The sequence below is a fragment of the Saimiri boliviensis genome, chromosome 9 (genome assembly GCF_048565385.1).
Source record: "Saimiri boliviensis isolate mSaiBol1 chromosome 9, mSaiBol1.pri, whole genome shotgun sequence".
Lineage (NCBI taxonomy): Eukaryota > Metazoa > Chordata > Mammalia > Primates > Cebidae > Saimiri > Saimiri boliviensis.
Genome location: NC_133457.1, coordinates 13332370 through 13476548, shown reverse-complemented (window position 1 = coordinate 13476548; position 144179 = coordinate 13332370). Strand labels below are relative to the sequence as shown.

The following is a 144179-nucleotide window of genomic DNA, read 5'->3' as shown; positions in this document are numbered from 1 at the left end:
TGCTAATATAGGATACTTACGTTGTGTTACAAATTGGTTTTTTAGACTCAAATGTTTCTAAAATCTAATTAATGATAAACAGTAAAGAATGGATTTGCTTGTTGTTATACCCAAGTATATTATTTCTTCAATATCGGTATCACCATGAAAATGACGCAGTTCAGTTATTTTATCTATGCATATGTATAAATATTTGTGAGTTTTGGCAATACAGTTTCTATGTCAATTGGTAGAATATCATAGCTTGTTTAACCCAATTATGAATCATGTGCATGGCAATCAATTCCAAGTACATTTTTGCTCTGTTTTAATTTAGTAAGAGCATTATTTTTTCCACAATGCTGTACATCACCAGAATTTGTACTCATATTATGGATGCAAAAACAAATCATTCAACCCTCAGTGCTGAACTCTGTAACCGAATTTACAATAGCGTTCACAATAATTTCAGATGTTTCACTCTCAACAAAAGAAAATCCTAAACGTTTTACTTTGACTCAGTGAATTGGATGAGAACCTTCCACTGTCATTAGAGTTAACCAGATTTCAGATGACACTGATATAAAATTGAGGCCACTTAGTTGTTTGGCAAGTTCTTCTTATGCTAATTATCCGCTATCATTATCTGTTATCACTTTATAAGTGGATGTACAGGGAAACAGGATTTAAAAAGAACAAAATTAAAATAAAGGATCATTTAACCTAAATGAGAAGTTATGCTTCGAAAGAGGTTGTATAAATGCACCTTCTGAAGCTGCACCTCTCAACTGTTGTCGTATTCAATCAAATCTTCTTAAATTTACCATTAACTTTTGAATGAGACCCTGATGATTTTTCAGCAGATTTGTATTTCCTTGTTTTCAAGTGGTCAGTGATGTCACAATGGGTCCCATGGCAGATAGCAAATGTCTACATTTTGTGCAAGTTTCACTGTAATCATTTACTTTCTTGAGAAATGGCAATTCTTTACTTAAGTCTGTACTAAACTCGTGTTTTCATTGTCTTGAGGTCATTGCTATTGAAAGAGTTTATTGTAAAATAAAAAAGCATTGCCAAACAACAAAAGAAACAGTCATGGATTTACACCATCCAATAAATGGAAAACAGTTGCAGCATTCAGACTACACAGTAAGTTCTATGGCAGGACTGCTCGTCTTCTGCCTTCTGTACATATTGTATATATACCTAACCCATAATATCCCATGTTTTCCACTAACTTAGTGACTTGCTGACTTTGTGCATTTATAGAGAGTGGCACAAGCTGTTAGACTGGGAGGGCCAGCAGCATAGACTATTTCTTTTCCCACCACCTGGGAGTTATCTGTCTCTAGCTGCTCATGACTGAGTACAAACACACCTTGTTTCGTGGTGCTTTACCTTATTGAGCTGCATATTATTATGTTATTTACAAATTGAAGGTTTGTGGCAACCCTGCATTGGTCTCTTGGTACCATTTTTCCAACAGCATGGGCTCACATTGTGTCTCTGTCACATTTTAGTAATTCTAACTTTTTCCTTATTACTGGTATTTCAAACTTTTTCCTTATTATTATATCTGTCATGGTGATCTGTGACCAGTGATCTTTGGTGTTACTATTATAATTGTTTTTGAAGTGCCACAAACTATGCCCATGTAAGACATTGAACTTAATTAATACACGTTATGTGTGTTCTGACAGCTCTGCCAACCAGCCTTTCCCCATCTCTCTCCCTCTCCTTGGGCCACTCTATTTTCTGATCTACAACAATATTGAATTTGGGCCAATATTGAAATTATAAGGCCAATAACCTTACAATGGCTTCTATGTGTTCAAGTGAAAGGAACAGTCGTGCATCTCACTTTAAATCAAAAGATAGAATTATTAAGCTTAGTGAGGAAGGCATATGGAGAGCCAAGACAGGCCAGAAGCTAGGCCGCTTGAGTCAAAAACTTAGCCACATTGTGAAGGTATAGGAAAAGTTCTTGAAGGAAATTGCTTCCAGTGAACACATGAATGATAGGAAAGTGAAACAGCATTGCTGTATGAAACATATCTTGCTGATATGGAGAAAGTTCAAGTAGTGTGGACAGAAGATCAAACCAGCCATAACATACCCTTAAGCTGCATCTTAGTCAAGAGCAAGGCCCCAGTGCTCTTCAATTCTATGAAGGCTGAAAGAGGTGATGAAGCTACATGAGAAAAGTTTGAAGCTAGCAGAGATTGGTTCATGAGGTTTAAGGAAAGAAGTGGTCTCTCCATAACATAAACGTAAGGGTGAAACAGCAAGTGCTGTTGTCGAAGCTGCAGTCAGTTATCCAGAAGATCTAACTATGATCATTGATGAAGATGGCTACACTCAACAACAGATTTTCAATGTAAGTGAAACAACCTTCCACTGGAAGAAGATATGTTCTAAGGCTTTCATAGCTAGAGAGGAAGAGAAGTCTAAGTCCGGCTTCAAAGCTTCAAAGGACAGGCTGACTCTCTTTTTAGGGGCTGCTGCAACTAGTGACTTTAAGTCGAAGCCAATTCTCATTTATCATCTGAAAATATAGTATATATTCTGCAACATACAGATCAAGTAGTAATTTTTTGACTTTCAAGTCTTAATATATTAAAAAATTTCTTCTACTTATATTTTTCCTTAAGATATGCTTAAGTGAAAAAGACACATTTCATAAACTGCCATATAGAGTGATTCCCCTGATGAATCTGGGCAAAGTAAATTGAAAACCTTCGGGAAAAGGTTCATTATTCTAGATGCCATCAAGAAAATTTGTGATCCATGGGAGGAAGTCAAAATATCAACATTAACAGGAGTTTAGAAGAAGTTGATTCCAACCTTTGTGGATGACTTTCAGGGGTTCAAGATTTCAGGCAAGAAGTAACTGCAGAGGTGGTGGAAATAGCCAGAAAACTAGAACTAGAAGCGAAGATGAGGCTAAGCTGCTGCAAACTCAAGATCGAACTTGAACAGATGAGGAGTTGCTTCTTAAGGATAGGAAGACCCTCCACCAGCAAAAGGATTACGACTTGATGAAGGCTCAAATGATTGTTAGCACCTTTTTTTTAAGCGATAAAGTACTGTATTTTTTGAGACAGGGTCTCATTCTGTCATCCAGGCTGGAGTGCAGTGGCATGATCATGGCTCACTGCTGCCTTGACCTCCTGGTCCCAGAAATCCTCCCATCTTGGCCTGTAGCTGAGACTATAGGAATACATCACCATTCCTGGCAAATAAATTTTTGAAGTTTTTGTAGAGACAGGGTCTCACTATGTTGTCCAGGCTGGTCTTGAACTCTTGGGCTCAAGTGATCCCCCCAATTTAGTCTCTCAAGTAGTTGGTGCATGCCACCATGCCTGACATATAACATAACTTTTATATATACTAGGAAACCAAAAAAACTCATGTGGCTTATCACAATATTCACTTCATTGCAGTGGTCTGGAACTGAACCTGCAATATCTCCAAGGAACACCTGCCAACTTCGTTTTATCAGTGACAGTCCTGTATGGTTCTTCTGAAAAGAAAATCGTAGCTACATTGCTTCTGGAAAGAGTAGAGAAAAGAGAAAGGAGTTATTGTCAGTGTCTGTCAGATTTTACCATATGTTAAAGTGAAAAGTCAATGTCAACGTTACACTTACGTCTCACACACTATTCCATAACACCATGAAAGGAGAGAAGCTGGAAGTATAAAGTAGCTGTCTACTCGACCCATTCTGGCTTGTTTTAATCCAACTACTAACAAGCACATTCCATTAAAAAGTGAAGTACTTGAGACAAATGTTACATACCAAAAGCATGCTGGAAATAACAGGTGTAAACTGGGACTCTTCTAGGAAAACTGAGATATCTGATCAGCCTAGCCCCAACCCATTCTGACTGGTTGAAGTTAGCTACAATTTAGCTGTCAGCCTCCTAAGCTGACATTTAAAAAACTCTTATGTCTTTATTCTTTTTTTTTTTTTTTTTTTTTTTGAGACGGAGTTTCGCTCTTGTTACCCAGGCTGGAGTGCAATGGCGCAATCTCGGCTCACTGTAACCTCTGCCTCCTGGGTTCAAGCAATTCTCCTGCCTCAGCCTCCTGAATAGCTGGGATTACAGGCACGCGCTGCCATGCCCAGCTAATGTTTTGTACTTTTAGTAGAGACGGGGTTTCACCATGTTCACCAGGATGGTCTCGATCTCTGGACCTCGTGATCCACCCGCCTCGGCCTCCCAAAGTGCTGGGATTACAGGCTTGAGCCACCGCGCCCGGCTATGTCTTTATTCTTAAAAAAAAAAAAAAAAAAAAAAAAAGATTCACTGACTTTGAATTTGTTTAACTTCTTGAGTAGGACCTCTAGGAAAGCATCATTATAAACGTGATGATTGACTTTGCATTCTGAAAAACACCCCAGGTTCCTACTCAGCCTACAAGGCCTTATTTAACAGGATCCCAACCATCGCTTCAGCCTTGTCCCACTCCTACATCACCACACTCTGCCATGTTGTCTTCTTTCAGTTCTTCAGATATGCCAGGTCTGATCTATCTTCAAAGGCCTGGGGGACTGCACCCTCTACTTGGAATGCCCCTTCTCGCACACTCCCAAGCTTGGATATTTTTCTTCTCGGAGATGGCTCTCAGGTCAAACTTCATCTCCTTTAAGAGTTCCTCCCTGGCTGCCTACCTAGTGGACATCTTGCTTCATTTTTCTCAATCTCAGCCCATGTTTATTTTCTTCATAGCACTTATTGATAGTCATTGCAATTATATTATTAATTTATTGGCTTATTTATTTTACTGATAGCCCCCACATGAGAATGTAGGATTCATGACAGAAGGGTTTTATCTGCTTTTTTTACCCTTATATCCCAAGAGTTGGGAAGGGTATCTGGCACCAGGCACCAAATAAATATTTATTGAATGAATGAATAGCATATATTAACATTGTGTTTAAGGTACAAGACATATATCAAAAGATTTTCAAACAGTTGGGTCAAATTTAGTATATATGAAAATGTTGATTGTAACAACAAATTTTCTAAAAAAAAAAGTGTTATTTTCATAAGGATTTTAATCACACATTTAGCCAGTTAGCTCCCAAGGGCACTACTCTGCTGGCCATGGAAGCACTTCGCAGAGGCGTCAAGTCTGCAAACCACAGGGCAGGATCCGAGCTGCTCAAATCCCACTTTCTGAGACGGTGCAGTAGACAGCAGCATCCCTCCAAGCCCCTTGAGTGCAGACATGATGGGAAACTGTGAATTTAAGCCTATAAAGTTCCTTTCAGCTTTGTACCTTTAGGAGCCTGACCTTGTATGGAATTGTGGTTTTTGAACAGATGGTGGAAATGACTTTGTTAGATGCAAGAGTCTGTTGTTTTCAGAAGCTATCAAACCACCGATAACTTTATTTACATTATTTGATAAACAGGCTCCATCTTCTCTCTCTGTTTCTGCTCTGCAAATGTTCTGGTTCCTGGACAAGTTTGCTCAAACCTTATGATACTTTCTGTAAAATAAAATGAGCACATCCTTGTATCTTGACATTTAAAAGATAATTCCACTGTTTCCAATGAGTGTCATAATCATGAGTGAATTATTAATGAAATATTTTTAATGTACATTTTTTTTCAGTTACTCAGTATTAACAAAAGTCTCCTTCTTCTTCTTCTTCTTCTTGTCTTTTTGTTTTTTTCCCTTTTTGTGGAGAATGGGCTCTCGCTATATTGCCCAAGCAGGTCTCAAACTCCTGGGCTCATGCTATCCTCCCGCCTCTGCCTCTCTAAGAGCTAGGATTAGAGGCATGAGCCACAGTGCCTGGCCAATCAAAGGCTTCTTTATAAATAAAACACTCAATAAATGATTTTGGCTAAGGAGAGTGCCTCAGTTGTGAGAAAGGAGAGTTCCTCAGTTGTCAGAGTTGTGAGAAACTGTACTGACTTTCCATGAAGGAGGTGAGACTATCAGGGAAAAAGCTAATACCTCAAGTCACACACCAAAACTCATAACTATAGTCTCACAACTATAGTCTTTATGTTTTCAGCTCTCAACAATAACTGCATGCCTAAACATCTAACATTAAGGAATTAGTTGAATAGATTATAGTATATTATGCTCTGGAGTACAATACAGCATTAAACCTCGTGTAGAAGACAAATGATGTGAAAACCTGTGCTAGATTAATTGAACAAAGCAGGAGATGTAAGCATATGTACAACATAATATAATTTTTATGTTTTAAAAAGCATATTTGTGTTGAGAAAAAAGGACTGGAAGCTTATGTAATACCAAGCATGGTGAGTCTGGAATACATTTGACTATTGTTATCAGACTGCAAGGTAATACCAATATACCAAAATATTAACTCAAAATATTAATGATGAATTTCCCTGAGTGGTGGAAATGGGAGTGGTCCTTTCTCCCTTTCTTTGTGTATTCCTCCCTTCTTCCCTTTCTTCCTTCTTTCCTGTCTCTTTTCTTTCTTTTTAAACCTCTGTTCTTTAAACCTAATATGGGCATCAATTTATTCCTTTTGTGATTAAAACGCTTTTTTTTTTCATGGAGATGAAATTAACATAACAAAATTAGCCATTTAAAGTGAACAATTTACTGGCATTTTGTACATTCATAGTATTTTGCAATCACCACCTGTAAGTCTAAAACATTTTCATTACCCCCAAATGAAACCCCATATCCGTTAAGCAGTTATTCCCCATTCTCCCCTCACCCCAGTCCCGAGCAACCACAAATCTGCTTTCCATTTCTGTGGATTACCTCTTCTGGATATTTTCTGTAAATGGAATCATATGATACGTGAATTTTGTGTCTGATGCCTTCCGCTTAGCATATTTTTGAGGTTCATCCACATTGTACTATGTATCAGTACTCCGTTTCTTTTTATAGCTGAATAACATTCCCTCATATACATCATGACTTGTTTATCCATATACCCATTGATGGACATTTGGCTTCCTTCCTTCCTTCCTTCCTTCCCCTCTTTCTTTCTTTTTTGAAATAGAAATGGGCTCTTACTGTGTTGCTAAGGTTGGTCTCAAACTCCTAGCCTTAAGCAGTTCTGCTTCAGCCTCCTGAGTGGCTGGGATTACAGGATGCCAGCCACTGGGCCCAGCTTCGCATTTAAAACTTTTAAAAGTTATTCTGTAACACTGAGTTTATCGGTTAGCGAACCTCAAGATTGATGAAGAAAAGGGAGGAGGTTAGGGAAAAATCAATGTCAGCAATCTTTGTCAATTTTTTTCATTTAAAAATAAAAATAAGCACAGAACATTTTGTAGTACGGGAGGTGATATGAGCGAATTTACGTGTACCTCCTACTCAGGTTCTCCTGCCTTCCAGTTTTCTTCCCCAGAGGTGACCTCTCTAACACCTTTTTGTGTTTCCTCACAATCAAAGTACACTGGAATCAATACTCACGGAAAAGTTCCTGAGACGCTGGGAAATTAAAAAATTTCCTAAGTGCTAAGTGGTTCAAATAGTTCAGGATGATAAATTAATCTAGGGATAATTATTTATTATTATTAAAATAATTTAAATAATCTAAATATGCATTGTGTTTCCGTTTAGGCCTTTGTTACCCAATATTATTTCACTACGTCTCAAAATACTATATTTATATATATACTGGCAATTCCATATATGCATACATGTATTTTTGTGTGTATATACATATATATATACGCATATATATAATCATTTCTCAGCCTTTTGACTAAAATCAAGTGTAATATATGTTATCAGTTTTATCATACATCTATAATCCTAGAGGAACTTTTGTACCTCTGATAGATCAAAGAATTATAGATATGAATATATGCTACCCAATATGGAAACTGCCGGTTTTGTAAGTAGCCCGAGAGAATAATATTAGCTCAGATGTAGGAAGTAGCATTTTGTGCACTAGACTAGAAATAGATCTTCCACGGGTTTTTAAATTTTAACTTCTATGAAAAAGTCAAAGGAAAAAGACAAAATTATTACTATATTGAAAAAAAAGGGGGAGCAGTCATCAGGTAAGCCATTCAGTGTCCAGAGGACTTGCACTCATCAGTGGGGTCCCAGCATGAGCCCACTTAGGAACAAAATGTTTTTCGACAGTTTGTTTCCATCTTCAAAATATCCAGTAGTTATTTTCGTGTTACCCAGGAGAAGTCAGACTCTGATGGAAGTGGCTTGTGCTAACGAAATTCACAAGAGCCTTATTGACAAGTCAGATCGCCAATTAACTAATTTGGAATGGAAAAAAAAGACTGCTATTAAAGAGTCTGGAATACCCATATTGTCAGGTCAGAATTTTCTCTCACTTGTGGAAAAGTTTGCCTGGGAAGTCAAATTACTATTGAAATTTTCTTGTTAAAAACTGAGTGAGCATAAAGGAAGCTGGATCAGAACAATGGGAGGAATGGTATTATAGAGAATTAACTGAAGTTGAAATGATTTACATAACACGTCCCTGTCTTTTTCAGAGGTTCAGACTGTATATATTTTCAGTGGAGTTTTACAATTTTATTTTTAAATTCATTCTGGTAATAATGTTCCAGTCCCTATAGAAAAACTCACCTACATGTTCTCACTCACAAGTGGGAGTTGAACGATTAGAACAGATGGACACAGAGAGACAAACAACACACACCAGAGGCTGTGGGGTCACGGGGAATGAGGGGAGGGAACTCAGGGGACAGATCAATAGATGTAACAAAACCACCGTGGCATGCACATTCTCATGAAACAAACCTGCACATTCTTCACATGTATCCCATTTTTGGGATAAGGAAAACTCACTCTAAATTGTATTCTAAAGGCATTTGTAACTCATGCATTGCTAGAGCCAGCTGCTTTGGTCTGAATTTTGGTGTGGCTTAACTCTAATTTCTTTTATAGCAAAGTCCTACCAGTACAATTAAGAAAGGTTTCCTTGACAATATTTTTCTATCAGCTTTCACTTTTTTCTTATCTACTTCCCCTGCCAGTGACCTTTGCCTTGATGTCATTTTGATCATCATGCCACAGACTTTGGAAAGTGCTGAGATCTTGCACTCTAATGCAATTGCAATGTGTTAGTTCCATTTTGCCAACACGTAGCACTTTAACACTTCACTAGCAAACAAACTGGTGATGAAAAGGCAGGGTTTCTGCCTTGTGAATCCTTCACCAATTTTCCTGATTAGAAGAATTTAAAGAGGGATACTAAACAAACTGAATGAACATCCCACATTTTCTACGGACAGAACTGAGAGTTTAATGTCATAGTTGAATCTATTAGCACTATTATATTTATCAAGAATTAGGTAGCATGTTCTTTCAATCTTCCTATGTTTAGCATCTATTGCAATGTCTGGTAGAGAGTAAGGGTCTGGAGACAAATCTCCTTGGATTTCTCATATTTCTACATGTCTTATGAGTAAAGGCATTGACTGACTTTGTTCTGGACTATTTTTCAAGGATGTTTGTATAGCAAACCACCTTGGAAGAGTGAGAAAGTGTCTCGAGGCATGCTTCCTGTTCAGTGTGAAAGACCTGGTTTCCCCAAGCTCAGAGTTCCTCGCAAATGCTGACACTGGCTACTGCTATTGCTGTAAGTAACAAAGTCACTTATTTCTGACCCAAGAATCTCATGATTTCTACCAGCTCCTTTGAAACTGGCAAGCTAACCTGTCAGCTTCAAAATAGGATAAAAATCTCAGCTCCTTCAAGTTTTTAAGAGTAAGTGCTCAAAAAAAGAGAGGAGGTTGTTGAATGAATTAATTTAAAAAAATATATAGATGGCTTAACATTTTTCTGAATAGTCCACAGTTATTTAAAGAGAGAGCCCAAGAACTTCTATTGGCAAGGAACTATTTCACAATATATTTTCATTAAAGTACCAGTGTGTGCTAGTCAGCCTATGTTTATTTTAGATATCATTGTTGACTTTAAAATGTTGGCAGCAGTATGTTTGGACTCGGCTAAACAATGAGTTGCATGATGGGAACTGATTATTTATTTAAGCATTACCTAGTCAGGTAGGAACTGCAGACTTTGAATAGTTTCTACTTGCTTCTGGATCAGTGTCTCTAAGGAATGAGGCTATAGTTTTGGTATTGAGAGCTGAAATTTTATTCTCGCTCTCTAAAAATAACACCTGATTCTTTTTAGAGTGGCATTTTCATTTGGAAAACACACAAAAAAAATTGACTTTGGTGGGTTTTTTTTCCATGTGCTTGGGAGGCGAATTTGTTTTTCTCTCCACTTTAGAATGCCTGACAAACCTGAACCAGGAAACCCTTTACCAACAGGAAGTGACCCAGTCCTTCTGCATGGCAGGTGGCCACGCTGCCACCTGCTCCCTCCTGTTAGTCATGACTCCAAGAGTCTGGACAGAGGGCTGATGACAGGCAACTGGAGATCTGGAGAGAAAAACCTCTCTTCAAAGGTAAACAAGTGATTTCAGGTCAATTACCTTTCATAATTATCTTATAAACAGTATGGCATAGCAGGAGGAAAAAGTACTAGGATTGGAGACATAGGTTTACTTCTAGTCTTTCTGCTTTTTCTGGATTCTGGGAAAGTCATCTGAGCTCTCTGAGTCTTAGTTTTTCCAGCCATAAAATAATAACAATGAAGTAGTAAAAACACCTTCTCTACCTATATCATCACATTGTTTTCAGCATCAAACAAAACAGCTCAATTCTGGTCAGCAAATGTAACAGTCATATAGTCCTTTCTCAACATTTTGGTTACAAATTTAGAAGGGCTTTGAAGACTGTGGAAGTTTATATTAATGGAAGTATTATTAGTAAGGAGTACACCAAGCACGTTCCTCTTAAGTTCTTGCATCACTTTTTTGCACTGAACAAATATCTCTCTAAGGATTAAACAAATATGCCCTTGAGTGCTATGCATACATGATTGAATTTTAACTTTTTACTTTTCCTTTTATTTTCAGTTGACATGTAAAAATAGTACATATTATGGGACACAGGGGTATTTCGATACCCATGTGTAGAATGGAATCAAATGAGGTTAATTAGCACATTCATCACCTCAAAACATGTATCGTTTCTTAGTGTTGTGAACATTCAAAATCCTCTCTTTTAGTGTTTCAAAAATATACAATAAATTATTGTTAGCCGCTGTAGAGCACCAGAACACCTTCCATCTAGCTGTAATTTTGTATCTGTTAACCAGCCTCTCCCCAACCTCTCCAGCCTCCTACCATTCCCAGCCTGTAATACTCAAAATTCTACTCTCTACTTCTATTAGCACAGACTTTTTTAGCCTCCACATATAAGTGAGAACATGCAGTACTTATCGTACTGTGCCTGGGTTATTTGCTTAATATAATGTTTTCCCGGCTCATCCATATTGCTGTGAATGACAGAATTTCATTCTTTCTTACAGTCCAGTAGGATTCCATTGTATATATCACATTTTGTTTCTGTTCTTCTGTTGATGGATATTTTGGTTGATTCCATACATTGGTTATTGGGAACAGTGCCACAATAAACATGGGAATGCAGATATCCCTTTGATATACTGACTTCTTTCCTTTGGATAACTACCTAATAGTAGAATTGCTGGATCATATGGTAGCACTATTTTTAGCTTTTTGAGACACGGCTGCACTGTTTTCCACAATGAGTTTACTAATTCACATTCCCACCAACAGTGTATAAGGATTTCCCCTTTTCTGCATTCTTTCCAGTGTTTTTTGTTTTTGTTTTTGTTTTTGTTTTTTGTTTGTTTGTTTTTTTGAGACGGAGTCTGGCTTTGCTGCCCAGGCTGGAGTGCAGTGGCCCGATCTTGGCTCACTACAACCTCCGCCTCCCAGGTTCAAGCAATTCTCCTTCCCAGCCTCCTGAGTAGCTGGGATTACAGGTGACTACCATGGTGCCCAGCTAATTTTTGTATTTTTAGTAGAGACAAGGTCCAGGTTGGTCTCGAACTCCTGACTTTGTGATCTGCCCACCTTGGCCCCCAAAGTGCTGGGTTTGCAGGCATGAGCCACTGCGCCTGGTCTGCTTTTGTTATTTTTTGTCATTTCCACAATAGCCGTCCTAAGTGGGATGAGGTGATATTTTACTGTGGTTTTGATTTGCAGTTCCCTGATAATTTTGTTGATAATTTTGTTAAATATATATATATTTGTGGTCATTTGTCTGTTTTTTGAGATATTAATATCTCTATTTGGATCCTTTGCCCACATAATTCCAATTGGTTGGCATCTGCAAAGCTATTTCTAACATCCTCTCGTTACTGTGGGTGGATGGATGGATGAACACTTTGATAGCTAAAGCAAACATGGACTTTTGTTGTTCTTGTAGGGGCTGGTGGGGCAGAGTGCTTCTATATAGCCATGAAGTAGCAGGGAAAGGAGCTCTGAGATCCTCCAGTGTGTAGGGAATATTATCTGCTCTTCTCACCCTCAGTACCAATCTCCAACCTGAGCACTTCTTCCTTAATGTCCTTTCATTAGCTTTGCCTTTCTCTTATCCCACAGTCTTGTACCACAGTGAGAAAAAGACTGCACAGCTCTTCGTAGCTTACGAATCATTTTCATACTTATCATCATATTTAAACATCACTATGACACTGCTAAGTAGGCATAATTCTACCTGTTTTATGGCGAATAAGCTGAGGATTGAAGTTAAGGGACATACCAAGGTCATGCAGGAGATGAGGCTAGGACTCGAGGGTCCTCTGTCAAGCTCACTGTTGTTTCATTTTTCTGGGCTGCCTCTGGGTTAAAACTTTTTAAAAAGTAAATTCTGAAATAGTTACAAGGGATTAGGGAAGGAGTGCAGAATGAGTTTTCAGTGAAGCATCTTAGAGGGATAACACCATAGTAAACCTCCTCATCCTTCCCATATCTTGTAATCAAGGATTAAGAAGCTCTTTACCTTCTCCTGAAGAAATTGATCTCGTTAGGTTCATCTCCATATTAACAGCAGAAATTAAGTCAAAATGATCTTGGGTCCCTTAAAACAAGGGTTCTCTGGGTCCAGGGATAGAATTCAGGCAGTCCATGGACCTGGATGAAGAAAAAAATTCCTGTTTTTGATTTCCTGAGCCTCTAGCATTTCTCTCAATTATTAATTTAGACTCCAAACCGTGGCAATTATTAGCTGTTCCTATAAGTATGTCACCAAGAGAAGTAAAACATATTTTCCTATCACATTATAATTTTAGATATAGTAATGTACCGCATAAAAGTTCCAGTTAACTGCAGACTGCATAGGCAACAATGATCCTATAAGGTTAAATATATTTGCTGTATCTTTTCTGTGTTTGGATACACAAATACCTTCTGTTGTGTGACAATTTCTTGCAGTATTTACTACAATAACTTGCTGCAGCCTAGGAACAATAGTCTATACTATACAACCAGGTGTGTGGTAAGCTATATCATCATAGGTTTGTGTAAATACACTTCGTGATATTTGCACAGTGACAAAATCACCTAATGACATATTTATCAGAATGGACCCTCATCCTTCATCATCAAGCAATGCACGACTCTATCTTGAAACTATCCTTTGCACTCCTCACAACCTTAAAATATGGTAGCTACTAGACTTGTAGTTGGATCTTATCATTTAATAGGTTAAGAAACACCCATATGTTATTTTATCATGAAGTTTTAAGAGTTGTTTTGATAATTGTATTTCCATATAATTCTTTTTCTATTTCAATTGTCATCTTACGTATTCTATTTTATGCCTTTAAAACATCACTCTGAGAGGGGTACAGGTATCACTCTGCTACCACATGAGTCTAAGGTGCAAATAAAAATTTTTAAAACTTGCTCTAAAAAGACATGCACTGAAAATCTTAAATTATTTCCTGGGAACAAAATATTCAAAACCACCTTTTTTTTTTTTTTTTTTTTTTTTTTTTTTTTAGGAAGCGAGATGTTGAGGCAACAATTCCTTAATTTCATCATCTCTTTCATTTATTTATTTGCTCAACAAACAGCGCATGTGCAATAAACATTCATAGAAATCATATCCCTTTTTATTCTTGGCAAAATTAGCTGTGTGCTAAAAATAAATTGAGTTTGCCTCATGGGACATTTCCTGAAAGGAATGACAATTTAAGACGAGAATAAAGTGGAAGGGGAAGGAATATCTATGCGGAGGAATTAGCCAACAGTAAGATCTTACCTTGAAGACCTTCTGCATTGAATCTAAAAACAGCATTTGTCTTTATGTGAAAAACCATGCCCCGAACTAACTATCTGTGTCCTGTCAGGCCAGGTAATCAAATTATGCATGAAATAATTTCATAATTTTATTTTCAATTGACAAGCACTACATTATACATTCAATCTGTTCACATAAGGTAATATATTTCTTGCAGTAACATCTGTTAATATATGCTTATTCTCAGAAAATGATTATATTACAATTCTTAATCTAGGTACAGAAATGAAAGGGTCCAGGCATTTGACTAATACATATTGATTAATCCTATATAGCAGGGGGAGCTCAGGACTTGTCTGATAAAACTCTCTGAACAGTCTACTCTTGTCTTCTATTTTGCTTCTAGAAATCATTTTGCTTGCTTTGCTGCTGCTTCTTACATGGATCCACACTGGTCACACACTTGAGGGGTGGAGAAATGAGTTAAGATGACTGTTAAGGGCAGTTTGTAGAACATGCTCAGAAACTGCACAGGAATGGGGAGAAACAGTGTTTGTTTGCTTCCCCTGGAGCTAATATTTTTACAGTGCTAAACTCTGAGGTTCAGGAAGCAGACCTTATTTTTCATGTCCTCAAGCATTTCCCTGACTAATCTATCTCCCTAGAATGCTCTTCTTGTCCCTATTTAGTCTCTGCAACTTAAGATCTGCTAATGCTAAGCCTCAGTTTCTCATAAAATCTTTACCTGACTCTTTCTCTTGTTCCAGTTTGGGTTATCTGCCCCTCTGTGCTGCTAAAATCCCCTGTTCTCCTTCCACGGGCAAGCATTATTTCACGTCCTCCCACCATACCCTTCCACCCTCTACTCCACGTCAGGCTCTAGACCGCCACCATTTTGAGACTGAAATGATGCCTTTGAGTTACCAGCAAATATTAGATTCTTAAGATTTTCTGCAGAGTTAATTGAATGAAAAGTGAATGAGGCCAACAAGTAAAAGAAGAAAATGAGACAGGCAACATGAAGACTGAGGCGTATGTAAAGAAGGGTAGGGAGGTTAGCTGGCCCCAGCTGATCTTACCTCCAAGACGTTGACAGAAGTGCGTGTGTGCACGTGTGTTTGGAGCAGTAGCAGCCCAGGGAAAGTGAACTTTCAACTTGACTGCATAGAAATTCTTTCAATAAAGCAGGTATGAATGTCACTGTGCCACTTTCTGGTGTGTAAATATGACAGAAAAAATAGTTCTGTATTTTCACTCACATGATGGTAGAAAATTCAATCTCAGTAATATTTGGGGGCTTTGGTGTTCATCCAAGGGTCTCCAAGTATTTGGAGTGCCAGAAGCTTGCAGGATTCTTGTCAGAGTCATTAGTGGCTCACCAGTGTTTGAAAGCATTGGATGGGCCGTATGTTCCAGCCAGACCAGAGATGTGCCTCATGGTGGTCCAGTCCTTGACCACACACAGGCCACAGAGACCTTCAGGATCTCAATGCCTCCTGTGAGCTTGGCATTAAGTGTTGAGCCTCTAAAGCGCATCCCGAAATAATTCCTGGCCAGCACTTACACATGAGGGAGCCAACGCCCTTCCAGAAACCTGCCTGATTCCTGTGTACAACCCCGACTCCTAGCCTGAGGAAAATCAAATGCTTCCTTTAATAAGGTAGCTTCTGTATCTTCAACTCCGAACACTTAACCTCCACGCCCCTCCTTTGTGAACAAAATCTGGGAAAAATTTTGTACTAGGTGTCATGAATGAGAAAAGAAGCTGGAAATACCAGTTATTCCTTCCTTAATAACTCACCTTGTTACACAGCTCTTCAGAAGCCACAGGAAATTTTATCCCTTTCCTCTCTCAGTCTCACCGCCTCCACATCCACTGGCTGCCCTGTTTGGTTCTGCAGCATGGAGATGCTGGAAGCTCAGTCTTGGCAGTTGTTCCAGTTTTCTTCATCCTGTTCATGACTCCAAAGAAAACACATTTCTCATTCAAAAACAAACTGGCAGTTTCTGTTGAGGCCTCAGATATTTTCCCAGGGTCCACCATAAAAATAATAAGGTTACATTTTAATTTTAAATTATCTGTTCGTGCAGATTCTTATGGCAAGATCTTGCTATAGTTTTGTTGATCATAAAAAGAATCTTCGGTCTGCTTTTAAACAAAATATTATCCAAAAAATATAGCAGACTTCCTTCTGCTTACCCAAAACTCAGGAAGAGTCAGCATTTGTTATAAGGCTCTAAACAAATATTTAAAAACTCTGCTTAAATTTGTTTTGCAGCTTGCATAATTTTGGCAATCATTACGCATGCTAGTATCAGCACTCAGGGCTTGGCATTAATGTTTTCTTCAAAATATTTTACTTTCATAGTATAAATTTACCCTGTATTCCCAAAGATGTATTGACAAGGGTGATCCAGTGTGTCATGAGCTTTAGAAGCTCAACACTTAACACCAAGCTCACAAGAGACGTTGAGATCCTGAAGGTCTGTGGGCCTGTGTGTGGTCAATACTCTTATACTGGACAAGGGTGCTGAAACTTGGCTTCTTTTTTTTTTTTTTTTTTTTTTTTAACTTGGCTTCATTTTGGAAATAGTAGGAAATTTATCAGCGGAGTTTGGGGAAGAAGAAATATTTTAGTGATCTAATCCCATAGTATTTATGCCCTCTTACAAATAGTAGTGATTAGGCCCCACTTGTGACCAACAAACTAAAAATTTGCCATCATTCTATGAATAGGATTTCATTTTTAAATAATTGTACTATGAAAACATAAAAAAAAATTTGAAACAAAAAAACTTGTGAATCTTCACTTACTTCATCACCCATTAACAGTTGTACCAATGCCTAGTTGCCTTATACCAATTTGTGATGCAGCAAAAATAGAGACACAGGGCTGGAGTGTGCCTGTTTTGCGTTAGAATAGGCTCATGAGAAAATGCTAAAGGTATTGGGAAAGGCAAGAGCCAAAGAAGGTTTAGAGAGAAAGCTCTCACTGGGGGTTCAGAGTAGGAGATGGAGGGCATAGAAGCTGCAGGGCTTGTTGCAGAGAAGGCTGAGGCTCCACAGAGGAGGGGAGACTGGACTTAACCAGGTTTTGCCTTTTGGGGCTGGGTATGAATCTCCTGTCCAGACTCCAGTAAGGAGGTTTTTTTTTTGGTTTTTTTTTTTTTTTTTTTTTTTTTTTTTGAGACAGAGTTTCACTCTTGTTACCCAGGCTGGAGTGCAATGGCGCCATCTCGGCTCACCGCAACCTCCGCCTCCTGGGTTCAGGTGATTCTCCTGCCTCAGCCTCCTGAGTAGCTGGGATTACAGGCACACGCCACCATGCCCAGATAATTTTTTGTATTTTTAGTAGAGGCGGGCTTTCACCATGTTGACCAGGATGGTCTCGATCTCTTGACCTCGTGATCCACCCGTCTCGGCCTCCCAAAGTGCTGGGATTACAGGCGTGAGCCACCGTGACCAGCCTCAGTAAGGAGTTCTTAAATGCTCACTTTTTTAAATTTAATTTTTGAATTGATTATACATTTGCAAGGTTCAAAAGTTTTGAAATAGATTATGAATGCATAAAGTTCAGTCCTGTAGAGTTTATCAGGAAAAAGTCTCCGTAACACTCCAGCCCCAAACCACCCAGTTCTCATCTCCAGAAGGCACCAATATTATCAATTGCCTGTGTGTCCTCCAGATCTATTTTATGCACAAACAAGCAGACAGACATTTGTATATATTCACTCTTTTATTTTTTTTTAAAACAAGTAGTAGCCCGCTACATAAATTATTTTGCACCCCGCTTTACTCTTTGTACAATATCTAGGACATTGTTTCATTTTATTAGACAGATTCTTCATTCTTTTTTTTCTTCAGCTGCAGAGTATTCCACTATAGCAAGGTACAAATGGTTTTTGGTCAGCTTCCACTTTTGGTTGCTTTTGATCATTAGCGATTATATACACGATGCTGTACATTTTTTATTTATTTTGTGTCATGAACCCCTTTGGAGTCTGATGAAGCCTATGAATTTCTTCCTGCCATAATGTTTTTAAGCACATTGAAAATCCTCAGGATTAAAAGAAAACCAATTATGCTGAAATATAGTTATCAAAATATTCTTTATATAAATATTTATTTGGAAATATATGTACTTATTTATTAATAAATAATAAGATCTAGCAGTGGATCAAATTCCTGTCATTTTAAAGTATAGATGAGCATAAATGCTGTTTCAAAATATCTGTAACAATTGTAATGTGATATAAAATATCTGTGATTTTATTGGTAACAAAGGCATAGGCTGATGCCATCATGGTTTCCTGTATGTTTTCATAATTAAAGGAATGACAAATTTCAGTTAGAGTTAAGAAACCCTGCCTTATCCATATATCATTCCTCAAACACTCAAGTATATGTGTAGGGTATATTTTTAGAAGAGTTTTAAATTAGCGCTGCAAACACATTTATAATTGAATGTATATTGTCAAACTGCTAGAAATGCAGTAGTTCCACCAGCACTGAATAAGGGTACATTAACAAGCATTTTAATCCTTGCCAATCTGAGAGATGAAACATAATATTTTGGTGGTTTTACTTTGCACTTTCTTGTTAAAAGCAAATCTGGCATCTTTTCGTATATTTAGAAACCATATTCTTTTCTGTGTGTTCATACTCCTTGTTCGTTGTCCTATTGGTTTGTTAGCAGGTTTGCTGTGTTGCAAATGCCAGGGGACAGCAGTCACAGAGACCTGAATGTACACAGCGCCCCCTGGAGTTGACAACGGGGAGGCCCTGGTTGTTGGTCCCAAAGAAGATTTAAATTGCTGTCCATTATGTTTTTCCCAGACTTCCGTTTCTTTGAATAGGGCTAATAGAGTAAAAGATAATCTGGAATCCTAAATGCATTAGTCTTATTTAGGTAACAATACTATCTAAGAAAAACTCTGAAGAATTCATAACAAGTTGCTAACTATAGTTATCTCTGGCAGAGGAAGTAGCATGGGAAGAGTGTGGGAAAAATTTTTACTTTGACTTTTTTTCAACTGTGTACTTATATATAATTTGTGTGTAATAAACAAAATAATAGATACGCATGATAAAAGTTCAGATAATACAGAAAGGCATAAAAAGGATGGTAAACGAATCCATTTTGCCTACTTACTTTCAAGATAGGAGTTTTAAAAAGTTACAGGGCAGTCCTCCTTAAGCTTATGTGATGGTTTTGAAATACCATTCAAGAAGAACCAGGACTTCTTAGAGAAATGACTGATTGCAGGCCTTGGGCAGGAAATGTACAGTATGAGCCTGGCACCTCTTGTTAATACCACAAGCAAGAAAATTACCGATATAACTAGGGCCATGGCAAAAGGACTCATGAGCTAACTTGAAGAGGCTTCTACTGACCAAAGACAGAGCAACTTAAGCATCAATAAAGGTAATAACTACAATGGCCATGATGAAATATATTATGAATGCATAAAGTTCATACTAATATTAAACCAAATGAAAATTAATTGGTCATACTGGGTAGATGATGGGGAACTAAGGAGTTATTTCAAAAATTGATAAATCCAGGCAAAGAATCTATTATTTGCTAACTTTTTAATACAAACTGAGTATCCAGGTCATCAAATAATAGACAAGGAGAAGTTTCTTTTTTCTTTCTTTTTTTTTTTTTTTTTTTTTTCAAATTATACTTTAAGTTCTGGGATACATGTGCAGAACGTTCAGGTTTGTTACATAGGTATACACGTGCCATGATGGTTTGCTGCACCCGTCAACCCGTCATTTACATTAGGGATTTTTCCTAATGCTCTCCCTTCCCTACCTCCACACCTCCCAACGGGCCCCAGTGTGTGATGTTCCCCTCCCTGTGTCCATGTGTTCTCACTGTTCAATTCCCACTTATGAGTGAGAACATACAGTGTTTTGTTTTCTATTCTTGTGTTAGTTTGCTGAGAACAGTGGTTGCCAGCTGCATCCATGTTCCTGCAAAGGACATGAACTCATCCTTTTTTATGGCTGCATAGTATTCTGTGGTGTATATGTGTCATATTTTCTTTCTTTTTTTTAAAATTTATTTATTTTACTTTAGGTACATACTATATCTGGCATTTTTCCTCATGTTATCTCTCCCCACCACCCCACCCCCCATTTTCTCTCCTCTACGCCCCCCAACTGTCCCCTCTGTAATGCTCCTCTCCCTGAGTCCATGTGTTCTCATTGTTCAACACCTACCTATGAGTGAGAACATATGGTGCTTTATATGCCACATTTTCTTCATCCAGTTTATCATTGATGGGCATTTGGGTTGGTACCAAGTCTCTACTATTGTGAACAGTGCTGCAATAAACGTATGTGTACATGTGTCTTTATAGTAGAATGATTTATAATCCCTTGGGTATATACCCAGTAATGGGATTGCTGGGTCAAATGGCATTTCTAGTTCTGGATTGACAGGAGAAGTTTATTTTCATAAAAAGTAATCCAGCTAATAAATTAAGACAGAATGATAAAGCACACCATAGGAATTTTATAATTCCTGATGAATGTACCTAGGCATTGGCCATCCACAGCTGTGAGCTTTACCAACAGGAAAATAACTTGGCCTTAGATGTCTTCTAATAAAAGAGCACAATCCCACATAAAAAGTTGTTTTGCCAAATACAGGAAAAAGCGAAAACAAAACAAAAACTTTGAATCTGATGAAGCCTCCAGGTCCAATGCCAACTGGCATGTTAAGAAATGCCAGAGGTTTTCAGTCTGTGGACTCTGGGAAACCCTACAGCTTTCTTCAACCAAGAAGCTGAAAGGGAGGGAAAAAGAGGTAAGTGGAGGGGAACTTTCAGAAACTATCAACCAATCATGATCCACAGAACTTATTTGAATTTTGATTCAAATGTACAAACTGTATAAACAAAACTTTTATGACATTTACAAAACAACTGGAAATTTCAACACTAAAAGGATATTTGATGATGAACTAGTTTCACTAATTTATAATCTTTTACAATGCTATGAGGATTATGTTTTTCAAAGAGTTCATTCTCTTTTAAAGATACTGAAAAACAAATGAAATAATATGTCTGGAATATGCTTCAATTAATGTGGGAATAGTTGTAATATCAAAGCAGATGTATTGGTCACAGATAATTGATGGAGCCAGGTGAGGGGATCTATGGGGCTTTATATTACATTATTCTAATTTTGCATATGTGAAAAAAATTTTAAGTAAACAGAATCATTAAAGATCAATTTGTCCTGAAAAAAGACATTGTATCACAAGAGGGTCTAAGAAATATCCTTTTTTGTGTATATGTGTCACATTTAGCAGTAGGGGCTTGAAATAATTCATTTCTGTTAGGTCCTATACACGTTTTTTTTTTTTAATCAGAATTTTAAAATTCACGTTCCTTATGGATCAGAAATGTTCCTGCCTGCATTCCATAGGAAGGAGCAACAATGTCATTGGGCAGCCTAGGATTCAGGGGGTGAGTTGATGTGTTTGGAGAAGGCATGTGCTAAAGACTGGCTTCCCCAGGAAATGGATTCTGGGTGAGATGAGCTTGCAGGCCGTGTCTTAGGTAGTGCCCTCAGAATCATCCCTACGAGGGCAGAGGAGTGAGGGAAGCAGGGCTGGGCAGCAGATGAACTGTGATGCAGTTTAACAGAGGCCTTGGCCAGCCCCGTGGACAGCTGTGGAGCTAGGATGGTCCTGTGGAGTTTGTCAGTTGAGGCAGGGAAGCCAGGTATACAGTCCACCTCCTCAGCCATTAGAGCTGACTTCTTCTCAGGGAGGGGAAGCTTGGATCACACAGCTTCCTTAGGTGAAGGACAGTCTCTGAGAGAGCCTGGGCCATTGATGGCTAACACTCGCAGCACACTGTCAGCAGAAGGAGGAACAAGGGCCTCAGGCCAGAAAGAGAGCTGGACTGTGTCCCATCAGGGTCCACCAACGACAGCATTCTTGTCACACCAAATTTACTGCTCACCAATCCAAGGATTATAGCTTCTAGGTAAATAACACATAAGAATTAGTCATAAAGGGCAAGTCTTGACATCAAATTCCTGACAATACACCAAACCTATATAAAGTGATAAAAGGTTACGTATCATTCATGCTCTTTTTACCTACGTGACATTGGTAGGTGTCATTGGTCCCCAAGTCCCTAAAGTTCCCACAGTGGCAAAAGAGTTCTCTGAATGATTTCCAATACCATGCTAAAAGTTAGATCTAACATTAGAATTTTTAAAAGTCTTTATTTTTTTGAAGACAAAGTCTCACTCTGTCACCCAGGTTTAAGTGGTACAATCACAGCTCACTGTAGCCCTGACCTCCCGGACCTAAGTAATCCTCCCACCTCAACCTCCTGAGTAGCTGGGACTGCAGGTGTGTGCCACCATGCCTGACTAATGTTTTGATTTTTTGTAGACATGAGGTCTCGCTGTGTTGCCCAGGTTGGTCTCGAACTCCTGGGCTAAAGAGATTCTCCTGCCTCAGCCTCCAAAGTATTAGGATTATAGGTATGAACAACCATGGCTGTCCTATTCTATCTTTTTATGTTGAAATAATTTCCAACTTTCTGCAAAGTTGCAAGAATGGTACCAATACGTCCCATATACCCTTTACTAGATTCACAAATTAACATCTTGTCATATTCACTTTTTAATTTTCTACATAACCGCCATACAATAATCAAAACAGAGAAATTAAACATTTATAAAATGGTGTTATCTATTCCACAATCCGTACTTAAATTTTAGCAATTTTAAATGGACTCTTGCTCTGTTGCCAGGCTGGAGTGCAGTGGCGCGATCTCGGCACACTGCAACTTTTGCCTCCCGAGTTCAAGTGATTCTTCTGCCTCAGCCTCCCAAGTAGCAGGGACTACACTGCCACCTCGCCAGGCTAATCTTTTTTAGTAGAGATGGGGTTTCACCATGTTGGCCAGGCTGGTCTTAAACTTCTGACCTTGTGATCTGCCCACCTTGGCCTCCCAAAGTACCGAGATTAGAGGCATGAGCCACTGTGTCCAGTCACAGTAATGTCCTGAATAGCAATATTTTTCCCTCTGATTCAGGATCCAATTCAAGAGAGTATCTTGCATTGTGTTGTTACATGTTAGTCTCCTTCAACCTAGCATGTTTCCTCTGTCTTTTTTTACTTTTGTTATCTTGATACAACCGAAGATTGCAGGCATCTTTGGCAAGAATAAAATAAAAACAACTATATTAGTTTTCTATATTGCAGCCAATCAACTTTCATGTATTTAGCAGCTTAAAACAACATGCAATTATTATCTCACAGTTCCTGTGAGTCAGGACTTTGGGCAGTTTAGCTGGGTATTCTATGAGGCTACAATTAAGGTTTTTAAGAAGTCAAAACATTATAATATACAGAAAATAAAATATAAACAATACATCCAGAAAGTAAGGAAGTAGCCAGAGAATAATAATCACAAGTGGCACGTAAAAAGGACACAGGAGCCAGCTTTAAAGGGCTTTCACAGGCCAAATCTGGGACATTTGAAGATTAATAATGGATTATAATTCATTGAACAAAATAGGACTTCATGAGTTCATAGAGATACGAACTAAAAGTTTGATGAAAAGGCAATATTGACATTGTCTGAAAGTATCTCTGCACAAAATACTATTTACAAAGGGGGAAAAGAGTAAGTAGGCTGGAGAAGTCTGGGGGACACCACTTCATCAAATTATTCAAGTTAACATTGCTTGTAGTAGACTAAGGGGTATGGTAAACCACCTCATAGGATGCAATGAGAACACAGCATCACTGTAACCGACTTTATCGTGTCTCCACCAAATCCCTGCCTCCTAGTATTTACATCCTCGTATAATCCCCTCCTCTTGAGTGTGGGTGGGACCTGTGACTTGCCTCTAATCAATAAAATGAGGCAAACGTGATGGGATGTCACTTCTGTGATTGTGTTCCGTTATGTGAGGATCTGTTTTGCTGGCAGACTCACTCTAAAGTCTTGCTCTCCGGCTGACTTTGAAAAAGCGTTAAGTCCTACAAATACAAGGAAATAAAGCTTCAAAGTTAATCCTTTCCCAGTAAAGCTGGGGAGACAGACTGATACCCCCCTCAGCCAGGAGCATGCCTCGCATATGTAAACTAACCAGACCAGACTCTTACCTCTTCTATTTGGCTGTACACACAAGAGTATAGTTTGTCATTCCAAGGGCAGATACCAGGCAACTAGGGGGCACCTGTATGGCTTAGAGCCTGTCAAAATTATTCAAATCCGTGAATCCTGAACTGTTCAACCTGCCCTGCTTTTCCCATGGCCATGTGTCCTGGCTCTCCTCTCATTCCTGCCCCTCGGCCTCCTGACCACCCCAGAGCTTTCTTTTCTTCATCCTCCTGTGAGACTATCTTCCTTTAAGACTTTACGAATTCCCTGCAATAATCTTCTTAGTTGTCTCTAATGTATTGACAAGCGACAAGAAATCCCTGTAAAATATCACGTATGTGATCCTAGAAGAAAAATAATGCTTTCCACTTACACTTGTTTATGTTCTTCCTTCTTTCTCATCAAAAAAGTAGTCAGAAAAGAACTCACACAAGCGTCGTGCCCAACCTGGATGTGTGTCTGTGTCTAGGACTCTAATTCCTAAAAACATCAAGTCATCATGGAAGACATCAGGACCATTGAGAAGACAGTTGGGAAATCAGAGGGGGAGGGGTCAAGAAGGATGAAGCCCTGCAATCATTTTTATTCCCCTGGTTTTCTCAGGATGGGGAATAAGAACGGTAGAAACCTGTACCTACAAAAGAAAACCCAAGGCAATGTAGGGATTTCACATCCTGAGCTTGCTTTGATAATATCTTCTTGCCAGCTATCCCCAGTTTCTGATTTAGTTTCTCTTAGGGACAGCTATTCTGAAGGGTCTTGTCAGAGAAGCTTATTTGGTTTCTATTCGGCAAGGAATTAATGCATGATAAACATTCCAGATAATGTTTATGTTTCAAATTGGTTTTTCATTTCTTTTGCAATTCTTTCTCATTTTCCTCACTTCTAAGTCTGAAAAAGTAATTTTCCAAATTATTGAAAAATCAGGACCCTTTAGAATCTTATAGTTATTTGAAATAGACCAGGCTAACGGTTTAACCTGAAAGTGGAATGGATTTCCCATCAGGGTTCCCATAGTGAACGACTATGTTTTTGTAATCTGACACAATGAAGGGAGTTGTCACTAGATGATTCAGCTAGTTAGAATTTCAACTCCCTTTCTGGGGAGGAAATCTGAAGCATGGTATTAGTATTAGAGGCCAGGGTCATGCTTATTTGGACTTTAGTTCTCCCGCATCAAAGCCAGTTAGAGACTACGAACAGGGAGGGGGAAGGGAGGTCAACCGTCGACCTTGGCAGGAAGCAAGCAGTGTAGCCAAACAAAATCTGTCACTTTTTTTGAGTGTCTGTCTTTCTAACACATATGCTCGCTCATTCTCTCTCTTTCTTTCTCTCTCTCTCTCTCTCTCTCTCACACACACACACACACACACACACACACACACACACACACTTCAACTCTCCACTGCTATAAAGCTGTTCTTGGTAAAATTCCCTAGGGCAAAATCTACTGTTAACTTGAGTATTCAGCTCACTTAGTATCAGTGGGAAATTTGCCATGTTGGACTTTGACAGCCACAAAAACCAGTCTGACTGAGAGTGGCGAGGCCATGAGGTCTAGGTGGAGTATGAACTCACCAACTTGGAATGACTACTTGGAGAATGCTCACACTGCCTCTTATTTATGCTACAGTTCAAGTCTCTGAGAGTGCTGAAGTCATAGAAATGACCAAACAAATGTATAGCAGGAAGCTTTTTTATTCAGAACTCAACCACACACACACAAAAAATGCTCCTCTGTCACTACGGATCCCTGGAAAGTGGTGTCTAAAAATCAGCTGGGAGCAATCCAACCTCATTTCTTGTCCTTGTAGCATCTTCAACTCCCAAATGATGGAACTCTCACTGGGCTGAACTTTAAATGGTATAAAAGCAGGAATGGAGAGTTCCATCCCAACCTTTCCGCAAAAAAGCGAGCATATTTTATATAAGGTCAAAAGACCACATGAGGCAGGAGAATAGAGTCTGGAGCAGAGAACCAAAGGCCTTCCCTGCCAACTTCCTAGAACTAAATTGAAAAGAAAACCCTAACTTTCCATGCCTCAGTAACAAAAGGACCAGAGGCTACTCCCTTTGACCTTTTCTGTGTGCAGATGGGAAACTGGCTGTCCAGGACAAATCAGACTGATTGCTGGTACAGTCTTCGTTTGCAACTTTGTAACTTCACTCTGGCCTCTGAATGGTTGCTGTCCACAACCAGTCAGACTGATTGTGAGTGGAGTCTTCAGTTTGCATATTCTATGTATAACTTTGTACCTTCACCTTACCCTCTGATTGGTTGCCTTTTGCAACCAATCAGATGTTTGCACAAGAGTGTGAACATTGCAACTTCACCTCAGCCTCTGGTTGGCTGCTTTCTGTAACCAATCAGAACTGACTGTGGGCTACCATTTCATTTACATGAGGTGAGCATGAAGTGCCGAATGGGAAACTTCCAAGGGGTAACTGGACCCAAGAAGATTCTGTGTTTGGGCCCCCAAGCTAATGCTTGGGCCCAGTTCCACACTGTGGAGTGTGCTTTCATTTTCAATAAATCCCTGCTTTCGTTCTTTTGTTGTTTCATTAGGCATTTTGTACAATTCTTTGTTCAAAACGCCCAGAACCTAGACAACTTGCAGTCATGACCCTCTACCAGTGACACAGGTAGGGAAATCTTTTACAAGTTAGACCAGGGTAAAGGAAACGAAAATTGGCTTTATTATTTCTCTCCTCTACTGAATCTAGAAAATTCTTTTAAAAACTTTTAGTTGCCCACATCTCTTGTTTGTTGGTAGTTCTGTTTTGCTACAATAAAACCAAGTTTGTAGAACAGGAGCTGTAGCTTTAATTTTGAGACATCGGGTTAACCTTAAAATCATGGATGGAATTAAAGTAGAATCCAAGTAATTAATGTCTCAAAATTATATTATTTAGAAATGCCAAAGAAACAGTCCCTGAATCTGATCAGCACTGTAGTAAAATCAGCCCAGTGAAGGAAAGAGCATGGGTACGTGAGTCAGGGAACCCTGCGTAGGAGGAATCCAGGCCTGATCACTCACCAGCCTTGTGCCTTTGGCTTGCCTGCTTAACCCAGATGAGCTTCAGTTTCCTCATCTATAAACAGCTTTGCACGGGGGAGATGTAAAGTTAAATTACAACATCAGAGTGACTTTCACATGCCCACTCTCCACACTGTTTAATCATCTCTCTCTTGCTCCACACTCCTCTTCCTTTGAATGCACGGAAACTGGATACGTATTACCCAGGAACCCTGAACAGTTCTTGTCATTCTCCCCAAAGGCAGCTGTGATTTGGGGAAGGAAGTCAGCAGGAGAGAACTTGCCACTTTTCCTAGGGAGGACCTTCTCTCCTGTAAGATGGTGGGAGGAGCTGGAAGTGGCCTGCTGCTTCTCCTACCTCACAAAGAGAACCACCTGGTGAACCAGGTTCACAAGGTGCAGACACATGAATTCATCAGTTCAAATTTTTTAGAGTTTGTTTTTTATTTTAATCAATGGTTTTCCTTCTCAACTGAAATGAAGCTTGCTGGACTTGTGTAGCCTTATGTACAAAACTAGAAAGTTGGGCCCCTACATCAGTGGACTTCAACTCTGCTTTGGCACTAGAGTCATTTGGGGGACTTGCTTAAAAGGTAGATTCTTGGCCCCACCCACAGACATTCTGTTTCCCTTGGGATGAATCAGGATGTGTTGCTTTAGAAAACCATAGGCCATTTTCTGTTGAAAGTCCAATGATCTTTAAAGTCCCCCACGTCTCACATGCCAGGCTCTAATTATGGAACACAAAGAAGTGATACTCAAATAAGAACACGAGGGTCCATTCTTCTTCAAGTATTTGTGCACTAGTTGTCCTAGATGCCCTGGATGTCTTCAGCTCACCCATCCAACAGGAAGTCAGACTATCCCTTTGGGGCAGCTAGCCTTCAGGAAGGGAGATCCAGAGCCACATCTTGAGCATAGGGTAGGCACCCCAGGAGGTGTCTTTTCTGAAAATGGCAACTGAGGCGTGGAAGAGTTCTTGGCTTGATGAGCCATCAGCTGAGCAATGTTGAACTAAAATTACCGGAGAGAGATGGGGAATTGGTGACTAATTCTGGTTTAATTGTGCCAACAGAGCTTATTTTTTAGCCCAAGAATAACTTGAGCTACAGCCTAAAGTGAATAGAAAGCCAGGAAGCTGTGTGTAAGGTGGTTTTACACTGTTCCCTGCCTCTGAGTCTCTTTACTGTCGTTGTCTGCTCTGATTATAGTTTCAAACAAAAGACAGCAACTGGCTTCCCTGCCTGGTCCCACACTCACCTTTTCCTGAGAACAACTTCTCTTCCATGTACCTGGTTGCAGGGATGGCTCCCAGCATCCCTGTTTATGCAGCCCCATAGGCATGGACACCTGGCCTGGTCTTGTCCAATGCATGTCCCTTCCCTCACAATCGGGACTTGGGATGAATCTCTTGAACTGAGAAAGCCATAAACTTCAGAATTGTCAGTAGCCATATTTTTGTGTGTGAACCGACAAGCAGAGAAAACAAGGCCGCACTAAGAAGAATAAAATAATATGGATAGAAAGAGTCAAAAATGCAAAATGTGGAGTAGGACATTCTGAATTTCCTACAGAGCTTTGTTCCCCTTGTCCATGAGTTCCATTATCCTATCTGCATCTCCACCTTTGAAGTTCATAATTAATGCCCCGTTGTTTTAGGTAACTCAACTGGCTTCTGTTACTATAATCAAAATGCTCTAATGAACATGATTACTATATAAGAATCATCACATCTGTCATGTTCAAATGAGTAAGAAACTAGTGCCTTCCCAACAAGGAAGGAGAAATACATGTGGAAAAATACAACAGGGGTGCAGGAGACCTGAGTTTAAATCTTCCTCTTAGAATCCCACAACCACATAGAATCATTCACTGTTTATACTAGTTCTAAAAGGTAATCCAATTCCACTGCCAACTATCTAGATGATCTTGGGAAGAGTTTTTAACCCCTGTGGGATTAACTATAAAATAGCCATAATGATTCCATGGAGGTGTGGGAGCTAAACCATTTACTCTATTGAGGCATCTTTCAGCATGAACATCTATGCATATATGGCACTTGGTATAAGCAAAAGGAGTTTCCTCTGGAATTATTCTTGAAGCCACATTCTGTGCATGAAAAGGTTGAAAGAGCTAACCCTAGGAAGCATATACCAGCTTCTTATGGTAATGATAGGTAAAATTGAACATTTTCTAATTTAATTATAGCAAATGTCAATTTTCCCTAACTTTTCATAAGATGTTTTGACTTTACTTAAACACAAGTAATCTTAGAACTGAACATATTCGACTTTCCTGTTCATATGAACAAAATTATTTGGCAAACATTAATTGAGAGCCAACTAAATGCCTGACACTATGCCAGCTGCTGTGCCCTCAAAGAGGAAGACAGAAGGTCCCTGCTCTCTGAGACTTCAGTGGAGATGGGGAGGCTAAGGAGGATATGCACTTATGCGTCGTGGTGTGATTGGGGCTGCCACGCAGGTTCGTTGGGTTTAAGAACGAAGAGGGAGTCATGAGCAGGATGAGGATAGAGTGGAGGGGGGAAGCAGGCAGGCAGGGACATGACGAAAGGTGTCATGGATTAAGTAAAAGTTCAGTCAGGTAACAAGGCAGGGATAGGGTAGGCTGGGCAGAAATGGCAGGCCTTTCTGGAAGTTTTGGCATATCCAAAACACGGGGCTGAGAACCAGCAGCTCATGCTCTGGAATCTGCAGTTTTGTGATGCAGTAAAAACTGTTGCTTCCAAGGGTATCATGGATTGAGGTTGATTCCAGAAGGGATGATGAAGCTGGAAATGAGTTTTACTGTAACTGGGGGAAGTTCAGTATTTTAAAATTTGCCGGGAAAGATAATAAAGAAATCCAACATATACTGGAGTGATAGAATCTCAGAAAAGTAAATATAATGAATCACAGACACATTAGCGACATCTCCTCTGAGAGAGTGGACTGATAAAAATAGTAACTAATAAGTAACACATATTGAGTGATTGCTAAATGCCAGATACTTCAAGCTTTACACACATTGACTCACTTCTGCATATCACAACCTATGAGGCGGATTCTATTATTTGTCTCTCAGTAAGGTCCTCTCCTTCTCCCACCGATTCCCCTTTTCTGCTCTTATCATCATCTAACACCCTCTGTATTTTACTTACTGTTATTTTTTATTTGCCTCTCTCTTTCTGATAGTGGATACTCCTAAAAGGCAGGTATGTTGTTTGTGTTGCTTACTGCTATATCCCTGGCAGTTAGAACACATAGCAGGAACCAATAGATGTTGGTGAATGAATGAATTACAGAAATAGAGGTACCCAGTACACAATGGTTAGTAACTTGCCCCAGATCAAACAACCAGGCAGTGGGAGGGTCTGGGAGCAATGGTGTGAGTGGCCGAGGTATTTTTGGGCTCACAGAGAGTCATCATGAAATTGAGGGTGGGGAGACTGGAGCATCAGCCTGGTTAAAAAGAGGCTTAAAAACTCACAGATTCATTTATTTATCCATTTAACTATTCAATGCTATTTACTGAGCACCTATTATGCACCAGACATGCTCTGGGCACTGGGGAAACAATAGTGGACAAGGCAAATGGCGTCCTCTCAGAGGGGAGGGGAAAGGATAATACACAGAATAGCTTCAGAGGCTGATAAATTCTGTGATGTTAATACAGCAGGGTAACGTGATGGAGCACAGCTGGAGATGGGAGGAATGTCTTCACTAGATAGGTCATCAGAGAGAACTTCCTTGACAAAGTGACATATGAGCAGCATCCTGCAGCATGTATATTTCTTTTTTTTCTGGGGAGAGGGCTTTATTATAAGATTTTCAAAAAATTTTTAATTTTTTGATTTTTAAGATTCTCAAAAATCTGCTAAGAACAACTGATCTAGTCCTACTTTTTGTCTTATAGATTAGGGAACAGTCCTGGAATGTAAGTTACTGCACTGAGTCCACACAGCCAGAATATAGCAGAGCTGGGGGTCTTTCTCCAGGCTTTCTCTCTCTAGGACCCCCAGTCTTCTCCATGCCCTACTGATTTGGAGATGGGGAAAGAAGACAAAAGGAGATTTAAACACTTGGGGGCAAAGTCGTTGTATTAGTCCATTTTCACACTGCTATAAAGAACTGCCTGAGACTGGGTAATTCATAAAGGAAAAGGTTTAATTCACTCACAGTTCTGCATGGCTGGGGAGGCCTCCGGAAACTTACAAAGTAGAAGGTGCAGGAGAAGCAAGACCTTCTTCACAAGGCAGCAGGAATGAGACGTGTCAAGAAAAGGGGGAAGAGCTGTTTATAAAACTGTCAGATCTCATGAGAACTCACTCACTATCACAAAACAGCACAGGAGAAACTGCCTTCATGTTTCAGTTCCCTCCACCTGGTCTCTCTCTCTTGACATGTGGGGAATATGGGGATTACAGTTCAAGATGAGATTTGGGTGGGGACACAAAGCCTAACCATATCAGCTAAGAATCAGTTTCCCCCATTTTGGTTCCAGGTGGGATAGATCAGCAGAGAGGAGGACTGCAATGATTATGTTTCAACAAAGGACTCCGTCATTCACCCATAGTGCCCAGGCTGTCACCAGCGTAATCCTGTCTCTAAGCCGTCAGGCTGAGCACACGTTTCCCCGTTGTTGAACACAGTGATGCTCTTATGAGGATGTACCTGCCTCCACCTGAGCAGGTGGCTGCTTCCAGGCTTCTCGACTCTATTGATGTATTTTCTCAGGCCATCGTGGCTCCTGGCCTCACCCCTGTTAGTGTGCTGAGGCCGTACTTCTTGGGCCCTCCTCCCATCCCGTGCCACGTCACTAACCACAAACTGGTCTCCACAAATTTGGTATGTGTCCCGCCCTCTAGTTTCCGGCCAAATCCTTCAGGCTGTAGATTCGCCAGCCTCACTCACCTTAATGCCTCCCTACCTTGGCCCTTTTCTATTTTCTGTACTCTCTATCCTGTCCTGGTGACAAGGCCCTCCAGTCCTGGCCCCACCCGGCCACCCTGTCCACCTCCCACCGCCATCCACTGGCTGGTGCAATCTGCTCTTCAAGGCTTAAATTTATTCAGTGCCCAGCCCCTCCTTCTGCAAGGTAACCACGTAGAAAGTTAGTCTAACACTCTTTCTCTGCCTTTGTGTGGGGAGTCGGTGTAAGCTGGTCTCAGGATCTGGCTGGGTAAATCATCTGTTTACCTCTATGTGGGTTCTTACATTCCTAGTCAGTTCCGTTTCTCTGAACCTCGTTTCTCCACTCTGCTTGCCAAATCCCTTTCTCTTGTTTTTTTTCTCCCCGGCCTCCCTCCCTCCCTTCTTTCCTTCTTTCCTTCCTTCCTTCCTTCCTTCCTTCCTTCCTTCCTTCCTTCCTTCCTTCTTCCTTCCTTCCTCCCTCCCTCCGTCCCTCTCTCCCTCTTTCTCTTCCTTCCTTTTTCCCTCCCTCCCTCCCTCCCTCCTTTCCTCTCTCCCATTCTCTTCCTCCCCCTTGTCTTCCTTTTGCTTTTGCTCCATGCTTTAGGCCTTCCTTGGCCCTTTCTGGCATTGCTTTTCATGACAGCAACACTCAATAATTTTTAAAAAGCACCTGAGCCCCTCGTGTTGACTGATGCCACCTTTGTTGTGGTGTAAATTGTTTTGGAGGCAGAAGTCCAGGGAGGCTGAACACGGAAATCCGTCCTGCAGAGCTTGCTGTAGGCAGAGGAAAGAAGGTTGCTCCGCAGTTTTCCCGACAGCCTCCTCAAAGCCATGGGTGACGTCTCTGAAACCTGTATTTAATAGACAGTGAAATGGGCTCAGGAGATTTGCCCCAGGCTGTAAATTAAATCCGCGCAAAGGTAGAAATGAACACAAAGCTCTCAGATTGGAAGCTGTCCAGACGGCCGCCTGGAGCAGGGGCACAGCCCACTGCCGTTCAGGGCCTCAGCCAGGGCTCTCGCACCGCGGACACTTGGCAGTTACTGGAAAGTCATGTAAGGCTTTCCTGTTGATTCTTTATCTTGTGGAGGAGTTGCACACTCAATGCCTTGTTCCAGATTAATCATTTTCCCTGTTGCCGATGACTGAGGCTGTTTCTCACGTCCTGCCCCTGGTTTTGCCTGTCCCAAGGATTTCGTCTGAAGGGCGGGACATTCCCCCGGCCTCCCGGCACCACAACCGGAGCCTGCGGTCAGGACCAATGAAAGCGAAGTACCTCATCCACTCAGTGACTAAGAATCGCAGTATTTAAGAGGTAGCAGGAATGGGCTGAGGGTGGCTTTTGCTTTCTCCACAGAAGGGCACACTTCCATCTAATTTGGGGTCTCACTGAGCTGAAGACAAAGAGAAGGAGGAGAAAACCCAGCAGACCACCATGTGCTACGGCAAGTGCGCCCGATGCATCGGACATTCTCTGGCGGGGCTCGCCCTCCTCTGCATTGCAGCGAATATTTTGCTTTACTTTCCCAATGGGGAAACAAGGTATGCCTCCGAAAACCACCTCAGCCGCTTCGTGTGGTTCTTTTCTGGCATCGTAGGAGGGGGCCTGCTGGTAAGTCATTCAGGATTATTACTGAATTCTCTCCTGTTTCCTGGATGTTTTCATTATGTATTTTCATGGAAAGTGTCCTGCAATGCATATTTCCAAATCAAGTGACTCTTTTCGTTATTTTTGTTGTTCATTCCTTTGGAAGCAGATTATACAAAAGTGAGATAGGTACAGCATAGCGCAGTAATTTTATTAGATGTTGTTTCACGAAACCCTCTTTCAACTGAAAGTGAACTGCCTTTTTGCTAAACTCTGTAGCTAGAAAACAGATATTCACTTTTAAATCAGATTTGAGAGACTATAGAGTTTCTACTACAGCGGGTAGTCATTTAACATTTGCTCTGGGAAGCCGGGAGGGGTTGGCTGGTTCTCTGCCTAAATCAACAATTTTGATTCCAAATTCTCTGCTGTTTATTTTCAGGCATCTGTGATAGGGAAAAATAATGAGTTGTGAGTGCATTGCTGTTTTAAAAGAATTCAGAGCTTTCTCCTTTCTGTGATACTGGGGTGTGGTGTCTAGGAAAAGCCCTACAGTTAGCAGCAGGTCGATGTCTGAAGCTAATAGTGGAATGTGTTGTTTTTCCAAGACTTGTTTTTAATTGAAGTGAGAAGAATTTGTCTGCCAACCTGGGAGCTGAAAGCATTAGCTTCAGCCACAGCATGGAAAGAATGTGGACAAACTTAAGTGTGCTTGTTCAAAATGCTGGGATTAAGAATTTTAAAGAGAAATTTTATGGAATCGTACCATACATGATATATTTTCTTAAGTAAAAGCTATTAAAACATTTAAACTTAATACACTGATTATGGCATGGCAAATCTGCCCTAAATTATTTACTTAATGAGATTTAATTTAATTTAATCTAATTAGATGGGGTCTCTCTATGTTGCCCAGGCTGATCTTAAACTCCTGGACTCAAGTGAACCTCCTACTTTGGCCTTTCAAAGTGCTGGGATTACAGGCATGAGCCACCATGCCCGTCTGCCTCAAATTTAAGTATTATCATATTAACATAATTATTAGTCTTAAACATAATATAAAACTTGTTTCTTTCGATCTTTAACCTAAAGTATTTCATATTTACTTTAAGAACTTAATATTGTTAAGTTAAAACTATGTATTTGTATAGTCAGGGAAGCAGTTCATATTTATTATATATAGCTTTCATCTCTCCTATTTATAAAAATGTTTCAATTATTCTATTAAATAGAATTTAATTTTGTTGGTATATTCTGCATTTTACAAGCATTAAAAATCAGATTTAGAGATAAGATATAATATTTCCAAAACAGAGATTGTATCTGGGACTGTGTGATGAACTCTTGTGGAATAAACACATTTACAGTTTATTATTTTACTCCTCCCATGTTACACCCTCACCCTAAAAAATGCTTTGACAGAGATTACATCAAAACAAGCAGATATGACATTTAGAGGGTTTTTTTTGTTTTTTGTTTTGTTTTGTTTCTGCTCAGAGGTTTACATTCTTTGAGATACTTGGTCAATCTCATCAAAGCCAGTTAACAGCATTGGAAATAAATATATTTTACCAAGAGATGCCTAACCCGACCCATATAAGCTTGGGCAAGTCAGTGACTTGACTTGTTTGTTCCCTAACCAGATGCTCCTGCCAGCATTTGTCTTCATTGGGCTGGAACAGGATGACTGCTGTGGCTGCTGTGGCCATGAAAACTGTGGCAAACGATGTGCGGTAGGTCCTCCTGCCCGGGTGGTGAAAATGACTCCAAAGATGTAGCTGTGACACTCTCTGGCTCACTTCCTTTGTTTCTCCTTTTCCCTAGATGCTTTCTTCTGTACTGGCTTCTCTCATTGGAATTGCAGGATCTGGCTACTGTGTCATTGTGGCAGCCCTGGGCTTAGCAGAAGGACCACTATGTCTTAATTCCTTCGGCCAGTGGAACTACACCTTTGCCAGCACCGAGGGCCAGTATGTGATTATTCTCTACCTGCCTACACATTTTTATCCACCACGTGTATACAGTGGCAACTCCATCAAACCAGACAGGCATCCAGTCATCCATTCATCCACCCACCTAGCCAGCGTTTCTTCTCACTGACTCAGGCATGAGTTAGGCAATAGATGTCCAAGGATGGATGCTCAGTGCCTGACTTAAACAAGTTCTTTTTCTTTTTCTTTTCTTTTCTTTTTTTTTCCAGAGGCAGGGTCTTGATCTGTCACCCAAGCTTGAATGCAGTGGCACAATCATAGCTCACTGTGGCCCAAACTCCTGGGCTCAAGCGATCCTCCTTCCACAGTCTCCCAAATACAAAGAGCTTTTGAATAGATTCAATAACTCAGTCATCATAATAACTCTATGAAGTGACTTCCTATTTTAAAGATGAGGAAACAAAATCACAGATATAGATGAAGTAACTCATCTAAAGTCACGTTTCCAGAAAGCGGCAGTTAGCATTTGAACACAGGCAGTCTGGCTGTAGAGTTTGTGTTCATATAGCGCATCTCAGTTACTTTATACATTATACCAGAACACTCGGCTAATTAAATGTAACACATTTTACTATATTATAAGAAAGTATTATAGAATCCATATATAATAAGAATGGCAACTCTACGAATTTAACCAAAGCCCATGGCAAATTTTGCCCTTGCCCGTATACACACATATACACTCACATATAACATAAGAACTATGTACAAATCTCCCTTTTTAAGTTAAGTTCTATTTTAAAAAAGGTGTATTCACAACCTTAACATCAGGATAATTTGAGATGTTCCCCCATTCTATATTGACACCTATTCTATTAGTTACCAAGAGAAAAACAGAAATGGGACAGCCGATAGAAACAGATGTATGTGGTGACGAATGAATGACATGTTTCTTGGAGCAGGAGTTGATTCTGAGGTTTTTTCCTTATTCAAGTTTCAGAAGTTGAATTTTGAAAGGTTTAATAATATTAATAATGAATTTGAATTGCCCTTATATTATCAAGGGTGTTTGTCTCCAGGAATTTTATAGCATGTAGTGAGGATATATGAATCTCATAAATTTAGCATAGTCATGAGGTCATAAATTTGAATTAGCTGGGTTCAATCCCAGCTCTGCACTTATCTATAGAAAAGGTAAACTGAGCTCTCTCCATCTCAGTTCCTCCACTGGTAAAATAAGATCAGTGGCAATTGTCATGAGAATTAATGAGATAAAATGTTCCCCACAGAGGCTGCCACACTGTGAGTGACTGCCACTGTTAGCTGTTAATATTACCTACTAGCTTACAATGAACATAACCCATTGGTAGCCTTTGAAGGAAAAGAAGTTTGAAATTTTGGTGTTCAAAATTGTGATCAATCATGACTCATCTTTTATCAGAACGTACTGGATGTACTAGTAGAAAATGGTTATTCACGTATTCACAAACATATAAAACTATTGCACAAACCGACTTCTAAGAAAAGCCATGACTTATGCAGCCAGAATGCAGGGAGAGGTGGTAGTATCACTAAATGGTTTTTATAGGTATTTGACTGCCTGCCCCTCCCATTATCCACTCTGGATTCTACAAGAAACTTTCCTCCTTTTCTATGTCATCTTTCACTTAAAGCTGTCCAAGGATTTCAATATGGGAAATAACTAACCGTCACAAGTCACAGGTTAGTTGCCTGGGAGCCAGGTGGAGCCAGAGACGTTTTTTTTTACGCTGTGACCTGAAAATATAGATTTTTGTTCTGTTGACATGCAGAAAGACAGGGCCACAAAAACAGAACTTTTTTTGAAATGAAAATCTATAATCTCTGATTGGCTCAATGAACTAGTCTAGAGTTAGGCCTCTAATTCCAAGCCCCTTTCTTCTATTACGGCAGGAAGTCGTGATAAGGAAAGAATTATACCAGGCCTCTTTGTGGAATTGAGTCAAACCTTGATTTCCCACATGATTGTATTCTGTTTCATTAAGAATCCAAATACTCTGTAGCAAAGGCTGAAATTCTAGGAGAGCTATCAGAGGTAGAATTTTTCAGACTGGAAGAATATCCAGGGTTTTAGAAAATGTACCAAATCTCATAAATCTATAGCCAGAGATGACCTCAGCATGATTTGCTGACATTTCACAAAGTAACTTCATGTTGTTATTTATTATTCAACTGCTTTTAAAATGTGTTGAGTGCTTATTGTGTGTCAGGTACTGTTTTAGCGGCTGGATATACAATGATGAATAGGTCTGGCTCCTACCTTCATGGAGCTCAGCCTTTTTGAATAGATACATAAGCAGGTGTTCCCCCTGGACTAGGTTAGGCATCCTTCCTCTGTGGCTCTTCCATACTTGGTTTACCAATCAGCATGTCTGTTGCATTGAGATTACCTGTGACTCGTCTCTTCCCTTAGGAGCTATGCTCTTCCAGGAAAGAGATCATGCCCTGCGTTCCATTATATCCCCAGCTCTGGCTCAGTGTCAGACTCACACTGAGTGCTCAGTAATCTTTGTTGAATTAGTGAATGCAATGTGTTACATGCTATTATGGACACGGGCACAGCGTCATGAAAATAATGAGGTATCAGCCGGGCGCTGTGGCTCATGCCTGTAATCTCAGCACTTTGGGACACTAAGGCAGGAGAATCACTTGAACCCAGGAGGCAGAGGTTGCAGTGAGCCAAGATTGCGCCACTGCACTCTAGTCTGGACAACAGAGCAAGACTCCATCTCAAAAAAAAAAAAAACAAAGTCAAGAGCTATCAAATTAGTTGGGTTTAATCCCTGTGCTTTACACTGCAAACTTACTTATTCCTTAAAAGCAAAAAATAGCTTTGTTCAAAAGGTCTCAATTGAAAAATTCTAGCATATCATATCTCCAAACTTGCCAGAATTTGGATAATCTTCAAAAGGAACAAACTGAGATGTAATTAAATGATCTAAATTAATATTTTAAAGTTCAAAAAAACTAACCTAAAAAGATTGTATTTTCTAAATATTCACTCAGTATTGAATACAAATACCCATCTTTTATACCATTGACAACAATAAAATTGGAAAATGGTTTTAAAAAACACCTATAATTACTTTAACATATGAATTGTTTTCATTTTTCCACATTTGCTCTTAGTTTACTTCCATATATATATATATATATATATATATATATATATATGAATTTTACCTAACTTTAAACACAGCATAAATACAGTTCTGCGTTTTTATTTTCATTCATAAGAATTCAGGTATCTGTTAGGGAATATCATTATAAGGTGAGAATTTCTGACCATGTAATCCTAGATTAGGAGCAAAAATTCTAAATTATAATTTTATGTTTATCATTACAACAGGATCTGGGCAAAATTCCTCCATTTTGTGGAGTGACATGCATTGGAAGAAACTTACACAGGATATTGAATAATTCATTCCTTTTTTTCTGAATGAAAAACCACCAAACCAAAAAAAAAAAAAAATAGTTTCAGAGGCATCCCCTTAAGTATGGCCATGTGTCAGAAGTTTCTCTTCTTACACACAGGTACCTTCTGGATACATCCACGTGGTCCCAGTGCTCTGAACCCAGGCATGTTGTGGAATGGAATGTGTCTCTGTTTTCTATCCTCTTGGCTCTTGGTGGAATCGAATTCATCTTGTGTCTTATTCAAGTAATAAATGGAGTGCTTGGAGGCATATGTGGCTATTGCTGCTCTCGCCAACAGGTAAGAACCTGTGTGAAAATGGGGGTAGTCTGGCCCTGGTGTTAATATACCATTGTTTTCATCATAAAGAAAAAGATAAAACCAAACATGCTTAACCTACCAGCGTTTATTCTTATATCATATTTGTAGCAACACAATTATAGCATTCACTTTAGCTGTCAGTAATAAGCTTCCTCGAGTCTCACAGTCACAGGGTTGTCTTAATTCTTTGACGTTGGCTCTGTGTACATAGGAACATGCTGCCCACAGACACAGCGCTCCCTTCAGGATCTAATTCACTGCCCCTGCTCTGGCTGCAGAGACAGAAAAAAAGATGTCTGCTCTTTGTTTGCTGTCATATTCCCAGCTAGTAAACACAGGTAGTAACCAACCATTCAATGCATCAGGCACTATGCTAAACGCTTTTTTCAGATAAGACTCAAATATTAAGCAATATGCTTAAGATCACCTAGTTAGGAAATAACAGCCTTCAAACCTTGAGTCATTTTATGCAAAAACTCTCATTTTTAACCTGTATTCCACACTCACTGTTCTGTTGAATTTTCTGCAATTCCTTCCTTACAAGGAGTCCTAAAAATGCCCAAGCAGTAAGTATGAAGAACAGCTAGAAGCCTTTGAACAGCAGCTCATGAAAAGCCTTTCATTCTGAAAGAAACCCAGGAAGCACTTGTTTCCTGAGGATATGATTTAGGAGAGAAAAATGCATTTGTTTGTAGAAGTGAAAGTTCTTGTATCTATATCCTCCTAAAATATATATTATGGAATTGATGGAAGCCCAGCTTTGATGCTAGCTTTAAGGAGATTATTTTATATCTTTTGTTTTTCTAAACCATTTACTCCTCTGGTGCCAGATCAGTTAACTTTCTTTTAAAGTAAGACAAAAACCTAATGAAAACTAAAAGTCCATTGCTACCACAAAAACTTTGCTGAAAATAAAAGAAAACTTTCTGCAATTTTTGAGGGAAAGTTAAAATGAAAATCTAGTTTTCCATATCAGGCAAGTATAGCAAGATTAATAATTTCTTCTGGAAATTTCCAAGAAAAGTGAATGGGAAACCTTCAATATGGGGTTTCTTTCAAGAAATATGGTTGGGGAAGGGCAGAGAAGAATCCTCTAGAAACTACTGTAATGCAACTTACCTCTAGCCTTGAATTTCGTACAAGACAGAGTTCAAACTAAGTGAGTACTTGAATTAAATGCACTCACTTAGTACCTTTTGGGGACAAGCAGGAAGAGCCAATGACCAAAACGGCTGAAGTGATTTGGCAAGGACTGATACTCTCTTCTGAGTTGGGGTAGTAAATACACTGGGTTTCCCAGCTGAGTCACCATAGGGATGGCTTCTTCCCAGATACTGCAGGGAAGATCTGTTACCTTTGTTGATAGGACAAAAGACACTTTCAAAGGGCAGGGCTTTTCATGTAGAAGGGTCAGGTCCATAACTTGTAGCATTTAATTTGAAAGGTTGCCCACATTGAGATCATACCAGTGTGAAACTTCCATGGCATTATCTTTTAAATCCCTAAGATTAAAACCCCACACAAACACATTCAAGGCAACCCAGCGTCAGTATCCTGTAGTTTCTATGGGCCCTTTCTGTGACTTTTAGTCATGGAGGACAAGGGATCTGGTTTTGTTTAGGAAATATTTCGTGAGCATTGTCTAAGCCCTAAGTATGGTTGGCCTAAGCTTTGCTGAAGCTGATATCAGTCTGTTTTATGTTTGCTTAAAATAGAAATTTAAAGAACTAAAATGTCAATATTATTTATCCTGATTATAACCTAATGGCATTTTATTTTCTTTACAGCAATATGACTGCTAAAAGAACCACCCCAGGACAGAACCATAATCTTCCTCTATTTCATTGTAATTTATATATTTTACTTGTATTAATTTGTAAAACTTTGTACTAGTGTAACATACTCCCCATATTCTACTTTTACAAAGGCCTATAAAAACTGGCATCTTCACTGGATGTCAGTGTTTAAATTTAGTAAACTTTTTTTTGGTTTGTTTTTTAAGGAATGAGGAAACAAACCACCCTCTGGGGGTTATTTACAGACTAAGTGACAGTCCTCAGTATATCTGAGACAAACTCTTAATGTTTTGGATAAAAATCACATTCCAATTACTATTGTATATATGTGCATGTATTTTTTAAATTAAAGATGCCTGGTTGCTTTTTATAAGAATGAGAAGGAGAAAATCCAGCAACCTGGAAAGATTTTTGTTTTCACTGCTTATATGATGTTTCCCATTAATATACTCATAAATTTTCTAATAAGAGGCCTTTTGAACTGCCTTGTGTTCTGTGAGAAACCAATACTTAAGAGTGGAAGGACTGATTGAGAAAGTTCCAATCTAAATGAATGCATCAAAACTTACAATGCTGCTAGTTGTTGTGAGTACTATCAGACTCTAATTTTTCTAACATATGAAAGGAATTTTGTCCTCTAAAGATGACTATGAGGGATCATGTGTTTTAAAAAAGAAAGGCTAAGATGATTGGGCAAGAAGAAAGATGGGAAGCTGAATAAAGCAGTTGACCAGCATCATGGGAACAGGGGGAGGAGTGAGGGTAAGAGGACTACAAGGAAATACCCTCAAAACTCACTTGTTTACAACAAAATAAAGTATTCACTACCATTTTGTTGTTGTTTAGTTTCATTGTTCTTTTTTCCACTCTGCAGGTTATGTGGCCCCTATTGCTAAAGGCTTCCTATCTTTGGGGTTCTTTATCCTACTTTTCTCCCTCATCCTCTTCCTCCTCTTCTTTCTCTGCTGTCTGTAAATTGCCATTACTGTACCTGTGAGATCATCAGCCTAGTTAGGCAGCGGTCCTTTCTGCCAGGTGCTGCAGGTATCAGCCTCCCTGGAAGGATAACAGACATTTTTCTCTCTACCATACAGGGTTAGGCTCTTTCAAGTGACAGGATTTTGGACTTCTCGGAAATTTTCTATAGAAATGTTTTGCTTTTGGTGTTCATTAGCCTGGACAACAAACAAGGAAATTTATAAAGAAGCCTAACCAGCCATTAGACAGCAGAGCTCCTCCTATGGGCAAGCTGCTCTGAGGTGGGCGGCTCCTGACTGAAGCTTCCAATGTTTTCTGTACCATGGTCCCTCTGGCAGGCTGGTGAAGCCTACAGACACCTTCAAAGAATAATGTTTGTAACTACATAGAAGGCATAATTTATGAAGTCAACGAATACGCTAGATTATTTTATGAAAATGTTTATAGTGAAGTTGTCTTGACAGCCCTTTCTGTCAATTCAACACCTGTGGACAGTGATAATGTGTATTCTAAAAGCCCTCTAATGAGTGGATCTAAGAACTATCGTACTTTTCTTTTTTTTTTAACTGAGAAGATTTAGGCAATACGCTAAGCACTTTTATTATTTATTTATTAATGATTTTATTTTACTTTAAGTTCTGGGATACATGTGTAGAACATGCAGTTTTGTTACCCATGTGCCGTGGTGGTTTGCTGGGTCTATCAATCCATCATCCAGGTTTTAAGCCCTGCACGCATTAGGTATTTGTCCTTCCTCCCCTTGCCGCACAGCCCCCCTAACTATCATACTTTTGAAATACAATTTCAATTAAAATGATATTTTGAGATACCTGAAGCAAATTTAATGTGATATGAGAACATATGCAGATTTTTTGGTAGACCGAAGTATGAGCAGTATTACTGATGCTACTTTGGTTTGTTGCATAGTCATAATTAAAGGAAATACTAAATTTTTGTTTTAAGTTAGTGAAAAAATGATCCTACTTTCCCATCTAAGCGTAACACCCCTCTCTCCTAGATATTTAACCATGGGGTCTTTTGGGAGTTCTTAGAAACCAGATTTAAAAACCCTGCAATAGCGAATCCAAAAAAAAAACCAAAAACAAAGGTATAACAATCAGTCATAAGCATCATTTTTGTCCTAAATCTATTCTCAAAGGACATGGCAACAATAATTATCAACCGTTTTCATAATAACAGCAACAATTTCTTGAGTCCCTTCAGTATGTCACTTATTGTAATTAGTCTTACACATATATTCCACTGAAATCTCTGAACAGCCCTCATACCTTTCTAACAAAAGGACTTTTGAACTGCCTTGTATTCTGTAAGAAACAAATACTTACAACGGAAGGACTGATTGAGAAAGAAGGTATTACTTGCCACTATTTTATAGACTCAAAGCTCAGTGAGGTTAAATAATCTGTCCAAGGTCACATCTTTAGCAAATGAAAAACGGTAGCAAAAAAAAAAAAAAAAAAAAAAAAAAAAAGAAAGAAAGAAAAAGAAAAAAGGATTTGAATCCAAGTCAGTGTAACATGAACACCATGTTTTCCCTGCTCCTCTCCTCTGCCTCATCTACCTCCTCTGCCACCACTGCCCAGGGGTGAGAGTCTTCCTCCTGTCCCACACTGGGACTCAGATACTCCACCCACCTAATGGGGACTTTGACAGGCCTCTGTGACCCTCAGTCATTCCTATTCCAGAGCCTAAATTTAAGTGACTCAACATTTCCCCTTGTTTGTGAGTCCCTTAATAGCAGACATTGTCATCACCTGAAGGAAAGAGCTTACACCAATTACCTTACACCCTTGTTAAGTTCTGTTTATAGCCTATTCTCCTGGGTTTGCAATATTCTAGGCCTTTCAATTTGGCTGGAAATTCCCTCAGGGATTGTACCAAAACAGCTCATTCTTACCTGGCAACATTGAAACAATAAAAATTACTGTATAATCTGAATCACTTGGATAGTACACATGGCCTCTGAGTGTCAATTTACCATAGTTACCAAATTTACACATACATTCCTACATAAAGGAAATCTCATGTATTGAAATCTCAGAAAATTGATAGAATGTTACCTTCACACAATTTGAGTTTCTTGTACCTGTGCAAGATCTTTTTTATTTTTTTCTCTGATGCTTACCCATGGTGAGAACAGGTATGGGATTTGATGCAACACTTTTCAGAAAAGCCATTTGGTGATATGTGTCAACAATACAAAAAACCTGCACATCCTTTAGCTAAGTATTTTTACTTGTAGAAATTTATTTTAAGAGAATCATCCAGGATGTTCACAATAGATCAGATTCCAGGAATAATTATGGGAGTATTGTTTGTAACACCAGGAAAAATGACAAGAGCCTAAATGTCTGATAACAAAGAATTAGCTTGATAAATGTAGTCAGTGGCTGTTAAATCAGGGTAAATGGTACGAACCACACAACATTCCATGAAAGAGAAAATTTAAAAATATAGAAAAGAAGGATTCTATATCTCTCCCTACTAGATATATGTATATTATAAATACTATTTAAATATGTTACTGAAAAGGAATTACAATCAGATTTTATGTGATTTTTGTCTTGATTCATTTTGCTTATCTATACTTCCTAAAATTTCTACCATAAACACATATTACTTTTGGAAATAAAACAAAAATGAGATGAGAAGAAAGATTCAGCCCTAAAATAATTCAGGGAGCAGTCCACAGTCTTTAAGGGAACTCCCCAAGTATGTGAGAAAACCATTGTTCTTCTGCTTGGACAGAGGAGTCATTTTACAATAAATACGGGGGAATAATTATGCCTGCAATTAGGTGAAGGGAGGGGCCAGGTGAGGCTGGCAGTAACCACAGGCTAAAAATATAATGGGGAGTCCATAATTTCTATTCTGTGTTGGGAAATGTTAAGTGTACAGTTTCTACCTAGTCTAGCCACTAAGTAAGATTTTTACAAATATCAACCATGTACCTGTTTTCTGTATTATAAAAATGAAAGTATATGCCCTAAATGCATGCAAAAAAAATTTTTTTTTAAATGAAAGTAATGACACACCTTTACTTTGAGCATTGACTTTTTATCAGGGCGTTGTGTAGCACAGCCTGGATTTTCCTTATTTTAATTTTCTGAGGTGAGAAGAGGGTTAACAATTGCATATATTTATTGAACTTGGCCCAGCCCAGTTTGTGGAAATGATCCAATTTGCCTTAACAAATAGAGAAATTGAGTCACTCATCCCAGGCTAGTATAAATTGTTCCTCCTTTTGCTGGGGAGAGGGGGGCGGGGGCAGGGGAATGAAGTCATACTCTGTCACCCAGGCTTAGGTTACACTCACCACTTGAATCTCACTTAGAGTTAGATTAGAATTGTCAATTAGAATTACCCAGACACTTTAAAAAATATATGGATAACCAAGCCCCACTTTCTGAAATTCTGATTCATTTGATCTGGGGCAATAGCTGGGTACTAGTAGTTTTAAAAGCTCTTCAGGTGATTCTCATATACAGCCATGATTGAGAATCATTGATCTGAAAATAGTAAATTGCTGGAACATATGTTTCTAACTCTCAGTTCTGCACCCTTTGCAAACATCACTACTCATTCCCAGAACTCTTTGCCAATGAGCCCAGGCTTTGAAAGCCATCTCTACTCAGCCTGTCAGGCAGGATCAATAATTGATCTGAGTTGCCAGTGAAATCCCCTTTGGCATCTCTGAATTATACATCTATTCCATCACCAAACCCGAGATGGCTTTGTTGGACCTGACCAACTCCATTCCTGCCTCCATCTCCATGACTTGAAAGATCTGACATTTTCATAGGAGAGCTCTCCAAGGCTGTGACCCTTTGACAGCTGTTCAGGCTTTAGGACAATGCTGAACATTCATACTGTGCCTACAGTCTTCCTATCTCAAGGACTTACTGCAAACATTAACTCATTTGTTTGAAAATGTCTGGTGTTGTGAGGACTAATGAGATAATGTTTATGACACACTGTGTTCCCAAGATGAGAGACATCATGTTATTCATGCAAAAAGCACATTGAGAGGTCTCTTAACAACCCTTGCCCAACTTGGCTGCCCTTTTTGCTTTGCTGTGAAAATCCTTTAAGGCCAAGGGACAGGTCACACTACCGTTCTTTAGAGAAGGTGTAATGACATGGGAAGGGGAGCAGGGAGAGCAGCCTGGTAGAACTCCAGCCTTTATCACGTTTTAGTTTTGTGATCTTAAGCAAGTTTCATGGCGTCCTTCAGCTTCTCTTCCCTCATATGTCCGACGGGAATGATAATGTCTGGCTTAGATAACATAAGCGAGAATGCTGGCATGGAGAAGACACTCAGTGTTAGTCTCCTTGTTCTAAGGAGCTGGGAACTGCCTTAGGCTGGTTTTAAAGGGCAACACAGGCAGTCCATTTTCAATTAAGCAAAAGAAAATGAAGAGGACAGTGCTGATTCTATGTGAGTACCTATGCAACAATCTTGCATGTTCATCACATGTACCCCAAAACCTAAAATGGAATAATTAAAAAAAAAAAAAGAGTCTGGAAAAGAGCCTTCCTTTGACTAACATGAGAATTAGAAGAATTTATGTCTTCAAAACATTTCCCATGTGGATCAATAGCTAAGAACAAGATATGTGCTGAGTCAAGGTTTACCCTAGAAGTCATGTTATATCCATCTCTGTTAAGAACAAAACCTTTCAACAAGCATATACTGACTGGCTACCCCTCATGAAGCTGAATAATGGGGATGAGAAAGGAAGCTTTTATCCTCCCAATGCATGAGAAGAAAGCTCTGTTACGAAATGCAGATAATATGTCATCAATTCTAAGATGCACATTTTTGTCACCCGATAACATACCTCAAATTTGAGTTTATCTTACAACTGATGGCAGGTCAGAGATTCATTAGCAGCATTTTTTGCCCTTTTAACTATTTCATAGAATAGCTCACAGATAGAAGAAAGGTTCATAGATGGGTCATCCTCAGATTGAGGCATCTTAGATGAAGTGAAATATGACAATAACTATCCCTGAGGGGATAGTTTGGGGGTAATATTGGAAAAACACTTATTCATTATTTGCTGCTACGTAACAGATTACTTCAAAACATAACAGCTTAAAACAACAGGTTGTTTTCTCACAGTTTCTGTGGGCCAGGAATCCAGGAGCAGATTAGCTCATATTCTGGCTTAGGGTCTCTGAAGAGGTTGCAGTCAAGGTGTCGGCTGGGCCTGCTGTCATCTAAAGCTTGCTAGAGTGGAGGATCCACTTCCAAAATCACCCGTACAGCTGTTGGTAGAAGGCTTCAGTTCTTCACACTGTGAGCCTCTCCATAGAGCTTCTTCCAATGAGGCAGTTGGCTTCTTTTAGAGTTAGTGAGGAGGAAGAGAGCCCAAGGTGGAAGCTGCAGTCTTTTATACCTAATCGTGGAAGTTACCTATTATTCCTTCTTTCATATTCTATTGGTTACACCGAGCAACAACGGGAAGGGACTACAAGATGGGAAGGGACTACACAGGAGGCAGGGATCACCGGGAACCACCTTGGAGACTGGCCACCATAGCACTGAACACACTGAATGACAAAAAGAAAATAAGAAATAAGTGTTAGTTGGCCAGGCGCAGTAGCTCACGCCTGTAATCCCAGCATTTTGAGACGTCAAGGCAGGAGGATCATGAAGTCAGGAGTTTGAGACCAGCCCGGCCAATATGGTGAAAACCCATCTCTACTAAAAATACAAAAATTATCCTGGCGTGGTGGCGCAGGCCTGTAGTCCCAGCTACACGGGAGGCTGAGGCAGGAGAATCACCTAAATCCAGAGGTTGTAGTAAGCTGAGATTGTAACACTGAACTCCAGCCTGGGCAACAGAGCAAGACTTCATCTCAAAAAAAAGAAAAAGAAAGAAGAAAGAAAGAGAGAGAGAAAGAAAGAAAGAAAGAAAGAAAGAAAAAGAAAGAAAGACTCTATGCTCTTGAAAGAGATGGAGTCTACACTTGAATTTGTATTACCGTCAAACTCAAAAGCTTCTGTCTATATCAACTCCGGTAGTATATCTGGAGTGGCAACTGGAATGAGAGAAAGATGTTCAAGAGTATTTGGTGTTTGACTAGTTGGTATTGTCGGTGACAGACAAAGAGCTTTCACCTATCTTGCATCCAAGTTGGAAAATCTTAGAATTTTACTGATATCTGTTTTGAAAGAAATGCTGAAGAAAGCCAGCTGAGGCCCTTTTTCGTCCTGCTGCCTTCTGTCATATGAGCGTGCCAAAAGGCCCTCATCAGACACCAAATGCCAGTGTCTTGACCTTGGACATTTCAGCTTCCAGAACTGTGAGAAATAAATTTCTATTGTTTACAAATGACCCAGAGTGTAGTATTTTGTTATAGCAGCACAAAAGCGTTAAGATAGATCACAAGAACAACTTGCTGTGGCCCCAGAGTTGAGACATTTTGACAGTCCCTGCAAGGTCTATATACCTAATTCAGTGGTAGCTGAAACAGGCCACTGTAACTGACAAACTGACCAGGATCACATAGAATGCTAGAGGGTAGTTCCCAAAAGGCCAGAAAAAGGGGATTCCAGGTGGTCAAAGCAATAATACATGGTTGCTATGAGTGGACTTGGTGGGAACTTCACAAGTACCTGGGATGGAGAGAGGAACACGGAAAATAGGGAGCAGAGTGAGGAGGCTGCAGTGACCAGTTGCAATTGGAACTCAGTGGCCCCTGGTCAAATGCATGTGTTTTCAGCGCTAGAATGCAGAAAACCAGTGCAGATGCTGACAGGCCTAACTTCATCAGCCTCGACTCCCTTCTAGCTCCCATCCAGTCTATAGGTAATTCTTTGGACTTTGAAGCCTAATAATACCTCCAGAAATGGAGACACAGGTTGAGTTGTGGAAAGAGCATGTACTAGGAGTCAGGGCCCTCGGTTTCACATTTGACCCTGACTTGATCAAGTTCACTTCCTTCTCAATAAACATGGCATTAGGCCAGACAATACTTAAGCAGAGTAAGGTGAAAATGTGGGCAGGTCTGGGCGTGGGGGAAACAGAAGGATAAAACATCCCTTAGGGGATTAGATACATTTAAAATCACAAAGGTGTTATATCACAGATCTGTAACTTTACTAAAAAACAAAAATGATAGAACGAAAATATATTTGGTATTATTTTATCTTAGTCCTACAAGGGAAGTGAATCTTCTCTTGTGATCTTCGGTTTTTAGTGAGAGAAGTGCAAGCAACTTTTTCTTACAGGCCAGGATGAAAAATAGCGTTATGACCTCCCAGGAGTTTTTTTTTTCTTAAGGGGATACATATCATTTAAGCCCATAGAAGAGAGGTGAGTAACCTAGATTGTCTAGAAAAAGGTGGAATTAGAGAGACCCTTTATGTTTTCCGGGTTGCAGCGTTGTGGTGAAAATAACACTGCCACCTACCCTTTAGCCATCACTAGAAAGAAACAGTGGGAGGCAGTTCTGTAAACAGTGGAATCCATTTGACTCAAAGCTTCTGGGGCCAGCTCTGGTGTACAAAAACTGATTTTATGAGTGTAAACGACTGCCACATTGGGGCCCCGGGCAGAGCTACATGCTGTGGGAACCACTGTCCTCCACAAAGGGCCCTGTGGCCCCAGCGGGAACTGGCACCCCACGGCTCCTTACAGCAGAGATGATGTTTGGTGAACAACTGGCCTTCAACAGTGACATCATGTGGCCTGGAGAAGTCAAGACAGCCCTGACCGATGGTCTCTCCCCTTAGGTTGAGGATACCTGGCTAGCCTAAACCCAAACTTGGTCCGTTGCGGGGTATACTTCAGCAGGGAGACATTAACCTTCTAATTACCAGCGTAGGCAGGAGATACAGCAATTTGTTTTCAGGGTTGGTACCTTGAGTTGTTGGAGCAGTTCCTACTGGTTCAGTCAAATGTTACACATCGAGTTTACTTACATTTCTGAAAATTCATAAACACGTAATTGACTTTTGCAAGTTTTTGGGAGCCCTTAAGCATCACGCTCCAGGCCACTAAACAGCTTGGTTTCTTTTCATGTTTTACTTCATGCCAACTTGTGTTTTTGTTTTTTTGTTTTGTTTTGTTTTGTTGTTTTGGTTTTTGCTTAAGGGGAAGAGGGAAGAGTGGGATGAGCCAATGTTTGAATTTCAAATAGCACTACACTGAATTATTACATTTTTCTCTAACGTATCTTTCAGTTGAAATGTCCACAATTTTATACAGAACTGTTTAATTTTTAAAGATTCTCCTGGGAAAGTTATTCATGCCACTCGCTACGGTCTGGTAGTCGGAATGTTTGATTTTATTTCTAGCTGAACGTCACAGTCTGTTTCTTATAAGAGGCATTTGTTAATATATAAGAATATGACTGTGTGAATTGGTCAATGTCTACAGTCCATGCGGCTTAGAATGTGAGACTCAAGTGTCAGGCATTGTTCCGGGCATGGAACAGACAGCAGCATAGAACAGAACACAGCCTCTCCACTCAAGGAGTCTACTTGGCTGGAGAGAAGCACAGGACAGTTGTAGGAGCAGAGTGGAAGAAGATCTGAGCCAGTTTCAGTTGCCACCATTAACTCTGAGAGGCATAAAGGCATGTACAAATGCTAACAACCGAAAGCAGAACCAGATCATGAAATCAATAATTTACATGAAAGAGAGTGCTGCTCAGAAATTGTGTCAGGTGTTGGAGCCAGGGATACTTGCTTTTGAATCCCAGTTCCACATTTAGCAACTGTGTGATCTGAGCACATCACCCTATGTGCCTTGGCCATCTCACTTGTGAATTAGAAAGAATACAGATCTACCTTAAGAGAGGTTTAAATTAGATAATACTGGTAAAGTGAAATGCTGAGCAGAATTGTTTTACAAATTGAGCTTTATGATAATCATGAAAATGAGTCAAAAATTCATAGAATGATCAGATAATCAATGCATTTTTCTTATGTTCAAATCAAGAGTTGATCCATTTAATAAAGAGCTGCAGGTTAGACCTGATGAAATTCACCACTGTTAAAAGAAAAACTTTCTAGCAGGGAACAGTGGCTTATGCCTGTAGTCCCATCAAGTCACAAGACTGAGGTGGGAGGATCACTTAAGGCCAAGAGTTTGAGACCAGCTTGGGCAACATACCAAGACCCCATCTTAACAGAAAAAAAAAATTAGCGAAGTATAGTGGCCCACACCTGTAGTCCCAGCTACTTAGGAGGCTGAGGTAGGAGTCTTGAGCCAAGGAGTTTGAGGCTACAGTGACCTATGATTATGCCACTGTACTCTACCCTGGGTGATAGAGTGAGACCCTATCTCTTTACAAAAAATTTAGACAAATTAAATTTAACAGAGTTTTATTGAGCAAAAAAGGATTCACGAATTGAGCAGCCTCCTGAAACAAAATAGGTTCAGAGAGACTCTGGCACTGTCGTGTGATGGAAGAAAATTTATGGATAGAAAAATGAAAGTAGCATACAGAAAACAGAGGTGATGTACAGAAATAGCTGGGTTGGTTACATCTTGGTATTTTTGTTATTTGAACATGGTTGAAACAATTGACCACCTTTAGTGGCCAAAACTCAGTGACTGATAAAAGAGCAGGTAACAACAGCCTGTTTACATATCCAGTTAGGTAACGGTTCACTATGTACGGGGAAAACTTTAGGCCAGATTTCAAATATGTAAGGAGGCATCTTTAGGCTGAATTTAACTGAACACTGTGTTTCCCTAAATCTATGGATTTTGACCTCAGCTGCACATTAAAATCACCTGGGGAGTTTTGAAAATACTGACGCCCAGACCCCAACCCCAAATAGTGTGATGCAATTGGTCTGCAGTATGCTTTAGGGTTCAGGATTTTTAATCAGGAGTCAATATGCAGCCAGGGTTGGGACACACCGGGTTAACTGAATATGGAGGCTGAGCAGATCTATGCTTGGGTCACAGGCAACCAGAGCCATTGCTGATGAGGACTTTCCCCTTATACACCCACATTCTGAGCTAGAAGTGGTCTTGGAAACAACATTGGGGAAGGGAGTCACCTCTACCAACTGGTGCTCAAAATTAACTATATCTCCCATCCTGTTAACACCATGATGCATTTGTGATCCCTATCAGTACCAGGGTAGGCTCCTCAACTAGCAACTATGGAATGCCTAGAAAGCTGGATTTCAGTGGCAGCTCCATCCCAGCACAGCCAAGAGTCTGCCTCTCCCACCTCTCCCATCTTGGCTGTTATCTCTTTGCCTGTCAATAGAAATGACAATGCCCTTCCTACACACCTAGCAGGGCAGTTGTTAGGTCCATGAGACCGTGTCAAAGTCAAGTAAAGTACGTCGTAAACCATGATACGTGAATGGAATTAAGTACCCAGTGGAGATTAGACATTATACTTTTTGAAACTGTAAAAACTGCTATTTCATAAGTCAGAGCTTTTGCTGTCCAGAGCTAACTTTTCTACCACCTTGTAGCAGAGCTGTGTTAATTCAGGCATATAAAATTTTGTATACAGAATTACCTTGTATAGGGAATTGTTATATATAAAACAAATTTTGCATATAAGGTTTCGTAAAAATAATACTGCAGTATACTCTATTTTCTATCCTAATCAATGACTTATCCTGACAAATCTTCTAAAACACTCTTCTAAAAACACCCATTTACCCAGCAGTAATGACGCTTTTGTTAGGAAAAATAATTACTGTGTTTTTTTCGTTTTGCAAATATAAAGCACAAGAGTTCATGAAATTTTATAGAGAAGGATAAAAAGTAACCAGAATTTGAATTAAGGATTTGAATTCGTCATGTAAATTTGGGGGTGGGAGGATCCTTTTTAAGCAGAAAGATGCCTTCTGTGTTGTGGTGACTCTGGAAAATGGCCTCCTTTTCTCTGATTTGGACTGCCTTGTGTGTGTGTACATGATTGTGTGTTCTCAGAGTTGTGTATGTTGTGTTGTGAGCAGTTGCTTGCAGGTGTGGTGCTTGTAGATGGGGATCACAGGAGAAACATGCAGGCTGATCTCTTCCACCCACAATGCCAGAAAAAGGAACTGGCAACCTAACAAAAGGTTAAAGACACTTTCTAGAGAAACAGCCTAGAGCATAGACTCCATGCAGAGCTACATTACCTGGTTTGAATCTCAGCTTAACTCTTATCAGCAGTATGAATGCAGGCAGTAATTTGACCTTACTGGCCTTAATTTTGTCTTCCATCAAATAAAGATAATAATGGTGCCCACTTCATTGGATTGTTGTGAGGATGAAATGAGCTAATATTGTTATCATACAGTAGCCGGAACATAGTAAGCATCATATAAGTGCTAAATAAAATATATTTTTAACTCAGTTTTATATCATCTGTAATTTACTCCAAGATGCATCAGTATAAACAGACTATATGTGATGGTAAATTAATCTACATCTTAGTGGTGAGAAACTAACACTGAAATAACCAATTTGAGAGTCCTCACTCCAGGAGTGGTTACAGAATAGTTTCAAATATTGCTACATAGATCTGTACCAGAAGGTACCAGGTAAATGGATTTGTCGTTAAGAAGAAGAAAAAGGAAATGATGACGACAAAAATGCAATTTATAGAATAATATTCTTTGTACTGTCATTGACTTTAAAATACATTCATTGATTCAGCAACAATTGTAAAGAATCTACTCTCTGCAAAGTGCAGAGGTTGGAATGATGCTGCTTAATTAAGGAACATCAAGGATTGCTGGCAACCACCAAAGCTAGGACGTGGGCATGGAACAGATTCTCTCCCAGAACTTCCGGAAGAAACCGACCCTGCCAGCAGCTTAATTTCAGACCTTTAGTTACCTGAGCTGGGAGGCAATAAATTTCTGTTGTTTCAAGCTGCCTAGTTTGTGTAATTTGTTACGGCAGCTGTAAGAGGCTGCGACAGATCTGGAAGGAATCTCTGCCTACCTGCCCTGTGACCACCGAGGCCCTCTACTGAAAGCTGCTGGAGGGCAGCATGACTAGCGGGAACCCCAACCAGACCATCCAGACCTGGCACCATACATCTTGCTTAAAGTGCCATACCCGCTGATTGCCAGACCTTAAGGAAGCTGAAATAAGCAGCTTCCACCATAAATCTTACTCAAGGAAGTTAACCCTAGCCCTCATGTATACAAGGCCAGGAGAGTGACCGTTCCTTAACGTTAGCTTCATTAAAATTTAAAAATCACACCTAGAGGTAGAGAGTTAACATGCTTATAAGACGTGTGATATTTGAAGGAGCATGTAATCAAACTGTGCAGGTGCTAAAATTTCCCCGCCTCTACCTGCCTAAACTTCACTCCTTTAAAACTGCCTTTCTATTACCTTCCAAGGAGGCAGCCAGAGAATCTCTCTGTTGTGCTGCCTTCCTTGTGCTTGAGCCTCGTTTGGGAAAATTCTTTTGACCTAATGTAAATTTCTTTTTCTTTCTTTCTTTCTTTCTTTCTCTCTTTCTTTCTTTCTTTCTTTCTTTCTTTCTTTCTTTCTTTCTTTCTTTCTTTCTTTCTTTCTTTCTTTCTTTCTTTTAGAGATGGGATCTCACTATCCTGTCCAGGCTGGTTTCGAATTCCTGGCCTCGAGGGATCCTCCTGCTTTAGCCTCCCAAAGTGCTAGGACTATAGGCACAAGCCACCGTGCTTGGCCTGAATTTCTATTGCATTGAGAGCCCAAGAACTCCAGGGTAGGTAACAAAACTAATACACATCTCTTTAACTCTTTGTTCTTTTTCTGGTTTCCTCTTCCTAGGCATAGTCCTAGTGCAATACAAAGTTTCCATCTTTTGTTAATACTCTCTTCTTACACTCTCTCTCTTATGTTACATCTTGGCAAACAGCCTTAACTTTCCACCCAAGTCATCTGAGAAAGAAGTATGAGAGTTAGCTTGGACATTTTCCTCTGTTCCAAATTCCACATTCAATTAGTCCTGAAGTCCCATGGGTACAGGACTTTTTCCTTATATTTCAAGAGAAATAGGAGAATAACATTTGTATATGATCAAAAAATATACAGCATGAATAGAGAGACAGACGAATGGAACAGACTAGATATTTCCAAGTAGAACCAAGTATTTATGTGTTAAAGAAAAATATAAATAGAGGCTACAGTTTAGATATATCTCAAAGCTAACCATTTTTAACCATATAACCAAAACTTTAGTCATCTTGATTTTCCTAAAATGCTAATTTCAAATCACAAACAAAACACAAAACATAACTTTATGTCCTTTCCAGTATAATTCAGTGAAATTAAACCAATCAGCTATAGATAAGTTAGCTTGAACAGCACTATTTGTCCTAAAAATAATGTTAATACATAATAGCCAATCACGAAAAAGGTCAAAATAATTTCTCCTTTATGCTGTATACACTGAGCTATAATTGCTATAAGGTGAGCTTCTTACCATTATTACCTTCTTACATTTATTCAAAGTCTCCTGGTTGGAAAACTGTTCTTTTGTAAGTGGGAGACATTCTCTTTTTTTTTTTTTTTTTTTTTTTTGAGACCGAGTTTCGCTCTTGTTACCCAGGCTGGAGTGCAATGGTGCGATCTCGGCTCACCGCAACCTCCGCCTCCTGGGTTCAGGCAATTCTCCTGCCTCAGCCTCCTGAGTAGCTGGGATTACAGGCACGCACCACCATGCCCAGCTAATTTTTTTGTATTTTTTTTTTTTTAGTAGAGACGGGGTTTCACCATGTTGACCAGGATGGTCTCGATCTCTTGACCTTGTGATCCACCCGCCTCGGCCTCCCAAAGTGCTGGGATTACAGACTTGAGCCACCACGCCTGGCGACGTTCTTTAAAATTTTCTAACTTGGCCTGATTTTATTTTTGACATACAAAAATCAGTAAATAATAAACATGATCACTAAAGAAAATAATCTCTCTTAAAAATGGTGTAATGATAACTGGATAGACATTTCAAAAAGATAAATTTAGATCCCTATCTCATAGCATATACCAGAATAAATTTCAAGTTTCAAGTTCAGCAATCTAAATGTTAAAAAAATAAATAAATAAAGCAAAAAAGTACTAGAAGAAAGCATGAATAAATTTTTATAACTGGGATTGGAGATAATTATTTTCAAAGATATAAAATGAGATCCCAAAGCAATAATAGAAAATCTTGATAACTTTGACTTCATGAAATTAAAGGTTTTTTTTTTTTCTTGACAATACAAACGGTATCATAAGCAAAGTCAAAAGACAAATAAATACTAGTAAAAATACTTGTATCTTGTATTACAAAGGACTAATCTCTTTAATACATAAAGAGTGACTAAAAATAAAAATGAATAAATTTTTTTTTTTTTTTTTTTTTGAGACGGAGTTTCGCTCTTGTTGCTCAGGCTGGAGTGCAATGGCGCGATCTCGGCTCACCGCAACCTCCGCCTCCTGGGTTCAGGCAATTCTCCTGCCTCAGCCTCCTGCGTAGCTGGGATTACAGGCACACGCCACCATGCCCAGCTAATTTTTAGTATTTTTAGTAGAGACGGGGTTTCACCATGTTGACCAGGATGGTCTCGATCTCTTGACCTCGTGATCCACCCGCCTCGGCCTCCCAAAGTGCTGGGATTACAGGCTTGAGCCACCGCGCCCGGCCTAAAATTTTAAAATATGGAAAATGGACACCAACGTAAACAGTTCACAAAAAAAGAGATATATAAATGGCCCTTAACCACATAAAAAGACGTTCCATACTGATAATAAGAAAAATGTAAACTAAAAGTACATAGAGATATCATTTCTTGTTTACTAGACTGGCAATAATTCAAACACATGAGCACACACTCTGTTGGTGAGGCTGCAGAGAACTGAGCACTCCGCAGCCATACAAGCTGGTGGAAATGCAGAATGATACAGCCCCTGATGGAGGAAACTGGGAAATATTCAGCAATCATGATTATGTTATTTACCTTTCCACCCACGAAATCCACTTCTAGGAAACTACCTTGAAGATACATCTCCACGAATATGAAAGAACACACATATAAAGTTTTCATTACACTGTCATTTATAACAGTACAATATTGTAAAAACCCAAACTGCCACCAAGAAATTAAACTGTGGCATAGCTACATGATGGAGTACTGTGCAGACATAATAACAATAACAAGATTTCTTTTTCTTTTACTTTTTTCTTTTCTTTTCTTTTCTTTTTTCTTTTTTCTTTTTCTTTTTTTTTTTTTTTTTTTTTGAGATGGAGTTTTACTCTATTGCCCAGGCCAGAGTGGCACAATCTTGACTCACCACAACCTCTGCCTCCTGGGTTCAAGTCATTCTGCCTCAGCTTCCCGAGTAGCTGGGACTACAGGCATGCACCACCACATCCAGCTAGTCTTTAGTAGAGGCAGGGTTTCACTATGTTGGCCAGGCTGGTCTTAAACTCCTGACCCCAAGTAATCCACCTGTCTTGTCCTCCCAAAGTGCTGGGATTACAGGCATAAGCCACCACACCTGGTCAACAACAAAATTTCTGTAAGCTAATACTGAGTGACTTCTATGAGATGTTATTTAGCCAAAAAAAAAAAAAAAAAAAAAAAAAAAAGCGAAAACATATAGGACACTACTGTGTGAGAAATAAGGGAAAATAATGTGTGTATGTGTGCATGTGTATATGCTCATTGCTGCAAAAAAAAAAAAAGAATAAAACAGAGACTAATGAAAATACTTATGGAGGAGCGTGGGAACAGAATGGAAGCAAAGGATGGGAGTGGCACTTCTTTAAATATACCTTTTTAGATTGTTCTGACGTTGAACCAAATAAAAATGATTCATCTAATTAAAAGATTTTAAAAACCGGCCGGGCGCGGTGGCTCAAGCCTGTAATCCCAGCACTTTGGGAGGCCGAGGCGGGTGGATCACGAGGTCAAGAGATCGAGACCATCCTGGTCAACATGGTGAAACCCCGTCTCTACTAAAAATACAAAAAATTAGCTGGGCATGGTGGCGCGTGCCTGTAATCCCAGCTACTCAGGAGGCTGAGGCAGGAGAATTGCCTGAACCCAGGAGGCGGAGGTTGTGGTGAGCCGAGATCGTGCCATTGCACTCCAGCCTGGGTAACAAGAGCGAAACTCTGTCTCAAAAAAAAAAAAAAAAAAGATTTTAAAAACCAAACCCTAAAGGTGAATATGAAAGAAAACAAATGAGCCGGGAGCGGTGGCTCAAGCCTGTAATCCCAGCACTTTGGGAGGCCCAGGTGGGTGGATCACGAGGTCAAGAGATCGAGACCATCCTGGTCAACATGGTGAAATCCTGTCTCTACTAAAAATACAAAAAATTAGCTGGGCATGGTGGTGCGTGTTTGTAATCCCAGCTACTCAGGAGGCGAAGGCAGGAGAATCGCCTGAACCCAGGAGGCAGAGGTTGTGGTGAACCGAGATCGCGCCATTGCACTCCAGCCTGGGTAACAAGAGTTAAATTCCGTCTCACAAAAAAAAAAAAAAAAAAAAAAAAGAAAAGAAAAGAAAAGAAAAAGAAAACAAATGAATGTCTATATCAAATTATTATCAAGATTTCTTTGCAAGTCCCTTTTGTCCTTAGAACACATCTTACTAAGAATATACAGTCAGAGTACTGTTTTCAAAGTTACTTGAGAGCTGCACATGGTGGCTCATGCCCGTAGTCCCAGTTACTCGGGAGGCTGAGGCAGGAGGATTACTTGAGATCAGGAATTTGAGACCAGCCTGGGCAACATAATGAGATTTTATTTTTAATATCTGAAAAGTAAAGAACAAAAAAAACTCAAAGGTCGCTTGAATTACTCTTTTCCATACCAAACACAATATCCTGATTACACAAGCTTAGTGTCTTTATATTCTAAAGAAAAGAGTCTGAACTTTAGGGCATTACTTCTCACATTTTGGAATGTGAAATAATCACCTAGGGAGTTTGTTTAAAATGCACACTAGGGGGCTCACCTTAGGCTTCTTTGGGGGCTACTTTGAGAAACACCTCCTTCAGGTTATTCTCTGTTTGTCTGGCAAAACAAGAAATCTGAACTTTATATCATAAATATATGATTTATAGCTATATTAGTATTGGAATTCAAAAGCTATTTTATGTATATTGTAGAATTTTAAAATATGTGAATTCAGTAAGGACTCAAGATTTTCCATTTTCAATGTGGTCACGTAGAAGAATGTTCTTGGTCTTAGAAGGTGCCTATGAAGTTTTTTTTCAGTGAAGTTTCATGATGTCTACAACTTTCAAATGGTTCAGAAAGAAATTACGTGAGAAATACAAAGAGGGTAAAATATGAGCAATTGATGAATCCAGTTGAAGGAGAACCAGTGATCATTGTATTATTCCATAGGTTTTTCTAAGTTCAAATTTTTCAGGAGAAATATTTTAGAATAAAGTAATATATTTACCTTTTTGGAATTTTTTATAATCATATGGGTTTTTTTTTAACTCTAATCAGAAACACATCATTCATATAAGTAAAATGAGCGAGATTATGCTTCAGTAAGCGGCAGCATCAAAATAGCAAGGACTTAGAAAATCAGAGGTTTATTTCTTGCTCATGTGATACGATATTTTGCTCATATCTTTTTTTTCATTACAGTCAGTATGGAGAGTCTTGTCATCATACTACAATTGTAGAGTCATCTCTAACATTACCGTTCTCCATGCAAGAGGAAAAAGCCATGGAGAGTCTCTCACAATTAAAATGCTTGACTGGCCGGGCGCGGTGGCTCAAGCCTGTAATCCCAGCACTTTGGGAGGCCGAGGCGGGTGGATCACGAGGTCAAGAGATCGAGACCATCCTGGTCAACATGGTGAAACCCCGTCTCTACTAAAAATACAAAAAATCAGCTGGACATGGTGGCGCGTGCCTGTAATCCCAGCTACTCAGGAGGCTGAGGCAGGAGAATTGCCTGAACCCAGGAGGCGGAGGTTGTGGTGAGCCGAGATCGCGCCATTGCACTCCAGCCTGGGTAACAAGAGTGAAACTCTGTCTCAAAAAAAAAAAAAAAAAAAAAAAAAAAAAAATGCTTGACTGGAAATAACATATAAAGCTCATTAATCACATGACCCAACTCACCCCTAGGGGGAGTCAATGATTTAGAAGTATCTGGTGAATAGTGTTAATGCTGCCACTCCATTCATTCGCTGTGTTTTATGCCTCAGCAAACACTGATAGATGCAGTAAATTAATACAGTGTAGTGATTACTTGAATTTCTCTTTTCCATACCAAACACAATATCCTAATGACACATGCTTAGTGTTTTTATACTCTAAAGAAAAAAGGGGACCACAAGAAATTTAAACTTTATTTCATAGATGTATGATTTATAACTATATTAGTATTGGAATTCAAAAGTTACTTTATCTATATTGTAGAATTTAAAAATTCAAGAGCACAGATTCTGTGCTCAGCCACTTCCTAGCGAACTTTTGGCAAGTTATTTAACCCATTTGTGCCTCGACTTCTTCCTGTGTAAAAATTGGGTCTAATAGTAGTAACTGGGAAAAAAGATGTGGTGAGTTAATATACCAAAAGCATTTAACAATGGCTGTCATTTACTATCAGCAGCATCACTATTATTCTGACATATGAAATTGTATACTTGATGCATTAAGAAAATTTCTCAAAGTTTTTCCCGCAAATCAAGCAGTACAAAGATCTACAGTGAAAAGTAAGTTTCTCTCTCACATCTGAGCCTTATCATCCCGTTTTTTCCCCTAGATATGACCATTACCAGCTATGGCATTTATGAACCTATTGCCTTTCTATGCCAAATGCACCCTTCCTTTCTCTGCTTGAGATACTGAAACCTCTTTCCTTTGCCAGCCGACAGACACAGTGTTAAGTTTTGCCAGTAGAGGGCCTGGAGGGACTCTGGAAGAAGAAGGGGATTCTCTTCCTTCCTGATTCTGGTAGACTTTCTGTTCTTCTTGCTCCTGGGCTGGTATGTGAGCGAGGTAGTAATGGAGCTCATGCCAACAAGCTTCATGGGTGCCCTGGCTGGTTTCCCTGTGGCCAGTTCAGCAACAGTCCTGCAGCAGCACCCTGAAAGCTTTCCGTGGTGTCCACACAGTGGCCCAATCGGTTTCCCACAAATTCAACGGCACTTCTCATGGGTAGTTTCTTCACGAATTTTGTCAGCAGCCCCCAACCATTGATTTCTTGCCTGCCAGCCTCAGCCTGCAGGTTCCCAAGTAGGGGAATTTCCACCTTGCCATCCCTGGCTTATGACTCCCAGTCTGTCAACTGTGAATCAGCTCTGACCTGGAGCAATGCAGCAAAATGCACATCCAGAGGGCTGCACCCTCTCCCAGGAAGTCTGGATCCAACCTTAAGAGGCACCCTTTCCAGGCTTATTCCTTCCTTGAGGAAGGAATAAGAGAATACTCTTTGTCAGCCCTAGCATATTCTTCAGAGTTCTCTTAGTATTCCCTTTTAGTAAATTCTCTGTAAATAATGATTCTTCATATTAAACCTTCTTTATTCAAATTATTTGTGGGTTTTGCCTCCTGAATGGATCCAGCTTCCTGTTGTATTCTTTCAGAGACCTTTTATGCCTATGCAAGTGTATGTGTATATACACACGCTTTTGTTTATATAATGGGAACATTTTATACAGAGTGTTTTTTGTTGTTTGTTTTTGAGACAGGGTCTCTTTCTGTCACTGTAACTTCAAACTCCTGGCTCAGTCTTCTGAGCAGCTGGAACTATAGGTGTGTGCCACCACGGTCAGCTAATTTTTTATCTTTCGTAGAGTCAGGGTCTAGGTATGTTGCCCAGGCTGATCTCCAACTTTTGGACTCAAGTGATCCTCCAGCCTCGGTCTCCCAAAGTGCTAAGATTATAGGTGTCAGCCACTGTGCTCAGTAACATGATTGTTTTTTTTTTAAAGTTAGCCATCGTTGCGTATCAGCAAAAATATATTTATCTCATTTTTAACACCTGTCTAGTATGTCATTGTATAAGTAATTCCATAATGTATTTCACCAGCTTTCTATTGATGGGGAGATAGATTTCTATATACTTTCTATATACTTTCTCTCCACAGTATAATTCTTATTTGATAGGTTTGTATGCCCATGTCTAAGTATGTCTTATCTGAAAAATCCTTCCTGGAAGATTCTGTTCCCAGATTATCTCTACGTTCAGTGCCAACATCATATTATAGGTGTTCCTCATTTATAAAAGATGGATGCCTAGGATTTTTTGTTCATTAAAATTAAGAAAGCAGTTTTATAGATTTTAATTGTTTAAACAACATGTAAAATCAATGAAAAATACATCCCAAAAAAGTGCTTCAAGACAGGCATGACCCTTCATATATACACATAGAGAAACTTACTGTGTGTGATCCTAGAACACAAATTTCTTCTTGAGAATCCTTTACACACTTTTTGAAGTTATACATATTTAAAATTAATACTTGTGCCAAATTGGCCTCTGCCTCCATTCAAATTTCTATTATAAAATATTTTTTTCTTTTTGTTCTTTAACAAAATATTTTAAATCCACTAATTTACAAACAACAAAAATTTATCTGGAAAGTCTGGGAAGTCCATAATCAAGACAGTACATTTAATGTCTAGTGAGGGCTGTTGTCTCCTCCATGGATGGCACCTTCTATGTGTCTTCTCATGGAAGAAAGGCAAGGCAGCTCCCTTCAACCTTTTTTATAAGGGCATTAATTCAATTCATGAGGCAGAGCCCTTATGACTTAACCACTCTCTAAAGTCCCCATCTCTTCATGTTGTTGCACTGGGAGTTAGGTTTCAACATATGAATTTAGGGGGAATGACATCACTCAGATCATAGTAGCCTCTGACGTAACAACATAAAAGTGGACAAAAATATTTTAGTACGTTCTGAATTACTCCTAGATGCAGCTTGGTTCAGCATTTCATCCTTGTGGCAGTCACTTGGCTGTATCAGTTGCTATTCTCTGATATCTCTACTTCTTTTATTAGTGTATCCATCTTTGGATCACTAAAACATCTTTCACTTTTTCTATAGAATTTTTCTATCAAGTAAAATGGATATTTATAGGTAATGGTTTTGATAAATTATGTAGTTTTGTAACTATCACCAGAAAGATACTGTATAAAGTATTTCCACCACCCTAGCAAGTTCTGTGTGCCCTTTATCATCAACTCCTTCCCCTACCCCAGCCCCTGGTAACTATTGATCTGATTTCTGCTCCAATAGCTTTATCTTTTTCAGAATATCATATGAATGAAGTCATTTAGTATGTAGTCTGGCTTCCTTCACTTAGCATAAAGGTTTTGAGATTTATCCAGGTTGTAGTATCAGTAGTTCTTTCCTCTTTATTGATTAGTATTCCAGTTTTTGGTGATTATTAATAAAACTACTCTAAATATTCCTCTCTAGGTCTTTAGGTGGACATATTTTCATTTTTCATTAATAAAAACTTAGGAGTGGAATTGCTGAATTATACGGTATATGCATGTTTAAGTTTGTTTTTTAAAAAATGCCAAACTGCCTTCTAAAGTGTCTGTACCATTTTGCACTTCCACCAGCAATGAATGAGAATTTCTGTTGCTCCCTCTTCACATCAGCATATGTCCTTTATCTCTGATGGAACTACTGCAGTTGTCTCTGGACTGATCTCTTAGTTCTATAGCTTCCAAACTCTAATCCATCCTTCAAACTGAAACCAAAATGAGTCTCTAAAAATTGTGTGACTACCACTCAACTCTTAGGTGTCTCTGACATCCTCAGGTAAAGTCCAAATTACTCAGCATGACATAGAGAAGATCCTTCAAGCTCTGAACTCCATCCTTACCCACCCTCCCAATCATATCTCTTGCATCCCACAAGCAGCTGGACACAGCCAAGCTCAAGCAGCTCCAAGTTACAGAGGGGACCACTCTCTTTTCTAACACAGTGGCTCTGTGAAGGCAAATGCATCTGTTTGGACAGAGCATGTATTTTCTTCTTTGTATTCACAAGATGAAATACATTACATTACATGAAAACATTACGATTCATGTAACTGAGTGTCTAATAGGGTATTCTTTTTCAACTACTTTTTATGAAAATTTCAGGAAAGTGGAAAAACTAGTACAATGAACATTCAGATTTAAGTCCAACAATTGTTAATATTTTGTCACATTTGCTTCATTTATCTAGCTACCATTCTTCTTCTCCTCTTCCTCCTCCTTCTCCTTATTCTTTTGCTAAACCATTTCAGAGAAGGCATATGCACCTCCTAAAATTTAGAGCAACTCCTTTATAACACCATCATTACATCTGAGTTAATAATAACCTTCTAATATTATCTAATATTGTCCATATTCATACATTCATATTTCTCCAATCATCTCCAAAATGCATTTCACTATACTTTTTCCAGACAAAGATCCAATCAAGCTTCATACACTGCATTTATCTATCTACCAATGAATATATAGATTTTTTTTTTTTTTTACAAGGTCTCACTCTGTCACCCTGGCTGAAATATAGCAGTACAATCACAGCTCACTGCAGCCTCATCCTCCCAGGCTCAAGTGATCCTCTCATCTCAGCCTCTCAAGTAGTTGGGAGTACAGACATGTGCCACAATGCCTGGCTAATTTTTTAAAAAAAATTATGCAGAGATGGGTCTCACTATTGTTGTTCAGGCTGGACTCTACTCGTGGGCTCAAGTGATCCTTCTCTTTTGGTCTCCCAAAGTGTTGAGATTACAGGAATGAGCCACCACACCTGGCAACATTTAGCTTTGATTGTGGCTCAGTTTGCCCAGATACTTGTGTAACCTTGAAGACTCACTTTTGTGCCCCAGGCTTCCAAGAAATCTCACTTGAACTCCATTCAAAGTTCTGTGTCTTTCAAAAAGCCTACGGTTAAGTCTACTGGATATTCAACATTTTGTACTACAAATTTGTTGTTAAACTTTTCCTCAACCAGACTGAGCATTTTGAGGGAACGTGTGTTCTTTGCTTCAGTCTTGTGTGTCATCGCATCGATGTTTAATACACATTTGAAGAATCAATGACTGAATACAGTTCCTTGCTCCCCTGCTATGAAGAGCTTGAATAAATAAATGGATTCTGGAAGGCTGGCAGCCAGTCAGAAGGGAGCAAAGGGAGGATTCGACAGTGGCCTGAGAGGATATTTCAAATACAGAAAGCTGCTTCGGGGAACTTTGAATAGAAATAGGAATACTCTTTTTCCTGTCTCAGTAGGGGAAAAGCTTAAGGTTTACCATTAGTTAGACATAAACCTGGAATCTACTGGCACTGTGGACATTTTGGCCAGATAATTCTAGAGAAAGGATTATAAACACAAAATTCAGGAAAACTGCATCAAAACAGCCCACTTCTGTTCACACAGCTGGTCTACTGCTGCATTTCTAATGTGTTTTTAAGCAAATATTCACTCCCAGTGGGTCCCTAAATTGGACCCAGATCAGTGTTTTATTCCCATGGTCCATGAAAGAAACCACAGTTTATCTACTTTAAACTCTCAAGATGAAATTTCTCCCTGAATATTAGCCTTTTCTGCTGTTAAAATGTCATATTCATGGACAATTTCTCTTTTGGATAAACTTTTTTCAGATATTTCCTTCTTCCCCACTTCCCATCACCTGTGGGACTAATTCCAGGATCTTATATTCACTGATTTCAAAGTGAAGTGACTCAGAGACTGCATACCACGACTATTTTAGGTGGAGTATTTCCTCCTGAGTCACCCTGTCCCCTGGTACCAGGCATCCTGCGGATTTCCTCAGCTCTGCTGTGGAGAATAGGAAGCCAAGGCCAGAAGCAGCTGACGAGCACGGCATCCCAGTGGCTCCTCCCAGTTACTGGAGGGCCAGCAAGAAAATCCTGATTTAGTAAGAATTCTTTGGCAAATAATTAAGAGTTTACCAGAGGCGAATGGCTTCAAGAATGTTATTTGTGAGCAAACATATATTTTTCCAGAGGCAGATTAAAAGTGTTTTCCTGGGAATGAAATTAAGTAGAATTTTGAGTTATCTGGGGAGACTTCATTAGCTATGAAGAAGATAAAGAAATTACTCAACTCCCTTTTCCACAATTTTATCACGTTTTCCAGCCAGTAATATCCTCTTCATTCACTTCTGTCATTCTTCTGGATCAGTCTTCCAAATAGCAATTGGTCATGTACTTCCTCACCAAGTCTTCATAACTACCTGTGACATGATACCATCAGTAGAGACATCGTTTGGGGCTGAACAAAGACTAAGGAATACTAGCCATGCATGTTACTTTTCTCTGACCCCATCCCCACAGCAGACATCACTAATCTATCTAGCTAATCTGTATCAATGATTCTGCTCCCCACAAACATTAACAAAATGTAATCTTAGCCGTTGTTCTCCAAAGTGCAAAATATTGGCAATAAAAACATTTTTTAAATCTAATCTCAATTAGGTGAAACCTCCTTAAAACTTTGCAACTATGTCTGGTAGAACACAGCTACTTCTGGGTTTCCTGGTAGCCAATGACCCCCTTCAGCGATTATTCTGACCCCACGCCTTCTTTATTCTCATTTCGGTGCCTGTTAGAACCTCCATGAGACGAGGTTTCACAATGAAGAAAACTAAGAGGCAAATCAAACATTTTCATTTATTTTTAAAGCTCCGCTTAAAAATCACTGGGAAGAGGAGTGGTGACTATTGGGTTGAGAAGTTACACATTTCAGTGCTGGATGATATTTTCATCTCCCACCTGCAGTTCAGTACCCCTCAAGATTACTTCCTTTCATTCCTTGAAGAGCCTAGCACCTGGCTTTCTAAGTATAGTCATTCCCTCTCAAACTGACATTGTCTAATTGTTGATTTTAGTATTCATTATAAGTGATTGCTCCAATACACAGCCCTTTCCATTCCTTTTCACCAGTCGCCTTGTCCTCCACCTCCCTATGCCACTTCGCTCCACCTCCCTACGCTACTCACTGCCAGGATCACACCTTGTGTCTGTCTACTAGGACTGACATAACGACACACCACAGACTGAGTGACTTGAACAAAAGACATTTATTTTCTCACAGTTCTGGCCAAAGGCCAAGGTCAAGTCAGATTTGTAGATTATGTATCAAATCTGTGTTGGCAGATTGGTTTCTCCTGGGGCCTTTCTCTCTTTGGCTTGCAGAGAGCCACCTCTCACTGTGTCCTCACATGGTCTTTTCTCTTTGCACTCTTGGAATCTCTTTGTGTGTCCAAATTTCCTCATTTTATAAGGGCACCAATCTGATTGGATTAACCCTACCATGCTGGCCTCGTCTTAACTTCATCACCTCTTTAAAGGCCCTATCCAAATATAGTCACATTTGAGATGATGGGGGGTTGGGGCTTCAATATATGCATTTAAGAGGGACATGATTAGCCCATAACACACCTCCAGACTTTTTCTTCACCTATTCCTGAAACATCTCTAAAATCCCAAATTCCAGCATCACACTTCTAAATCACTACCTCCTCTCTTTCTAGCTCTCTCTGTGTGATACCTAAAACAAGTAATTTTCCAACCACACTGGGACACACAATTTACAAATCCAGTGCCTCTTTTACTGTTTCTCACCTCATCTCATGTCCTTACTTCCTTCCTTCCTCAGCTTAAGCTCCACAGTCCATCACTGGAACCATTCACTTGTATACATTATTGAATCCTTTGCGTATCCCTTTCTTCATGGTATCTGCCTGGCAAAGTCCCAATCCTAGTTGACTCCAGCTTTCTTTTTACTTCCTGGCTACACATCTGCCACTGAACCTTACTTGAAAAATATCCAAGTCTGCTATCTAGTTTCACTATCCATTCACGGTCACAGACTCAAGTAGTCCCTCAGCATCTGCCACATTTCTCTAAGATCAGAGAAATGGTTCACTCTTTCACTTTCCAAGCCCACTGTTTGAACTTCTCTCTTTCTCTAAACATTTAAGACCCTCTCACCATCCTCATTCGCAGCTGATAAAATTGCTTCCTGTTGCACTGAGAAAACAGAGGTATGATAATCAGAAGTTTCCACTAACCACCTCCAGGCCCATTGCTATGTCATCCTTCTGTTGCTGACACTAACCTGCCTTGCTGCCGTCTAAGGTCAGCACCTCCATCGGTGCACACACTCCTACCCTTTCTCACCTACTCAGGGACCCTGTGCCAGCAATTCTGTCCTTTATCTCCCGTGTGGTAAATACCTACCTCCCCTCCCTCATCCCCGCTCCCACAACAGTATACAAATATGCTACCATTTTTCCCATTAATTTTTCCCCCTTAACTTCTACTTTTCCTCCAGCCTCTGCCCCACTTTTCTGCTCTACTTTATAGCAAAACTCTCCAAAAGAGTTACCTCTTCTATTTCCAAAATTTCTCTCCTCCCATTCTCTCATGAACCCACTCCAGCTGGACTCTCATCTCATCTCTAGCTCACAAGAAAGCTTCTCTTATCAAAGCCGTCAGGGACCTCCACAGTAGCCAATCCCAGCAGCCTCATCCCAGCAGCCACTTCTCAGTTCTTTCAGATGACGTGCGCTTTGGCTGCACATAATGTAGTTGATCACGACTTCTTCTTAGAAAGTCAACTTCAAGAATAAGCCCCTGGTCTTCATTTCTGACTCACTGGCTATTTCTCAGTATCCTTTACTGCCTTCCTCTCATGTCCCCACACTCAGTCCTGGGCTGCCCAGGATTTAGTCCTGGTGCCTCTTTTCTATCAACATGAATTTCCTTAGTGTCCCATGGTTATAAATACTATGTATGTGCTGACAACTCTCATATTTATATGTCGCCCAGACCTCTTCCTTGAACTTCATATTTGTATATCCAGTCACCTAATTGGCATTTCCGCTTGGATTTCTAATACGTATTTCAAAACTTAGTATGTTTGAAGCTGATCGTATCATCGGTTTTCTTCCAGTTCTGCTCATCCAGCTGACTTGCTCATTTCTGGTAATGACAGCTTTATTCTCCCAGTTTCTCAGCCCAAATTATGTTGTCTTTGACTTCTCTCTTTCTCTTATACCCACATCCAATCTGCCACCAATCCTGTTGGCACTGGCTTCAAAATATATCCCAAATCCAGCTTCTTTTCATCACCTCTGCTGCTACTACCATCATGATCGGAGTCACCATCATCTCTTACCTGGATGGTGGACATGGCTTCAGAATTCATTTCCTTTGTCTCCTCCATACCCTTTACCACCTATTTACAACACAGCAGCCAGAGTGAACCTTTTAAAACATCAAGTACAGTGCCTGGCACATAAGAGATGCTCAATTAATATTCAATCAGAAATGTTATTACTTCCAGTCATCCCAATAACTCTAGTAAATATAATTTTATGCTGCTTCTATGTGACTGGAAAAAAGATCTAATGCCCAGATTTTTTCATGCACTTAGATCAAAAAGCACTGGAGAGAAAAAAAAAAAAAGTCATATCCACAAGGGGGTGCCAAAAAACCTCTTTGGGACCTAAATAGCTAGTTTCTTTCTTTTTCTTTTTTTTTTTTTTTTTTTTTTTTTTTTTGAAGCAAAGTCTCACTCTGTCACCCAGGCAGTGGCCCGATCCTCCACCTCCCAGGTTCAAGCGATTCTCCTGCCTCAGCCTCCTGAGTACCTGGGATTACAAGCCCCCACCACCATACCCAACTAGATGGGGTTTCACCATGTTGACCAGGTTGGTCTCGAATTCCTGACCTCAGGTGATCCACCCACCTAGGCCTCCCAAAGTGCTGGGATTACAGGTGTGAGCCACCACACCCGGCCTATCTTTGTTTTCTTAATTGTAGGAAAAATATGCATTTATTTCTGTCATTCATTTTCAGAGAGATAGAGATAGTAGATGCAAACTCTCAGAAGGAAAGCTGTACTGATCTAACCAAGATATTTTGTTTTTCTCATCTGCTAGTCCCTTTCTTAGTCCTTTCTGTATCCCTTGCAATTTGAACAAAGCTTGGTGAATAGTGAGCACACAAAAAGCACACTGGGTGAAAGACAGATGCATAAAGAGCATAAAATCAGGACATTTTAACAAACATATCAAGCTCTAAATATAAGCCCCCTTGGTAGTTTTTTCTTTAACCTTGTCTCTCCACTGTTGGATGAAATTTGCTACATTCAATTCCAGTCCCCACCCCAACTTCCTTCTTAAAACAGGGTCAGGGTTAAGCCTTCAGTGCTTTAATCCAGAGGAAAATGACTTATTTTAAAAAGCAGCGAAAAACACCGGATTCCTTTGGCACAGGATGAAGACTAGCTCAGCTCTTCAGTCGCTGATCATTGTCTATTGTTCTCCAAACAGTAAACCACTATTTCACACTGAGATTGTTGGCTGCGGGTATATTCCAATTCCCTGGCTTCTCATGAATATGAAGTGAAGGGCTCTGACCCTGAAAGTGGTAGGTAATCTCAAAAAAAAAAAAAAAAAAAAAAAAAAGAAAAGAAAAGAAAAAAGAAAGAAACGGTCAGGTAGAAAGAAGAAAAATAGACTTTCTGTGACTGTATGCTCTTGAAATCTCCTGCAGGGTCTAAGCAGGGCAAAATGGGGTCTCGAAAGTGTGGAAGCTGCCTAAGTTGTCTGCTGATTCCGCTTGCACTTTGGAGTATAATTGTGAACATATTATTGTATTTCCCAAATGGGCAAACTTCTTATGCATCCAGCAATAAACTCACCAACTACGTGTGGTATTTTGAAGGAATCTGTTTCTCAGGCGTCATGGTAAGTGTGACTTTGGTGACTTGGGAGAGTAGGGGGAGTTGTTGTTGAGACTTAACCTTGAACCCAGTAAAAATAATGAATACTGGAAAAATCATTCTGCTCATCTTGGGTGTAGGATTTGAAAGATGGACGGGGAAGGGGCAGGTGATCTGCTAGGATTTGGGACATAGCTTTGTTTTCAATAAACTGCTCAACAATGCAGCTTCAGTAATGCAGGAAGTCAGTCAGTCCTAACGAAAGTCTGTGGGACACTGACCTGTAAAAATAGTATGTTCTCATGAACCCTGCGTATCAACTTAAGCTATTCGATCTTCAGTGGCATTACTGTTTTCTAGAACAGATTTTCTGTCTGTGCTCATGTTTTTCTAGATTGAAGGGGCATTAGGATAGCATGAAAAAAAGCAGAGACTTGAATATTCAGACAAACCTGCAGGTAAATCTAAGCTCTGTCATTTGTGCCATGAGATCTTTGGCAAGTTACTCAGTATCTTTGAGCCTTAGTGTTCTAATGTGAAAAATGTGAAAATGGCATTTGCTTTTCAAGATAAAATATAGATAGATAGATAGATATAGATAGATAGATAGATAGATAGATAGATAGATAGATAAAGTACCCAGGAGAGAGACTGACATGCAGTAGATAGCCAGTGACTGTTGTAATTATATGATTATTAAAGAATGAGCTGTGTCATCATTAAACAGTCCCACACTGAGACCCTCATAATGGAGGGAGTGTTTGAAAAGTAAATTGAATTATCAACGGTAATCCATGAACACTTTCCTGATGACTTTGTGCTCTTTAAAAATAAACAAACTGATAGTAAACCATGTTGGCAACTCGGAGGAAAAGACACTTTTCCTGGTCAAGTCATCTCTAAAAACAGCACATTATGGACTGTAAGCTAATCAGATCACCAATAGTGTAGAAGAGATATAGAAATAATCTATTTCTACATCTTTGCGGGATGTTTAATTATTGTATTTTAATAGCTATGTTGTAAAGCAGTTTTCATTTATTCATTTTGCACATTAAATTAATAAATTTTAAAATATTAATATCCAATGTTATTGAAGTTGCTATGAAATAAGCACACAACTAATGTTGGCTGAACTACAAGGTAATGTCAGTCTTTCGGGGAAGAGTTTGATATGATATACCAAGATCTATGAAAATGCTTATGTTCTTTGACTCAGTAATTCTACCTCTCATCATTTATTCTGAGCTATGTGTACAGATGTTTGTGGCTGCATTGGTATAATAGTAAATAACTAGAAGAAGTATCTTACAGAGAAGTAGCTAAATAAATTACAGTACATTCATTTCATACAATGGTGAAAATTATAATTATGAAGATGTAACAACATGGAAAATGCACATTATTTCATATTAAGTGAAAAAAGACACAACGAAGTTGTGAGTAAATTACTATTGCAGCTGTGTCAAATATACATATGTGGGAAAACACCAGAAATAAATACATGAAGACACATGAGGGTGGTGGGATTATGTGTAATTTACCTCCACTATTCTTGACTCTTCCGCACTGCAGTTATATTTTGAAACAACAAAAAGAAGACAGTTTCTCCTTCAACAGTTGATGCCTGAGCAATAAGACTACAGGGTCTAGGTCTAATTGTATCTATCAATATTGTAATGAAGCTGGTTACTATGCTTTGGCCTTATCTCATCGTTTCCCTCAATATGCAATTGTAATAAATAGAACAGTGGCAAGACATAAATAAGGTTAGGCCAGAATTTATTTCAATCTGTGAGAACTAATGATGTTGAAAGGAGAGGAATATAGGACAGTTTTGCTTATGCTCCATGTAAAAATTAAAACTAGGAAAAGAAATCTGTTCTCTATTTTTTTTTTTCATTTTCCAGGAATTATTAAAATATATTACCATAACTGCATCAAACCCTTTTAGGAGAAAGGAGAAGAATATAGATAAATAATTAAATGAAGCAAAAAATTAACGAAAGCTGAAGAAATTTGGAAACTAGAAATGTTGGCTATGAAGAGTAAAATAATAGTGAACTCAGCTGTAAGACTCAGTCCTGAATAGTAAGAGTAAAAAAATGGGTGGAGAATTTCCCATAAGCAATTCATGGTCCATAATCTAGCCTAACCAGAAGTTATCATGGTAAAGAAATTCATGTTCTAGCTCTAGCCTTTTTCCTAAAATACAAAAAAGAAAGAAAGAAAGAAGAAGGAAAGAAAAGAAAGAAAGAAAGAAAGAAGAAAGAAAAGAAAATAGAATTCATCAAATTCTCCCACTTTGTTGGCTTGATACAGACAAAACACACTGAAACAGTTTAAACCTGAGAGGGTTTGAATGCATGGGGAAATTGAACTCACTTTAAAGAGATACGGTTTCCAATTACCCGAGCCTCTCACCTCCATTCCCAGAGGACAGTAAATGAAGAGAGGCTAGCAAACTACAAAGTCTGGCGCATGATTTTCTTTGGATCTCTACAACTGAGTCATTGAGAAAGGCAGGGTGGTATTCTCATGTCCATACCATTTACTTCTCCTTGATCATTAGCTTTCGATGGTTGGTAACCATGATAATAATAGTTAACACTTATCAGTCACTTACAATGAGTCAACCACTATACTCAAAATGTCACGTATATTACCTCATAACAACGTCTTGATAACATTTTATAGAGAAGGAGTCTCAAATTTACACAGCTGGAAAGTGGCAGAGCTTGGATTCAGACAGACCCAGATCTGCCTGACCCCAGAATCTATGCTTGAAGTCACTGTCCTCTGATTATAAGCACAAATGTAAACTAGCATTTCATTACTAACATTTTATCTCTTCCCTCCTATAGATGCTTATAGTAACAACAGTTCTTCTGGTACTGGAGAATAATAACAAATATAAATGTTGCCAGAGTGAAAACTGCGGCAAAAAATATGTGGTAAGAGCAATGGTTTTTTTTTTTTTGAGGATGGTTGAGTGGGCTCCAGCTTTCTTTCTTGTCACTCAGAAACACAAAAATATTGACAGTATTGTACCCTCACTACTGTACCCTATCAGTACAGAGATCAAGAGTTTACTGCCAAGATTATCTTCCATTTGGCTTAGTCTTTCCTCCACCTTTGTTCCACTGATGATCTTTGGGAAAATCAGGATTTAAAGAGACATAAAGTTAGGAAGTAATACTTTTTCCTAACTGAGTTTCTGTTAGTCTATTTTTTCTTTATAAACTTTATTAAGGGCTAATTTACAAATATTAAATGGCAACCATTAAAATTATGCCGTATCATGAATTTTAACTGTTGCCTACACCCACGAAACCACCATTGCAGTCAAGATAACAGAGTATTTCTGCCAACCTCAAAAGATTAACCTTTGATTTACTTTTTGTCATTATAGGTTAGTTTGTATTTTATATATGTGAAATCATACAGTATTTGTCTTTTTTATTTGTCTTTTTTCATCCAGGATGATAATTTTTAGATTCATCCATGTTGTTGGGTGTACATGATGTGCATTTTTTAAATTGGCACTTTAAAAATAATTAAAATAGTATCAGGGAGAATAATACAAACAGATTTTCTCCTTTTTTTTTTCTTTCTTTTCTTTTCTTTTTTTTTTCTTTTTTTTTTTTTTTTTTTTTTTTTTTGAGATGGAGTCTCCCTCTGTTACCCAGGCTGGAGTGCAGGCGCGTAATCTCGGCACACTGCAAACTCCACCTCCTGGGTTCAAGCAATGCTCCTGCCTCAGCCTCCTGAGTAGATGGGACTATAGGTGCATGCCATCATACCAGGCTAATTTTTGTAGTTTTAGTACAGACAGGGTTTTGCTGTGTTAGCCAGGATGGTCTCAATCTCCTGACCTCATGATCCGCCCGTCTTGACGTCCCAAAGTGCTAGGATTACAGGCATGAGCCCCAGCGCCCGGACACAACTAAATTTTTTAAGCCAGGACACAGGAAGGGGAACATCACCCACTGGGTGGGGTCTCTTGGCAGGAGCTAGGAAAGAGACAGCAGGGGGTGGGGAGGGATAACATGGGGAGAAATGCCACATATAGTTGATGGGGGGATGGAGGCAGCAAACCACATTGCCATGCATGTACCTATGCAACAATCCTGCTTGTTCTGCACGTGTGCCCCAGAACCTAAAGTACAATTTAAAAAGTCATAAAAAAAGAATAGAAGTCTCAATTAAAATGCTCCCCAGAAGCCACATGTGTGATATAAACGAATGAAATGAATCTGGTAGGCATCAGAGCACAATTTCCACCCAAGGAGGAGAAGGAGCTGCTATTCAAATCCAGCCAGCTGTAGCCATGATGAAGTGGGCAATAATTCTCAGTTTTCAGGAGAAAGTAAAAATATGGATTTCTGTGTAAAACTTTTCAATTGTAAAATATTGGCAGTTAATCTTCATTTAAACCAAACGAGGTACATCTTCCAGGAAAATTTGAGTCTGCATCAGTTTATAACTTCTGAAATGTAATGAAAGTTGATTCGCTTATTGGCTGTTATCTGCTATTGCCTGCCTGTGTTCCTCCAAAATTCACATGGAAACCTAATTCCTACCATGGTGGGACGTTTTTGGATGTGACTAAGTTATGATGGCTGTTCCCTCATGAATGAGGCTGGTGCCCTTATAAAAGGGGTTGAGGGGAGCACTCTTAAACCCCTTGCACTATGAGAGGACACATAGAAGGTGCCATCTGTGAGGAATGGGCCCTCACCAGACACTGACAATGCCAGTGAGCTTAGACTTTCCAGCCTCCAGAAGTGTAAATAATAAAATTCTGTTGTTAATTACTCAGTCTAAGATATTTTTGTTATAGCAGCAGGAACTAAGGCACTATCCATTCCTACATGGAGTCTGGTTTTCTGACAAAATTCTTAGACAATTATTCCTGGAAAGCAAATATTGGCTAAATACGGGCGCTTGGAATCATAGCTAATATTTTATTGTACTTTGTTTTTGAAATCACCCTGTTACATAAGTGCTATTCCTGTTGACGTCATCTACAGTTTACAGAAAATAAAACTATGATTCAGATTCTTCCAAAACACATTTTGGGCATATCACTTCCTTGCTCAAAAACCAATTACAGTACTTGTTTAAAAAAAAGCTTCTGGTTGGGCACAGCGGCTCATGCCTGTAATCCCAGCACTTTGGGAGGCCAAAGTGGGCAGATCACCTGGGGTCAGGAGTTTGAGTCCAGCCTGGCCAACATGGTGAAACCCCATCTCTACTAAAAATACAAAAATTAGCTAGGGAGCCTGTAATCGCAGCTACTTAGGAGGCTGAGGCAGGAGAATCGCTTGAATCTAAGAGTTGGAGGTGGTAGTGAGCCAAGATCGGGCCACTGCAGTCCAGCCTGGGCAACAGAGTGAGACTGCATCTCAAAACAACAGCAAAGAAAAAAAAACAACAAAACCCCAGCTCCTTCCAGGTTTATGGAAGAATAAGCTCAAAATGAACCTGGAACATCTTGTGCCAGAAAGCAGAACATGTTTAAAGAATGGCAGGAGTGTGTTAAAGGGCATAGGAGTTGACCTACATGGATATTCCCACTGGCCAAATTTGGACGATTTGTACGTCTAAAAGTATAATATCATTTATGGATTATAGTTTAGTGAATTAGAAGATCCATGAGTCCAGATAACATAGAGAGAGGCAAAGGAGAGTGAAATGGGAGCAGAAGTTGTTCTGCGCAGAAAAATGGTAACATAAATGGAGAGAAATGACAGCATTATGAAGGCACCATATTGGAACCCCAGTGATCACTGGTAATCAATGAATATGAGGATCTCAGTGGATGCTAAATCCGTTAGTTGAAATGTTATTAAGAAACAGAATATGACACTGTCTCAAAACATTACGTTGGCAGTTATTTACTAATTGCAAGTGGAAAATGTACCTTTCCAGGGAAGAGATTTGAAGGACATCTTTAACCAAGAGATCAAACTTAGCACCACCCTTAGCATGAGAAGCCCACAAGGTACACCACACCCATTAAGTATACTCGCTAAAATTTTTGAATTCAATTGTGAGAAAATAATCAGAAAAGCCCAGAGTGTGAGATATTCTACAAGACAACTGTCTGGGATTCATTAAAAAAGTTGAACAGCCCAAAAAACAAAAAGGAAGACTAATATAAATTAAACTAAAGAGATATCATCTTGTACATAAACCTTTATTGGATCCTGTACAAAAACGTTTAAAGTTACAAAATAATAGAATTTGTTTATTCTTAGAAGATGTATGCTGATATATTTAGGGGTGAAATATCATAATGCCTGCAACCTACTTTCAAATGGCTCAGTAACAAAAACATTTAATAAATACGCAGGTGTATATATATGAACTGGTGTATATATGTACTTTGCATGAATATGTACACACAGAGAAGGGAGAAAGCACAAACAAATATGGTAAAATATTCGCTTAGGTGATTCTAGGTAAAGGGTATGTAGGGATTTATTGTACTATACTTTCAAATTTTTTGTAGATTTGAAATTTTTTAAATAAAATGTTGTGGGGAGGGAAGCCCCTTGCCCAGAAGGATAAAGTCCAGATTCCTTGATCCGGCATTCAAGGCCAGCTCTGGACTGGATCTGCCAAGCTGTACTCACTTTTTTAAGTTACTCAAGAGCATAACTGTGTCCTGTCAATCTTGTTTTCCCAGCTTTAGTACGATGTAACTCTGTCTTCAGAACCTTTCTCCTCACTCATCTGAATAAACCCCTCTTAGATTAAACCTATTTTCTCACAGCTCTGCTTGCACTGATCTGCCTGTGAATATCACCCATTCTCTCTACTCAAATGAAAACACCACCCTCCATCAATTCTACCCTCACTTGAATATGTGTATAAATATTGAGGTTACACCTGATATTTTCCTTTATATTCTTGTAAATATATTAAGATACCTTTACAAGAGGAAAGCAGAGGTCATAGCTTGTAATTCTTAGAGAACCCACTCTACCTAAAAAACAGCAGGTCTTCAATAAATAGTTTCGGGTTGATTGATCACATCCTTCACTGAATTTTTATAAGAGGTGATCATTATTTTAATATCAAAATTCCAAAAAGAAAAAATAAATTTAGTAAATTACCTACTTACCTCTGTGTGATGCCAAACGAAAGGTTATTTAAAAACTTATTTTTAGGATCAAATAGGTTTGGATTACTTTTGTTTTTATTTGTATGTGGGCATTTAGTATTGTATGGACTGCATGAGCTTGGATGAATAGGGGAATGTAGCTTTCTGATAATTTATCCACGACATCCCATTATTGCCTTCTATGGCACTAACCTGCTACTATATTTTAATTTAGACACTGCTGTCAATTACCTTTTCTTCCCTTGGAATTGCCTTTTCTGGATACTGCCTGGTCATCTCTGCCTTGGGGCTTGTCCAGGGCCCATATTGCCGCACCCTCAATGGCTGGGAGTATGCTTTTGAAGGCACTGCTGGACGGTAAGGAATAATTCCCCAAGCTAAGGAGATCAGAAAATGGGAAATACCTGGCCTCATGCCCGTGCTCACATTTATTTTCAGTGATCACTTTGGGGTTCCATGTGGCTGTTTTAGTGCAGAATGTTCCTATTAGTTTACTAATATGCAGACCAATTTGTTCTTACAAGGATCTTCGTTTAGATTTTTTTCTTCAGTCTTTTAATGCCATTTTCATTTAATGTCTTGAGGCTGTCACGGAGATATCCAAATGAAAGGTGTGTTCTCCCACCATACTTCAGATTAAAGTTGTGTGATTACTATGGTCTGCTAACAGCTGAAGCTTATGACCTGGGTGGTGCCAGCAACTCAATTTTGTTTTAGGCCAGGTTGGACGTGTGGTTTGTTACAAGTGTGAAAGGGCTTAAGGACGAGAGAAACCATGGTGCTCTTGGACAGTGCCTCTCAGGGCTGTAGTAGGAGGCATGATAAAGAGATAATCAGGCAGGGTGAGCAGAGAAGTACAGCCTGAGATCTAGGAACATGATTAAGCACAGGAGTTTGTGGAATTAGCAGAGCATATGCAGCTTATACTGGAGAAGGATCTAAAGAGGTAGCCTTGCTCAGAAAACTAGTAATTTAGTCATGAGCCTCGCAACCCAGTCCTGGATCTCAAAATGCCTCATGCTGGCCTTGTGCTGGGTGTATTGGGTTCCCGGCACCAGACACAGATTAGGAGGTAGCAGGGCCCAGAAAGAAATACAGGAGAGGTCCATTGAATCTCTCCTTGTTTTTAGCCTGTGCTCAGAATTCTGATGGCGTAAAATGAGGGAGTGTTTGTACCATTCGCTGGGGGAAGTTATATTTTCTTCTCAACTCTCCACGATTGGCTTTATTTGTTCAAGGCCTGTGTCTATCTGAGGTCTTACACGTGCATCTAGGCCTGCACGGCGGAGCTGCTTCTGTGCCTATAGCTGCCTTCATTCAGAAGATTTTACATGGTGCCACATACCATGACCTCTTTTAGTGAACATGACTCTCCCTCAGGTCAGGAAAACCTAGACAATAACTTCAGACCTTCCTGCGCCATTGGAGGAGACACGCCTGTGGGGTTGACGGGCCTCAGTAAAGGGGACTCTAATGTAGAAATCCCCACTGGGTGCAAAAGGCCCCTTGTTAACACTATCGGCCCCTGAACTTTTTCTTACTCAAAACCAAAACCTTCGTCTTTTTTTTTTGAGACAGAGTTTCACTCTTGCTGGCCTTGCTGGAGCGCTATGGTGCGATCTCAGTGACTTCCACCTCCCGAGTTCAAGCAAGTCTTCTGCCTCAGCTTTCCGAGTACCTGGGATTACAGGCATGCGCCCCCATGCACTGCTAATTCTATATTTTTAGTAGAGACAGGGGTTTCTCCATGTTGGTCAGGCTGGTCTCGAACTCCTGACCTCAGGTGATCCGCCTGCCTCAGCCTTCCAAAGTGCTGGGATTACAGGTGTGAGCCACTGCACCAGGCCAAAACCTCCCCTTTTAAGCCATGATTCTCTAGGCTGTCCATATGCCCCTCCATTACTCCTTTAAGCTGACTCAGAGGCTTTTTTTCATCTGTTTCCATCTATATAAAAATGTTTCAAAAAAAAAAAAGTTTCAAGGTGAAACATTGATTGGAAGCAACACATGGAAGCTAAGTCTCTGGTCCCCTCAAGAAGTTTCCAAGGCTTGACATATACAGCGGGGAGCAGGTGTTAATACTGAATTATCACATCAGTTATTCATTTGTGCATTTATTCAGCAAATATTCATTGAGCACTGACTAGGTCTCTAGGCCTTGCAATAAGAGCTGGAGCATCAGAGGTAAATCACAGAGAGTCCTTTCCCTCCAGGAACTCATACAGACCTGACAGAACATTCAACTAAGATGGCAACCTCAAGGTGAATGAACATTGCCCTTGGAGCACAAGTGTTTGATGGTTATAGATCGAAATTTAAGTCCCTCCCTCCTACTTATAAAGCTCCACAACCTTAGACAAGTATCCGGCTATCTCTGAGCTTCTGTAGGTTGGAAACAAGAATCACTTCTATCTCATAGAATTTGGAATTAAATGGAAGTAATGCACAAATGTGATGCAATACATTTTCAGGTTTTATTATTAACAGGTGACATTCCCCACCTGCCAGGTAGCCGACAGATTTAGTCACGGGCATGGTGGCTGGTGAGGATCCTGAATTTGTTTTCATCCAACAAATACTTACTGATCTTTACAACTTGTCAAGCACGACCTTAGAGTTTAGAGCTGGCCCTTCAGAGATGAGCAAAACATGGTCAGTGCTCTCAGAGTACAGTCTGCTAAGGGAATAAAAATAGTTGCAGATGCAGATACAGCCACAGATAGATATACAGATACAGATAGAATTACAATAAATGAAGTCAGTGCTGTCATAGAGTCATAGGGCTGTGTGTGGAGGTAGTGGAGGGAGTGGGTGTCAGGGCAAACTTCTCTGTCCCTCCCCAGCCCAGCCAGAGCACTTATGCCTTTCTGCAGTTTACAAGAAGGAGAAACAGTACCATAGTCTGGGAGAAAAGCAGAAGCCCTGCAAGTCATCTTGTTTTAAACTGCTGCATGATCTGTGCAGAGCATGTACTAGGAACAGTATAGAAAAAGGATCTGGAGGGACTCACTTCCCTGGTGGCTGAGACAGAGATAGGGGTAAATGGGATATGAGCTAGGTCTAGGAAAATTTAGCAGAAAACCACTGTTATTGTACTTTACAGGTTCCAAACCATTTTTATACACTCTTACCAAATATTCACAATAACTCTGAAATTAGATATTTTAACCCCCTTATTAAGATAAGACTCTGGAGGCCAGCAGGATCAAGTTCTTTGCTCAATATCCTACAGATCCAGGAATTCTGATTTCATGTTCAGTGCTCTTTCCTATTGGAGACAAGGGCCATTAACAATATCAAGAAATTCCCAAAATGCCTTTATTTCCTGGAGCATTGGAGAGTAGGAAATAAATAAGGGGGGGGGGCGGAAGAGTGAAAAAGAAAGAAGCAGGAAAAAAATGGAAGAGGAGAAAGAAAAATGAAGAGAGGTCATGGGAGTGGTAAGGCAGGCACCACATTTACAATAAACTAAGTGTCTAGCTCAGTGCTATGCATATGATGTGTCCAAAATGTATATCTGAATGGTTTTTAAAATATATTAATTTGTATCTAATAACAAATTATCTATACAATTTGTTATCTATATAATTTATTATCTGTGTATCTACATATTTTAATCATACAGTAATTTCTCAAACATATAAATACCTGTCACTTTCTTCCTTGGACCCAGTATGTAGATTTGGCCATGGGTCTCTCTCTCAGTTTCCTTACAGATTCCAGCATGTGGATTCAGTGCCTAGAACCTGCGCATGTTGTGGAGTGGAACATCATTTTATTTTCCATTCTTATAACCCTCAGTGGGCTTCAAGTGATCATCTGCCTCATCAGAGTAGTCATTCAATTATCCAAGATACTGTGTGGAAGCTATTCAGTGATCATCCAGGTAACAGATTCTCATGGGCACCTGTAGCTCATCCATATTACACTCACTTTCCAGGATTCAATGAGTCTTGTTAAAAAGACTAGAATTCCATCCTCCACCCCTCCCCATTTCTACTATCCTCATCTTTACTCAAGCTCTAACATCTGAATTTTTTCTGATATCCCAATGTGTCTTGGCTTATCTATATGGGTTGTATCAACTCAGTAATTATAAAATCTGCATTTCTTGTTGTATGGTAAGACTTCATAAATGTTTTGAATGAGCAATGTTTTAGTATTCTATGTAGTGATAACCCAAAGCATAAAGAAGTTTTAGCATTTATCAAGTAATTTCCCTGTTCTTAAGATAAGCAAAGGCTCAGAACCTTATCTCAATGAAATAACTTCTCTTCTGAACGCATTCAACTAATAAACCTTTATCTTGAGTGCATAGTGAGTGCTTTTGAAGAAGGGAAATATCTCTTTATCCTATTGAAACTACTTTTACTTCATCTGCTAAAATGCTAATGTTAATTTAGTTCTGGTTGAAACTATTATCAACAAGTCCAGAGTGAAGAAAAATCATGAATGGGGTCTCCTGTATTTTGTTTAACAACACAGAATGTGTAATACCTTTCCTAGCAATTTCAAATAGATGTTTTTCTGTTCTATCACATTTTGAATATGAAATGTAAGTTTAAGTTGCTATCTGGATTGTGGATTACTAATCAAACCAAATTTGTAACTTTAATCACTTTGTTTTTCCTTCTTTTCTGTAGCCTGGAATCATTTGAATGACAAAAATGTTTTCCATTATCAAGACACAGCCATCTATCTAAATCTTATACCAACTGTGTAGACTTGAGGAAAGTATTGAAATGATGGTGCTTTTTCCATTTGGTGTTTATTTGTGAAATTTGCAGTCCTCACCACACATGCAAGTATGCCACCCTTCCTCCATTTCGAATGCTTTTTAAAGTAATGTTATATATCACATGACCCTCATGCTCTGGGCCATCAGGAACTTCAGAAATACTTATAACCTTTGATCAAACAAATCCGTTTCTAAGAATTTCTATTAGGGAAGTAAATAAGAATATGAGAGAAGAATTTATGCAAATATGTATGTTGCAACATTATTTAATATTAGAAACACTCCAAAATTCTAAACTTAGAGGAAGGTTTAAGAGTGGTAAATACTGTAAATGCTTTCTGATATTAAAAAAATTAAATAAAAAATAAAGAGTGCTATATGGTTGTAAAATCATAGTCATTACAAACGATGTTTTAAAAATTACAAATAATGCTACATCAAAAAGCAGGTTACAAATTCATGTTTACAGTAAATGAAACACTAATAATCAAAATTTAGGATGAAAACTAAATCTAAGAGGAAATATAACAAAATGCCAACTATGCTTGATTTGGCGCATTGATGATCTTCCCACTTTTCTATATTTTCCAAGATTTCTTTATTGAATATGCTTTAATGAAAATATTTTCTAAATTCACATTTTCACTATTAATTTTTTTTTTATTTTTCCAAACTTTAAGGCATATGCTCTTTCCACATTCCTCAACATTATTTGTAAACATCATGGAATGACACTTCCATCAACATTCCATGAGGAAGCAGTGATACAGCTAAGCCAGAAAGAGTTTTATATAAGCTTATACAGTCAAACTAAACTTTTGCTCTTCCTTTCTGACTCCTGTTGATGAGTGTGATGGACTAGAAGAGGTAGTCTTAAAATAAGTGAGCATCTAGGGAACATGCTCAATGGGCAAGAGAAAATGACCACTGACCAGTCGATAGCTGTGTCATGGGGAGTTACCAGTATCTATATTTATTTTTAAGTAATTAAAAAGTAGAACATTTACAAACTTTCCGCCTATACCTGCCATGACTTCCTCGTGGACAGTAGCCACATCTTATAAATTTTTCCACCATCCATAGCACCCAGCACACAGTGGACCCAGTAGGCACTCAGTGTTGAATGCTCATACCAGGTTTTCTGCTTCTTACAAATTACCCTGCTAAGCACTGCTTACATCACAGGCACACTGGGCCTCAACACTTCTGCCAATTCCCTATTTGTCTCCTCCATGGACACTGTCAACAATGGTCTGCCAACACTTGCTCTGTGCCAAAGCCAGAGAGTAGGCTAGGAGGATGTGGGAGAGAATGTCTTTCTCTTTGATGTCTGCTGTGCCAACCTTTAGGTGCCAACCAAGGCGCCTCTTCACAGCCTTTGCTGAAACTAACATCTTGAAAGCAAGCCATGCCCTCATGTTCTGGGTTCAGCTGACTGAACTGGGACAGGCCCCAGAGTCATGGACAGCCTCTTCTCTCCCAGTGGCCTCCGACTTAGCCTGGAGTAAAACACTGTACAGATAAGACTGGTGGTTATTCAAGCATCAGAATTTGAACTAGGGAGCTAAGAATGAAGCAACCTGAGCATTGCCACAAGATATGACTAAAGGATAAAGAAGGAAGCCAACATACAGAGAGTATCTTGTTCATTTTAATAATGGTATCATATTAAAAGGAGGATATGTGAACTTCTGCTCCAAAGCTTCCTAAAACCACCTTTGCCCACAATGAACAGTGACAATATACACTAGGCCTGGTTTCTACTCTTGGATTTCTAGATAGTCTTTCTTCTTTGTCACTGTGCTGATAGCTTCAGTAACCCCCACCACTAAATCAGTGCAGCTCTGTTTATTGCAACCAAAATGACCCAACCGAAGTTTCCCTTTTCTAGATGTTGGGTTGGAGGGGTGCCAAGACAGAGACGCTTAGGCTCCAGAGTACTACAGAGCTTCATTCAATAACTCTATTTGCCAAAGAACTTAAACATGAGGTCTGAGGGACTTGGGCCAGGAGACAAACCCAAGCTACAGACACAATGTTGTACTCAGGGTGATCTCTTCCCCTCTGACAGCCCAGGGTTTCTCTAGCAATCCCATAAGCTAGTCATATCCAGGACCATCTTGTCAAAAATTCTCTGAGTCTCCTCAGCCCTCTTGTAAACAGACTTCTAGCAGGCCCACCTCGTCAGTTTGCCAGATACTTTCGGACTGTCTATCTCTTGTTTAGATTCAGCATGGCACCATACATTGAATGGAATATTAATAGATGTTTGCCAAATGACTCCACCACAGCACTGGACACATCAGAGCTACAGCCAAATGCAGCATGATATCTCTATCATGAAAATTAAATTTTAACACAGCCATCAAATATTCTATATTTGAAGAGTATATGCTAATCATGTAATTTTCAGTTTAAAAAGCTGAATACAAAAAAGCTGAATATGCAGGTTTTGTATCCTTGAGAATTCAAAGGAAATAGGAAAAAAGAAACGAACACACATACACACACATACACACACACGCACACATATATATATACAGTTTGAGCCCAAATTTTTAATTGAGTAACTACATAATTACATGTAGACATGTATAAACCTTCAGATATGTAAAGACCAGAAAAATATTTAAAATTTAATAGTTACATTATCTGTGATCATATCACCTTGAAAATGCCTAATATTGGAAGCTTCAGCAGGGTTGGGCCAGGTTATTACTTGGATGGAAGACTAGATGCAATAGGCTGAAAAAAGAAAGCATAAGTATACAAAAGTTAATACTTAATAATTACCACCCATTGATAAGATTATATCTCTTTTCTTTACATTGTTCAGTATTTTCAAATTTTCCTTTGAAAATGTGTTATGTACTTGAATTATTAGAAAAAATAAATGTCATTTAAAAAGGAAGTGTTCTCTAATTCTGTCTGTAAAATTCATTTAAGGAGTTTAAAATAGAAAAACATATACAGGTGTTTGTGACTGGCCTTCTCTTACCCTTTCTAGAAATAATCTTTCTACTTTTTAATTCTGAGAGAGAGTATTACCAGCTAATCCTAACTGACAATTATTCATCTTGCTGCAAAGGACATGAAATAACTTTTTTTAATGGCTGCATACTATTTCGTGGTACATTTGTGCAACAGTTTCTTTATGCACTTTCCCATTGATAACATTTATAATGATTCCATGTCTTTGTTATTGCAAATAGTGCTGCAATGAATGTACATGTGAACATGTTTTGTTTTGTTGTAAAACAATTTATTTTCCTTTGGGTATATACTCAGTAATGGGATTGCTGGGTCAAATGGTAGTTCTATTTTTAGTTCTTTGAGAAATTTCCTAACTGCTTTCCACAAGGACTGAACTAATTTGCATTCCCACCAACAATGTATAAGCATTCCCTTTCCTCTGTGATCTCACCAATATCTATTATTTTTTGACATTTTAATAATAGCCATTCTGACTAGTGTGAGATGGTATCTCACTGTGTTTTGATTTGCATCTCTTTCATGATTAGTGATGTCGAGCACTTTTTCATATGTTTGTTGGCCACTTGTATGTCTTATTTTGAGAAGTGTCTGATCATGTTCTTTGATCACTTTTAAGTGAGGTTTTTGGTTTTTTTCTTGTTGATTCATTTAAGTTTCCTATAGATTCTGGATGTTAGATTTTTGCCAGATGCATATTCTGAAAATATTTTCTCCCATTCTGTAGGTTGTCTGTTTTCTCTTTTGATGGTTTCTTTTGCTGTGCAGAAGCTCTTTAGTTTAATTAAGTCCCATTTGTCTATTTTTTATTTTGTTGCATTTGCTTTAAGGGTGTTCATTACAAATTATTTGCATAGATCGATGTCTAAAATAGTATTTCCTAGGTTTTCTTTTAGAATTTTTATAGTTTGAGGTCTTACATTTAAGTCTTTAATCCATTTTAAGTTAATTTTTGTATGTGGTGACAGTAAGTGTCCAGTTTTATTATTCTCCATGTGGTTAGCAAGTTATCCCAGCAGCATTAATTGAAGAGGGTGTCCTTTCTCCAGTGTTTATTTTTGTCAACTTCGTTAAAGATCAGTTGGTTGTAGGGGTGTGGCTTTATTTCAGGGGTCACTATTCTGGTCCACTGGTCTATGTGTCTACTTTTATATCAGTACCATGATGTTTTATCAATAGTTTCTGCAGCATTGTATTGGAGTTTGAACTGTCTTTGTTCTTTTTGCCTAGGATTTCTTTGGTTATTTGACCTCTTTTTGGGTTGCATATGAATTTTAAAATAGTTTTTCTAATTCTGTGATAAATGACATTTTTATCTGATAAGAATTAGTGTTGAATCTATAGATTGCTTTGGCCGGTATGGAAATTTTAACAATATTGATTCTCTCAACCCATGAGCGTGGAATGGTTTTCCATTTTTTTGTGTCATCTATTATTTCTTTCAGAAGTATTTTGTGGTTTTCCTCATAGACATTGTTCACCTCTTTGGTTAGATGTATTTTCCGGTTATTTTGTGTGTGTGTGACTATTGTAAATGGAACTGCATTCTCCATTTGGTTCTCAGCTTGAATGTTATCAAGGTACAGAAATGCTACTGAATTTTTAAATAGATTTTTGTATCCACAGACTTTCCTGGATTTGTTTACCAGGTCTAGGAGCCTTTTGGTGGAATCTTTTGGGTTTCATAGGTATAGATCAGGCGTCCCCGAACTACGGCCTGCGGGCCGCATGCAGCCCCCTGAGGCCATTCATCTGGCCCCTGCCGCACTTCAGGAAGGGGCACCTCTTTCATTGGTGGTCAGTGAGAGGAGCACAGTATGTGGCGGCCCTCCAACGGTCTGAGGGACAGTGAACTGGCCCCCTGCGTAAAAAGTTTGGGGACGCCTGGTGTAGATCATATCCTCAGCAAAGAGGGATACATTAATTTTCTCATTTTCGATTTGGATGCCTTTGTTTAAAAGTAGTTAAGAGATTTTATTCTAATAGCTATAATTACAGTGCTTGTTTGTCAAAATGAAAACTGAAAACAAGTATACAAAACTGTTGATTACTAATCATGTATTGAAAGCAGTAAGAGGTTCCACGACACCAAATAGACCAGTTCTGAGGTTTCCCCAAGATAAATTTAAGAGCTCCAGCTTCTTCAGTGTTAATCAAAATACAAAAGAAAAAAGTAGAGGTTGTCTTTTTCAATGGCAAATTGGACACTTGCAAGCTGAGGGAGAGAACGCTACGTCACACGTGGAGGTGGGGTGCTCCCGAGGGGCTGTGGGTCTAGGTGGACTGCCTGCCAGGCTTGCACGCTCTCCTGCTGGTGAGGCCCCAGACATCCTGCCAAAGTGTCTGAGCCAGCACGAGTGCGGGGGACGACGGACCCACTCTGGCCACATGAAGACCGAGGGACAGGTGGGGCCCTGCGTCCCAAAGGCTGCCTGAAGGTGGGTGGAGCGGCCTGCGGGAGAGTGGGGCAGCTGTGGGCTCCCAGCCTGGCCCCTGGGAACATTGGGGGCACAGGGACAAGCACACGGATATGGAATGCAGGGTGACCCAGGGACAAGAGAGTTGCAGCGATCTCTATTGTGACCATGCAGAATTCCGCAAATGAATTCTGCCTCGCCACCGCCTCATGTTCCCAAGGGCAACAGCCCGGCTGACGACCGGTATCCAGGCCATATCTGCAAATCTATGGTAGGCAGGGTCTCCCTTCTGTGAGTTCAAGTGTTCTCAACTTGGATTTTTAACTATTTTTTAAAATGCACTGCATTTGGGTTAAAAACCAACCACCAAAATGGATTTCAACACAGCTCTAAAGCCAAGAGCGTGCCCGGTTCTCTCAACACAGCGAATCCTGGAGACCAGGTGCCCACAAGCCTATATCCTCTCTCAGCACTCAACAGTGAGTCGATTTTTCTTTTCCTTCATGTATCAGATTGAAACATTTCTTTTAACTTCAGGAAAGGATGCCTGGGTGAGAGTCTGATCTTGACTTGACTTGATTTAACTTTGTGCTGAAGGTGTTCCTGCTTTCCCTTCCACTTTCCTCTGTTTGGATCGGCCAAGAACACTCATTTTGCTACACAGAAGTGCTTCTCTTGGCCTACACCTGAGAGCCGGAGTTGGGCCATGAGAGCTTTAAAGGGGAATAAACAGTAGCTCATTACACCTGGCATACTTTTATCAAACATTTAGTACCTGGTCCAAACCATAGGCTTGCTGGCTTCTCTGACTCTGGTGAGCCCTGTGTTTAGCAGAAGTCACTCCTGACTTTCCATGACTCTTAAAACTTCAGGTGGCTGAAACAAAACTGTGACTTAAAAACACCTCAGCTGATCTTCTCCCAGGAACCTTCATCTGACAGCAGCACAGTTACCCTTGTCTCACAAATAGTTTTGTAAAAGGAAAATAAAAACCTGGGACCTTAATTCGCTATGCCAAAAGGAAAAAAGCTGAAAGCTGAGTCATGCAAGAAGCTGCCTTTTTTTGTTGTTCCCAAGTAGACAGCTACACAGACAAAAGGTTAAGTATCTTCACAGGTAGCTGTTCTGTGTTCACCTTATCCTGTGTAAAGAGCCAATTTACTGAGCATGAGATGAATACATAATTGACTATTCCCTATCTGCTTCTTTTCTCTTGAAACATGTGGATTCAGTATTGTGACACTAATTCTTCCTTTTTCCCCTCCAGCCTGCTTTTCCCCTTTAAATATTGAATTCTTCAAAATTACCTTTGGAGAAAGACATAGACTGATTTCGCAGGCATACCTCAACCTTGGCAAAATAAACTTCCAAATTGATTGAGAGTAGGTTATGCTTTCTGTATTAGTACATTCTCATATTGCTATGATGAAATATCCAAGACTGGGCAATTTATAAAGACAAAGTGGTTTAATTGTCTCATGTTTCTGCAGGTTGTGCAGGAAGCATGATGTTGACATCTACTCAGCTTCTGGGGAGGTCTCAGGAAAGTTACAATCATGCCAGAAGGCAGAGTGGGAGCAGGCACTTCACATGGCAAGACCAGGAGCAAAAGAGAGATGAGGGAGGTCCCACACATTTTAAATGACCAGATCTTGCAAGAACTCACTCACTATCACAAGGACAATACCAAGGAAATAGTACTAAACCATTCATGCGAAATTTGCTCCCACAATCCAATCAGCTCCCACCAGGCCCCACTTCTAATATTGGGGATTATATTTCAATATGAGATTTTGGTGGGGACACAGATCCAAACCATATTACTTGGTATTCTTGTTTCTTCAAAAATAAATAATGTTATTTAGGGTTAGAAGTGCAGGTGATACATAATACAGAAGAGAGTAGAGTACTTTCCAGGAGTTGAGCTGTGTTCACCAAGGCAGAGTACAGTGTCACTCTGGCTATTGCTGGGTCTTTAACAGTAAGTTCTGGATTTTATACAAAAGGTCTTATTGGAGGAATCTTGAGGAATTCAAGTTCACAAAAAGCCTCAAGCATAGCAGCCCAAGAACTGATATTAATACTGAGGTCTTGGGTATTCTCCAAAATTAGTAAATAAATCTCTGTACAACCCAGAATGTGGTCCTCCATTTGCCCTCAGAAGTTTAAGTACCTCTGAGAGCCCTCGAGTTCACAACCTACCACTCTAGGCACTAAGACTAATATAATTGAGTGATTTAAACATGTTAAGAAGAACTCACTTGTGTCTATAGACAAACTTTGGACCCCGAAATCCTTACAGATCAACTCAATACAGCTTCTGGGCCTCCCTTTTATCTTCAGTGTAATTCTGTGTCTCCACTTCCAGAAACACTATGCCTAGAATGGATATAACAGAAGGTACTCATTGGTAGTTGCAGCTTATTTAGGTTTCCCTGGGCTGGGAGCTGGAATTTCCTCTGCAGACCAAGGACACACAACCCTGCTAAATGGGAAATGAAGGAGCTTTCTTGGCCTCAAGGCATCCAGATGAAGCTATTCCTGCGGGATCTAGGGGGGAAAAATAACGTGGAAATGAGAAGCCGGGGAAATGAATAGGGAGAGCCTCCTCTGCCTGTGGAAGAGGAAGGAAGAATGGGAAGGACTTTGCGTCAGTGTTTGAGTGCCAGCTTAGCCACAACAAAAAGAACCCTAGAAATGAGGAGCCTGGGAAATGAATGCGGCATGGGAGCTTCTACCTCAGAAGGCAGGCTCGAGTATATTGGCTGAGTCCTGCTGCTCTAGAAAATCCATCAAGTCTACCATGATGGGAACTCTGGTAAATACAAACACTGCCTGCCATGGAGGAGTCCTTCATCTTCTTTTGAGCTGAAAAGTGAGGTTCCTGAGAGCCTCTTAGTGTTCTTGAATATAAGAAGGTCAATCTCTTTGTTCTGCCTCTGAATTCTAGGCCTTTCCTTTCTACCTAGTTTGGCAAAGTACAGATAGACCCAGCCATAGGCACAGAAACAAAGAGATTGAAAGAAAAACATTTACAAGATACCAGGAGGCAGTTCCTGGTATCTTGGGTCAGATTCTATAACACTAGAAAAACTCGAGGGATGAGTTCCTTTGAACTGAAAAACCTAAGAGGATAGCCAGAGGGGAAGACTCAAAGACATCAGAAGCTCAGGTGAGGTTAAACTTCATCAATTATACATTTTTGGAGATCGGGGATCAGAAATAGGATTTGATCCATTGTATTAAGGAGTTATGAATGAATAATACTAATATCAAGTGAAAATGTGCTTGGGTATTAAGATATCCATTTGATCTCAAAATCTTACCTTTGAGGTTACTTATAAATTACAAAAGGGGAAAGATATCTTTATAACGAAGAGCTCTGGCAGACACCATCTTCTTCAAGAGACCAAGTTGAGTGTGGTAACACTGTCAGGACCCTCTGGTCCACCACATAGGGTTTCTGCAGACAGCTTCAGAACAGACAAATGACTTGATGCATCTCTCTACCTAAAGATAGTCTCTGAGTATAGAAGTATGTGACCTTCAAACAACAAGAGTTGGTAGACAAATTCCATAACGTCCTTGTCTTTCAGTAGGATAATTATGAGGGTGGTGTTACTCAGTCACTCAGAATCCCCAGTCCAGCTGAGCATCACAGTCACTCACTTGCTGGCTTTTCTCTCTTCCCTCTCTCCCTTTCCTACTCTCTCACTGTGCAGCCTGGAATCATGTCCCAAATAAAGTAATTGTACCCGAATACTTGTCTCGGGGTCTGCTTTTTAGGAAATGCAAACTAAGATTTGTAACATCACACATAAAGGTGTGCACTAATTTTACAAGCCTCCTAATATGATACAATAGGAAAGGAAGTGCACAATATTACCTATGTGATATTCTTATCAAAGACTATTTAGCCTGAATCTAATAATGCTGAAACAATCAGACAAAATCTGATTTTGTGAAATTGTGCAGCATTTCACAGACAGCTAGTTGTGCTCTTCAAAAAAGTAAGTCTAATAAAAGACCAAAAATTCAAGAAAACTCTTCTAGAAGAAGACTAAAGAGATACGATGACTAAATGCAAACATGTTACTTGACTGGTTCCTGGATCAGAAGAAAAGACAGAAAAGATATAAATAGCAAGGACGGTATTGAAATAATTGGTGAAGTTTGACTATGCACTATGTATTAGGCAAGTTTTTGGTATCAAGGTTGTGGTGGTGTATGAGAATGTCCTTATCCAAATGCATGCTGAAGTATTAGAAGTGACGTATCTACAAATTACTTTTAAATGACTCAGAAAAAAAGTGTATATATACATATATAGAGAGAGAACACAAATGTGCCAAAAGGTTTATTATTGGTGAATCCAGATAAAGGGAATACAAGTGTTTATTGTGTTCATTTTTTTTTTTTTTTCGGTTTTCTGTATTTTGAAATTTCAAACTAAAAAGTGGAGGAATGGACAAAAGAAGAGTCCTTAAAATGCAAAATGAATAAAATACATGTAAATTAAGACTGGAGATTTGGCTGCTAAAACGGCTTTTGCAGAGGAGCAGAGCAAGATGGCCAAATAGAAGCCCCCACCAATTATCCCCTCAATTCAATGCAGGAACACCAAATTTAACAACTGTCTACACAAAAAGCACCTTCATAAGAAGCAAAGATTTGGTGAATAATTATAGTACCTGGTTTTAAGTTTATATTGCTGAAAGAGGCATTGAAGAGGGTAGGAAAAACAGTCTTGAATCACTGACACCACCCCTCCCACATCCCCAGCAACAGCCACGTGGTAGGGAGAGAGTCTGTGCACTTGAGGGAGGGACAGCACAGTCACTGTGAGACTTTGTATTGAACTCAGTGCTGCCTTGTCACGGCACTGAAAAATATCTACAAACATCAAGTCTATTTTGTCAGCATGTAGTCAGCAACCGACCCTATTTTAAAACTGCCCGTTTTTGTTAGTAACTGCCTCTTCCTGCTTCTGTGCATCAGTTTATTGCTTACTAACTGGAAAACCCTTGAGATAAACTGCCACGTTGTCTAAAACCTGCTGCGTTGTCTAAAGCCCTGAGTTACTTCCCCCGCCCCTTACCTATAAAAACCGTAAACTGTTCTAAGCCGGAGTCCAGACTTTTGGGTGCAAACACTTCTGGGCCCACCAGCATAATAAAGTGTGTTCCTCCAATCCCCTGAGTGCCGCTTGGGTTTCTTGTGGGGTAAGATTTTCCAGAGCATTAGAAGTGACCACTTATGATAGTCTCCATTTAAACATTTCTTCCCATGTGATACAAATATATTTCCATATTAATTGTGTGAATATATTTGTTGCTCTCATGGAACAAACAGAATGCCAGATAAATGCAAACTGCAGAATTTAAAAGTGACTGGATATGATGAAGAGCTATGCGAATCATACATAAATATTTGACAAGAATCTGGTAAACATTTGAAGAACAGCAAAGCAAAGAGGGTAATGACAGTTAATGTGTATCAAAAGAATGATTTGAATAGCATAGATTAAGAGATGCCCTTAGAAAAAGTGAAGCGCTTCTAATATTTAGGCAAAGTGACCCTATTTGTAAAGGTACTGCAAAAATCAACAGTGAAATAAAGGACTTGGTATTATGCTCTCTTACAGCTTTGTCAACAAAAATTGTAACATTCAAATCCAAACATTTTGGATTGTTCATTCTTGGTTCATTCTAAGATTTGGCAAAAACTTACAAACCTCATCAAAATTGTGTTAAATATTAGTTTGAGCCACAATAACTGCTATTTTTAATAAATTTTAAACAGTAAGATTTAACATAATATAAGATAAAATAAGCTTTTCTATTGTTTTCATTTCTCAAGATAAAATCCTAACACAATATTTTGGTTTGCTTCCAGTTTCCAACGGATTCTTTTTAAATGGATATTTTTTAATAGCAATTACCTTTGGTTATTTTATCTACATTTGGATTTACTATGGCATTGGGAAGGCAAAAATGAAATTCACCAACCACTTGCAGCATTGCTTCAATGGAAAAAAAGTCATTCTGAGGTCCAAATGATGAATTGCAAATAAATTTGTGCAGTCAACCTATACTTTTCTTTATAAGCTAACAGTATGCTAAAAAGTTGTGATTATGACATACTGTAGATGTTTTCAATAGAAACACATTCAGCGCTTTGGAAGGCCAAGGCAGGAGGTCCACTTGAAGTAAGGAGTTCACAGTCAGCCTGGGCAACACAAAAAGACCTTGTCTCTATAAAAAAAGTTAGCTGGGTGTGGTGGTACATGTTTGTATTCTCAGCTACTTGGAAGGCTGAGGTGGGAAGATTACTTGAACCCAAGAAGAATGAAACAAAGCTAAGGCTATAACTGGTAAAGAATAAAACAAAGCTAGAGCCATAATATGTAGTCAGGGAACGCGTGGTTATTTATGAGATTTGGACAATGTTGATGTATATTGTAAACCAAAAATAAAATTGTAAGACCCCCTCCAACCATCTGAAGGGACTTCCTCCTTAGCCAGGGATCTTTTAAAATTTTACCTGGAGACTGTTTCAGGGCTTGACGGGCAGCGGAGTGGTGGACATGCCTCATTATACCTCTCAGCATTAATATCAACACACACTTTAAGTCTGATAAGAAACATTTTACAATCTGTTGTCTCTGAAGCCTACTACCTAAAGATTTCCTTTGCAAATAAGAACTTGGGTCTCCACAATTCTTTATCTTATCCCAGGCATGTCTTTCTATTGATCCCAGGTCTTTAGACAAACTCAACCAATTGTCAACCAGAAAATGTTTAAATTTACTTATAGCCTGGAAACCCCCATTTCCAGTTGCCCTGCCTTTCTGTCCAAACCAATGTATTTCTTAAATGTATTTGATTGATGTCTCACACCTTCGTAAAATGGTATAAAACCAAGCTGCACCCTAACTTGGTCGTGTGTTCTCAGGACTTCCCAAGGGCTGTGTCATGGGCCGTGGTTGCTCATGGTTCAGAATAAATGTTTTCAAATATTTTAGAGTTTGACTCTTTTCATTAACAATATTCAGACATTTTTCTGGAGTGGTACTGTTTTTTTTCTGGCTCTATCAAGGTCACAGAGTGGTGCTGTCTGATGTTAATGTTCTGGGAAATGGTTTATGCCCAAGCAGAAGACACCAGGGCCTAGCTGTGAGTACCAGGGCAGCTCTTAGTTGGGCAACACTTAGCCACTAGTACCAGGACAGCTCCTGGAGGTCGGGAGCTGCTTTTCTCTTTCTTATTGTTCTTTAGTATCTTCCCACTATTCCCTTCTATTCCTTGCTTTGTAGGCCTCAAACCCCTTGTGTAGTCTACCCCATATTGCAAAAGCTTGTGATGTGCATAGCCTTAAACTGTGAGGGACTCAGAGCTCCAGTTGAAGAGGAACTTCCTGTCCCAGCTGCTAGCTGCTCTACATTTATGTTTTTCTTACCTGGTTGATAGTTTTTCACGGAATAACTTTGATTACAAGGCAAGGAGTTTGATAGTACAGCATCCACCAGGCCTTAAGGCTCTGACTTAAATTCTGGCAATAACATTTTTTTGTTTTGGCTAGTTGTTTAAAACTGCCAATTTCCAGTTTCCTGATCTATAAAAGAGAGCTTAGTAAGTTTCCCTTTCAGGGTTGCTGGCACAATTAGAGCTAGTATTTACAAATGGTGGTTAATGGTGGAAGGAAGACAAAGAATAGAAATGGCTCTGCCAGTGACTGACATCCTCCACAGCGTCTTCGAACTCTCCATCTTGCCCCGAAATCATTTATATCTAATCTATCAGCCTTGTTGGAAGATATAATTATAGCCATATATTCTGAGAAAAACTGAGCATTTGTAGGTAATATAGAAGTCTATGCACTTAAACTATTAAAGCCAAAAGACTGATCTGCTTAGGGCTATTACAGATAGCATGAAATGAATAGAAAATTTGATTTGGAATCCAATAACCCAAATTCCAATTTAGAGATGTGCATTCTACAGTAAGTTACTTGGCCTTTTGAGTTTTTGATCTCTTATCTACAAAACAGGTATAAGGAAGGGGTGGAGCGAAGGGAGAAACTGTTGGGAAAATTACATAAGGTCATAGTTTTTATTTATAAAATATTTTCTATATAGCAAAGTTTTTACAAACCTAAGATGCTATTATCACTAGTCCCTTATGTGCATTTTCATTGGCTCTCTTTATTTCTTAAATTTACTTACAGTTCTAGAATGGCAAAACCAGGAAAGAATCTCAACTTCCTCCAAGGTATTTAGCCTTCACACCTTCAGGCTAGATTCAACAAAGTTTGGCTAAGTAAACTTAAATAAAGTGGGTTGTGTTCTTGAGCTGTAGAATATAGTCAAATGATGGTGACCAACTTTAAACACTACTGTACCAAAAGACTGATCTGCTTAGGGCTATGCAGGGACAGAAAGGACTGTGGCAGGTACTTCATGTTGGCAAGAAATCACTTGACCTAAGAAAGAGTGCTTGACCCTTCACCCTTCAAACAAGAGAAAGAAAAAAAAAATAGCAGCCAACTTTCCTAGTCATCTGTTGAGAAGAACCAAGACAACAGATATTTACCAATACCATGCTGTACCTTTTTCATTGTCTGGGAGCCAAGAGCTGACTTCTCCATATGCCTGTTCTGTGTCAAAGTAAAGGCTAGGTGCTCACAGGAGCCCTGAACTTTCATTATTATTGTCCTGTGTTACAAATGACAGGACTCTGGGTCAGGTAGTAAATGGTGGAGTTGAACTGGAGGTAGATCTACTTGAATTGGATATATGAGACTTTTTGGCACTTTTTGGGGTACCTTCTGCAGAAAAAAAATGCTAGCTGAATCAATCCTTTGTTATCTACATTCTGGAGTAAAATTAATGTTCCTATGAGAATGAGAAAGAAGTCATAAAATGTTGGGAGGACGGGGTCTTTGAAAGCCCATTTAAGGAATCCCATTCCTGCCTGGTGGGTAGGTCCTTTTACAGCTGCTAGTTCAGGCCACAGTGACAGGGAAGATTTTAAGGTTCTTCCATATACGTAGCTAAATTTGTGGGCCTGTAGCTTCCAACTATTCAAATCCAGTTGAGTTTCTTCCTTGAGGCAGAGAGCCCATGTATAATCCTTTTCTCCTGTGACGCGTGTTTGGCTGGGCTCTTCTTGCCAGCCCTTTCAACTGTTTCCTGAAAGGTGTGGGATATGAATCTCTTCTCCTGATTTGCCTGTGGATGGTTTGATGGTTTCTCCCAGTGCCAAGGGCCCTCCAGGAGACCCAGCTTTTCTGAATTCCTTTCAAGATCTGCATGTGACTTAAAATCTGCCACAGCCTAGGCTGTTCATGTAATTAACTGTGTAAACAATCCTAAGTCACGGAACGTGATCTACTCCTTGAGAGCTAAAGTAACGTTAAAGTGAGGCTAGAAACATACATATGGTTCAGCCCAAAGAATTTAGTATGTCTTTTAAACCAAAATGCCACATATATTACTTGCTACATTTATATTTTATCTCTTCATCCAATATGCCAACACTTTTTGGAGTATTGACTTTTGGGGTATGTGGCATTTCCTCAAATATGTATAGATATCTACACATACTCATGGGAAAAATATATTTTGATTTTTGTGTGTTTTGGAAAACAGGTTGGGTGTGGTGGCTAACGTCTGTAATCCCACCACTTTAGGAGGCCTAGGTAGGTGGATTACTTGAGGCCAGGAGTTTGAAACCAGCCTAGCCAACATGGTGAAACACTGTCTCTATTAAAACACAAAAATTAGCCGGGTGTGGTTACACACACCTGTAATCTCAGCTACTTGGAGTCTGAGGCACATGAATCACTTGAACCCAGGTATTCCAGCTTGGGTAACAGAGCAAAACTCCGTCTAAATACACAAATAAATTATAGTGTATTTTTATAATTAATAATAAATTATAGTATTTTTATATTACTTTTTTTCAGTGCATTATTTTTATTATATTCATTGAAGGTGAAAAAAAAAAAATAGATCCCTACTTGTAGTAACAAAACAATGGTGGAAACTGTCATTAAATCAGGACAAGTGAAAAACAGATCTGTTCCCAGATTCACAGGATTATAAATTTAGGAAGTACACACACAAAAAAATAAAAATTAATTATACTCAATAAGATACATTAAATGTGTACAGCTTTTTATATGTCAATTACACCTAAGTAAGTAGTTTTAAAAAATATATGATCCAACCCACACCACCAACTAATAAAGAAAAAACAAATGAGTAATGCAAAAGAAAAATCACACGTTTCAGTTTCCTCCTACTTTGAGTTAAGAACACTAACAATAATTTGCATGCAGTGAATACGGTTCCCTAAATACAAGAGATGAATTATTTTCTATACATATTTATTTATGGAGAATCTGAGTGGGGAAGCAATCTTAAACATTTTAAACACCAGAAATATACAAAATTCAAAGTGAAATAATAAAAAGTGCCTTGTGTTTTGATTCTGTAGTTGCACCATAAAAATCTCAGATTAAGAGAACTCTGGAAAACATTGTTTTGAATATTAAGAATCATGTTTTGGGGGAGGGAGAAAATTAACAGCCTTTCTTTGCCTTAAAATACTTTTTATGAAATGTTTTATGAAATTGCGATTGGGATGAAGCAGCTCCTGAAGTCATCAGTGTCCAGAGGAGGAAAAATTGAGCACAGGAGCAAACTACTGTTTTACCCAACTCCTTCCAATGCTCAGCTGAAGACGTTCTCACTTAAAAGAGCTACTGAAAGCAGGCACAGTGGCTCATGCACGTAATCCCAGCATTTTGGGAGGCTGAGATGGGTGGATCACCCGAGGCCAGCAGTTTGAAAACAGCCTGGCCAACAAGGTGAAACCCCATCTCTACTAAAAATAAAAAAAATAGCTGGGTATGGCAGCAGATGCCTGCAACCCCAGCTACCCAGGAGACTGAGGCAGGAGAATCACTTGAGCCCAGGAGGCAGAGTTTGCACCGAACTGAGATTGCACCACTGCACACCAGCCTGGACAACAGAGCGAGATAGTGTCTCAAAAAATAAAAATAAAACAGAACAGAACAAAACAAAACAGCTGCTGAAGTCTTTTCTATTTTAGAAAGGTAGTATGAATAAGTTTTTCTACATATTAACTACAATTTATGGTAATTTGTGAAATGTTTTTCCGTTTTTAAATGCAAGAGTCACAAAGCAACAGGCACTGCTCGGGGTCTTAGGCTAAGATCTGCCACCCCAGCAGTCTGCACGGACCGTAAGCAGGTGTGGAGAGGACCAAGTTCACCTGTACGCAGCACCACGGAATCCGACTCTCCAGCCTTTCTGCCATTAATTACCATAGATATGGCCTTTTTCCTGATATTCTATTCCCACTGGAAGCTTTTTATTAAGACCTTGTTCCTGTGAACACATTTGGGGCACAACATATTGTCTTCGAGGTGCGGGGGTGGAAAACTGGAGGCAGGAAGCAGAAGAGCGCACTCACTCTCCCTTCTTGCTTTTCTGGAACCCAGGCTTGACCAGCAGGAAACTGCAGGTGCACCCAACCATCAGTGTCTGCAGGGAGATTTTCCCATAGACCACACACCACCTGACACCACCGGCTTCTTGTGGAGAATCCATTGCCTCTGGCGTCCTTGCCCTGGCTGAAATTCTTGCCCAGGAGGCCAGCACAGCCTCTGGGGCAGAAGTTGTCACCACAACTGTATTAACTCCCTCAAGGAGAGCAGTGGGCCCTTCCAGGGCAGGCAGCCCCTCGGCAGGGGGAAGGGCCACTTGAGGAGGCTGTGTCCCAGAACTCTGCAGGCACGCTTTCCATTTTTCCACCTTTAATTTATTTTGCAATGACTTCCGGATTTTGGTCTCTTTTGCTGTGCTAGGGAGATCCTTTTGCTTTGGGTAAGCAAAGGCACGCAGGCGCTTATATGCATCCAGTGTCTGGCCTCTGGTGCTCAGCTTTAATTGCTGACACCAGGCCCGTACGATGTCCCGGTGAATCAGATTAACAGGTGGCAGTTTAGAGGGTAAGGGAGAGATTGGTATCTTCTTCTGAGGTCTGGGGTTATCAGAGTCTGCCTTCTTCTTAGGGCAGAGCACTTTGTCACCTTTGACAGATACTTTTCCTTTGGTTCCCCCCTTGGCTGATGTTCCCGGCAAAGCAATCGTGTTTGGCTGATTAGAGGCCTTCTCTGTGGAGGCCCACTCCTTGCCTTTTACCTTCTCCATATTCCGACAGGAAGCGGAGCTTGGCCAAATACTTCCAAAATGTTACTTTTTATATTAATTATCTTTTTATGTTGAAAATAGGAAAAGTTATACTGCAGATAAAATGAAAGAACTAGACTTCTAAGAGTTGACATAAAAGACATCTAAGACATATAGTTGATGAATAAAAGCAAGCTACAGAACGATACATACTGTATTCATGTTTTAATTTTTAAACAATTTTGTGGGTATATAGTAGGTGTATGTATTTATGGGGTACATAGAATGTTTTGATACAGGCACACAATATAAAATAAATATATCATGGAGAATGGGGTAGCCATTGAGTTTCAAACAATCCAATTACATTCTTTGTGTTATTTTATGTATAGTTGTTACTATTGACTATAGTCACCCTGTTGTGCTATCAAACAGTAGATCTTACTCATATACCATATGATTGTGCTACCTTAATATTTCTAACCATGGGTTTCTAAACCTAAATCAGAGCCTAACTTTTGAAACACACTGTAGCTTTCTAATTTTAAAATCCCAAAGAATACCTAATAGTAAATAGATATTACAATACATGATGATACCCCGATCAGATCAATGGTTTATAAACACTCCTGCTCTTTCCTTACTTACTGTCGCCTCTGCCAAGGCATTCTATTTGTTCAATAAATGTAACCTTTAAATTTAACATTTCTTGATATCTCCAGGAGATAGAATAAATGCTTCCTAATCTATAGGAGTTACAACCTACTGGAGTAAAGTAAATACCTCATGGACATTTAAGCAATAATCTGAAGCAGGCTGTAGTTGGTTGGCAGTCTGTGTGACAGCTGGTGAATTCAGAGAGGGGCATGTCTGTGAGCTAAAATGGTCAGGGAAGTCTTCACTGAGAAGGTGAAGTTTCAGTTGAATCTCTTTTTTGTTGTTTCATTTGTTTTATTTATTTATTTATTTTTTTTTTGTGTGTGTGTTTTGTTTTTGTTTTTGTTTTTGTTTTTGAGGCGGAGTTTCGCTCTTGTTACCCAGGCTGGAGTGCAATGGTGCGATCTCGGCCCACCACAACCTCTGCCTCCCGGGTTCAAGCAATTCTCCTGTCTCAGCCTCCTGAGTAGCTGGGATTACAGGCACGCGCCACCATGCCCAGCTAATTTTTTGTATTTTTAGTAGAGACGGGGTTTCACCATGTTGACCAGGATGGTCTCGATCTCTTGACCTCGTGATCCACCCGCCTCGGCCTCCCAAAGTGCTGGGATTACAGGTGTGAGCCACTGCGCCCGGCCTGTTGTTTTTTTTTTTTTAATTGTATTTTAGGTTTTGGGGTACATGTGAAGAACATGCAAGACTGTTGCATAGGTACACACATGGCAGCGTGATTTGCTGCCTTCCTCCCCTTCACCTCAGTTGAATCTTAAAAGAATGAGAATGGGAAAAATTTGGATTAGCCAAAAAAAAAGAGAGGCTGAGGGAGGGAAGATCAGGATGGGAAATGGGCACAAATAAGATAAGTTCAGAAAGCATATTATAACAAAAATGTGAAAAGGAAGTATTGTAAACAACACCTGTTAAATGTTGACTATGCACCAGCTTCCTTGTAAATAACAAGGAAGTGATTTATTTCCTTGTTATTGTAAATAACACCTGTTAAGTGTTGACTATGCACCCAGGCTCCTCCACAAGATGGCTGTTATTGAATTTACACAAATTCCTAACCAGGTAAGTAATATTATTGTTTTATAACTGAAGAAATGAAGTTACCTAATTACACATTGCTGAAAAGTGGCAGAGCTAAGAGTCAAACTCAGGCTGTCTGATTCCAGGTTTTCTGCATTCTTTCCTGCCTCACACTGTGTTCCTAGTAAGACAACTCCCCAAAAGGAAGGGATCCCATAAGTGAATTTTGAGAACAAATTTGGGTATCAGAGATACCAGATTGGGGCCTAGATTATATGAATAGCCTTAAATGCTAAGAAATTTGAGAATAACTTAATGGAAGTCTTAAATGACAAGAAATTTTAAATTACCATCCAGTAGATAAACTTAATAAAGGTAGTATTTCAAGAATTTTCTGGGAATGGTACATAGAATGGACTAAATAGTAAGAAAGTGGAGACTGGAGACTAGACAGGAGAATATTTCTATAATTTAAGAATAGATAATTTATCAAGGGACAATGGATGATGGGCAGTCTAATGATCCAGTGTGTTGTGCAACATTTCACCTCACTGGATAATGAAATCCAAAACCACTGGGAATGCAAATGACATATATGTTAATGAAGACAGATAATGAGTTCTTATGTAACTTGGTGTATATAAATAAACATAAACGAGAGATGAAAGCCTGGATTATAAAAGATAGGCAAGCCCTACTCAGTTAGCTTCTCCAGGCTCAGAATTTAAAAATGAGCATGCTTTTACCATTGACTTTTCTGTTTGTCATTTGTTCTCCAGGTTGGGCAATAGATAGGCACTACTACATAGGCATTGAGGAAGTCATTTGGAACTATGCTCCTTCTGGTAAAAATATGCTCAATGGAAAGCCTTTTTCTGAAGACCCGTAAGTAATCCTCTGCATTTAAAAAGTTACTATCTAAAGCAAAAGTTAATAATTGCTGATTATTGATGAAATGCTGATGAAGACTGTCTCATGATTGACACTTTCAGGGCACATACGCCATTAGAACCACGTCATTTGCTTAGCTTCAATATGGTATGGAAAAGAGGGAGAAATACAAATCCAAAATTGCTCTTTACTGTGATTGTTGCCACTTTTACCCTCCTGACACACTATTTTGCAGGTCACAGCTAATTCTATTTCTCATTACTTTTGTTCACATGATAAAGTATGAAACACTTTCCTTTTGACATGTGTGAAGCCATTTTCTTAATTTTTTTTTCTTCAGATATTTGCGAGAGGAAAATATAGAGGACGTGAGTGGGGTTCTGATTTATCACGGTTTAGGGGCAAAACACCCTAATGCTACCAATAAATCCACAAATCCATTTAAATCTGTCAACAGTCCTATATCATGGGAATTGATATACTATTTGAATGCTAAAGGAACTTTAAAGTGGGGTTAGAAAAGCATTTGGTATGTCTTTTAAACAAAAATGCCGCACGTTTTACTTACTACATTTGTATTTGATTTCTTCATTCAGTATTTCAACATTCTTCTCACCAGTTACACCTAGTTTTGATTCCCTTCACGTATTCTCTTGCTTCCAGGTTTTAACTGCCAAAATTAGCTGTGGAGCTTCTGACTTCTCATTTTAATTTGTTTAACATTTTGTTTCTTTCCAGTCAAAATCGGTTAAAATTCTGTCTTTTTTGTTTGTTTATAGAGAATTTCTACAAGGAGGTCAAGCAAGAAAGAGCTTTATTTATAAAAAGGCTTTGTATTTTCAATATACTGATAATACATTTCAAAGGATCATTGAAAAGCCATCGTGGTTGGGATTTTTAGGTCCAATGATGAAGGCAGAGACTGGAGACATCATTTGTGTACATGTAAAAAATAATGCTTCAAGACCTTATAGTTTTCATCCTCATGGACTCACCTACTCCAAAGAAAGTGAAGGTAAGCAGATCCTCTTTCCTGACATTCGTGAGTTCTACTTATGGGGAGTATGAGCACACCACATTAGAAAAAGCCAGATGATCATGGACCAGTCAGCATTATGAGCTATGCGGGGTTTACAGTGATGCAGACGCTACTTCCGATGTATTTAATGTTTGTACCCAAGACAGTCCTTTTTCAGTTTCTCATCTTAATTGAGTAACAGCCTTTATGCAATTCCTAGGAAATAAAACATTTTTTTCTCACCAGATTAAAAAAAAAAAAAAGGCGTTTTTTTGTTTTGTTTTGTAGGAAACACTCATGAGCTAAATGTTAGGTTGGCAGAAATCCTATACTGCCACCACCTCATTTCCATTTCCTAGTAGATGAGGATCACCCTCTGGGAAGATATGTGTCAAGAGACATCGCTACTTTCCAGACAGAATCTTCTCTCATACTCATCTATAGTCACAGATACATCCTAATTTTGAAAAGGGAAGAGAAAGCCAACAAATGGGGTTTTGTGACTTTTTCAGAGACAGCAAGGAAAGCTAGGAAAAGAGAGTTTGGACTTGTCTTTAGTAGAACATAGATATTTTTCCCAGTGTTTGAAATACGTTTTTTTTTGTTTTTTTTTTTTTTTTTTTTTTGAAAAGGGCTGGCATAAATCTTTAGAAAACTGTAACTTTAGGCCAACTTGATAAAAGTACCACCTATAGAATGAGTGCTTCTTCCGACAGAGGCTCTATGATAATGCAGGGCTGTGGAAATCCCATTGCCATTCCATTAATCTACCATCATCATTTTGTCATGTTATATAACCATCTTGCAGTGGTTATTGCTCTTTAAATATATTCTATGGAAAAAATAATAAGAGAAAAATAGTCTGTATTATGGACATATAATGTGAAAAATGTTAACAAGAGTTTGCTTTTTTTATTTTTTAATCAACTCTCAGAACTTAGACTGAGGTTTGATGATTCCCTCAGAGAAGCATGAAGAACTAGAAACAGCCCTTGAATTAATCCTCTGGACTGAAACAGACTCAGGAAACCGGGCCATGACTGGAAGCAGCTCCAGATGGGCTGCTGGGCAGGAAGAAAGTCCAAAAGTCAGTCAGTCATAATCTCTTCATGTTCAGTGTGGAACAGGAGGGTCCAAAAAGATGAATAAAGAATCAGAGGCTGCTCATGCTTCAAAGTCTTTTATTGAATAAAGGAATTTTATCCATAGTTAGCAGGATCCCAGCCACAAGGGGTAAGGATCTGAGGCAAAATTTTAGCCAGAGAAGAAGAAAGAAAAGAGCGCACAAGTCCGAAGTCAGAACTGAGGTAATAGTTCAGAGTAATGCCAAAGGCCCCCCTGGCAGTGGGTACTTGGAAGTAACAGGGACACCCTTGGGTGCCCTGGGTCCCCAGTCTGACTAGCAATGAAGAAAACATGGCGGGCAACTTGGGAATCCAGAGGTCACCTCTGCATCTGAGGTCTAGGCACGTGGTAGTTGCAAAATAAATATTTGTTGGATCCATCAGTAAAGGTGATGTTGGTCTATTAACATACTGCCTGCCTCATTCCAATTTGGTTTAAAAACTGCAGCCAAGCTGAGCAGTCAGGTAGAAGCCAACTAAGGGGGATTTAGGGAGGTAGGAATCTGGGAAATGGTGTGGAGAAATGCACACTTTTTTAGAAATATAAATCGCCATACATTCATAGCTTAATGGAGGAAGCCTGAGTCACATTCAAAATAGTGTTATCCAATATTTACTGCAACCACAGTGCAGACTATGTTTTCTAGGTGCTCTGTATCCTGATAATACGACAGGCCTGCAAAAGGAAGATGACCATCTGGAGCCAGGGAAACAATATACCTACAAGTGGTATGTAGACGAAAAGCAGGGACCTGGCCCCAATGACAGTAATTGTGTAACAAGGATTTACCACTCCCATGTAGACACTGTGAAAGATGTGTCTTCGGGACTTATTGGACCAATTCTGACTTGTAAAAGAGGTAAGTTTTTTTTTTTTAATTTCATTGCAGTGAAAGAGTAAAGTGGAATGCATAGGCTGTCCTCTGTTCTCCTAGAGGAATTTTACTATCCAAGGTGCTCCATTTTCCTGCCGTAACTTTGATTTTCCAGTCAAGAATGAAAACTTGCTGTCTTGAACTCTGAGCACTAGATGGCGATCTCAAGTCCAACCCTCAGTTCAACCAATAATGTAGGTTGATCACTAGATGGTAGTCCAACCCAATAAACTTCACTTCAGCCATCTTCATTCAAACTTACTGCCACAGTGCAGAATATGTTTTCTAGGTTCTGTGTATCCTGATAATACAACAGGCCTGCAAAAGGAAGGCCTGTTGTATTGTTCATGGTTTTTTTTGTTGTTGTTGTTTTATGTTTTTGTGTTTATGTTTTAAGATAAATCAGTTAGAATCATCAGTTTATTAATAATTCTTGCCAGGAGGAAGTTTTACTGATAGGTTTCTAACTTGCAAGGGAATATAGAGTTTGGAAAATTCTGATTTGGTTCATTAAAATAAGATCAACAAGGTGATAGCACTTGATTTTTATGAAGTTAATGAATGAATTTAACTTCCTGTGACAATCAAAGTTTAAATTTTAGGTAAACAGTTCTTTACAATAAATATTTTAACAATTGCAGTTTCCTATAGCAAACACAAATAGTCTCATGGTTACAAATCACATTCCTTGGGAGATACCTTTTTAAACCAACTTTGGAAGAGCTTTTTGCCCTTCTCAAACTTGCAAGAAACTCAATTGCATAATGGCAAGATAAAGAATAAGTGTTTGTTATATTTAACTTAAACACTATCTAGTCTATCTAGGCTATCTAGTCTGAACATCTCTAAACTTTCCCCTTTTCTTTTTAAACAGTAAGATAACTTAATGCTTTGCATTCTCAAAGGCAAGTATGTGAACTGCCATCAAGAGTTCTTTGGTTGGGTGCAGTGGCTCATGCCTGTAATCCCAGTACTTTGGGAGGCCAGGGTGGGAGGATTACTTAAGGCCAGCATTTCAAGACCAGCCTGGGCAATATAGTGAAACTGCATCTCTACAAAAAAAGAGAAAGAAAGAAAGAAAGAGAAAGAGAGAGAGAAAGAAAGAAAAGAAAGAAAGAAAGAAAGAAAGAAAGAAAGAAAGAAAGAAAGAAAGAAAGTTTCTCATTTACAGTTATGTTGATTTATGCCCTATGGTTTCAAATATAAAGCTGATATAAAATATTTGGGACTGATAATTCACATATTGTATTTTTATATGTTATGTTTATATATATTATAACAATTTTATTCCCACTGTCCTAGGCACTTTTCTCTTTTGTTCACTGTAAGCTCACAGAGTGATCTTATCCATTCTGAGTCATTTGTTGCCATCTGTGTGTTAATGAATCTGAAATCCACAACTTTGGTTCAAACTCCTTTACTGATGGTGAGGCCTGGCAACTTGACACCTGTATTTGGGTGTTTCGTTGGTACCTAAATACATCATATTCCAAAACCCATCATTTTTTCCTGTCCTGAATCTCTCCCTTCCTTCTGTGTTCCCTGCCTTGGGGAATGGCTCCAGTATGTTCCAATTAGTCACTGGAGACAAAACCCTGGGTATCATTCCTGATACTGCCCTCTCCCTCACTACTTGCTAAATGCATCAATCAAATCCTGCTACCTGTACTTCCTACACATCGCTAGATCAGCTCACTCCTCTTCAGCTCCACGAAGAGCTCTAACCTAGTTCTTCTCCAGCTCTAACCTAGTTCGGGCCACTGCCATCCTTTTGCCAGATACCAGCAACAGCCTCTTAACTGCCCACCAGTCTCTAGTGCTACCCCTTTCAATTGATCCCCACTTGGCTTTCTGTCTGCGAGGTGGAGGTGGGAGGATGATTCTGATTCTGTCACTCCTTTGCTTAAAATCCTTTAATGACTGTTAACTGTTCTGATGATAAAGTCCAGATTCCTTTTATCTTAATTACTGCCTGGAATCTTCTCTACAGGTATACCCCAGCAAACTCCTCATCCTTTATATATCAACTGAGGTGTCACTGCCTTCAGAGGTTTCCATACCCAAGATTCAATTAATCAGCTCCCAAACACTGAGTCTTCCCAACTATAGAACTTTACGCACTATAGTTAGTATCTTATTTATTGATAGATTCCACCCTTGATTATATGCCCTGCAAGGGTAGATAGCTGTTTTGTCCACTTTTATGAACCCAACGCTTGCCATAGTGCCTGACACAAATATTCAATAAACATTTGTTGAATATACACACAGAAGAAAAAATGAATTGGTATGAACAAGTCATCCTTCGTTTGGGGAGGCACAAATTTTGAGACTTTGAACAATCTCACGTGATAATGGTCATCAGATGCAGATAGATACTGCAGAAAGTTACTGATTTGAAGTAAAGATGAGTATGGATTTTTTTTAATTTGGCTTCATATATATAATATGGTTTTTAAAGTTTGTTGTAAACTTCACAAAAACTGACAAACACATGGCAAACATTTACCTTTTTCATGTGCCCTGACAATTAACAAAACTGTATATTGTAAAAGCAGTTTTATCTTTGACAATGGTTCTAATTAATGTCTGCATGAAAAGTAAGAAATGTGTTTTTTGTTTCAGGGACACTGAATGGAGACACTGAAAAAGATATTGAGAGGTCTTATTTTCTGATGTTTTCTTTAACTAATGAAACAAATAGCTGGTATAATGATGAAAACATTCGTGCGTTTGCTGAATCTGGCAAAATTGATACTAGTTATCCCGGTTTTAAGGAGAGCATGAATATGCAATGTAAGATTAAGAAGAACTTTCTCATACATAATATCTTATAAATCTAACTCTATGATTATATTCAGTCATTTCCCTTTGTTTAAGTTTGTTTAATTGAGTTTATATTTTTTAGCGTTTCACTCAGAGTATACTGGCTGACATGCAAATGAAAATCACTGCTAAAGCCTGCTCATTTCCTAAGTCCGATAGCAAGTTTGATCCACATTTGTTTTCTGAAGTCTGATACTGATTAAAAATAGGTGATAAAAGCATAGGAAAGATGTAACTTTAAGTCATAAAATACGGAATAACGAAGCCATAATTAACCAAATATTTATGAATATGTGTTTTTATCCAACATAGTATTTTTTTCAGAAATGATGTCTTCATAATCCATCACCTTTATCCTTGCTTTCTTCTTTCATGAACTTAGTCTCTATTATTTTCCTTTGTCACTGCTTCCTGCCTTTCAGGTTTTTCTCCTCTTGCCTTTAAGCCTTTGTGCTCCCCTACTTCTCACAATACAAAATGCATACGACCTCCTTTTCCATGAAACACAAATCAGATGTTATAGATTATGTGTAAGAACAATGTTGACATTGGGAAGTTCATATTAATATAATAAGGAAATACATAGAATTTTTATCACGTGGCACTAATTTATCGTGCCTCATGGCATGATAAATAAATATACATTTATTTTCAGCAATAAATGGATACGTGTATGGAAATCTGCCAAATCTCACCATGTGTGCTGAAGACAGGGTCAAGTGGTATTTTGTTGGCATGGGTGGCGTGACTGACATGCACTCCATCTACCTCCACGGACAAACTCTAATCTATCGGAATCAAAGAAAGGACACCATTACGGTCCTCCCCTCCTCACTGGAAGATGCCTTCATGGTGGCCAAGGGCCCTGGAGAGTGGATGCTGGGATGCCAGATATATGGTAGGGATTTATAACTTTTGTGTGATAAATACAGACTCGGAAAACTTACAAGGTCACAACCCATTACAATGTCTTACCTTACATATGAAGAAACTGATATCCAACATTCCTTTTGGAAACAGTCAGTGATGGAGCCCAGGTCTCTGACACCTTTTCACTCGATTACTATACATCTTTTTACGTATATAGGATTGGGTTGCTGTTTTTACAAAAACTTTCCTATCCATTGTAAGAATATAAACCCTGAGTGTCAGACAGAGCAGATATTATTACGGTTTGTTCTTTAATTAAGGAGACAAGTATCAAAATCTTATGGGAAGCACAGCAAGAAATTATGCAGAACTCAATACTTCTAATTCATTACTCAAGTAATCCTCCTTATTTTTATTTCCCTCTCCAATCACATTTGCCATTTAATGACAGAATGGTCAGTTATGAAGTTATTGATCTTTTCTATTCTTGAATATGACCAAACTCTATATATAATCGTGTAAATGTTCTGTGTTATTTTTCAATCAGAAAACATAATTTTCATTAGAATTAAAGAATTTAACTTTAGTTTTTTGGTAGAAAAATGGAGTTTACTTCTCTGATGAAAAACTTTTCTTTTTGTAAGTCCTGACCTTTGGTTAGTATCATGTTTCAATTAATTATTCAAACCACTAAGTGACAAGTATTTATCAGGATTTTCTATGTGCTGCATCCCTCCCCGGGCTGTGAGAAAAAGAACCACTCACAGCTATTATAACTCAAGGACTGGATTTAGGAACGAAAAGCTGTCACTTAGAAAAGATGATCACTTTCAGATTAAAATGTACACTCAGCTCCACCAATACCTCCCCTCTACCTTATCCTCAGATCATGCCCTCAAGCCAGTCTTTCCACCTCAGCTCTGCAGAAAGACTAGTGTCAGCCCTTGACCAAGGGAGAAAATGCCTCAAAGCCTAGTTGGCTGATGGGATCCCATCACTTTCTCCTGTGTGTCTTCCCTTTCTGTGTCCTTCTGCAGCTTTTCTGCTTTTTAATTTACTCCTTTTGGTTTTTGTTTGTTTGTTTTTCTTTTTTGGTAATTACGAGAATATTTCAATAGAACTTTGTCGGAAAGAAAGGTAGGAAGGAAAAAATGGAGGCAAAAAAGAGGGAGAACGGAAGGAGGGAGGGAAGAAAAGAGGTAGAAAAATAGGTGGCGGGAGGCAGGCAGAAGAGTGAAAGAAGTCTAATGCAGTATATATTAGCCTGTTCATACCACTCATAAGAGCTGATAGTTAAATAATCCAGCCGTTAAACTACTGGTAGCTTCAAATTGGTCACAATGGGCACGCTTACACCACAGAAAAATAGTACACGAATCAGAGCCAGTGTTTGGTTTTGGAGAGCTGCTTTAAGGACATACCACTAGACCAACTCTACCTCATCGCCATCCTAACCACTGTGATAAATTCATGCAAGTACTGGAAAACCTGTTTACTCTACACTTTCAAGCAACATAAACATGAACATGTAGAAACAATACACAGCTATGTTTTGCGTTTTGTTTTATTTAAGTAGATCACACTGCATATAATATTCTGTTGTTTTCATCACTCATATCAAAGTCTTGAAGTCTCTTTTCATGTATTTCCAATACATTTAACTCATTCTTTTAAACTAGTAGTAATTTCATATTCATGAGGGAAGATATTCTTGGACTCTCAAATTCTTCTCAGTATATAGGTACCATATTCACATAAGGCTTGGTCCAAAGTTTGTTATTATTCTCTAACAATATGTATCCCTTTAATATTCACTTTTGCATCCTGACTTTTGTACTTTTTTCATACATTTTATGTTTTTCCACAGATTTCATACATCATATTTCTCAAAGAAACAGAAAGTCTCAATATTGTTGGCTAAAATTGAAAATACATCTTGACCAAGAAAATTGTCTGAATGTTTTAACAACATTCTCTTTCTGGGTTTACTGTTTTTCAGAGAGTATGCAGGCATTTTTCAATGTAAGTAATTGCCAGAAACCTTCAACAGATGTTACTGGGACACATGTTGTACATTACTATATTGCTGCTAAGGAAATTCTCTGGAACTATGCTCCATTTGGTATAGATTTCTTCACTGAAAAAAATTTAACAGCAGCTGGAAGGTAATTATTCACTGGTTAAAATATTGATAATTAAATAATTAACATAATTGAAATCTTTCATAATCTAGTTACTTCTAAAAAGGATCTAGGCATCTAATTAAAATATATTGATAAAATAAATATGAAAAAATAATTGGAAAAATTTGAAGCCAAGGAGCATTGCTAGACAAAATTATTCTCTAAATCCCTGGCAGACAATGTAAAGGAAAATGTACTACTCATCTTTTTCCTAGTACAAAACTTTAAACTGGATTTATGTTATACTTCTGAAACATTTAACAGCATAAGACAATGTCATCAATAACATTTGATAAAAAATTTTAAACATTCTTTATTATTTATATGTAATTTATACACTCCTGCTAATATCTGAAGGCATAGTTAAAACATCAAATGTGATATCCTTAAACTATATTCTGTAAATGTTATTAACTCAATAACACCTAAGAATATATTAGCTATTATTATCTTAATAACCAAAAACTAACACTAAAATACATTATTCTGGCTTTAGCATTTAAAAGTGGGCAAAAAGTTTTTCTGATAGTCCAACTGCTAAGTATATTTACCAGATTGAGGACAACAGGAGATTTAATTCTTCTGGCCTGTTGAATGAAGATGCATGTTAGAACAAAGTCCTAAAACCACCGGAAAATAATGTTCTTTACAATGTTTATTTTTCTCTAATTCACTCACAGGAATTTTAGAAAGCAAAGAATACTATGTGAAGTAGACAGTTACTCTTCTTTTTAAAAATTATTTATTGATACATGATATATGTACAGTTTTATGGGGTACACTGATATTTTGATATGTGCATACAGTGTGTGATACTTAAATCAGAATTTAGGATATTAATTGCCTCAAACATCCATCATTTCTTTGTGGTGGAAACATTTCAAATTTTTTCTTGTGGCTATTTTGAAATATACGATTTATTACTGTTAACCATAGTCACCCCACTGAGCTGTTGAACACTAGGTCATATTTCTTCCATTTAATTCTATGTTTGTACCCATTAACCAACCTCTCTTCACCATCCATTCCTCCCCACCACCGCCCCCACAGTGGTATATTCAGGTGGATGCACATGAGCAACAGCTGTGGCAGGCAGGGCAAGTCGATCCCCATTACCCAAGATGGCACACTTGGGTAAAAGCAGCAGTAGACAGGTGTGCCTGTCCTCAGACTCCAGGACAACAATCTAGATGGTCTGGTCTCATGTCTACTAAAGGTGCATTCAGGTGTGTGGTAGCCCTGCTCCTGAATGGGCAGTGTTTGCTATCAGTGGCAGTCGCTCCAGGCAGGTGGCTCTCAGGCTCTGGAAAGGGCATGCGCAGCTTTCTTTGTTCTGGGGCAGCCTCCCTGGTGCACTGCACGGCCCATCCCCCACAATGTAGCATACCATACGCGCTAGAGTGCTAGGGACCCGGCTACTCTACTGGATCCAGCTAATGTCACAGTGCTTCAGCGCTCTGAGTGGACAAAGGGGAATGTCAGTGAAGTTCTAGGGATGTGGAGATACAGGGGCTTTTGGGCCCTGGGGCAGGATGCAGTCTGGTGGAGACTGGGCTCTCAAAATGGTTCCATGCTAGAGCTATTTGGGTCTCGGGGGTTGTAGGGGACCCAGAATGAACTCCATCTCTGGAATGATGCCATTGTATCAACTCCAAGCCCCTCTCTCTACTAGTCTCACAGCCTGCAAGGGCTGAGGGGCTCTCCTGGGGCTAGGATTGCAGGAATACACGGTAGAAGTGTGGACTCCTGGGGATCTCTCACTTACCCTTTTCCCACACTGGGGAGCCTCTCCCGGCTCCCAGCCAATCTGGGCAGTGACGGCTGCCTTGCTTCCCTCTCCTGTGCCTCAGATGTTCTTTGACATTTTCCTGCCAAATTCCAGTGTCCTCTCTTAGATGCTCTGTCCAGCTTATGATTATCTACTCAGTAATTTGGTCCTTGTGAGTGTGAGTGCTGGGTGTCTGTAGTCCTTTTCTTACATTTTAAGCTTATCAATAAATTACTCAATCTGTGTAATGGAAATTTCGTATTAAATGTCAGAAACATAACCGGGCTCAGAACAAAAAACTAGATTTAGCTTTAGGGCTTACTCTCATTTTATACTGACTAAAATAAGTATGAATTAATAGATTTCATTTTGCTTGATTCTCCTGGTTATAAAATTCTATGATGGGCCGGGCGTGGTGGCTCACGCCTGTAATCCCAGCACTTTGGGAGGCCCAGGCGGGTGGATCACGAGGTCAAGAGATCAAGACCATCCTGGTCAACATGGTGAAACCCCGTCTACACTAAAAATACAAAAAAAAAAAAAAAAAAAAAAAAATCAGCTGGGCATGGTGGTGCCTGCCTGTAATCCCAGCTACTCAGGAGGCTGAGGCAGGAGAATTGCCTGAACCCAGGAGGCGGAGGTTGCGGTGAGCCGAGATCGCGCCATTGTACTCCAGCCTGGGTAACAAGAGCGAAACTCCGTCTCAGAAAAAAATAAAATAAAATAAAATAAAATAAAAAATTCTATGATGTTTTTGGCACAGCAAGTTACTTCATTATTAGGAAATACTTTTTCTCAGAGGCTCCTTTTTTATTATAATAATTTAAAAAATAACATCTCTTTTTTATATTATAGCATCTCTGCAAATAGTTGTTTTAATAGCAATATTTGTTATTATCTGCTTGAAAAAAGTCAGATATAATATCTTTTTATCCCAAAAGGAAGTTTGCAGGCAAATAACTAGGTAGATACATATAGATAACTACATATATGTGCATAGACAAAAAAACAGAAAGGATATTTACAGAAAATATTGACTGTGGTAATATATAGGTAATATATAGACGGTGGGATTACACAGATTTCTGTTTTCTTTGTTGCGTTTTTCTTTCTTTTCCAAATTTTAGACAATGAGCGTACATTACTTTTATAATCAGAAATAAATTGCAAATATTTTAAACAAATGTGTCTGGATTATTTCTTTCTTTTCACATAACTGTAAATATAAAAGTTCTTTGTGTATCTACTTTCTCTGCACAGTGAATCCCAGCTATTTTTTGAACAAAGTCCAACCAGAATTGGAGGAACTTACAAAAAACTGGTTTACCGTGAATACACAGATGCTTCATTCCAAACACAGAAGGCAGGAGAAGAACATCTTGGAATCCTTGGTGAAATTCTATTCATAGCTCGTGGGGTTATAAACATTATTTATTAATATTCTGCAATCAAAACAGTATTCACCAATTCACAATTATAGATTTCAGCTGTAATCTATAGCCTTATGAAAATAATACATTGATTCACCCAATGACTTATTTTATTTTATTTTATTTTATTTTATTTTATTTTATTTTATTTTAGACAATCTTGTTCTGTTGCCCAGGCTGGAGTGCAGTGGTGTGATCTCTGTTTACTGTAGCCTCCACCTCTCAGGCTCAAGTGATCCTCTCACCTCAGTCTCCAGAGTAGCTGGGACTACAGGAACGCAACATCATACCCAGCTAATTTTTGTGGTGTTTTTGTTTTGTTTTGTTTTTTGAGACAGGGTCTCACTGTCACCCAGGCTAAAGTGCAGTCGCACAATCTCAGCTCACTGCAACCTCTGCCTCTCAGGTTCACAGGTTCAAGTGATTCTCATGCCTCAGCCTCCCACAAAGCTGGGACCACAGGCACACACCACCACAGCTGGATAATTGTTGTATGTTGTAGAGACAAGGTTTCACCATGTTGCCCCGGTTGGTCTCAAACTTCTGGGCTCAAGTCATCTTCCCTTCGTGGCCTCCCAAAGTGCTGGGATTACAAATGTGAGCCACTGAGCCCAGCCCTCTCAGTGATTTTTAACTACACTCTTTGTTCCTATAAATCCAAAAAGACTAATATATTCATCTAATATCTAATATCTTTGATCCAAAGTGACTTTATAAGACCTTGAATCATCTAGACTTGTTGCAGTTGCACCCTTTTCTGGGTTCATGACATCATCCCTTTAATTTCTTCCTAAAAGAACTTTACTGTGGCTCAGACCTGTAATCCCAGCTCTTTGGGAGGCCAAGACAGGTGGATTACCTGAGGTCGGGAGTTTGAGACCAGCCTGACCAACATGGGGAAACCCGTCTCTACTAAAAATACAAAAAATTGAGCCTGGCAAGGTGGCACATGTCTGTAATCCCAGCTACTTGGGAGGCTGAGGCAGGAGAATTGCTTGTACTCGGGAGGCGGAGGTTGCTGTGAGCCAAGATTGTGCCATTGCACTCCAGCCTGGGCAACAGGTGAAATTCTGTCTCAAAAATAGATACACCCCCCCCCCAAAAAAAAAACACCCTTTACTCAACTAATGCAACCTGACAATTATCTTTATGAAATCCAAGAATAACTACTAACTCTGTTGGTTTCTAGGCCCTGTTATTAAGGCAGAGGTGGGAGATATCATCAAAGTCACTTTCTATAACAATGCTTCCCTGCCACTCAGCATTCAGCCTCATGGACTGCGTTACAACAAGAGCAATGAAGGTTCATTCTACAAAACACCTGGAGGAAGTAAGTAGTGCTCAGGGGAGGTGCAAGTGAGCCGTACTGCCATATAAGGTCAGCAAGTAATATAACTCCTATTGTGCAGCCAAACTGTCACAGTGTAACAGCTCTGTGTACTTATTGTGGCAGAGTTATTACTTCAGTTCCTATTTGACTGTCACCCAAAGAGAAAGATCTGTCCTTGCTCTCAGAGATCTCACAGTCTAGATTAGTGTATGTATGCTCTTAGGTTCTATTCTATAAATGTTTATTTCTTGCTAGGTACTCCTTCACCTTCCTCACATGTAAATCCTGGCACAACATTTGTCTATACATGGGAAGTTCCAAACGACGTAGGTCCCACTTCCACGGATTCCAACTGCTTGACCTGGTTCTATTACTCTTCAGTAAATGGGATAAGAGACATCAACAGTGGCCTTCTGGGGCCTCTCCTTGTATGTAGAAATGGAAGTCTTGGAGAGGATGGCAAACAGGTGAGTCCGGAGGTGTATGGCAAGGTAAGTCTTGGTGAGAGCTGCCTAAGACAGAACTGCAGAGGAATGGCAATGTCTCAGGGCCAGAGGAATCAGCAGCTTCAATTTCTGTGTACTGATGTCTCCCAATTCTATTCTTTCCTCAACTAAACACCCTGTATTTTCCTCTGCCCAATGAAACTGCACCCTGGCATGTCCCACAGACATCTGGTCCTTCTGGACAGACCATTACTGTCCCTCCAGTCCCTAAATCAGCCTCTTTTCTTCTTCCATTCTATCTCTTAGTTAATAGTATCACCAAACCCTGGACTTTCATCAACAACTCCTTCTGTCTCACCTCCACATTTATCACTAAGTCTCCAATACCTCTGCATTATTTGAGGAACTATCATCTCTTTCTGAATTCCTTTCATTCTTAACTTCTGTCTCCACTATTATCTTGCTTTAATACAGCTAGTCCACATCTCTTCCTAAGGAATCTGGTAATAGCACTCCCTGCAATAAAAACCTCCCCACAATTTGTTGGCTCAGAAGCCAACACATCAGATCCTGACAACTCCTTCAGATTCGTGTCCCCTCCCATCCCTATATTGCAGAATTAGCTTCTTCTAATTGGCAAAGTAGAATTCTGCAGTGTGGTGGAATTAGCTCATTAGACCCTGAGTAAGGAAGGTGCACATCTCTGATTTTCCCCTCTTCTCTCCATCTGGAATGGCCTTTCCTCACTGTTTGACCTGCCAAAAGGGGGAGACATTTTTGAAACATAGACTGAGAGTACCTTCCTTTGGACAATGTTCCTTAACTAAAGTTAGTTGAAGCTCTTGCAGGTTACCATAGTCCTTTAGGTATGTTTCTATCAGAGTATTTATCCATGCAATTGTTTTTATTGGCCTGTTTCTTCCACTAGACTGTTTCTAGTGGAAGTATACACAAGACTTTCTAGAAAGTTTCTAGAAAGTATACACAAGATTTTATTAATTTTTTAATAACCACAGCTCCCCTTAGGCATATAATAAGTGCTCAATAAATGTTTGTTAAATGAATTTCCCTTTTTTCTCACTCAGAAGTGAACTAATATCTAGTTATTTTCTACATTTATATAAAAAAGTACAGGTAACCAAGCTTTAAAATCCATAAATATATGCATAACAATATGTATCTTATTCAAAATTATAAATATATATTTGTATTTATCTATATGAGTCATATTTATAGTGTCATAATTCTAATACATATAATTTTTATATTTAATCTAGAAATATGTATATTTTAATTTGTTCAAAAGCCCTTAAAATTCAGACTTTCTAGAATTGAAAACTATGTATTTAACTTACTTTCCATGGAGTACATTATGTTAAAAGCCACTATAAATATCTTATAGTTTAGTTTATGAAGTTTAGATGTAAGAATACCTGGAGTAAACGCTTTGTACGTAAAAAGCCATAGAGATTTCTCCCACCTTCTTAGTTCTATGACAATTCATTCACTGTGACTTGTTCCTTTCTATGGACTATCCAAAATCAGGAAGTCAACTGATCAAATTTTTCACAAATACACAATCTCCTGTGTGGGAAATCTTGTATGTAGATCAACCATTTGGCTAGATTTGAATATGGACCATCTATACCATGTCTATTCCTTTTTTTATTCTCATCCACAGAAAGGTGTAGACAAAGAGTTCTACCTACTTGCCACAACATTTGATGAAAATAAAAGTTATCTCTTGGATGAAAATATCAGAACATTTATCACAGAGCCTGGAAATGTAGATAAAGAAGATCCAAACTTCCAAGCCTCAAATGAGATGTCCTGTAAGAAAAAAAACTTACAAGATAAATGCATTAAATGCTTACTTAAATTTGTTTTGCTAAAGAATTATAGATTAAAAGAGACTTAGGTTTTTCCCACAATGGTTGGCTAATACACTTATATTTCCTTTAAATACCATTTCCCAGACAGGTGCAGTGACCCACACCTATAATCCCACCACTTTGGGAGGCCAAGGCGGGTGGATCACCTGAGGTCAGGAGTTTGAGACCAGTCTGGCCAAAATGGTGAAACCCCGTTTCTACTAAAAATACAAAGATTAGCCGGGTGTGGTGGCACATGCTTGTAATCCCAGTTACTTAGGAGGCTGAGGCAGGAGAATCACTTGAACCCAGGAGACAGAGGCTGTAGTGAGCCAAGATCATGCCAGTGCACTTCAGCCTGGGGGACAAAGTGAAACTCCATCTCAAGAAAATAAATAGATAGATAAATAGTAAGTAAATATCATTTCCCAAGAAGAATATTGTTTATTACAGTGATTATTTTGAATTTAATTTACCAAACATTTACCAACACCTCTTCGTGCAATATATTTTATTTACAGCTAAATGTGAAAAGTCTTGTACTTCTCTATTGCCAGATTTGTAGAGTGGGTGGAGTAGGGTGTTTGTCGAGCTGGTTGGGTGGGTGCATGGGTGGCTCGTTGGTTGGTTGGTTGTTGGTTTGTGAAGACTGTGCAGTGTAGTGAGGAAAGGGTTGATCTGGTTTCTGGAGACTTGGACTTTGGTCTTAACAGTTTCATTCATTAGCTGTATGACATTGGACAAGTAACTACTTGTCTGGCCTTGATTTCCTCAACTCTGAAAGGAAGGGGTTGACTGGAATAATCCAACGAAAGTATCATGGAGTTCTGTTATTCTCTAATACTGTAATGTCATTTTAGCCCCCATGAAGTGATTAAATAATGATAAAGGAGAGGAAAGTTGAAAAAATTGCTTTGCTGTTTTTATATGAATGAGCTGCTTTATGATTAGTGCTTTGTTGGACTTCAAAAGATATCAAGTACCAGTAAATTAAATACCCTTTTCTCTGTTACAAATACCTTGCAGCCATAAATGGATACATGTATGGAAATCTGCCTGGACTGGATATGTGCTTAGGAGACACCGTTTCATGGCACATTTTTAGTGTGGGAGCAGAGGACAGTTTACACGGGATTTATTTTTCAGGAAATACCTTCACTTCTTTAGGAGCAAGAAAGGATACAGAAACTCTGTTTCCTCATATTTCTAAGACACTTTTGATGACACCTGATTCTATAGGTAAGCAGATGGGTCTTCTCATTCAGCCTGAAACATCAAAGTATGCAGAAGCACTATCTTTATATGCACTGAATATTCTGTACAAGAAAAAAAATTGAACTGATACAAACAGTGCTTGAGAAACCTTTGTCGTGCTCCACTTCATATATAGGAGCCTTAGCATTTCCTATACGCATAAATCCCCTCAGTTTTTTCAGGCCCTCTCCCTAGGTCTTTAGACTTTAAACCATCCCAATGCTCTTCAAAAATGATGAAGATATTTTAAACCCTGTAAACTCGTTTTTATTCTATTGCCTTCTGCATTTCTTTTCTTTTTTTTTTTTTTTTTTTTTTTTGAGACGGAGTTTCGCTCTTGTTACCCAGGCTGGAGTGCAATGGCGCGATCTCGGCTCACCGCAACCTCCGCCTCCTGGGTTCAGGCAATTCTCCTGCCTCAGCCTCCTGAGTAGCTGGGATTACAGGCACGAGCTGCCATGCCCAGCTAATTTTTTGTATTTTTAGTAGAGACGGGGTTTCACCTTGTTGACCAGGATGGTCTCGATCTCTCAACCTCGTGATCCACCCGCCTCGGCCTCCCAAAGTGCTGGGATTACAGGCTTGAGCCACCGCGCCCGGCCTGCCTTCTGCATTTCTTACTCTTCTGTCCTTGTTTCCCAGGCCTTCCTCCTGCTTTGTCCTTACCCTCCTGCCTTCTCCCTTCTCTCTATCCTCCTTACTAGCTTTGCTCTCTAGGTAAATGTTTTAGCTTCAGTGAGGTTGATCCTGCCTGGTAACATTTCTTTTTTTTTTTTTAAAGAAGGCAGCCCATATCAAAGAACTGTGTGGGCATCAAAGAAAACCAGGCTTCCTTCTGAACCTAGTTTCTACATTCATAAAATAGGAATTGCAAAAACTTGTAATTTTCAAAAAGGAATAGACAATGATCAGATGAGATAGGTAAAGTATAGTAAAGTGCTGGCATACGTTAAACTGTCAATAAATGCTAGTTTCTTCTTTAATCCAGTAGATCCACCTTCATCCCACATACCCGCCCCCCAAAAAATCCATCTATCTTGGTCAAAAATGACTGATACCAACCAAAAACTGGCTATATGATAAACTACTATGTAAATGCCATGAATTGGTATCTTGACTCTTTGTGATGCCAAATATTCATTTGACTACATTTTCTTCACTTCAGAATTTAAACATACTTTTCAAACAAACAAAAGTTGTGATTCAGAGTGATTGGAGGGGGAAAAAAGCACTTTCTCTGGTGCTTTTTCTCTCCTCTTTGTTAGAGGATGTACCTGCATGTTCATTCAGCGACAACTTATTGCTTTTTCCTGCACCCCCGCCCCGGTCCTTTCTCGCCTTTTCCCTGCAGGGAATTTTTCTGAATTTAAAAACTACCACGTCTCATTCTCTTTCCCAAGCCATAGCAACTGTAGCAAACATGTGGAGACATGTACACCATGTGTTAAGCACTGTACTAGCGACTATACAGGGATCATTTCAATTTAAACAAATTCTTTTTCTCCAACTCTCTGAGTCTGACGGTTTTGCTTCCTTGTGCATATTCTTAAACCTTACCCTCCACAAAAGTAGCAGCAACAACAGAAATATATAGAGTTGAAAGAGGATTCGTCAAGAAGCAGTGCCAGCACATGGTGGGCCTAAAATTACCAAGGTGAAAGAAAGAAAACTAGAATTCAAGTGGAATGTTCTGGTCAGAATCAGGCTAGAGTTTTTTTGTGATGGTGGTGTGCTTTTGTTTTTTGTCATTGTTTTGGATTTTTAATGTATTCAACTTTTTGTCACTCACTTCTCTGCTACCTACCAGTCTGTTCAAAGTCATCATCTCTCATCGATTATTATTATTATTTTTTGTCTTTTTGGTTTTTTCCTTTCTGTGGAGAACGGGGTCTCGCTATATTGCCCAGGCAGGTCTCAAACTCCTGGGCTCAAGCTATCCTCCCGCCTCTGCCTCCCTAAGAGCTGGGATTACAGGCATGAGCCATAGCTCCCAGCTTATCGATTATTTTTAATAGCCTCTCAACAGATCTCCTTTCTTCCAGCATTGTACATACCAGTCTATTCTCAGCACCGCTACTAGAGTGTCCTTAAGCCCTTCGTTAACTTAAAATCCCGCAATGGCTCTCCATTTCACTCGGTAAAAGCTATCGTGTATTCAGTGGCCCACGAGGGCTCTATGACCTGGCCCTCCACACCCTAGTACTCTCACCCTTGCTCTCTCTCCCTTCAGATACCCCAGCCTCTTGGGTGTTCTTCACACATAGCAAACAGGCTTCTGAACCAGGCCCTTGGCCACCTGTTTCCTCTGCCTGGAGAGAACACACGTGTCCTCCAGATCCACCTCACCTCTTATAAATCTTTGCCCAGATGTCACCCTCCCATCAAGGTCTACACTGCTCACTGCTGTCTTGAGCCCTTCCCAACACACACCCAGAATTCTCGGTCCTCCTTACGCTGTTTGCCTTTTTTCTTTAATCGTAGCTCTTATCACCTTCCAGCACACACGCAGGTTGCTTAACATGTTTGTTGTCTGTCTTCACAACACCCTGCAATATAAACTCTGAGAGCAAGAATTCTTAACTGTTTTGTTCTCTGATATTTCCCGAGTGCCTAGAAATGCAATAAATATTTGTTGAATTAATGAAAGAATGAATGAAAGATTTTACTCTATTTCTTTTGAGGGTTGCAGCTTATGACTACTTTTATAGAGGAAAGAAATCTGAAGGCAAAGCTTTAACCATTCTTTTCTTATTCGTCTGTAGGAACTTTTGATTTGGTTTGCATAGCAATAAAGCATGCTCTAGGAGGCATGAAAAATAAATATCATGTGAGGCAATGTGGGAAGCCAAACCCTGATCAAACACAATACCAGGAGGAGAAAATTATTTACATTGCAGCCGAGGAAATGGAATGGGATTTTTGTCCCAGCAAAAAGTGGAAGAATGAACTGCACCGCTCACAAAGAGAGAAGTACCGTGATAGCTCCAGTCTCTAAATGGGAAGGGTTCTAAGGGTTTCTTCTGAGTCTTCCTCTCTTTCTTTTCTGTCCGCCTGTGTGTGTCTATGTGTGTGTCTGTGTCTGTGTGTGTGTTGTATTTATTTGCGTTTGGTATAGTGTGTGTGTGTGTGTGTGTGTGTGTGTGTGTTGTATTTATTTGTGTTTGGTATGGTGTGTGTGTGCATAATGTGCATGTGGTTGTGGTATTTGTGTGTTTAGGATACTCTCAATTATAAATCACTTCAAAATTTGTGTGTGTGTGTGTGACATATTCAACTGCTAAGGGCTTCAAATCTTTCTAAATATCTGTATAACTTATTTACGGGCTCTAGTTCTTTCTGCCTGTCTTTTTGCTTCTTGCATCCTTCCTGGACATACATTACTATTTAATCTCACCACAGGAAAAGTAGCATAACTTCAGCTACATTCAATATCTATAGTCAATCTGAATTTTCTTTTGTCTTCATTTTCTTCTACCTCTATTCTGAGAACTTCACCTTAAAGACACCTATATTTCTCTTTTTGTACAATTTGATTTCTTTCTCTGGTTTTCTCTCTTACTATTTATTTATCAAAATTAAAATTGTATCCATAAAAGATGCTTTAAAGTGCAGAATGAAAATCTATCTTGCCAGAATTAATATATTTTTTTAAAAGATGACTTACGTTTCTAGGTAAAACAGCTTCTAGATATAGGAAGTTCTTCCATATGAGTTCTTTGTCTAAATTATTGGTTAAATTAACTAACTTCGTGGGGGAGTTTAGTTGTTGTTTTTGTTTTTATTTTCTTAAAGTCAAACGAGCATGTATGTGGATAGAATTGGAACATATCTTGGGTCCAAATATAAGAAAGTCTTATATCGTCAATATGATGATAGCACATTCAAAACTCAAACAAAAAGGAGTGAAGATGAAAAACATCTGGATATACTAGGTATGGATATACCATAAGATTGATTTTTGAATTTTTCTTGTCTTCAGCTATTAGAGATTGTTGTACACATGGAGGGACATTGTCAGCCTCTACCTTGACAGAGGAAAGTGCCTGTAATTCTAATTTGTTTGCTTATAGGCATTTTTATTGGAAAAAAAGATTCAAGTATTGTTTCCTAAAAAATAAAGACAATGTAGAAAAGTAATTGTGCTCAGTTTCAGATTACCTGGATTCTTGCTCTCAGTATTAAAAAATTATAGAAAGGAGTTTAGAAGTCGCGTTTAGGGATCATTTCCATAAGATGGAAACAAAGCCCAGGGAACCCTAGTACAGTGAGAAAAGGAACTTCTTTGTGTAAATTTAAGTGTCTTATGTCTGAGTGAGGAAAATGATAACTGCTTCTTCCACCCTTGATAGGTCAACTAAGAAACGTCTGAGTCACCCCAGGTGCCTACATGCAATAGTTCCACACACACAACTCCTGTTTCAACCTTGATATCTATGTGTATATTAGAGGTTATCTTATGACGTAAGACCCTGAGAAGGTGGATTTACATGCTGACGAAGAGGAACTTTTGCTCTTCGTGGCTCTCCATCAGTATCTAGAGCTTGTCTATTTGTGAGCCCTGGAGGGGAAGCCTGTGTTATCCTGTTGCTGCTGCTTTTGAGTGGGCCCCTGTCTTTAGTAACCACAGGATGTTTGTTTTCTCTAGGATCCTGGCTGAATGCATGAAGATAAATAATGCAATTGGACCCTCAAGATTCTATTATTATTTATGCAAAAAGGAAAACACTTTATTATAAAGATAAAACATGCATATTGTTTGGAGAGGTGAAATGGTCACAGGGAGCAAAGAGGCCCCGTCTTCAGCTAGCATCCAGCGCCCACCAGACATCTTCAGGGCTCTGAGTTTTGTAATTATAGCACAAGTCTGCAGAGAGTTCTTGCTGCTTATCTCACCTCAAAACCACGTGTGTTTCAGAATTTTTCAGAGCCACTGATTCAGTCTGCTTCCAAATAGAAAGAAGATTTAAAATGAATCTTATACTTGTAGTTCTTGGCTTAGGATGAAAGGGAGAGAGAGTAAAATAGAGGTTTTCAGTCTGTGAGGGAGAAAATCACTCTAACAGGCCTTGCACCTCCCCACAATCCTCCAGTAGAATAAGGAGCAAGAGAATAAAAGGCTTAACAGTTGAGATTGGTCAATAAAGAAAAGAAAGGGTTTCGTTTTTAAATGGTATGTTTCCCTAGGCATAAACTGATGTTTATGCCTTAAACATAAAGTTTTTTTGCCAGAAAACTTAAAGTAAGTTTTCTGGCAAAAAAAAAAAAAAAAAAAACCTCATAAAATTCTAAATGATTTAAAGTTTTCAGGCAAAAATCATGTTTCATAAATCAGCAATGATTTACTTGTTAAATGTTTTTATTTCATTTGGCTGCATGTTAAGTAAAAGGTTAAGAATAAGTCACTGTGTAAATACTTAAGAAGACAGATGACTCGTAATTTAAAATAAATAATTACCCATACATTTTCCTTTTTATATTCGCTAGGTCCATTAATATTGGCCAACCCTGGTCAAAAAATTCACATTATCTTTAAAAATAAAGCCTCAAGACCATATTCTATTCATGCTCACGGAGTGAAAACAAATAATTCCACTGTTGTTCCAACTCAGCCAGGTAACTACTTTGGGAGAAAAAAATCCCCAAAAGCTTTTATGCAGGACAACGGGGCCAATGTTCTTTTAAATATACGGGTGCAGTTCCAGATGGGAGAGACCAGCGGACTAATAAGATGGGCCCCAAGAAAGCATTTGGGATGGGAGTTCCTTCTGCAAGTCAAGTTTACTTTTAGGTTGGGGAACCCTGGGCAAAACGGTGAAGTGAAGGTTTGGTCTTCAGGGACCACCTCTCCAGGGTATGAATTTCTCCTCTAGGGCCACCCTCCCTCCCACCTCTGTACCTGTTTAGCTGACAGGTATTCTTATACTGTATTCAATCTCTCCAACTCCAGAGTTAAAGTTGGAGTTGAGTACATGATGCAGTACGTGAGGAAGCAGGAGAGGATTGAGCCAATCAGAGGAAATGATGAACCCCATGTATTAACATTTCTGTGGAATGGAATCACTGCCGCACAGCATGCCACTCAGCATAATTAACTTGGAAGAGCATTACTTTTTTTTTTTTCAGACGGAGTTTTGCTCTTGTTGCCCAGGCTGGAGTGCAGTTGTGTGATCTCGGCTCACCGCAACCTCCGCTTCCCAGGTTCATGCCATTCTCTTGTCTCAGCCTCTGGAGTAGCTGGGATTACAGGCATGTGCCACAACACTCAGCTAATTTTTTACTTTTAGTAGAGACGGGGTTTCTCCATGTTGGTCAGGCTGGTCTCAAACTCCTGACCTCAATGGATCCAACCAACTAAGCCTCCCAAAGTGCTGGGATTATAGGCATGAGCCACCATGCCCAGCTGAACATTAATATTTTTTAATAAAAAATGCCTAGTAAGCAGACTCTGATATGAGGGTTTGTGTGCAGGTAGTGCTCGTGGTATCGACTAACATGGAAAGAGTGAGAAATGAGTAGGATTGGACAGGGAGTGAGGTTAAGCAGAGATGCAACCTCAACAGAAGTCACGGCCAACCCAGTTCTGAAGATAGGGTGACCCTCAGCAGTCCTAAGCTGGAGTGAGAGAGCTGGGCTGTTATATCCCTGCACTAGTCATTAGATGCAATCTTGAGCAAGGTGGTTTTCTTCAGCCAAGGCTCTCTCCTGATACCTGCTGGAGCAACATGTGCTTCATTCTTGCTCAAGGATGTAGGATGACATCAGAATGCCTACTATAGTTGCTCACCAAAACAAGTAGTTTTGGAATTCAGTGTATCAGTGAAAGCCAAATTCAGAAAGAAAAGATTTGTAAAGCAGAGGGACTGATGATAGACTTTGATGTCGGGCAAAAGATTCCTTTTTGTTTTTAAGAACAATGCTATCTATAGTCTGTTGAATCTCCTATCAAGGGAGTTAGCAAGTCAGCCCTGTGTTCTGATTAGTCAGGAAAGAATCTGCTACATGCATTCCACAAACACTTCTGAGTACTTTACCTGCTGTATGCTAGGCACTGTGTTGATGTACTGGAAAGCAAGGGTTAGTGCTAAGTAGATTGTTAAAGACTTGGGAGTTGGGGGTGGGGTTGGTTAGTGTCACAGGACTATGACAGCCATGGAAGCTTTGGAAGTGGGAGATATAGGATTATGGTGGGGAGGAAGCAAAAGAAGTTTACTGCAAGAATCTGGAGTTAAGATCCGATAGGACTAATATGCACAGCCTTGAAAGCAGGGAGGAGGTACTTGTGATCCACATGTCGGAAAGTTCAGAGCTGGGATTCAAGGCTTTGTCACGTTGACTAATTACCACATTGACTAAGATCACAAAGCAAGAAGTGAAACCAGAAGTGAAAGCTAGGACTATGCTGCCCAATATTTTTATAGCTTTAGTGTTTGCTCATTGTCTCGTTCTCCATAAAGAAGTTTGATTTTAAAGGCTCTATTTAAAAACACTTTACTTGTCTATTTCAGGAGAGATTCAAATATATACTTGGCAGATATCTGATAGAACTGGTCCTACCTCCCTAGACTTCGAATGCATACCTTGGTTTTACTATTCAACTGTGTCTGAGGCTAAGGTAAACTTTAAATCAAATAACAGCTTTTATCCTATCTCCTCCTAGAAATTATAATGGAAGGAAGAAACTGTATATCATTGTTTTTAAAAAGATTAGTTCTATGTAAACTTTCTTTTAAGTAACTTAAGTATTGTTCAGCTTTTATTCCTACATGGGTCTGCATTTTTCAAGAGCAAAATAAATTATTACATTATGATTACTTAGGTTTATGATTCTTTATAAAATCTCACAGTGAATTGAAAGACATATCTAATTATACAATAATAGACTATACTTTGTTCCATTGAATAGTATTTGAATGACAGAAAACAACAGGCTCTAAATAATTTTAAAATTCAGTTGGATGTGGTAGCTGATGTCTATACAAAAAAATTTAAAAATCAGCCAGGCACAGTGGTATATGTAGTCCTAGGTATAGGAGGCTGAAGTAGGAGGACTGCTTGAGTCCGGGAGTTCAAGATTATGTTGAGCTATGATCACACCATTGAGTAGTAAATAAATAATGGTATAATTGTATGATTAATAGAAAATAAATATGCCATATTGTGTGAGTGTGTGTTTATATTTGAAACTCTCAACCATAAGGTTCAAGTTTATTTGCACTAAAAAAAAAAAAAAAATGGTGCAAGTATTCTATTTGAACTCTTACTTACCTTGGCCCACTCTGCCTGGAACAAGAATCGACACAGAGATTTAATTAAAAAACAAAATGAAGACAAACAAACCAAGACTCTCAACTAAAAGCTGCTGCAGGGGGCAGATGCACAAAGGTGAAGGGACTAACTCCTTTAAACTTCCTGCCAACCAACTTCGATGCCAGGAATTCTAACTAAAACCACATTTTTAAAAAATTACAATGTCAAAAGTAGAGCTAAATCCACGGAAAAATGTATCTAAAATCCTTTTCAGAGGTTTGTTGTTCTCTTCAGACTTCAACTCTAATGAATGAGGTTGCAATTTTTCTTTGATCAAGGACTGAGCATGTCAAACATTTTGTTCCTCACTCTTAGAATCCTGATAATTAAAAACTCAGGATCTGACCTCACTAAAAACTAAAACTTGATTCTACCGCTTTTGTTTTGTGGGGGAAAGTGTTAGTTGTGGCCACAATGAATGTTCTTGCTTTGCCTCCTCAGGACCTTCAGAGTGGACTGGTAGGCCCTCTGATCGTATGCCGCAAAGACACCAACCCCAACATAGTTCACCGTGTTCTCCACTTCATGATTTTCAATGAGAACAAATCCTGGTACTTTGAAGACAATATCAACACCTATGCTTCTGACCCAAACGAAGTGGACAGGGAAGATACTTTTTTTAAACTCAGCAACGAAATGCACGGTAACATTCACTCGCTGACTCACCAATGGTAGCCCACAGGTTGCTCTGCGCGAATGAAGCAGATAAAATTGCCTCGCTTGGCACGATTTATAGAATTCAACCACATAGAACTGGTATAGGTCATGCAGACCAGCGGTTGGCAAATAAAGAAGTTAGGCTTACAGGCCATGTGGTCTGTCATAAGCCATACTCTACTCTCCTACTGTAGAATGACAGTAGTCGCGAACAACAGGAAAACAAATGAAAGTGGCTGAGAGCCAAAAACTTCATTTATGGATGCCAACATTTGTATCTCATATAATTTTTCATATGTCAAGAAATAATATCCTCAAATTTTTTTCAACTATTTAGAAATTTTAAAACCATCCTTAGCTCATGGGCCACAGTAACAGGCAGTGGGCTGGATCTTGCCCACAGACCACAGACCACTGACCACTGACTTAGCAAGCACAGCAAATGCTAGTGTTTTCTAGAGCTATGCAGACAATGTAAAACTAGGAACCTGTCATTTCAGGAAGGCTTTCCTCCCATAATTTTCTAAGTATTTTACCTGGATGAACACAAGAAGTGGAGTTTGGGGCCAACCAAAGTGAACATGGCCCCACCAACTCTTCCTCATCACATTACCTTCACAGGCAGAACTTTTGAAAACTTCATGCTCATCAACCAAAATTATTTAGTAGGTTGACTGACAAGGTACATCTAGGTACATCCAGATGACCTCCTTCCATCTGGAATCACAGTAACAAGACAATTATTCCAATAGAAAGCACATGAACAATCTCACTTACTTACTTGCTTAGCCAGGACAACTTCTGGTCTTAAGCCTCTCAGCTGACAGAGCTCATAAGTATGATTGGGTAAAAGATCCTTAACTAAGGCAAATTCAAATATAGTAATTTCCCACTTCTAAGATTTCCCCCCACCTTTTAGAAATTTATGTAACTTTAAAGTTAATTCAAGTAGACTTTTTAATAAGTGTCACAGAGGAGGGCACAAAGCACCTTGTGAGGCCCTAAAGACATAAAAAGATCCATAATACGGGTTTATATATTGTTTACAGTCTAATGGATGCCAGACTTGCACATTGCTACAATGCAAGGAGGAAGACAGTGTGTGAGATGCTGCCACAGAAATTTAAACACAGTGTAGTACTTTAAATTCTTATTTGGAAGATGTGGAAAGGCTTCATTCTAGGGAAGAGACATTCAGGTTGATTTTTTAAGGTTATATAGGAGTCTGTCCAGTCAGAAAAAGAGGGAAATTACATTCCAAGTAGATGGAAGAATGTGCTCTAAATCACATAGCACTTGGGAAGAAAGAGCCAACAGAATTGTGGGAGACTTCAAACACCTTGTTAGGAATTTAGGCTTGATCTAAACCAGGATTTCTTAACTTCCTCACCTTTTAGGTTAGATAACTCTTGGTTGTAGGGAGCTATCCAGTGCATTGTAGATGTTTATCAGCATCTATGTCCTCCACCTAGTAAATGCCAGTAGCATCTCCCCACAAGTTATGACAACCCAAAATACCTCTAGGCATTGCCAAATGTCTCCTGGGGGACAAAAATCACCTCCTGTAGAGAAAATCACCTCCTGTAGAGAGCCACTGAGCTAAAACACCAAGAACACTAGCTAGGGTATGGTGGGGATAGATGCGTATTTTAGAAATAACTCTGGCACTCATCCAGGCACTTGTACTCCAAGTGTGGCCCCAGGACCAGGAGCATTAGCATCACTTGGGAGCTTGTTAAAAATGCAGAATTTCAGGCTTCACAGACCTAAGTCAGAATCTGAATTTTAACAAAATTCCCAAGCCATGTTCGCATTTAAGTGCAAGAAGCACTAGTGTAGAGCACTGTCTTCTAGTTTCTTCCATTACATCCCTCCATCAGCTGAAAGCATTAGCTCCCAGCCTCCATAGAGATATAATTATAGATTATATACTTACGCCACTGCATTTTATACATAGATTTATATATATAATATATACATATATGTAATATATATAATTATATATAGATTATATACTTGTACCAATGCATTTTATACATTTTAAAGATGCACACAAAATAGCAAAGTAAAAAGAGGCTATGTGTGTGTGTGTGTGTACACATATATATTTGAAATCTTCATATTACCCCTTGGAGACCATACCTGTAGAGGATAAAAGGGTGCCTGGACCTCGTAATGGCCATTCCAGAAAGACAAGTGGCAGATCACAAAGCTCTGACTTAGGGCAGCTAAATAAGAATGGATGCTCCTAATATTCTTCTATTTATTTTATGGAGACAAGGTCTCACTATGTTGCCCACTCTGGTCTTCAACTCCTGAACTCAAGTGATCCTCCCACCTCAGCCTTCCAAAGTGCTAAGACTGTAAGTCTGAGCCACCATGCCGGACCATTCCTAATGTTTTAAGTCTCTTGTGATAATTTTAAATACACAGTTCACCAATATAAGTATCCTTAGTTGTGAAATAGTCAAGTTAAACCCAACTGTATTAACACAAAGTCAGTGCCTCATTTCCTTGGGCAAGAAAAACTCCTTAGAATTAGACACATCCATGAATGGATGGCTTGGTCACATTTAATGACGTCCTCACGCTGGTGTCCCCACTGCCAGCCAAGGTGCTGGTTCACGCCTGTGATCCCAGCACTTTGGGAGGCCGAAGCAGGCAGATCACATGAGGTCAGGAGTTCAAGATCAGTCTGGCCAATATGGTGAAACCCCGTCTCTAAAAAATAAAATAAAACAAAATAATATCCCCACTGCTTCTGAAAACACCCAGGCTATTTTCTATAAGGAAGATTATACTTTTTTAAAGCGGTTATTTTTTAAAAGCTTACATTATTTTAAATCTTTGTTGAATATAATAAACTGTGCCTTTCTCTGCCCCCTGCAGCAATTAACGGAAGAGTATTTGGAAATAACCAAGGTCTGACGTTTCATGTTGGGGATGTAGTGAATTGGTATCTGATTAGCATGGGGGATGACATTGACCTGCACACAGTTCACTTTCATGGCCACAGCTTTGAATACACGGTAAGAGCCTTCGATGGGTCCATCTAATTACTGTGATGGCTTATAAACCGGTTATGGGGTAGTATGGCAAGATAACAGGGCTAGAAAGAAAATGACTAAGTCAGAAATTTAATCCACATCATCTATAATATATGAGGTGCATGCAAATAATTATAATAAACCAAAGAATGAAGTGGATTTCTCACTCTGATCTATTGTTAGTTAATAGGTAAGTAAGACTTTTATAGTCATTTCTAGTTTTACACTTTCTATCCAAACTTAAAAAAATTCTTTTTCATGCCCTCAGTAACATAAAGAAAAACACTGTGAATGCTCATATGCATTTTGCCACATTAACTTTCTCTTCTGTTTTTTTCTGAACTCAATTCAAAGTAAATTGTAAGCCTTATGACTCTTTACCCCTAAATACTGAATCAACTCTAAGAATTAGGGCAGTCTTCACCCCAACCACAATAAAATTGTCACACCCCCAATTTCATAACATTTCATTTTTGAAGGGTCCAGGCCAGTTGTTTTGCAGAATGTTTCATATTCTGCATTGGTCTGATAGTTTCCTCATAATTGGATACATGTTTAACAAATTTAGCAAGAACACGACATGGGTGATTTTGTATGCTTCCCACACATCACATCAAGTGGTACATGATGGCTATAGGTCCTCATATTGCTGAGGCTAAGTTTGATAACTTGATTAAGGTGATTCCAAGAATATAGGAATAAAAACTGTATCAAAGTGATTCTCACTCACAACCAGTTACAGAGAAGACTTTTTGACCTCTGGTCACAAGTAAGTGTGTGGAGATTTTCCTCCACCAGCAACCAATCAGTTCTGTATTGGACACCAACTAGATGTCCTCCAATTCAATTTTGTTACTATCTACCTGGGTACATGTCAGATCCCACAGGTTGAGAGCTCAGTTCTACAAGGCTGCGCCCCACTTCCAATGCCAATCACAAACTCCAGATTGTTTTCATATGCTTCTGAGCAGCAGGCTATACATTGGGATTCCTATGACCCACTCCTCGAATTCAATTAATTCCCTAGAGTGACTTACAGAATGAAGAGAAACACTTGCTTACAATTACTGGTTTATCAAAAAATATATTATAAATTGTATTAATGAATATCAGATGAAGAGATGCTAGAGTAAGGTATGCGAGAAGCAGCACATGGAGCTTGCATGCTTCTTCCAAGTGAGCGACCCTCCAGGAACCATATGTTTGGCTATCTGGAGCCTCTCTGAATCCTGTCCTTTTGGATTTTTATGGAGGCTTCATTACATAGGCATGAACCTTTGACCTCTCTTCCCTCCCCAGAGGCTAAGGGGTAGGGCTGACATTCCCAGTCCTCTAATCCTGCCTTGGTCTTTCTGGTGATCAATCCGCATCATAAACCAAAAGTAAAATTCTAAGTGCCCCTGCAAACACTTGAAAAACTGAATAAAATTCTAAGCCCCCTCTAGACCAAGCACATTCCGAAGCTAACCTGAAAAACTAATTCAGGCCATGATGGGAAGTGAAGGTTGGCTATGCCTCATTATACTCTCCTCCCTTTGGAACTCAGGCACAGCTGACCAGCATTAACATTAAAATGGAGACCTGAAGACTGATGGAACAGACTCTTTGTAGTATTAAGATACCAACACGACAGATAGCAGGCTCTAAAGAAAATCAAAGTATTTTACCCCAAAACATATTTCTTTGACATTTTTTGAAAAGGCCCTGCAAAACTCTTATGGGGAAAAATCTACATTCTATAGAGAATCTTCTTCCTTTCCAGATCTTTTTCCTGATCCAGAAGAGAATGAACTAAGGGTCTGGCACTTTCAAAATCTGATAAGAAACATTTATAATCTATTCTCTCTGAAGCCTGCTACCTGGAGGCTTCATCTGCATTATACACACCTTGGTCTCCACAACCCCTTCTCTTAACCCAGACATTCCCTTCTACTGATTCTAGCTCTTTAGATAAACTCTTTCAATCAACTGCCAATCCAGAAATCTTTGAATCTACCTGTGACCTAGAAGCCTCACCACCTCCAGTTGTCCCACCTTTCCAGACCAAACCAATGTACACGTTACATATATTGATTGATGTCCTATTTCTCCTTAAAACGTATAAAACCAAGCTGTAGCCCAACCACCTTAGGAACAAGTTTTCAGAACTTCTGCAGGCTGTGTCATGAGTATGTCCTTAAGCTTGGAAAAATACACTTCTAAGTTGACTGAGACCTGTCTCTGTATCCCAGATATTCTGGTACATTTTGTGTTTGTGGTCATTAGTTTCAAATGATTTCTCGATTTCTGCCTTAATTTCACTATTTACCTGGGAGTCATTCAGGATGGTTCAAATTGTTCATGGAAACTGAACAATTTCCATATAGTTGTGTGATTTTGAGTGAATTTCTTAAAATTGATTTCTAATTTGATTGTGCTGTGGTCTGAGAGACTGTTGTGGTTTTAATTATTCTGCATTTGCTTAGGAGTGTTTTACTTCCAATTATGTGATCAATTTTAGAGTAAGTACCATGTGGTGATAAGAAGAACATACAGTCTTTTGTTTTTGTGTGGAGAGTTCTGTAGACATCTAGCAGGTCCACTTGATCCAGAGCTGAGTTTAGGTCCTGAATATCTTTGTTAAGTTTCTGTCTTGATGGTCTAATATTGTCAGGGGGTGTTAAAGTCTCCCACTATTGTTGTGTGGAAGTCTAAGTCTCTTTGTAGGTCTCTGAGAACTTGCATGATGAATCTGGCTGCTCTGTATTGGGTGCATATATATTTAGGATAGTTAGTGCTTCTTGTTGAATTGAACCGTTTACCATTATATAATGCCCTTCTTTGCCTTTTTTGATCTTTGTTGGTTTAAAGTCTGTTTTGTCAGAAACTAGGATTGCTTTTTTCTGTTTTCCATTTGCTTGGTAAATTTTCCTCCATCTCTTTTTCTCCAGCCTATGGGTGTCACTGTATGTGAGATAGGTCTCTTGAAGACACTATGCTATTCTGTGCCTTTTAATTGGGGCATTTAGCTCATTTACATTTAAGGTTAGTATTATTATGTTTGAATTTGATTCTGTCATCATGATGCTAGCTGGTTATTTTGTAGACTTGTTTATGTGGTTGCTTCATAGTGTCACTGGTTTCTGTACTTCACGGTGTTTTTGTAGTGGCTGGTAATGCTTTTGTCTTTCAATATTTAGTGCTTCCTTCAGGAGGTCATGCAAGGTAGGGTGGTGGTGACAAATTCCTTCTGCACTTGCTTGTCTGAAAAGAATCTTATTTTTCCTTCACTTATAAAGAAGCTTAGTTTGGCCAGATATGAAATTCTGGGTTGGAAATTTTTTTTCTTTAAATGTTGAATATTGGTCCCCAATCTCTTCTGGCTTGTAGGGTTTCCACTGAGAAGTCCACGGTTAGTCTGATGGGTTTCTCTTTGTAGGTAACCTGGCCTTTCTCTCTAGCTGCCCTTAACATTTTTTTCTTTCATTTCAATATTGGAGAATCTGATGATTATGTGTCTTGGGGCTGATCTCATGGAGCATCTTACTGGGGTTCTCTGCATTTCCAGAATTTGAATGTTGGCCTGTCTTTCTAGATTAGGGAAGTTCTTCTGGATGATATCCTGAAGTATGTTTTCCAACTTGGTTCCATTCTTCCCATCTTTTTCAGGTACCCCAGTCAGTCATAGGTTCAGTCTTTTTTTTTTTTTTTTTTTTTTTTTTGAGACGGAGTTTCGCCCTTGTTACCCAGGCTGGAGTGCAATGGTGCGATCTCGGCTCACCGCAACCTCCGCCTCCTGGGTTCAGGCAATTCTCCTGACTCAGCCTCCGGAGTAGCTGGGATTACAGGCACGCGCCACCATGCCCAGCTAATTTTTTGCACCATTAGTAGAGACGGGGTTTCACCATGTTGACCAGGATGGTCTCGATCTCTTGACCTCGTGATCCACCCGCCTCGGCCTCCCAAAGTGCTGGGATTACAGGCTTGAGCCACCGCGCCCGGCCAGGTTCAGTCTTTTTACATAATCCCATATTTCTCAAAGGTTCTGTTCATTCCGTTTTATTCTTTAGTTCCTCTTGTTGTCTGCCTGTCTTATTTCAGAAAGATAGTCTTCAAGCTCTAAGATGCTTTCTTTCACTTGGTCTATTCACTATTGATACTTGTGATTGCATTGTGAAGTTCTCATGTTGTTTTTCAGCTCCTTCAAATAGGTTATGTTCCTCTCTATACTGGCTATTCTGATTCTCAGCTCCTGTATTTTTTAAATCATGACTCTTAGCTTCTTTGCATTGGGTTACAACATGCTCCTTAAGCTCAGTGAAGTTTGTTATTATCCACCTTCTGTCAATTCAGCCATCTCAGCCTCAGCCCAGTTGTGTGCCCTTTCTGGAGAGGTATTGTGCTCAATTGGAGGAGAAGAGGTATTCTGGCTTTTCGAGTATTCAGCATTTTCACATTGATTTTTTTCCCTCATCTTTATGGGCTTATTTACCTTTGATCTTTGAGGTTGCTGGCCTTTGAATGGGGTTTTTATGGGGTCTCTTGCTGTTGTTTCCTGTTGATTTTTAACAGTCAAGCCCCTTTTCCATAGGGCTGCTGTGGTTTGCTGGGGGTCTGCTTCAGACCCTAGTTGCCTTGGTTTTTCCTGTACCTGAAGGTATCAACAGCGAAGGCCACAAAACAGCAAAGATGACAGCCTGATAATTCCTCTGGAAGCTCCATCCCAGAGGGGTACTAATCTGTTGCTGGCCTGAATTTTCCTGTAGGAGGTGTCTGGAGACCCCTGTTGGGAGGTCTTGCACAGCCAGAAGGAACAGGGTTGGGGACCTGCTGAAAGCAGCAATCTGGTTGCTTTTTGGTAGGACAGTGCTGCATTGGAGGGGACCCTTCCTTGTCCGGACCACCTGAACTCTTCAGAGCCAGCAAAGTGGAATAACAGAGTCAACTGAACTGCAGAGATGGTAGCCTCCCCTTTCCCTGGAAGCTCTGTCTCTGGGAGAGATCAGTTTTGTCTGTATAACCCTGGCTAGTGTTGCTGAAAGCCTGCAGAGAGACCCTGCCCAGTGAGGAAGAATGGATCAGGGTTCCACTTCAAGAAGCAGTCTGGCCATGCATGATCTGGCACAGCAACTATGTTGTGTCATAGGGGACCCCTCCTCATCCAGACTGTCTGGGCTTTCCAAAGCTGGCAGGCTGAAACAGCTGAGTTGACTGCATCACAGAAATGGTGGCTATCCCTCCCCCCAGGAATTTGGTCCTGTCCCAGGCAGTTTCCAGCCTGTTGCCATTGGCTTGGAATTGCAAGCCAGTGGGTCTTAACTTGTGAGGTGCCATGGAAGTGGGGCTTGCAGAACAATGTTGCTTGGCTCCCTGGATTCAGTTCCCTTTCTTGGGGAAAGTATGGATGGATCTTCTGACTTGCCAGGATTCCTGGGGCCACAGTCTGTGAAACTCCTGGGTCTCTGTGTGTGACTCAATAGCTGCTCTCCTGAGAGTCCATACACCTCTATGTATGGGACCCAAGGCCCTGGTGGCATGGGCTCATGAAGGGATCGCCTAATCCTCAGGTTGCAAAGATTCATGGGAGAAGTATGGTTTCCTGGGTGGGGTCACATAATCACTCACCACTTTCTTTAGCTGGGGTTGGGAGTTCCTTTGGCTCTATGCCACTCCCACGTGAGCTGTCGCCCCATCCTGCTTTTCTTCATTCTCCGTGGGTCTGAGTGGTTTGCCTAGTCAGTCCCAATGCAAGAACCTGGATATTTCAGTTGAAGTTGCTGAATTCACTTACTTCTTTTATTCCACAGCTGCTTCTCATCGGCCATCTTGGCCCCTCCCCCGTACTTATTTACAGTTGTTATCATGACCACTTTTTATTCATCATTTGTTGATGATAAGTATTTTAAATTATATCTTTCCTCTTTTAGTTTCCAAGTTTGTATCATTTATTAACATTTACTTAAAGAGCTTTTTATTTCTTTTTCCTAATTCCTTATATAAACATTAATGTATATTTTAGGATCAATTATATTCTCTGTGTTTCACACCACACCTTACACTTTAATCCAACCACTAGGCATCAGTTTACCTTTTCCACATGGATAAAAGTTTCAGATAAAGCTTTCCTGAATTCCAGATATATTATATTAATAACTTCTTTAATGCAGTGTAGAAATAAATTAGATAAGCATGCATGACATGGTTTGCACAAAACCTTATTGGTGTGCTGCTTTCTTTCCCACCATTTAGTGAACAAATTTATTCCTCTTAAATTTTTTTTTTGGCATAAAAACTCTTTATTGTGGAGAATTTTATATAAAAAAACAAAATAATGAAACAAACCCCTACTACCCGAATCTAACCACCCATGGTCCCACTACACTTTAATCTATACTCCTCATTTTTTAAAAGTTAAAGCCTACATATTAGGATTATTCAGTTCATAACTGTTAAAATCTGGTCATCGTGTTTTACAATTTATTTGATGTTGTCAAATATAATAGTTCAGTCCAGCAGATGCCTCTAACATGCCCAAAACCGTGCTAAGTGCTGCACGTAGCTGAAAGGAAATCAGAATTTTTTTCAGGGACAATTGCAGGAGAATGATATGAAGCATTAACAAAATAAGGAACTTTCCTACAGGCAGAAACTGATAGAAGTTGGATTTAAACCCTGGCTTTCACTTTAGAGTCTGAACTCTTTAGCGCTTCACAAAACCACCTCCCTTAAGTAGAACCCTATTTATACCGCAGAGCCTAGTATCACCAGCTCTCAACTTTAACCACTCATTCTAAACCCACTGCAGGATATGTCTAGTCTCCCACCTTGAGACAGAATGTTAACACTCCAGCATCTATGCAGACACTGGGCTTTACTCCCTGAAACTCCTGGGGGCAGTGAGGCACCCCTCTGTGGTTACTAACCTAGTCCTGGGACAAGCCAGCCAGTCACAGCTTGTTCCCTAAAGCTACAGTCTTCCTGGGTGCCAGGGCTCTAGGTACATTTTCCACATTTACCGGTACTTTGGACGTTGTCAATTTGTAGCTAAATTTTTTTTCATACTGTTCTCTACATTTTTTGATGTCGAAAAAATGTACAGTACGTCATCTGTATTATTTTCACTTTAGTTGCAAAATTAATGTTCCTAAATAACAATGGCTTGGGCTCTGATTCTGCATCCAGTAAGACAGTTCAGTCTTCCTCTTGTCTACCTTCCAATGTCTGCAGGGAGTCTTGAGAGCTTAAATGTCTTCTATTCACCCCAACTCTAACTTCCTGCTTCTGCTCATCTCCCTTGCTCATCAACTCCTGTGGCTGGTATTTTTTCATATGTGTGTGACATTCCAAAAGTGGAGCACAAGCCATTTCCTTTGATACTCTTAAGCAACCACAAAATCAAGGCCATTGTGAGTCACAGACTTTAGTGAAAGAGTAGGGTTAAATGAAGTTTCTTTTTTCAGTACTACATAATGAAAGCACTTACCATTTGACATTAGATGCCCCACCCCCAATTATGCTTTTACCACACATCACTGAAAGCCTCTAGTATCTGCCTTTTACTCTCACCCTCAGGACTTGTTTCTCCACATTTTTCCTCTCTAGACTCTCTAACATCTCATTTCTTCTCAAATTATTCAGAACTCTTGAGCTGCAGTTTCCCAAGCGTCCCCCCGCCGCGCCCCTGGCACCACCATCCTCCAAATACCTCACATTTTATTTTGTAGAGCAATTCACCTTCCTCTTAGTCTCTTCCAATCCACCTAGACTAGCCCTTAGGAGTTCATCTCTAAAACGCTAAGCAGCCTACAGAGGTAGTTTCCTAAATATTGGGTTCTCTGCTTAGGAGAGAAATTAGCTAAAAGGTACCTTCAGCCCTCAGCCCCAATCTCCAGAAGGCAGACTTGGTTGCAGATGCCAAGGGAGCTCCTCCTCCCTTCTCCTTCCTCTCCCCTTCTCTTTCTGGTAACAATTGAGTTTTCCTGATTAGCTGCATCTCAAGAAATGACAATCCTTCACTTCAACAACATCCCGAGTTAAAAATGTGTCAGTTAGAACCTTTGGGATTTGAGACTAGAAGTTCTCTGAAATTTAGAGTGCTCAGTGGTGTGAGACACTGGCAAGTTTCTAACACCAGTATTAACTACAGGTACCATAGAGTGAAATATTTTCTTTGCATTCTATCTAACACCGGAATGTTCTGGGGCTTACTTCTCCTCCAAACCCTCGACTGTACTCAGAGAAGAGAACAAAATAGCTTTAATGGCCTCATCCTATCCTATCCTATTTTTTCCTTTCCTTTCATTTTCCCTTTCTCTTCCCTTCCTTTCTTCCTCCCCTTTCTCTCCCCTTCCCTTTTCAGATGGGATCTTGCTCTGTCACCCAGGCTGGAATACCACAGTACAGTGGCATGATCAGAGTTCACTGTGGCCTTGAACTGGGCTCGAGTGATCCTTCCACCTCAGCCTCCCAAGTAGCTGGGACTACTGGCACACACCATCATCTGGCGAATTTTTTAAATACATTTTTTTAGAGATGAGGAGCTTGCTATGTTGCTCAGGCTAGTCTCGAACTCTTGAGCTCAAGTCATCCTCTTTCACCAGCCTCCCAAGTAAGTGAGATCACAGGCACAAGCCATCATGCCCAGTCCAGCACCTGATGCTTTCGAATTGCCACCTGATTAGGTATATTAGAATTTGGGAATTATAGCAAGTGGTAAGATGTGTAAATTACTGATACCTTTTTTAAGCCATGTAACGGTGTTTCATCTCTTTCTTAAGAAATTGGGAGTGTATAGATCTGATGTTAGTGACTTTACTCCGGGGATCTATCGAACTATAAAAATGTATCCAAGAGATGTTGGAACCTGGTTATTTCATTGCCATGTTAGTCAGCACATTGACGCTGGAATGGAAAGCACTTACACTGTACTTGAAAGAAAAGGTAAGATCCATTGGCCAAATTAATTAGAAGTAATATTTAAACAAATGCAGTATTTATATAAGGATATTTAATGCATTTTTCATTACATAATGTGATGTGCCATTCATTCATTCATTCAAAGATTACTATTTTGAGATGACCAAGATACTCTAGTTTTATTTTCTTGCAAAACTTAGGTAACTTTTCACAATCTGATAAAAGATACTCTAGAGTTAAATGTAATTTCCAGATTCAAATAAGACATACATATAAGGTGTAAACAGACAATTCATAGATCAAAAACAAATAAAAATATCCAAACTTGCCAATAATCAAATCACTTCAAAATCACATTTAAGCAACAATAAGATACCTTTTTGAGTATATTTTGGCAAATATTTATCTCTTTTTAATGACAGCATCAACAACAGTGTGGTGGGATAGGGTGCATTGCATATACTTTGGTGGATGTGTAAATTGGTTCCGCAGATCTTGCAGGAATCTAAATTATGATCCTGATAGTTTGACTCAGTATTTCCACCTGGCATTTAATCTCAGAAAATTATCAACAATGCAGAAAAATATGTATCACCACATTATTTTATGCTAATGGAAAACTGAAAACAAACAAATGATTACTGTAAATGTGTGCAAAAACTACCATTTGTCATCTAAAATATCCAACTTTAAAAATCATGTCTTAAAATTTTTAATGAATAAATGCTTATAATACTATATTGAGTGGCAAAAAAAAGCAGTCTACAAACTAGTATCTGAAATATATATGAAGACTGAATAGAAATTTACTGAAATGTAACTGATGGTTCTCTCTAGGCAAGGAATTATTAGTGAGGTTTATTAAGAAAATATTTATTAAGAAAGTAATACATCTCACTAATAACCTGTTTCTTCCAAGGTTTTTGTAAGGTTTAAATCACTTTCAAAGTTAGGAAAACTATTAAACATATATATCATACACTATTTAAAATATACTGTGCAGCTCTTGAGTTATGTGAATATTTTCTCTGTGGGGCTCCTTGCAGGGCTGATGGAACAGAGCCTCTGAAGCAGAGAAAGGAGAGTCTGCACGAACAGTTTCTCAGAATCTTCTCTCAATATCAGTACTACATTTGTTGACAAAACCAAAAACTGAGTAGCCACTGATATTATTTTCACCTACAGCATCCTATTTATATCAGTGATATCATTATTGATACAATTCTAATAATCATTACTCTTATTCCTATCAGTGTTCACACACATTCTTAGTAAAAGAGACTTTGGTGTGCTGTCCATGAAATAAATTCCCCATTGCTAACATTCATTCTTTGGGAAACTAGATTTTGCTTTTCAAAGAAAATAAAGTCAAACTTGATTGGGTCTACAGGTCATCTGTTCCCATAGAAGGGTGACATTGATATGCTGTTAACTTAATAAGTAAACTTTTTGTGGCAAAAATGATGGTAATCATTTTAAGGATGTTTCTAAGACTAATATAAATTTTGTATTTATTCCTTAAATGTGTGTAATCATTTTATTTTAATATTCTAACTTAGAACTTCATGCTATTATACTAAACTTTTGAAACTTTCTTTTCTTCAGCATAAATATTTGATATAATATGAATATTGACAAGCTTACAAGCCAAGGTAAAGCTGCCAAGCAAGGAAAACTCCAGGGACCAAGGAGTCTGGGAGAAACCAGCCAAAGACTTTCATGACAATGTACTAGGGAAAACTAGTTTGAAATAAAAGTTACCTTAGTAAGTTTTGTGTGAGAGCTGCTTCTTATTTTCGTAAATTGACCCTGAAGTGGTGTCTGTATTGTGCCTGTAAGTAATGTAATAAAGCTTTTAACAAATGCAGTGGGGGTAGGCAGGAGAGACAGAGAGAGCAAGAGCAAAGTCTTGCTCAGTTATAAAAAGCACCAAATGTATGCAGTCCAAGACTTTACCTTAGACTGCAATCTTTGTAAACCTTCAAAAAATGAAATTCTCATAGCATGGGTAAACATTTAAATCAATCTTAAAATGTAAATCTTTATATTATATTGTGCCTTAGGATTGGAAAATGAAAGGTCACAGAATACATAATTTTCAGTTTTCCAGAACCAAAAAAAAGGGGGTGAGGGAACTCATGCCTGAGCTGGTATCTGGCAATACTAACAAGTTAGGATGTGTTGTTCTATAAGCAACAGAAAACCTAGCTAAGAGAGAATTATCAGTGCAATTTGTCCTATATAACAAAAAAAGTTTGGAGATAGGTGACTGCTAAGATTGGTTTAGCTTTTTTTTTTTTTTTTAAGACAGAGTCTCTCTCTGTTGCCCAGGCTGGAGTGCACTGGCACAATCTTGCCTCACTGTAATCTCCACCTTCCAGGTTCAAGCAGTTCTGCCTAAGCCTCCCCAGTAGCTGGGACTACAGGCATGCACCACTACACCTGGCTAATTTTTGTATTTTTAGTAGAGACAGGGTTTCACCATGTTGGCCAGGCTGGTCTCAAACTCCTGGTCTCAAGTGGTCCACCTGCCTCAGGCTCCCAAAGTGCTGATGTTACAGGCATGAGCCACCACACCCAGCTGGTTTAGCAATGTGATGATATGAGGGCCAGTGTCTTTAATTTCCTTGGCCTTTCCCTTATGATTGTTGCCTCATGGTTGCAAAATGGTTGCTGCAGCTCCAGATATTACATTCACATTGAAGGCAGAGAAGATGGAAAAGGGGGGAGCATCAATCACATCTAAGGAGATACCAGCCAATTTCTGCATTTGTCTTATGGTCAAAAGCATTATTATCTAGCTACCCCTAACTGCAAGGGAGACTGAAAAAGAACTTTTATAGCTGCTATCATGAAAGGAACAAGGGAGACTGGGTTAGAAATGTCTTGTGGGTTGGCTAACAGCCTTTGCTTTAGACAATAGGTAAGAATATTTGAAATCAGAGACTGGTTATACAAAAGGGTTCAACTTTTTACTTTCTAACTTTTTAGCTGTGTAGGTGGTATACAAAAACTTGGAGTGTCATTAAGCAAATTTCTGACATTATATCATTTCTCTCCAAAATATTCCAATATGTACCACCAGCATAAAAGGTGAACTTGAAAAGGTAATATAGTGGCTGGGTGCAGTGGCTCACTCCTGTAACCCCACCACTTTGGGAGGCTGAGGCAGGTAGATCACAAGGTCAAGAGATCGAGGCCAACCTGGCCAACATCGTAAAACCCTGTCTCTACTAAAACAAAAATTAGCTGGGCGTGGTGGCACACACCT

The 144179-nt window shown here is 39.3% G+C and overlaps 3 protein-coding genes, 1 long non-coding RNA gene and 1 pseudogene across 5 annotated transcripts in view; 3 read left to right on the top strand and 2 right to left on the bottom strand.

Annotated features, from left to right (window-relative positions):
* Window positions 1-16126, bottom strand: part of LOC141585586 (uncharacterized) — a 16490-nt gene extending 364 nt beyond the window's left edge. Inside the window, exons 1-3 of the long non-coding RNA XR_012519122.1 lie at window positions 15909-16126; window positions 12866-12996; window positions 1-3531 (exon numbers count right to left, since the gene is read on the bottom strand). The exon at window positions 1-3531 is cut by the window's left edge and continues 364 nt beyond it. This is a non-coding gene — a long non-coding RNA (uncharacterized LOC141585586). The remainder of the gene's footprint in view (window positions 3532-12865; window positions 12997-15908) is intronic.
* A 17312-nt stretch (window positions 16127-33438) lies between these two features.
* TM4SF1 (transmembrane 4 L six family member 1) lies at window positions 33439-42127 on the top strand. The gene is made up of 5 exons (XM_003925051.4): window positions 33439-33819; window positions 35439-35528; window positions 35620-35765; window positions 39300-39480; window positions 41289-42127. Exons 1-5 carry the CDS (start codon window positions 33643-33645, stop codon window positions 41301-41303), a joined length of 609 nt encoding a protein of 202 aa, XP_003925100.1. The 5' UTR covers window positions 33439-33642; the 3' UTR covers window positions 41304-42127.
* A 28348-nt stretch (window positions 42128-70475) lies between these two features.
* On the top strand, window positions 70476-85713 carry TM4SF18 (transmembrane 4 L six family member 18). Of its 2 annotated transcripts, XM_003925052.3 has the most exons (6): window positions 70477-70637; window positions 70764-70957; window positions 73797-73886; window positions 78279-78421; window positions 81770-81950; window positions 82708-85713. In XM_003925052.3, exons 2-6 carry the CDS (start codon window positions 70781-70783, stop codon window positions 82720-82722), a joined length of 606 nt encoding a protein of 201 aa, XP_003925101.1. In that variant the 5' UTR covers window positions 70477-70637; window positions 70764-70780; the 3' UTR covers window positions 82723-85713. The 2 variants fall into 2 exon arrangements, with proteins under 2 accessions (XP_039336188.1, XP_003925101.1); XM_039480254.2 differs by having other exon boundaries at window positions 70476-70957.
* Window positions 85714-99589: 13876 nt separating this feature from the next.
* Window positions 99590-100475, bottom strand: LOC101052968 (developmental pluripotency-associated protein 4 pseudogene; annotated as a pseudogene).
* Window positions 100476-102809: 2334 nt separating this feature from the next.
* Window positions 102810-142663, top strand: LOC101035546 (ceruloplasmin-like). Its single transcript, XM_010335782.2, has 19 exons — window positions 102810-103001; window positions 103787-104022; window positions 105797-106009; window positions 108650-108820; window positions 109506-109748; window positions 111720-111885; window positions 114932-115062; window positions 116291-116431; window positions 116687-116898; window positions 118559-118709; window positions 119775-119987; window positions 122765-122972; window positions 123795-123934; window positions 125487-125615; window positions 127508-127614; window positions 128751-128952; window positions 131856-131995; window positions 140770-140932; window positions 142514-142663. The coding sequence occupies exons 1-19, from the start codon at window positions 102847-102849 to the stop codon at window positions 142516-142518; spliced, it is 3126 nt and encodes a 1041-aa protein (XP_010334084.1). The 5' UTR covers window positions 102810-102846; the 3' UTR covers window positions 142519-142663.
* The last annotated feature ends 1516 nt before the right edge of the window (window positions 142664-144179 follow it).

What these genes read in the sequence shown, in the direction of transcription:
- TM4SF1 (XM_003925051.4), top strand. Translation starts at nt 33,643, where the DNA reads ATGTGCTACGGCAAGTGCGCCCGATGCATCGGACATTCTCTGGCGGGG. An exon ending in TCGTAGGAGGGGGCCTGCTG is followed by an intron (nt 33,820 to 35,438) that starts GTAAGTCATTCA and finishes TTCCCTAACCAG; the next exon opens with ATGCTCCTGCCAGCATTTGT. An exon ending in ACTGTGGCAAACGATGTGCG is followed by an intron (nt 35,529 to 35,619) that starts GTAGGTCCTCCT and finishes CCTTTTCCCTAG; the next exon opens with ATGCTTTCTTCTGTACTGGC.
- LOC101035546 (XM_010335782.2), top strand. Translation starts at nt 102,847, where the DNA reads ATGAGCATGCTTTTACCATTGACTTTTCTGTTTGTCATTTGTTCTCCA. An exon ending in CTACTCCAAAGAAAGTGAAG is followed by an intron (nt 104,023 to 105,796) that starts GTAAGCAGATCC and finishes TATGTTTTCTAG; the next exon opens with GTGCTCTGTATCCTGATAAT. An exon ending in CACCGCTCACAAAGAGAGAA is followed by an intron (nt 122,973 to 123,794) that starts GTACCGTGATAG and finishes ATTTTCTTAAAG; the next exon opens with TCAAACGAGCATGTATGTGG.
- TM4SF18 (XM_039480254.2), top strand. Translation starts at nt 70,742, where the DNA reads ATGCTCTTGAAATCTCCTGCAGGGTCTAAGCAGGGCAAAATGGGGTCT. An exon ending in TCTGTTTCTCAGGCGTCATG is followed by an intron (nt 70,958 to 73,796) that starts GTAAGTGTGACT and finishes TCCCTCCTATAG; the next exon opens with ATGCTTATAGTAACAACAGT. An exon ending in ACTGCGGCAAAAAATATGTG is followed by an intron (nt 73,887 to 78,278) that starts GTAAGAGCAATG and finishes ATTTTAATTTAG; the next exon opens with ACACTGCTGTCAATTACCTT.